Source organism: Epinephelus fuscoguttatus, linkage group LG10 (genome assembly GCF_011397635.1).
Source record: "Epinephelus fuscoguttatus linkage group LG10, E.fuscoguttatus.final_Chr_v1".
Taxonomy (NCBI): Eukaryota; Metazoa; Chordata; class Actinopteri; order Perciformes; family Serranidae; genus Epinephelus; species Epinephelus fuscoguttatus.
The window spans coordinates 21,821,267-21,965,445 of record NC_064761.1 but is presented as its reverse complement, the minus strand read 5'-3'; the positions used below and the strand labels follow the sequence as shown (position 1 = coordinate 21,965,445).

General features: G+C 40.8%; 3 protein-coding genes across 5 annotated transcripts; 1 reads left to right on the top strand and 2 right to left on the bottom strand.

The window, feature by feature from the left end:
• Positions 1-89,729: 89,729 nt before the first annotated feature.
• mfsd8l1 (major facilitator superfamily domain containing 8-like 1) lies at positions 89,730-102,189 on the bottom strand. The gene is made up of 12 exons (XM_049588512.1): positions 101,777-102,189; positions 99,339-99,524; positions 99,161-99,223; positions 97,359-97,478; positions 97,012-97,091; positions 96,568-96,916; positions 96,367-96,440; positions 95,871-96,084; positions 95,202-95,324; positions 94,881-95,011; positions 91,470-91,571; positions 89,730-91,218 (listed from the first exon to the last, which is right to left on the bottom strand). Exons 1-11 carry the CDS (start codon positions 101,850-101,852, stop codon positions 91,491-91,493), a joined length of 1,497 nt encoding a protein of 498 aa, XP_049444469.1. The 5' UTR covers positions 101,853-102,189; the 3' UTR covers positions 89,730-91,218; positions 91,470-91,490.
• A 3,417-nt stretch (positions 102,190-105,606) lies between these two features.
• polr2h (RNA polymerase II, I and III subunit H) lies at positions 105,607-109,596 on the bottom strand. The gene is made up of 6 exons (XM_049587736.1): positions 109,404-109,596; positions 108,031-108,122; positions 107,783-107,866; positions 107,305-107,398; positions 106,630-106,713; positions 105,607-105,993 (listed from the first exon to the last, which is right to left on the bottom strand). Exons 2-6 carry the CDS (start codon positions 108,101-108,103, stop codon positions 105,876-105,878), a joined length of 453 nt encoding a protein of 150 aa, XP_049443693.1. The 5' UTR covers positions 108,104-108,122; positions 109,404-109,596; the 3' UTR covers positions 105,607-105,875.
• Positions 109,597-109,906: 310 nt separating this feature from the next.
• Positions 109,907-143,321, top strand: LOC125896468 (lisH domain-containing protein ARMC9). Of its 3 annotated transcripts, XM_049589074.1 has the most exons (26): positions 109,924-110,121; positions 110,457-110,603; positions 110,842-110,967; positions 111,243-111,413; positions 111,825-111,980; positions 112,182-112,274; positions 113,616-113,640; positions 115,338-115,495; positions 115,846-115,944; positions 116,579-116,614; positions 119,718-119,752; positions 119,849-119,960; positions 120,320-120,412; positions 122,905-122,995; positions 123,612-123,735; positions 125,045-125,184; positions 126,484-126,560; positions 127,093-127,167; positions 127,509-127,599; positions 127,706-127,758; positions 128,622-128,720; positions 130,412-130,527; positions 131,338-131,507; positions 131,991-132,096; positions 135,775-135,968; positions 142,040-143,321. In XM_049589074.1, exons 2-26 carry the CDS (start codon positions 110,529-110,531, stop codon positions 142,057-142,059), a joined length of 2,535 nt encoding a protein of 844 aa, XP_049445031.1. In that variant the 5' UTR covers positions 109,924-110,121; positions 110,457-110,528; the 3' UTR covers positions 142,060-143,321. The 3 variants fall into 3 exon arrangements, with proteins under 3 accessions (XP_049445033.1, XP_049445031.1, XP_049445032.1); XM_049589075.1 differs by lacking the exon at positions 116,579-116,614; XM_049589076.1 differs by lacking the exons at positions 131,338-131,507; positions 131,991-132,096; positions 135,775-135,968; positions 142,040-143,321 and having other exon boundaries at positions 109,907-110,121; positions 130,412-130,531.
• The last annotated feature ends 858 nt before the right edge of the window (positions 143,322-144,179 follow it).

Below are 144,179 nucleotides of genomic sequence, written 5' to 3'. Positions count from 1 at the left end.
TGACTGGTTGTTTAGAGGAGAGAAAAGGTTGAGAGGGTGAAGTATATGGCACAAGGGGAAGTTGGGAGAGAGAGGAGGGAAAAGGGGACAGGGCAATAAGGAAAGGGTAGAATTTAAGGGTTGACATGAGACCAAGTGACAAGCCCTTTTGCGGGCTAAGTAAGTTTGACAGGAGCAAAGGAGGAAGTCAGGTGAGGCTACTGTGGAGCTAATAGGTCCGTGTAGCAGAGTCCTGCAGGCATCTGATTTTCAAGGCCTGCTCCAGAACCAGAACCGTGACATGCAGTACTGCACCAGACCCACCACCCACATATATGACCAATTAGTTCCACAACCCGACCTACTGACAAAAGCTCCACAGCCCAAACTGAACCTTTAAATCCTAATGTGATGCACTGTTAAAATAATTTGGTTAGGCAGCATGTTAAAGTGATTCTGGGACACTTTAGAAATCTGACACTAAGATAATACTAGTCCATACTCATTGGTAGCTTCGTCACCTTCTACCTATGCCAATCCTCAATGCCTATGTGCAGTTTCACATAGATTGACCACGTCAGTGAGTAGAAAAACGTGGGACAGACAGAATGACTGACTGACAGAATGACACGCTGACAGTTTCCGTGATTATGTACAGCATACCATACCATGACTTAGTCAAACCAAAAATTAGAAGAAAAAAACAGCAACATTCGGCCACAGGGGGAGCCACAGCGATCGGTCGCATTTTAGCCATTTTTAAGCATTTTTCTGTTGTTACAGTGCCACCCAGTTGCCAATTAGAGTTAAATTAGATTAGCCTAGATAAGAAATTAGCTCTCTAGCGTCCCCATTTTGTTTGACCAGGTCAATAATTGAGGAGTCCTCTCAGATTATGTGTGGTCATATGCCTACAAGGTGATTGGTGAAACCGTTGAGATGTTATACACCTTTATGTGATGAGCCACGCCCTCCGCAATATTCATTGCCTTATAGAAGCTGAGTTTTAGTAAGTTTTCCAACTTTTGCCAAGAGGGAACTTTAGATATTGGCCCCTAGATTATGTTCACCGAGTTTCATGCAGATCAGTCAAACTTCCTAGGAAGAGATTGATTTGAAGTGTTTTTCAAAAAATTCAAAATGGCAGAAAATCTATACAACCGGAAGTTATGGGTTCTTGAGGCAAATTTGTTCCTCATGAGGAGAGGCATCTCTGTGCAAAGTTTCATGTCTCTACGACATACGGGGCATGAGATATGCCCATTCAAAGTTTGCCATTTCAGTCAGTTGCTATAGCGCCCCCCTTTGGCCAATTGATGTAATATTGCTTGATTCGCATCCTCCCATGACCCTCTACCACTGTGCCAAATTTCACAAGGACTGACCAAGTCAGTGAGGAGAAGAACGTGGAACAGACACACAGAGTTTTCGTCATTATATAGTAAGATATAATAAAAAAAAAACAATGCTTGGCACTGTGTGGTGATGCAATGTTGTCACACAAAAATACAGCGATACTATGCTATATTGATTTTTTCCCCCATCCTTACAAACCTAATTGAAGCAGCTGACATATTTCAGGTAGCACAGAAGACAGAGCCAACACACAAAGTCATTAGTCAGAGGATTGAAATGTTAAAACATTCGATTAAATTATTATTGCATTATTAAGCAGAACTCTTCCGTGCTGGGAGAAGGTGAAGGCTTTCAAGGACAACTTTTTCAACCTGGACCCCATTTTTTCATGTAAACTGATCAAAGAGACTGATGTGAACAAGTTTTGAAATCAGTCCAGTATTGAGGGAGCCGGCAGCTGAGGAACAAGCTGTAAAGGAAGCACACGGGGCAACTAAGTCCGTGGATATTTTTGCCACAGAGCAGCTCAGATTGTTACTGTAAGAGTCTGAAGTGTCTCTTTACCTTTTTACCTGCCGGCTCCCTCAATACTGGACCAATTCTAAAAGCTGTTGTTCACATCAGTCTCCTTGATCAAGTCACACAGGGAAATAGGGTTCAGGTTAAAATGCCGAAGTTATCCTTCAACAGAACATCAGACTGTAACACAGGAGACCGTTGTTCATTTCCTTTTCTATAACCTCATCGACATGTTTGTTATTGTAACCATGACGATGAACTCACACCATGATGTTTCCGCAGTCTCCACAAAATGCATATATTAACCCAAACCATGATCCTCTCCTAAACCTGACCAATTTGGTTTGGGGCCTGTACCTTGCCAAATCAAAACCAAATAGTTGTCGTTTCAAAAGTGACTTGTAGTTTCAATAGTTTGAAAGTACACAAACAAGGTTTTCCCTGCCTTTTTAAGGCTTAGGTGAGAGCATTTGGATGAGCCATCACATGGCAGGAGTGAATTATCATTACAGTATTAAATGTTAAACTAGCCCGACAAGTAGGAAGCAATAACACTACAAATATCACTGATGAGAGTGAATCATCTAACAGTTATTCTATTAGAATGACGGGTTGGAACTATTAACTAATGTGAAATAATAAGCACTAGCAAAATTATATTCATCACACATTTGAGTTCCACATAGGAAGGCGGTTAGCAAATGAACACAAAAAGACTGCTGCTCACTGTGCCTGTGTTATATAATAATACAGCATTAGTAGGTAGTGACATATTAATTGTGATACATTTTGAACACACCTGATGCACTGGGGGCTGGAAAATGGACAGAAAGAGGCACCTGGGGGTCTGGAAGTGGGAACCTAGCGTCTAGGCAATAAGCTATTATGATTATGATATATGAATATTAACAACATAATGGTCCAAAATTATGTGAAATTTTGCACCTTCAAATCATTCTTGGGGGAAGGCCCCAAACCCCCCTCCCGCAACTCCCCCTACAGCTGCACAGCACCCATCCCTCCAAAAGCCTATAAAACCCTGATGAAGTATAAACTCTTATGTACTACAAATGGAAGACATAAATAAAGAAATAAAACTGCAACACTGAAAATAATACGTGGGTTTTAAAAATAGGTGGCTTTTTTTGTTGTTGCTGGGCTTCAATGACATTTTGGGATAAACGTCTTCAATTATATACATCCGACAAAAGCTGTGAGATAATGGAAGGGCAAAAACACACTTGCCTTAATGTTCTCAACCACTTTGCTTTCACCTTTGCCGTCTACCTTCTCTCTCTCCCTAACTCCTGTACTGATGAAATCACACACAGTGCAACTCCGAAAGATCAATCGTTTGTTTTTCAAGATATAAACCACCGACTCCGGTGGCACTCCACTGAAGCAGGGGAGGCATGAATTTACAGTCGAAGGCATGTGAAAAAACTCGCTTTGGACTGCTGGTTGAGGATAGGACACAGCTGCGCAATTCATATAGATCAAAGATCAGATTATTAATTTTTTTTTTTTTTTTTTTTGCCCCAACACTTCCCCAAGGATGAAGAATTCCTCTGCTCTAATAAAACGCCTAAATGAATTGTGATGTTGTCAAGAAGGAATAATTGCACTATCAAATACATTACCCAGAAGCTATTAAAATGGCAGAGGTGTAATTAAGTGTTGTGCTGTTGGGACAGGGAAGGGAGGAGATGTGATGGCACCACCCAAACACCGCTGTCATGGTGACTGCTAACAGGAACCGCAGTCTGCACAATGTGATCTATTTGTGATTTAATGCTTATCCTGTTCTGAAACAAAGTTCCCTCTAGTTTCAGTGTGATGGCAATGAGCTTCTAATAATGGGCTGGTATCTTATGCTAAACCGTGACAGTCTGTTTCCAGTGACATGTTTCCCTTTGATTTATAACTCCCAGGCGCGGTCATAATCTTAGTGTTCCCTCTACTCCGATTTAAACCCAGTTCCACTACCCAGCTGCTTGCATCCATATTTGGGGGCCATCTCCCATCCTCTGCTGGGCAGACAGAGGAGATTCATCATTATTACTGCAGCGACAGGTCTATTACCTCCAGAGACTAAGAAAACAAGAGAAGAAACTTTGCAAAGGAGCCATTCTGGAAAACTCATTTAAAAGACTGTGCCAAACTTTTCACTTTATTTGCTTTTGCTGTGATATAATTAAAGTAATGCCTTGCTCAACATGGTGAGCTCTTTAAAAGCTCCTTCTGAGCTTTTCTCCTCTGCTGGTACAGTTCACTATAATTTGTAACCATAATGGGCTTGTGAGAACACAACCGTTTACGTTATTTTTTGAGACTATCCTTTGATATATGCGGTGCACCAAAAAAATGATTGTTACCCAGGTTGGTGAAGAAGGGTTTTCAATTTGAAACCACAGCAACACTGGGAAATTGTGCGCTGGGAAATTGAGTGAGTCATGCTTTCTTTTCCCTGCACAAATAATTGAGGTGCCCTTGAGCAAGTCATTTACACCACAATTGCTCCAGTGGAAATGTTCAGTATAGAGGACTGTGGTTTTCCTGGGAACATCAGAGGTATGTGCGTCTGTATGAATGTCTTACAGAAAAAAACAAACTTAGAAAACTGAGGTAAGACACAGCGGTAGCAATGATAAAAAGGTGTTACTATTAAAAAAAACACAAGAACCAGAAACAAAATGGTTATCAAATCTGATGCCACTTGATTACAAGCTCACATTCCAAGAAAACCACACTGCAATATCTCAAGGAGGGCCATCCAAGATGTTTTGATCTTCTCTGGCATGCTCCCCCTCCCTTTTCCAATTTCCTTTTCTCTATCCTTTGTTACCCTGTGAGTGTCATCACTTCCTTATCTTCCTGAATGGCTGGGGGGGTGGGGAGCATACGCACCATGTACCACCCTGATGTATTCCTTCTCGTTCTTGCAGGACCACTATCAGATAGAGCATAGCTAGTACTGCAAAAGGTTGCTTTCCCTTGTCTCTGAGATCACATTTAACTGTATTGTTTTCGAATTATTTGGCTTCAAAGTTGTATCTGTCTGTGAGGTCTGCTTGTAATGTTTATATATCTCTGGGGTCAAGAAATAAGGCGTTAGTTAGGGGGCTTTCATATCAGGGGACTGGGCATGGATCTGAGTACACCTGACCACAAAGTCCAGGTCATTTGATTAGTGTGAGCACTATGTACTATACACAGGCATGGTAATCCAATCTGTGCTCCAGTCCACTTGAAAAGGTGGTCTCTCATACAGTTCATGAGTACTCCGGTATGGTACGCATCAGGTGGGAATACCAATACACAGAAGTGAACAGTCAATTACAACCCGGTCTCACTCCAAAGTTGTCGAAATGTAGAGCTTGGGAAGTGACTTGGGCATGATGTCAGGAGGGAAACGCGGCAGGACAAGAACGCAAGTCAAAGCGGCAAAGGTCCAAGTGGGGCAGGCAGATGGGTCCAACAAACACCGACTTTCACACAGGAGTGCGCTGTTCGCATCCTATAAGATTGTAAAGCTTGTAGTTCGTCAATCTGCGGTGACGTACCGGCATAGTGCATTTATTTTGAAAGAGACTGCATGTAAACGGTAAATTTCCTATAAAAATGGAAGTATATTTTGAAAGAAGACAATGCATCTAACAGACAGAACTTGGCACATCATCCCAGAAGATCAACAACCAATTCACCCAGGGTACCTTGCATGTCATATCTGGATATGGAAAGTCCATGACCAAACGTTGATATGTGACAAGGTCGGAGTGATAATGTGTTGCCATTTAACGTGACTGCAAGGAGTTTTCACCCGCTTATAAAACACTCTCATTAATACTGATGTCTCTCTATCAGATGGTAGCGCAGCATGCTGCAGATAATGGCCTCAATATGCAGCTGACTGATATCAAATAACATCACGTCAGCCATCTTGTAAGCAAAGTTTTTTGTTTTAAAAGTTTTCATACAAGTTTAAAGGAGCATTGGAGCAATCTCTTTTGGTTTCTTGTCAACATTATCGACTCCAAAATCTCTGGCTTTGTTGTTATTGTCGACACACCTGCTGCCCTGCTTGCAACGCCACCAAGACACCATGCTGCCATATCAGCGTAAGTCCCTACAGAGGAGTGATAGGCGGCACACGGCTGCACAAACAAACCTGGCCGAACGCACTGCTGGGATAGGATCGAACGGCTTGTCCAGGACAAGGGACCAAACACCTCTGTGCTAAGATGGCCGCCTGTGGGAATCATCCATGTGTGAGATCTTGAGTAAACGGGAGAATCTTCCCGTGTAATGTCCTATCTTCGACAGGGCTAGGGATGCATGACGCACACTGGCGCAGGAGATAAGTGCTCAAGATGGGAGAGAGGTGTGACTGTAGATAAGGCCAGGCAGAGGCTGAGGGAAGGGGAGAGGGACGGGGAGGAAGTGAGAAGGGGGGGGTTGAAGTGATAGACAGGACACAGGAGACTTACTGTGCCTTAAACTTTGCCTATCGTCTGATTCAGCTTTGCCAGTTTCTTCTGATTTGAAGATGTTAAATTTTTTTATGCGTTTGACAGTAATTTATCTTAAAGCTTCCTGACTGACTGTATCAGAGCTCCATGTGGATTTAATTCAGTCTGAGTTGTATGGGTCTTCATATCCTTTCCACACATGCTCTCTGGAAAAGTCTTCCGGGACATTAAACTTATCTGACTGACAATTAAGTGTGGGATCATTCTTCAGCTGAAGCACACCAAATAGATTACGAAGAACTCCTGCAGCATTGTAATGCGGCTATGAAGTCACTCCCCTCACTGAAGACTTTATCAGTTTCAGCCAGATTGGAACAGCCTGGCGCTCTTGGATCCAGGACCACGGTACCTTAAGGCCTTGATCTGAGAGCCATCTGTGCTTACTCCACTCATGAGACAGTTGTGTGTTTCATAAGCTTTCCACAACCTAATAGCTTTATTTATATGTCCCAGTGCATGCTGAAAGAGGAGGCATGAAAACAGAACACACCAGCTGAACATAGTTACTCTGCAGGCCAAAGTACAGACAAAAGGGAATGTGTTGAAATACATCACAGAGAATACTTTTCCGTGGATCATTTAAGTCTCATGCCATGAGTTTCACATCAGGAGTCTTGATGAGGTTTAAGGCCTAATAAGAATATCTACTATTAATATCTTCAGTCCAGTTGATGAAATATAGATTAAGACAGTCATTTTCCAAATGAATGCCTGCCATCTGATATGAGCAAATTTACAGTAGCTATTAGGCTATGATAGGGCAGCTGATAAGTGTGCGCAAGAGAGGTCCTCTCAGACAAATAGAATTTGACATGCTGCAATCTGATGAATTTACTCTTTGTGGTTCTTGTCAAAGCCTTGTCAACTTTGCTTTCAGAATAGCAAATAGGCGGTGACCTAGTATCATTCAGGGTTGCTTCCACCAGCTCACAGGCTGGTTCAGCAAATAGTGATGCTGCTTTTAATGCTTGTTTGTATTGTCTTTCATTCGTTTCAGGGTTTTATTGCTTGTATTGCTTGTATAATGTTGCTCTCCATGAAGCAATTTGAAAACTCTGTCACAAAAGTACTCAGTGAAACAAGTATTCACATCCTTTACTTAACTATTAGAACTCTCCCAGCCAATATTTGTATGTGGGACCCATGTAGTTCATAAATATAATGAAAATGGGCCCTATATTGGATTGTTCACATGTTCCATACTGACCCCATGCCAATTGCCCACATGGATGGGTCTGCCCGAGTGGTCCAAAGTCCAAAATAGGCTTCTTATCTGGGGCCCACCTGGGTAAAACCCACCCATATGTGCAAATGTCATAGGGCAAATATGGAACCCATGGACAGTCCCATTTAGGGCCCATTTTTTAACCCATTTACCACCCACAAGGGCCCCACACACAAATGTTGGCTGTGACAATTCAAAAATAGCCCTGCATTCAAATTACTTATTGTGAGCACTTTAAGTAGCTTATTGGCTCTTAAGTGCTTTAATATCTGAAAATGCATTGTGTTTTATAAAGTTATGATGTATAGCTTATTTCATGTAAAAGTAAAGTTGGAAAAGTAACTTGTAACTATAGTCTCGCTGTTAAATAACTGATGTGTAATGTAATGTAGTAAAAAAATATGTCCTACTGAAATGTACTGCAATAGAAAAAGGCTTAAGAAAAGCACAAGCTCCTCAAAATTGTACTAAATACAGTCCTTGATACAGCCAACCACTGAAAGTTTAACTCTTTGAAACCTGAGCTTTCAAAAACATAGGAAAAAAGGCAACGAGCAACAAAAAATTGCATGTAATTAGTGAAAAGTGAAAATTAAAAACAATAAATTAATTTTAAAAAAAAAAGATAAAAACAAACAAGAAAATCTCTACAAATTTTTTTTTTAACTTTTTAAAAACGTAATAATAAGAGTTTTTCCAAGCTTTTTGTTTATTTTCTGAATCTATAATTTTTTTTGCAATTGTGGGATATTTCCTACCAAGTTGCTCATTGCCTTTTTTCCCATGTTTTTGAAAGAAATCGCATCAATTTGCTCAATGTCCAAAGGTTTAAATACTTGCAAAAGGTATCTGAAAGCAGCACAAGTAAAGTGTTTCAGGGAGTTAACAAGGGTGTAAACCATTGTGGTACATGTAGGGATGGAAAGGGTACAATATTGTGCACGAGTAAATAAAGACACTTCAAGCAAAAGTGCTTGTGTAAAAATGCACTTGAATAACAGTAAAGAGTAGGTCAGTTAAATGTAGGCTTTCTCCTAGTAAAGGTTACTGCCTCACATCATGCTTAAGGGGGACATTAAAATAAAAAATAAATTAAAATAAATGCATTACATGTCAACATGCACTGAGTGAATGCCCAGTTTGTACAGTCTATGGTCCACACCAACCATAGGTTCCTTGCAGCCTGTGCATGATACAGTGGATAATAACTTAAAAATATATAACCACCTCCCACAGCAGCCTACTGTAGCCTCACTAGAATTAACCATGAAACAATAATTACCTACAATAAATAGGCCTAAAAATCTAAAGACACCACAGCGGGTACGACATTATTAAGACATAAATTAACGTGAAATTTCTTATAGAACCAACAGTAGAATAAAGCAGCACCAAAGCAGACAGCCTGGACAGGCATCATAAAGATTATAACTCCACAGTTTCTGCAGCCACACAGCAAAAAGAAAGCAGCTGAATTTCCACTCTGCATAGCTCTCTCTCTCTCACACACACACACACACACACACACACACACACACACACCTGCGCGCGCTACCTTGATAAGCACGAGTCATGTGCGCCGCACAGTCCTCAATCTGCTCCTTCACTCTCAAAGCATCACTATCTGAAGCGCATTTTAGCATTTAGCATGTTAGCCAGGCCCAGAATGCACCTGTTTGCTACACAAAATCTTAGGAGTGTTTGATATGGGTCACTTCGCGTCCTCGGCGGGTGGTGCAATACGCCAGTGATAATTAAAGGAGGATGCCACTTTTTTTGTTTTGTTTTGGTTTTTTTTGTATTATACAGACATACGATAATGCAACTTAAAATGTAGCAAATGACAATGACTGTACTTGTGTTAAAAGGACTTAAGGTCAAGTAAAATTACTGACTTCTTATAAAATTACTTTTTCAATGGGGCAACTGTGGCTCACGAATCGGAAGATCAGTGGTTCAATCCCCGGCTCCTCCAGTCTGCATGTCCTTGAGCAAGATACTGAACCCTAAATTGCTCCTGATGGTTGTGTGTGAGTGTGTTAAAAACGGAGAAGCAGGTGGCACCTTGTATGGTAGCCTCGGCCACCAGTGTGTAAATGGATGAATGTGACTTGTGTAAACAGGCGCTAGTCCATTTACCATTTATAACAAGAGTAAATTTAGTGTGTTGCTTCCAGCCTCTAAGTCTCAGTGTCTTTATGAATGTATTCATATCCAATAAATGTTGCAATAAGTGTGCTACACATTGAACCTATATGGATACCTTTAATTTTGTCAAACTACAGATAGTAAAATGCTGCTGTCAATCAGTGTAACTCCTTCATATCTACACGCCCTCCCATGCTCTTGGATTCTCTTCTGCAATCCAGCGCACATCACCATCTGCCCGCTTGACTGCCATGGGCTCTAGAGTCTTCAGCCATTCTCTCCCCCACCTCTGGAACTCTCTCCCCCGCGACATTTGCAATATTGACTCCCTTTCCACTTTCAGATTCCTTCTGAAAACACATCTTTTCAAGCTGGCATATTCGGTCTGATGTAATGGTGATACACATATTGAGACTTTATTTATTTATTCAGACTTTGAGTGCTTTAAAATTATTATTATTAGTGTTATATTGATCTAGTGATGTTTTTCTTATTGCATTATAGCGTCCACAAGACCCCAAGGTTTTGGGGTTTAATGGACCTGTGAATGTGTGTGTGTGTGTGTGTGTGTGTGTGTGTGTGTACAGTCAGCACAGACACATACACTATTACTGTATCTTAATCTGATAGGCCCACATTGTCACCATGTGAAATGTCAACAGTGAGGGTTAAGTATTTTTATCTCCTCATCCTGCCCCTGCATGTGGGAGGTGACAGCCATAGTGGTGGCCTGTCAGAGGATTTCACCTAGCTGTAGCTTTAATCAATGCTGAGTGCGGCTCTCTGTTGTGGCAATGAGGGAGAACCTCATAGGGGTCAGATTTGGCTAACGTTCAGACCGGAGCTGCTGTGTTGAACAGAAAACAGCCTTGCATGAGGGTTGAATCAAGAATCAGCAGAGCAGGACCACACAGGAGACCTGCAGACAAAAGTGCATGAGAGTCAAAGCACGCAGCATTAAAGTCAGTGTGATGAACCCAGATAACCTTTTTTACGGATGTGCATGATCATTTTGAAATAAGTGTTTAAGTTATAGTCAATATCACCTTATCAATCCAGGGGAAAAGGAGGACGATGTATTTGTATGCACTGGCAGAAACTTAATTTGTCATGACGCTGGATGACAACAGAAAAATGAAGGTACAAAATGTTTTTAAAAGTATTACAGGCAGTTGGAAAATGATTGGCAGGCTTATATGTATTTAAGAATAGGAACTTTTGTATTTTTCAAAATAGTTTTGGTTCACAAATGCAAAATTTCTAGCCTCTCTTTGCACTCTCAGAATATAAACAAGGGCACTGAGATATCCCAGTGACACAGGGAGGAAGCGAGTGGTGAAGTGATAAATTGGGCTACCTGAGTGTGTCTGTTCCCTGTTCCTCCAACAACTGCCGCCAGTCATGAGTGATACAAATTACTTTCTGCTACAAATTAGTTCTGTTTGCACGTCACACCCTGGAGTTATGTCCATGTCTTGTACTTCTGTATTTTTTTTTTCCTCCTGTTTCGCTCCATTTTTCTCTGTCACCTGTTGCAGCCAATTATCGATATTGGCCTTGTTGTTGTCTGTATCCCTGCCAGGGTCTTGACACGTTGTTACAGTTGTACAGCAAGTCATTAATTAATGACAACTGCGTGCAGGAAAGAGGTGTGAACGCTGATGAATCTGAGCTGGCCCCGTGAAGACTGGCTACTTCTCGCTGACACATCCTGAGAAGGATTGAGATTAAATTTCCCATCCATCATACATCTGTGTGGGAAGAGATGACCTCATCTGCGGCTGTAAAATGTACATTGAATTTTTGTTGTGAAATCATAGCAGTTGCATATTCATGCACCTCGCAGCAGTAAAGCTGCCAGCGTCCTAAAACGATCCATTAATCTACTCGGTTACAGACGTCAAGTTGTTTAGTCCAAGTTTATTGTTTCACATTTGTTCAGGTCTGTTTATATTCTGCTTCTCATTTCTCAGGGTTTTTTCCTTGCAGTTTTAAGGGATAACAATGATCGTCTAGGTGGTCCTGCTGGTGGTGATGATCGAGATGACGATGGCAATTGAACTATTTGTGGTATTTCCCACTTTTTAAAGTAATGAGATGCGGTATTGCACAAAAGTAGGAGAATGGAATTTAACGGCACAAGTCACAGAATTGGAAAGACAAGAGATGTAGAGATCAGAATCTCACCGATGAAAAATAACATCAGCGAGGAGAACGAGGAGACAAATGGGAGTAGAAAGAGGAAAAATGAAAAACATCCAAGGTCACAGAGAGGTGGTGGCGGGAAAGATGGAAAACAGAAGAGGAAAATTGCAATGCAGAAATGGAGAGCGGAAAGCAGCAAACCAATGAATGCGAAGCATATTGAATAAATAGATGGAACTGACAAGAAGGGGAGAACAGGTTGGAACACAGTAAGTTGATGTGAAAGTAAAAGGAAAAGTAGTAAATAGAGCGAGAACAATAGAATGGAAAACAAAAGTAAAAGACGGCTTATGGGCAGCAGGAAAAGGATGGAGGAAGCGCGTCTGTGACAGGTGGCAAAGATAAAGACAGAGAACAACAGAGCACAAGGAGGAGAGATGAAAGAGAATATGGACCGGACAAAAAAGCAGATTAGACGCAGAGAATGAGAGAGAGATGGAAGTATCATACATTGGATAAGTAGCAAAGGATGAAGATAAGAGGGGAGAAACGAGAGGCTGAGAGAGGGAGAAAGATGGAGGGGGTTTGCTCTGTTTGTCCTGACTCTGAGCCGCCTGCTAAGCAGATGATGATAAATGAGGCGGTGGGGAGGCCGGCTCCCCGCTCTGTTCGCCGGATGGAGAGCCTCACACGAGTCTTTTCTCTCTAATTACCTCTCACTTACCATTAGCGCTGCCACAGCCACTCAGTTCTACCATCAGTTCCCGGCCCCGCCCGGCACGCCATCTCCCATTGGTCCCCAACATCTGAGTTGCTTCACCCGACTCCACTGATTGGTTGTCTCCGATTGGTTCGCACTTTTAGACATTGGGGCTTGATGCGTGTGTAAACAGACACACTCAGAAGGATGCACATTCATGAGAGTGCAGGTCGTCCTCCGCTGGGTCCTTAGGGTCACAGAAACAGTGAAAAATGATTGAATGAATGTTCTGGGTCTATTTGGAATGGCTCTACATCTGGCTATCACAGAAACCTCATTTTCATTGTCACATTATACGTATAACACAGTCTCCTTGCTTGCTAAGTAACCCTGTTCTGAATCTAATGAATCACGATGGCCACTTAAGCGCTGATTCATGAATCCAGTGTCAAATGTCATTCATCTATTCTGTTTACAGCCGAGATTAACTGGAGGAGGAGGGGGTTTGCATTAAAATACCAGTCGTATCCATCAAACTTTCACTCAGTGTATAATAAACTAAGACTTCCCACACTGATGGATACAGCTCGCTGTGCGGAGCCGCTAGTGCCACACTTCCATCCATCCACCTTTTACTGGATAGTTTTTAATCACGCTTGCCACCTCTCACTCCCAGTTTGCTAGGTCTTATTTTGAATAATCACCCTGCCCACCAGCAGGTCCGGGCCAACTCTGCTGTGATTTGTTTGCAAGACCAGCTGCAAGACTTTGTGATTCAATTTTAGCAGGAAGTATCAAGGACCCTTCTTTTTTTGTCCTGTTACTTATCTGTCATTATTAATGAGATATGAGGTCCACTTCCAATCTTAGACTATTAATTCTCATAATCAGTTAATTCCTGGTGAGTTCTTTGTGACCACCGGGGAATATAAGCACGCAAATAAGGAGAAGCATCCTGCTGCAGGACTTAATGTCAAAGGAATTAGATATTTCCCCCTTGCGGATCCAAGATGATAATGCAGGATGTCACCAGAACTGTCTAATGAATGAGTTACCTGCCAGTCGGAATAACATCACATTTCCTCGTCTTGGTTAATTTCCAATAACTTCTGTAGTTTAAACATGAAAGTCACGAGAACTAAAAAGGCAGCAATGTGTCAATATGATATTTCAATCAGGAGAGGCAGAAGAATGAAGTAAAGATAATATTTAATTTGTAATGTGAGTGCTGATTAAGATTTAACAGAAGTCTTTGGCGCTTGGACACCAGAGGGAGATATTTTGTGATCAAGGGACATCTGAGCAGCAGCAGGATGAATCCCCCCGTGGAATCCAGACACTGGTGGTGGTGGTGGCTGATGACTCTGAGGCTGATGGCTGATGAGGCGTATGAGGATGATGAATCCGTGCACAGCGACAACACCTTCTCTGTCATCCCACTCGTTTCAAATATGGTTCCTTCTCTGCCGTAGTTCTGTCTTGCTGCCTTGCTGTCTTCACAGATTCATCATCCTCATACGCCTCATCAGCCATCATCCTCAGAGTCATCAGCCACCACCACCACCACCACCAGTGTCTGGACTCCATGGGGGGATTCATCCTACTGCCGCTCAGATGTCCCTCGATCACGAAGACAGCAAGGCAGCAAGACAGTACTATGGCAGAGAAGGAACCATATTTGAAATGAGGTGCAGTGGGATGATAGGCTGACAGAGAAGGTGTTGTCGCTGTGCTATTGGTTGATTGTGAATCAGCCGATGACTCAACTGACCTACCCAGGCAATGACACCTGGAGATAGTGAGAGAGTATGTGTGCAAGGAGTGAATGGCAGGGTGAGAAAGAAACTTAGAGCCTGAGCATGAAAAGTATTGTTTTCCTGACTGAACTTTTGCTAGAGCTTTATAATAGCTAATATTGGTCCAAACCAACCAACCAAAATTTTCCCTCAGTAGAAGTATAAAATATGGATTTATTTCCAACACAACTCTGAGGTGTGATGAAAGTTTGTGAAAAGGTGAAATCATGAAAAAAGTTCACTCATCAGTATCGAGCGCTTCACTTGTGAAAATCCCAGATATAAGCAGATTTCCATGTAAGTGAAATCATCTCGCTCCACTGGCAGACTTTAAATAATTCAAAGTAATTCTACACTGTAAAAGTTTATCAATGTCAGAGTGAAACCTTGAAGCGCAGTGAGCTTTGATAACGTGATGTTGATGATACATCATGTCAATGAAGTTACATAAATTATCCCCGATGACCAATTAGCTACCTGCTATTTTGCTTCTGCTAAATCTCCTTGTCAAATGACATGAAGAATCTTCTTTCCCTCTTCCAAATCAAGTGTCCCATGGACAATTTTTTTCCTCACAAAGCTTCTCTCCATCTCGGTACGGTTGTTATTGATTGAGCCAGAGGAGTCTGGACAGTCAGTAATTAAACGGAACGACTGGTGGGTGTAAAATTAGCCTTTGTGTCATTAGACTGGAACGACAGAGTGGGTAAAAGAACAAGTGCGGCTAAGATGACTGATGACTGAAGGCCAATTAAAAGGCAGAGCGAAGACAGGATGAGAAGAACGGCTGAAGATGTGGCAGAGAAGCATATGGATTTGTCTTGGATAATGAACTCTTCAACCGCCATCGATCTGCTGGGAAAGAGATGGTGGATCAAGGATCCACTTTGAAGGAGCTCAGGGGAATCAGATAGTTTGCTTTAGATCTCTAGATGAATTTGTAAACATTAAATTGGTTTCCTTTTAACACTGGGAAATTGTTCTTTTCAAGATAATCCGAGCAACTCTATAAACGCAATAGACATTTCTTGATGCCTCAGATGCTTAAATGAACATTCTCTGGAGTCAAGATCATTAACATTCTTGAGGGTATTCATCTCGACTGTTTGATGAATGGTGTGACCTTCAAGTCACCAAAACAGTGCGCATTACCATTGTGCATTAGTGCTATAAGTCTATAGTTTTCTTGGCATGCCAAAGGGAGTACAGTAAAAGCAGTTTTAAGCTTTAGAGAACAAATTACATGTTTAGAGCAATACCACTTTGACAGACTTGGATCTGTTTAATCATCATGTGTTAGCAAGCATTTTTTAAAATTCTACAATGTCTGACTCACTGTCCAAGTTCTGTATAATGTACCACATAACACTAACACTCACCACCGCCACTGTAGAGACTGAATACATGAAAGTTCCTCTGCAAACAACTTAAGGTGAAGTCCAGCTGGATGTATTGTTTGCTTTACTGTTTTTCAAGGCTGAGTGGAGTGGAGAGTTTCTCATCAGGGGAAGGGGGTGAATGGTAGATGGTGTAACACTTAAGCGGGATGCTTCTATGTCGAATCGACAGCATACCTACAGTGTAGGTTTCGAGGTAGAGCCTACACTGTAATTTAACTACACGTCGCGGCGACTCAGACCTCCTGTCTTTTTTTGTAAGCTGAAAACATTTCCCTGAGTGGAACCGAAGCTTTTCTTTACTTTCATTTCACAGATAAGAAACAATAAAGGCTAATTTATACAATGTAAAATGCCATAGGCTAATAACATTAGCATGTTATATTTGTTTGGAAAATGTGTTTTGTATAAGAGAGTTGTTTTGTCTGTGAACCTTGTGAATTGTAATAGAGCTGAATTTTGTAACGTTACCTTTGTAAAATGTTGCTGTTGTCCCTAGCTTCATATGAGTAGAGGAAAAGTCTGCTAGCTGCTAGGCTAATTTATACAATGTAAAATGCCATAGGCTTGTGCTAAAAACATTAGCATGTTGTATTTATGGGGGAAATTGTGTCCAGATAATGATAAATGCTTTGTCTGTGAATGCTGCAATTTATAGTGCAGCCGGTTTGCGTACCTGTGTTTGAAAGAGTTGCTATTAAGTCATGTTTAATGTGTGTTTTGAGTCAACTAAACTTTACAGCACTTCACAGAAACCCCTCTGACTAGTGTTTTGGAGGTGTGGCTGCAGAGTGACACAGACAACAACAACTGACAATAGGCCAGTCAAAACTTTGACAAGAAGGTTGTAATGCAACAGACTCTCCCTCCTTCAGGCTAGCAGTCACAACATTTCTTTAGGTCAGGACTGAAGTACTTTTTGGTGAGGAAGACAATTCATAGATTTAGTTTTGTAGTCTGTGTGTATTGAAGTGTTCCAGCCGTGAAATATCATTTCATAAAACAATTGTAAAGACTGTCATTAGACCAGAGTAAACATATAGTAAAATCCATTCAGACAAACTGTCCTCAGATAATATGTTGCTAATTTGTGTCTTTTCTTTTAAAGACTTTGCATATCTTTGCATATCTGCCACATCCAATAGGTCATTTTTTCCTTTGTAAACCAGTAACACATGGGGTGCATTTCTGTAATACCCGTGGTTAAATGTTTGTAACGTTTCTGTAAAGTCCCTTGTAAGCCTCTGTCCAACAAATGGAGCTCTTTTAATGAAAAGGCCATGATGTCAGCTGTGTGCGCAGGCTAATCTCTGGAACCAATACTCCTATCTGGCATGGCCGCTAACCTTGGCTAGTTTGAATTAAATCAAGATTTGAAGTTTGGGGGGGGGAGCTCCGAATGGAAATGAATTGCAACTCTGTTTAATACACGCTCTCTCTGATTTCCCCAAGTAATGGATCTGATAGGTTGTCTCATTTATTGAATTTGACACACCGTATTGACATTTCCCAGCTGTGAGTCATTTGAAAAGTGGAGAAAAATGCTGATGTACAGTTTTATGCATGTTACATGGCAAATTTTGACTCCTGATAACAGAGCTTGATAATGCCGGACATGACCTCGAGGTTAGTAATACCGACCGCTCATAGCTAATGATCACATTTGGCCAAATGCATTGCGCCAGTATGAGTCTGGGAGTAAGTTCATCCTTGGTGAACGGCCTGTTTGGATGTGTGCAACATCTGAAGTGCTGCTCCATCAAAGTGAGTCAAAAAATCTTGCAGTGGAATTTTTTGAAGTGCGGGGTCTGTCTTCCCTCTCAGATTCAAACAAACTGAATTATTTAATTCCAGTGTGGAGGTTACCATCAAAGGCAGTTTGTCCTATGTTGCGATTGCACACAGAAATATACAGACGAAGGTAAAGTCTTGGAGGAACTACAGATATTAATACATGCATTAATATGGCAACAAAAGCTGATATGATTACTTTTTGAAGCTCTGACAGTAAATTAAAGTATGTTGTACAGAACAGACAAAAATTGCTTAAAAGTCCTTGCAATAAAAAGATTTAAGTGCCCTGCTGGTAGTGAATCTTCAAAGGCCTTTGACCTCTGTAGCTAAGCAGCAACCCACCAGCATTTTCTCGAGAATATCCTCTCCAGTCAAAAAGCAGATCAAGGAAATGGCTGAGCACAAGTACAGTAGTGTAAATGTCTACCCTGGCAAATATTGAAACCCTGTCACGGGAGAACATAGTCTCAGGTAATCACACTCACACAAAAATGTCCTGCCAAAAAAGCAGTACCACTCAAAATATTACACCCTTGTAAAGCTACACTAAGTACAGTACATAAAGTTAAATGTTAGCCACGTTACACTAAGCTTGCTGGTCTTCTCTAGGTTTGAGAAGCTCAGCTCATCTCAGCAGTATCCGTCAGTGACACTACAGCAGATATATGGCTGACTTGAGAACTAAAAATTCACTTTTCTCCTACCTTTTTTTCATTTGATAGTGGTTGTAATCTTCCATTTCCCAATTAAATGCATAAAAAAATGACTGAAATTAAATGCAATTGCATGATATCAGATTAGTATTTGTAAACAACCAAGTACAGCACATTAATCTGTTGTTCTGCACAATACCAAGTAGTTTCAGGTTACTACAACATATTAATGGGAAATTTCAGTTTATTTCAACCTGTCTCCTATCATCCTAAATTTGTTTCAAGTGACTAGTGACATAGAAATAATAGTTAGCATGTTAGCCGTTAGCCTAGATACAGCCATAGCGTCAGACCTGTTAAAACATAAGTGAAAGGGCATACTTCAAGTGCAAAGTTAGTCCACTAAACAAGCTTTTTTCCACAAAGACCGCCTCATATCGTTAGGATAAATGTCAGAGAACATATAGAAAATGACATGTAAACGTGTTGTCTTACCTTACCGGTGTGCTGCCATGTTTGTTTACCATCTAGCTCCACTTTCCAGAGCGCGACTGAAATATATCTCGCGAGCTCTAGATAAAGCCCAGCTGGATACTACTCCAGGTGGAGGTGTCTCGTCCTCGGTCACATCCAGACCTTGAAAATAAGGCTGCAACCGGTCCCATTCCTTGCAACAGAGGCATTCCTCTTCTGTGGGCATTGGGGCACAGCATTCACAGGTACACCACCAATCTCCAGAGCTAAAGCCTTGCAGCAGCCATTCCTCCTCTCTCATCCTCTACCTGTTGCGCCTCTCTCTCTCCTCCTCCGTTCTTCAATTTCACGAAGCTCTTCGTCAGTGTATTCTGGCTCAAATAAATAAGGGCGGCCATCAAACTCTGCAAAATCAAATTCCTCCTCCACAAAGTCGAAGTCTGGCAAAAAGTCAGCCATTATTCTATAAATCTTTCATAAAATAAATAAATGAACTTTCCAGGCTACGGTCCGGTTCTGCCTTCCAGCTGTTGCTGCTTGTTCTCGCAAGATTTCAGGCACGGTATGAGATTGCTGCTTGTTCTCACGATATTTCGGCCGCACTTTGGAAAGCAGAGCTAGATGGTAAACAAACATGGCACCACACCGGTAAGGTAAGACAACACGTTTACATGTTGTTTTCTATATGTTCTCTGACATTTATCCTAACGATATGAGGTGGTCTTTGTGGAAAAAAAAGCTTGTTTACTGGACTAACTTTGCACTTGAAGTATGCCCATTCACTTATGTTTTAACAGGTCTGACGCTACTATGTGCCCCGGCTGTATCTAGGCTAACATACTAACTATTATTTTTATGTCACTAGTCACTTGAAACAAATTTAGGATGATAGGAGATGGCTTGAAATAAACCGAAATTTCCCTTTAATCACAGAAACACATGGCCCCTTATCCAGAGTCCTGCATTGGGTCAGGTACCTGCAGGCACTCAGTTGGTGACCAACAAAAAGGGTGATAAATGGCTGGCATTTTGTCTTTATTTTATGACTGGTTTTGATTCTGGGTGGAAAAAGAAATTACAGGTCGGATTGTGGGTGTTGAATGATAAATATATTAAAATAAAATATAAATAATCATTCATTTATTAATTTTCCGTAACTGCTTATCCTGTTTGGAGTCGCGGAGGGGCTGGAACTTATCCCAGCTGACACTGGGTAAGAGGTGGGGTCCAGGCTACACCCTGGACAGGTCGCCAGAGGACTGACACCTGAGACAGACAACCATTCACACTCACATTCACACCCACAGCCAATTTAGAGTCACCTCTTAACCTAACCTGCATATCTTTGGACTGTGGGAGGAAGCTGGAGTACCTGGAGAAAACCCACACTGACACGGGGAGAACATGCAAAGTCTGTACAGAAGGGCTCCCCCACCCCAGGGTTCGAACCCTCTTGCTATGAAGTGACAACGCTAACCATCCATCCATCCATCCATATCATTTTCTAACTGCTTATCCTCTTGAGGGTCGTGGGGTGGCTGGAGCCTATCCCAGCTGACATCGGTCGAGAGGTGGGGTACACCCTGGACAGGTCGCCAGACTATCGCAGGGCTGACACATAGAGACAGACAACCATTCACACTCACATTCACACCTACGAACAATTTAGAGTCACCAATTAACCTGCATGTCTTTGGACTGTGGGAGGAAGCCGGAGTACCTGGAGAAAACCCACGCTGACACAGGGAGAACATGCAAGCTTTGCACTTCATATATAAAATTGCCTAAAATGATCACTTTAAATGTGCTGCCTTAACCAATTATTTAAAGAGCATAAGGTTATTATAGGATTTGTGGTTTTGGGTCAGGCTGTGGATCTTGTGTCAGCTGGTGGGGTTCGTTGTAAAATTAATTGGTCAAATGTGCAGGTGGCATGCGGTTGTGATTCAAGAGCAGGTTTTGAAAATCAGAACCATGCAGGACTCTGCTGTAATCCTCCTTTGTACTGTTAAGATAATGTATGTTTAAATAAGGAACAGATAGCACCTTCTAAGTAAGCCATTGTAGGATATGCTAAAGTGGTTATTGATCTGGCTACCCTGCTGTTCCCACTGTTGCTTTTTGATATGCTGTCCATACTGAAATCCAGGAATTACACAAGCCTGCATTATTTTCTCTCCAGAGCTCTCTGAATATAAGTTGCACTTAAATTCAAATAAGATTGGGTCATAGGGCTGCCTCACCTCCACACATCAGTTACGTCAACTTCAATTTAATTCACTTTTTCACTCTCTAAACTGTCTTGGTGCTCTCAAAGCCCCTTATCTAATACGATTTATCAGCAATGCACCACATGTGGCTGGGAAATTACAAGCTGGGAAGCCAGAAAATGTTTCTGATCAGTCCTTTCAAGTCGTAGGTTGACTGACATTCTTGAGAACAACCGATGGTCTTGTGTGCCGCTGCAACCTTGCCATCACTCAATCGCTCCGACAGCAGCAGAGAGTAACAATTGGGGGGGATATGTATAAATTGTGCCCCTACATGTTGTGAAATGCCCTCTGTTCACACTGGAAGTATTGATAGAAAGCACTCTAAATGTTACCATGGAAACAAGAAAAGTGGTGTAGAGTCATTTTAAGTTTTCACCGGCTTTATCTGTTATCTCCGATCAAGGAATTTCTCATCAAACATTTTCTTTATGTCAAAAGTGTCTCTCGATGCAGGTCTTAAATATTTGTCATGGTTTGTGAATTGGGTAGTTGTGAATGAACACGCAGGTGTTTGGTATCCTGCCTGAGGCCAGTCAGCTGGGCCGTTTCCATCAGGGGATCAAACCCATGACATTTTGCTTACTTTCTGAAAAATAAATGTGAATGAAGACACGACTACATTCACACATGCACACACAGATCCTGTCACCTCCATTGTCCTCATAATCTGAATCCTTAAATAAACCCAGTGCCCAAGGCTCTAAGGCTTATTAATATTGCAGTTCCGTCGGTATTCATTATGAATGAGAACAAGTGTGAAGACTCAGAACGGGCTGCAAAACAGTACAAGGCTATGGCTGTAACAATGCAGGTCACACAGATAATCAGCATGCCCCGCCACCCTCAGCTTAACTGACGGGCTTACACTTGGCACTGCTTAGAAAAACCTTGACAGGTTTCTCCATCCTCCATAATGTGTGAGTAAAATACCTGTTAACATAGCTGATAGAATCAGTGAGAATGTTGTTATCACATTTCTTATCACCCTTTGCAATTAAATGAATTTCGAAAAATGTTGATGAAAGAACAGTGATGCTTAAGATATAATGTAGTTATGGACATTCCAGATAGATTTTTCTACTTCAGTGTTAAATGAGAAATATTAGTCACTCAATTAAAAGCTTGCTAAATGGGATTAAATGTCAAGGTGTCTATTTCTAGCTACTCTATTTAACCCTGCTACTGTCACAATGGGCATTCACAAAGCAGAACACGGGGACCGCTCAGAGCTGCTGGAATGTCTCTTTATAAATTATTTACCCTTTTCCATTAAAATGTCCTGTGACATCTGTGATGCCTGACCTGGCAGTGGAGCTGGTGGCAGTGGAGTGCCACAAGGTGCTGAACCGGGACCTCTCACAGTTGCCCTACGATGATGTCAACTGTGAGTCCGACAACTATGGTTTAAGTGCTTCCTGATTTAGATCCACTAGAGGAGGGTGGGGGAGAAAAAGAAAGGAAAACATTTTTGAAAAAACAGCTTCAGTCAGAGCGTATATCCTAATTGTTTTGGACACAAAAACTGCTGTACACTGTTAAGTAGAGAATACCACAGTAAAAGAGTAGTTAAGAGATTTCGGGAAATATGCATTTTCATAAGCAGATCAAAAACACTCATTTCTGTATGCTGTTAAATACAGAGCTAAATACGGGAGATAGTTAGCTTAGCCTGAAGATTGAAAGCAGTGGGTAACATTAAGTCTGACTCTCTCAACAACATGGTCTCACTCCGAAGTCGTCAGAATCCAGCATTCGGGCAGTGACTTGCGACATCAGACACTGACGAAAAAAGCCGTCCTTAAGCATCGGCATGGTACGGTGGCTGGTCGCCATTATAGTTTAACAGCACTCGGCGGCATCAGGGAGAAATATGGCAGGAGTAGAACAAGAGTTATGGCGGTGAAAGTCCCAGTAGAGCAGACAGGAGGCGTGATGGATGGGTCCAGCACACACCGACTTTCACCCAGGAGAGCAGTGTTTGTGTCCTTTAAGATTATAAAGCCCAACCCTGTTCTTTTATCCTAAACCCAACCACGTTTTTGTTGCGTAAACCCAACCACATGTATTAGTTGTTGGAGAGAAAAAAACGTCAATTTGCATTGTTGTACTGACGTAGTGCATTTATTTTGAAAGAGACTGTATGTAAATGGTAAATTTCCTGTGAAAACAGAAGTGTATTTTGAAAGAAGACAGTCATGTAACAGGTATAGCTTGACACGGTATCACAGAACGTCAACAACTAACGCACCCTGGGTAGCTTTCATGTCATATCTGGAGGTGGAAGGTCCATAACCAAACGTCAATATGTGACGATGTCGAAGTGAGAATGTGTTGCTCTCAAAAGATAAAAAATCCACCTACCAGCATCTCTAACACACACTAATAAATACAAATCTTTTTCCAAATAACTTTGGAAAGAGCCAGTCTAGCTGTTTCGCCATTGTCAATGCTAAGCTAACCCAATCGCCTGCAGGCTCTAGCTTCATATTTTGCAAACAGACATGACAGAGGTATCAATCTTCTTATCTAGCTCTTTGAAAGAAACACAATAAGTGTACTTCACAAAATGTCAACACCCATAAAAAGGTTATTACAGCCTAAACAATATGTGGGAGCTGATCTTTCACTCTGTCATGTCCTGTCACAACATCCTGTTTCAACAGCAAATATCCAATTATAGGAACAAGATTTTCTCAGAGAGCGCACATCAGCAGCGATATGGTTAAAGCCAAGCGACATGTCATTGTTTCCACTGTTTCTCCTTTATTGTCACCCTCACTTTTACTTTTATTACAAGTTATTTCTGAGCCGCAGCTTGCGTTATAGTTGAATATTCAACAAACGTTCACGCGCATGTATGCATGCACATGCACAATCTCCTCCAGTCTCTCGCCTTTTCTCTCACCTTTTTCCAACAGACACACAGATAACTTTCTCTGTTTCTCTGTCACTATCTCTCCCTCAAGCGCACACACACATCCATTCTCTAGTGGAGAAATGACTGTATCTGTGCTGCCAGGTGTGCTCTCAGCGGTGGCTGTGACCCCAGACAGAGATCTGCTCTCTGCTGCGCCACAGGGGATACAACGACAAAGCTGCTCCAAACATTTATTTTCTCATCTGTCCTCTCCACTGCAACTGTTATCACCTTTGTCAACTTTCATGGATCGGAACACTGTACTGTTGACAGGCAGTTTCCTGTTTTAGCACTTTGGTTTCCCGACTTACTTAAGTTCGCAGAGTTTCTTTCTTTCCTCCAAACTTATAATTGTAGAGAAAATTACTTACACTTATTTTAATTGATATTTTTATGATAACGTCTATTGACAATGTGAGAACAATGTGAAAGGCGTAGCTCATTGTGATGAGCTTACAGAGAAATTATCACCTGAATGTGCAGCTCCCCTCTGCTTCATGGAGCCATATGGTAAATATTAGCTCATTGTTTAACTGTCTGCAACTTCACTGTTTTGTTTCACTAACTGCTCTCATAGTGTCATTGTGAACCAGAGCTGGCAGCTGTCTTCAGGGAAATAGCTCTAAAAACTCACTGTACACTACCTGCCCAGCATTAAACACAGTTTGTGACTAGCTGGTGAAATAAAGAGCCAGATCCTTCCATCAAGAGTTAGCAGAGACAAAAACCTGAGCTGACAGAGAGAGAGGATATTGGACTTACATCAGGTTGCCAAAAACAGAGACTCCAGAGGAATCATAACGTTGCTCCATTTTAATCAGGAGAGACTCGTTTTAGTAGTGAAAGGAATATTTATTAGCAGGTGCACATAAGAATGAAAAATGTGAAAAGTCCTTGGCGATAAGGCCCCTTTGAGATGGTGTGATTTAAAGAGGATGATGAATCCCTGACCCCCCACAGTCTAGGCCAGGGGTGTCAAACATAAGGCCCGGGGTCCAGAACAGGCCCACCAAAGGGCATAACATAATAGTGATGCACTTGCTAAGGCTAAGAGGTGTCAGGTTTCAGGAGCAAGTTAAACAGTGAGTAGCTTTCTTCATGTATTGCTGCCCCTGAGGTTTTTCCACCCCACCCAGAACATAGTTATTTGAAAAAGCAATGCATACTTATAGTGGTCATATATTAAAGATATTGATCATTGTGCAAATTTTTGTCAACCAGCAGCTGAATCAGACTTCTATCTTAAAACAATATCGGTGGAACCCTACTGCCAAAATGTTTGATTTGTAAATGGTCGGAGACAACTTGACCTGCTTCCTCAATAGCTTCCACTTTAGTTTGGTGTAAGGAGTGGACATGTGTAGAAAAATGTAATGGCAGTGAGTAGTAGAATAACTAAATGTGGAAAAACAGACGTTGAAATTGCGCTTATTCTTCTGAAGACATCACAGGCTGTTTGTCATCTGTTTTGTAAATGGATGAGCATTTTTAAACATCTTTAATCTGAAAAATAGGGAAACATTTGGAGGTGTTTGCTATTTATAGGATATTATGCAATGCTTTTACTAGTCCAGCCCACCTGTAATTAAATCGGACTGTATGTGGCCCATGAACTAAAATGACACCCTTGGTTTAGACACTGATGGTGGTGGAGGTGGTAAAGATGATGAGAAGAGAAGAGGATGTGGAGAAGATGGAGAAGCGCTGATGATCTGGATGAGCAGAGGAATGAGTCTTTGTTGAGCTTGTCCTGGACTCCGGATACGATGGCTGGAGGTGAACAGGGTGGTCTAAAATGACAACTGGAGGGAGAGAATTGTGAATGGATGAGCACAAAGAAAGTCTTCCTGATTGAAGAGCACGGTCTCACGCCGAAGTTGAGATCTGTGACTTACGGTGTCAGAATCCAACAAATAAAAGGCATCCTTTAATGTCAGCATGATACGCAGCCGGTTGCCATTATAGTTAACGGGACAAGGACGAAAGTTAAGGCGCCAAAAGTCAATCTAGGGTCGGCGGGAGGGGTTGTGGATGGGTCCGTCAAACACCGACTTTCAATCCAAGAGAGCGGTCTTTGCATCCTATAAGATTCTAAAGCCAAACCCTGTTCTTTATTCTTAAACCTAACCCAGGTTTTTGTTGCCTAAACCCAACCACGTGCGTTTGTTGTTGAAGGGAAAAAAACTTCAATTTGTGTTGTTGTTCCAACGTGTACATTTACTTTGAAAGAAACTGTATATATACAGTCAGTTTCCTGTGAAAATGGAAGTGTACCTTGAAAGAAGACAACACATGTAACAGGCAGAACATGACACGGCGTCCCAGAACGTCAACAACCAACGCACCCAGGGTACCTTTCATGTCGCATGTGGACATAGAAAGTCCATGACCAAACGCCAATATGTGACGAAGTCGGAGTGAGAATGTGTTGAATCTAACTTACACTGAGCTTCATAACTACTAGATGTGTAAGCAACTGTTTGCCAGCAAGTTTGCCTTATCAGCTAAAAAGATGATCATATGTCAGTGTTGTGTTCGCAATTTGTTTCAGCAGCCCCATGTGGCCAAATAATCTTTGACTGAAGGCTTACCATAATAATCCATTTTAATACTGTGTTACAAAAATACTTTAATGAATATTCAGTGAATGTTTGATGTTTTAATATAACGTGTTGCACAGGCTGAAACTGTTGGGCATATTGCTTATGGCCTGTGGATTAAAGCAGAAGTAGGGACTATAGCTGCCTGTCAAACCCCCTGGTGATTTTATTACCGAAAGCAAAATGGCAACAAACCCGGCACTTGGCAGTTGACAGGCAAAATATATATATATATTTTAACTCCATTTAACGGTACTTGGCAACACTGAACATTGCATGACTTGATGGCAGTGCTTCTTAGGTTCGAAAGGGAATCTTGAGCTCATATATTGCAAATATACTGTATGGTGAACTTTGCCAACTTGTAGTGATTTTCGGAGGAGCCGTGGAATAGAGTCAGTTACAGCGGTTGATATAAAACCCCAGACAGCTTTGTAATTTTACAAGTCCAAAATTCAATCAGCTGTGAAGATGACACTTGTATCAAACCATGTCTTAAACTCCAGTCCAAACCACAAACTTGATCCAGGAGCAAAATTTGGAGGTAGTTATTGTACAGGGTTGATGAAGTTGAGCATCCAGACAGCATCAGAATTCATGTAAGAAATACAATAAGTCAGTCATGGTAACAGTATTTGTTTTCCTCATAGGAATGAAATTGAATTTGCAGAAGAAATGATGCAATGCTTGAATCAAACACAGAGCGATGTATCTCATAGCAGATCTAGATGCCGCTATATTTTCATTTCACTTTTCAAACATCAAAAGCTTTATTTCCTCCAAGCAGAAAAAGTGACATCCCCACTGTAGATGCTGGGACCTGGTGCATCAACAAACAGCGGTGCTAGCCGAGGAGATCTCTCTCTATGCAACAGGTGTCTTTTACTACAGATTTGCCCGCTGAATAATTCACAGGGCTCTTCCACCTTTAAAAGACACCCTATCTTATTCATTATTTAGACGCCTTTTCACTGTGGTAGGAGGCACCTTCAATTATTCAACAACAATATGGAGCCAAGCAAGGGGTTAATAGGGCTTTTGCTGGCAGTGAGCGGTAGGGGAGGTAAAATGGGTGGTGGAGGTAGAGATTGAGGGAAAGAGGGGTGGGAAAGATTTATGATACAGGTCTAGTGGCAAGGTGAGAGATTGTGGCACCGGGGGAATAGAGCTGTGTGAGTGAGATTGAGGCAGAAAACGGTTTGCGATGATGGGGAAGCGTCAAGAGTACCACAATCAACATGAGACGTAGGTAGGAACACGTGTGTGTGTGTGTGTGTGTGTGTGTGTGTGTGTGTGTGTGTGTGTGTGTGTGTGTGTGTGTGTTTGTACCAAAAGAAAAAAACTGTCAATCTCAGAAAGTCATTATATTTGGTTCTGTGTCTTGAAGTTTAATGTTGCGGGACATATTGCACGCTCAGCTGTAGTGGTGGGGTTTCCCTCCAGGAACAGGCCCACCCTGAGGTTTCTTTCATTTTTGGTTTAGTTTGTCCTAATAAGATTTTCTTGTGAGTTTTTCCTTGCTCTGACTAGATGGTGTGAGATTGCTTGTGGCGAGCTTCAGAACAATAGTAGACATGTTATTCCTTCCTCTGTCCTGTCATGTGATTGTTGTATTCCTTTTGTTTCCATGTGTTTAAAGGAGCAGCGTGTAGGATGTAGTGGCATCTAGTGGTGAGGACTGCAAATTGCAACCAGCTGAAACTTTCCCCATGTGCCAAGTGGGAACTCCCTGTTAGGATTCCTTCAGTGTGTATTGCACAGGAGGATTTAACCAGGAGCTAAATTATCCAGAGGTTTCTTCTTATCCAAAACAAACAGACCTGGTGATTTAAGCTGGTAAAAACACAGAGTAGAGCAGTTTCACGTTAAAAATCAGTCTTTCTTCAATGCGTTCAGCTTGTCACAGAGGGACTATTAACAACAAGAAAACACAAATGGCCCTATCTAGAGCCAGTGTCTGGTTTGTCAGTTCTGGGCTACTGTTGAGGACATGGCTGTGCAACATGGCAGACTCATTAATTTAGATATACATGTCATATTAATACTTAAATTTATTTTTTTGTAAGGCAAAGATAATTAGTAATATATATATATATACTGTATCATACGTTTAGACTGGTTTATACTTGTTAGTCATGGATAATTGGTCATTTAGATTATAGTAACTTACATTATATACAGTATATACATGGGTTATTTTTGTGTGACAAAGTTAAATGGTAATAACAGTTGTATCTTTAGAGAAGCTTAAGGCATAGGTTTATCTATATAAGGAAACTGTTGCATTTCATGACTTTTAGAGAAGGGGTGGGATTTAATAAGTTTATACTTCCTCCCACTCTTTTTCAGACGTATTAATTAAAGTAACTGTACACTGACAATTGCTTTTACATTATGCTTTTTATTATTTGTAAATAATACTTTCTGTCTGTCTGCATGTTTGCATGTTCACGTCTTGTTTTTCTATATGTTTAAAATAAATATCAATCAAACATATACTTAAGTCATTCATTCATTTTCCGTAACCGCTTATCCTGCTGGGGGTCGTCGGGGTGCTGGAGCCTATCCCAGCTGACACTGGGCGAGAGGCGGGGTACACCCTGGACAGGTCACCAGACTATCGCAGGGCTGACACATAGAGACAAACAACCATTCACGCTCACATTCATATCTATGGCCAAATTAGGGTCACCAACTATCCTCACCTGCATGTACCTGGAGAAAACCCACACTGACACAGGGAGAACAATTTCTGCCACTATATCCTCCTAAATACTGGACCATTATCATCCATGAATAAAATGTTATTTTCAGCTGCACAAGGTCAGGTCCCATTACTGCCCCTACTGTTTGACTGACAGATGATAGCAACTGATGTTACCACCTCACAACCACTCTTTCATCTTTTCAAGTACATCTCACAAAATTCTTGAGACTAATCATGTAACATTGTCAAAAGTATAGCTAGCAAAGAAGCAAATTCATCACATAAGATGAAAAAACAAGAAAATTACATTTTATGCTAATATAATAATCCAAAAAGGGAGAGATAGAGAGGAGACTTTTAGCATGATGTGTGGTTAATCTAAGATGTAAAACATCAGAACAAAGCAGAAAGACTCTTGATTTGTGTTAAATGCTGCTAAAATAATCTCCACAGTTAAAGCACTTAGAGTCTTCAGCAACAAGTAATGCAATATTTAAAAGGTATTTATTCCCGAAATAACTCCTGTGGCAACAGATAAAAGAAAAACTGATCTCACAGCTCACTTCAATTTGTATGTTCAGTAAATTGCTAAGTGCCATCATTTACTGGGAAAAAAAAGCAAATCTCAAAGGCAACATATGAGGGTGTCTGGCTGGTCAGAAGCACAGAAGACTTTCCTCAGCACAAACAACTTCCTTGTAGTTTGAGAGGTTCTCTCAAGATACCCCCTTTAGGTTTAAAATAACTTGGCTTCCGATAACAAAATGTTCTGGTTTCAAACAAATCCCTGTCCCCCGTGCCCCTCAGCTCTGGTTTACTCTGTTGTCTCTGTTATCTCCCTCTTCATGGCACTCCTCACCGACTCCTTTCCTGCACAGCCAGGAAGTGAGAAAGGTGCTCTTGCCCAGGGCTGAGGCACTACATTTACCTGACAACATCGACTGATGTAGGTTATTCGCTGCATGTGGACTAGACATAAAATGTGGATTCCAAGGCTGCAATTTTAATCAGTGTCTTCTTAAACTTTTTGAAACTTTCTTATTCACAAAATATTATTATTCATTATTCAATAGTATTATTCATCACTGTATTAAGATCTGAAAGCAGGAATATAGCATGCTTTCTTTTTTCTTGTTGTTTCTTTTTTGAGAGGTAGAGCAGATTTAGACGGTATACTCATTATCTAGACATTGTTTTATTTTCTAAAACTATTTATTGGGTTTTCAGACAAATAACAGGTCACAGTGGTACACTAAATTTCAAATAAAGCTTTAAGTAATTATAAAACAGAGGATCAAAGAAAAAATAGAATCGTAAAAAACAAACTATCAGTCACCCATCAGAATTAAGAAATTATGTAGTTACGTGGCAACTATGAAAGTAGTTTTCTAAGTGTGTATATACAGGTCATACACTGCACATGAGTATACGAATATAACACAACATGAAGCATTTCAATAGAGTAGGTAGGGACACTGAAAATGACTGAAAAGTTCGAGATGGTAGCAAAGGTCAGGTTGTTGATGCAAAAATGCAAAATGTTCTTCGTGTCTTCCTAAAACTAGCAGCTGGCTCATCTGATTTTTTTCCATATTAACAAAGAAGAAGATATCTTAAATCCAAGACAAGAGTGATGTCCAGGTGGAGCGGGGGATTTCCACTTAACAAGAATGAACCGTCTGGCAAGAGTGTTGCATAGGCTATAAAATCCCTCATACACTTTGATTTTATCATCGATATTTTTTATTCTGCAAATAAGTGACGAACACTCAAGTCAAGGAGAGACATTAAGTGGGGGCTACAATCAAACTTCATTTGTAGCACATTTAAAACAGGTTAGTACGATTTAAATTCAAAGTACAGACTGATGCACAAAAAAATAACAACAGAAAAAATACCTACCTCCACACACAGTATATGCAGTGAATATATACAGAGATATAATATTAAAAGTTAAATAAAAAATGTAATCAAATCAATTAAAAAGACCTTAAAAAATCAAAGTTAAAAGGCAACAAAAAAAGGACAGTTTTATTTTACTTACCCTGAACCCAAGCTACTGTACTGGGAACAATAAACTTTTAAGGAAGGACCTTAACCAGCTAAGTGAGTTAACTGCCTGGCTCAAACTGAACACACTGTACTACTCAGATAATAATCTTATATAAGATACTACAGTGAGTAAACAAGGCAATACAGTGTCTCCCTCACTGCAACAAGTCACACGGCTGATTTCAGGCACATGTTCCCTATTTCTCACATTAAACTTGTGACCTTTCTGTCACGGCACAGTACAGCTACCTTTCTGCAGGATCCGAGAGGTTGGACGCAGCCATCACATCCGGCTCCTCCGATCATTAATTCATTACATTAATCTGCACAGTCCACCCTGTAATTGATCAAAAGCTATCATTTTGCAATGTTATCGTTATCATCACTAATTGATTTGATGATCCATGCGTCCCATTAATAATGTAATAGATGGGAGATTAAGAATTTAACTGTCCATTGCCATTAATGTGATCAAGATGTAATAAATGAATGAGCTACATTTCATTTAATTTAATCAAACCCAATTTTATGCAGTCCGGTTTCAGCCCCATATATCCTGCCGGCACACAGATATTAAAACACTTGAAGTTGAGAGATGTGAGAAGTTTTAAAATATCTTTATGGCAGACTTCAGTTTTTGACACTATAGGGCTTCTCCGTACAAAATATGAATTCATCTGAGTGGGTTTCAAATAAATTAATACCTTGTAAAACACAGAGGCTGAGCACCATTATCCCTTTAGTCAGACATACTTATTCTAATATGATGAGGACTTTATTTTGAAAAAAAAAAAGCTACAACTGTAATCACATATTGCCTTTTTACTTACAAGTAATTTAGAATAAAAGCACCATTTTAAGCACAGAGATACGGAAACTTGCTGAAGGGGTCAACCAAATCTCATTTTCTGCATCTCCCTCTCTCTTTGTGACGCAATTAGAAATGCTGCAGCTCCCCCTATTGGCACGGATCAGGTGGGAGCCTTTCTGGAGATCAAAGTTTCCCAGCCTTATCAAACACAGCTCTGTAATGTAATGTAATACTGCAGCTAGGAAACCAGTCCTGACCAACATTTGACACGTTTATAGTGGTAATCTTCCTCCATGATCTGTGCACTGCGGTTTGCCTCAGTGGCACAGTCAACAGAGCGGTGCCGGACATGTCATTAAGGCATTCATGAGTGTAATTAAGCATGCCTAATCTCAAATGTCATCAATAACTGCCTCGTTCTACAGTACAGTTGCGGGGGTTTTTTCTATACAGGAAAATTATATCAATTTACGAGATCAAACAGCAGCGGAAATCCTTCAGTCTCGAGTGTAATTACTGGTTTATTGGGACAAAAGCACCCTTTCTGCCTTAACAGTTGAATCTCAAGTGCTACTCTCTTGAGCTCCCTTTGTCCGACGATGCCTGTGACGCACATTCAAGATGTTCAGCGCGTTTCTTCCCCCCCCCCCCAGAAAATTGAGAGGTTGATGCCTCTCGCTCGACAGCTGGAGAGCAATAGACGGAGTGTGAGTGGCTCTCTATCTTTGGGGCCTTCCTCCTGCTTTTGGATGAGCACAGCTCTTCATCTCGAGCTACATTCACAGCAGAGCCCCAACTGTCCCAATTTTTCATTCACGTGATGATGAAGCGCCTGGATAAGGGATACAAAATGAGATCTGTATCTAGGCAGACGCCTCAGGTTAGTCAAAATTTAAAGACATATACCACGACCGAAACATCCAGGTGCAAACAACGATTTATTACCAGTTTGTGCTCCTGTGTCTTTTCAGCATCTCTGTGATGTGAGTTCACGTTGGCTTTGGATAAGGGTCACATTTTAAATGAATACGAATCAAAAAGGAATTAAAAGACAGCAGCAGTTTGGAGTTGAGCGTGACGGCCTGCAGTGTGTGAACACAGCTTAAAACAATCAAGATTCTGAATTGATTCCCTCCTCTTCCTCCTCCCTGTGCTTCTCCTCGACGCTGAAAAAGCAGATTGAAAGCCTTGATACCGCCATACATCTGTCTGTCCGCATGTATATCTGTCAGCGAGGAGAAAGAGGGAGAAATGGAAATACGTCCGTGTAGAGTAGAGGAGGAGGAGGAGGAGGAGAAGGAGGGGGCAGGGGTTGTCGGTAAGTAAAGTTTGCCCCAGGTGACAGTTTGCACAAACTCCCATGAAGCTCTCTGCTGGGAGAGTTGCATGCTGGGCCGGGCAGAAACAATGGACTAATTAAGGCGAGGCTCTCGATGCAGGGTTCACTGCAAGTCCCTGGATCTCGGCTGGACGGTGGAGTGAGCGGAGAGGGGGAGGGTGTTTTTTCTCCTGATTAAATTCAGATCAAGGGAGCTGACACAATCTGGCTTTGGTTCTGGCTTAATGAATGGCTCCAATTATTTTAGCTGCAGGTTCTATCTGCTTTGACTGCATGCACACGCACACACACACACACACACACACACACACACACACATCTCCGTGGTAGCTACCTGTGTAACTCAGTGGATTCAGCATGGCACTATCACAGCCAAATCGCACGTTATAGAGCCATAAACTGTCCAACAAAAGGCACATATTATTGTCTTTTTCCACATTATAGTAACTCCACTGTTCTATACTGAAACAAAGTGCCTGTGTGCATTTCTAAAATGTCACATGCAGATTGCTAAATTGAGCAAATAAAGCCCTGGATTCAATCTATGCCAACCATATCAAGAGGAAAGATGGATTTGGAAAGTAAACAGGGGCATATGGTAAGACTTTAGGGAGATTAGGCTTTTTTTATGTGGTGTAGGTGTAGGAAAGGAGGGAGACGGAGTGTAGGAAAATCAATTTAAGCGGGATCTGAATTCAAAAAAAGGAGGGGAAAAACATTAATACACAGTTTTACCAGTGAAATCGTCCAGTGCAATTTGTGAGCCTATTTTAATATCAAATTCATACTGACAGTCACAAAAATTAATGTACCGTAACTCTGCATGATATTCTACAAATTGAGTGAAACAGGAGGCAGAGCTCACATAACTCAAACAGGCAGTTTGGCACTGGACAATGATGTGGTCTGGTAGGAGGCAGCAGGCATACTTTGAATTTACCAAGACGCCACCCCCTCCTCACACACATAATATTCTTCTAGAGGTTACTACAGCTGGGTGCTTGTATTCTTAAATTCTGACTAATTGGCACAAGGTAGCGACCTCACCAGCAGGGACAAATGTATCCAGGTAGCTATTCTCAGAAACGCTGGGTACAGTTCAGACTAAAAAGAAAGCACCAGGACAAGAAGCCAGAGAAGATACAGCAAAAATCAACAGCTGAAATTTCTTGCTTTCAAAGCACTGGACAGGGTCTTGTCTTTCTCTCTGGATTTCTTTCAATATCATGACCTTAACAGATGAGAGCACTGTGAATCATGCTTCCTCACTTCCAAGCTACGAAACAGGTTCAGTCTGCATTAAGCGAAGTGGAAGCATGTGCAACGGTCGTGACTGAGGTCAGTCGACTTTAAATAAAAGGAAGTTGTGTTTAAATGCTCAGGATTTTTCATTGAGTGGAGAAGCCAACCGTTCTTCATTTAATATCTACAAAATTCAATTTGTAAGGGGACCAGGATGTTAATGGTCTGATATTTCAATTCTAATTATCAGACATTTTGTCTGATACAAACATAAAGTTACTTTCAATGTTTTCAAGGATGTGTGGGCTTTCAAGTTAAGCCGATTCAAGAAAAATACATGATGAGTTTCAAATCTAAAGATGGTGAAACTCCAGCTAAACAAGTGGTAAAACATGGCTTCAGGTGTTGCTACCTAGCTTACCGGCTCCAAACCATAGTTGGGAACAAGCTGGCTTATTAGCATTAAGTTAGCTTGGCTCGTTATTAGCTGGTAACTAGCTTCAAGCTAGCTACTTAGAAAATGTACGTCGAAATAAAGTTTCACGTTACTGAAGCTACCTCCAGAGAAATGTAGCAAGCTACGCAACAAGAAGTTTGCAAATGTAGTTTGCAACTTGCAAAGCTACCTTTATTTTTTGACTTTATGTCAAATCAGCGTCATCTCGGTGATAAGAAAAGCTGTCAGCCAAACAAATAGGCAGGCAAAAAAGGGCTTATTTAACCTATTTATTATAAAATAACAGACGTAAATTCAAACTTTCTGCTTTTTTTTCTGACATTTGAACATCGTCAGTTGGCCTGCTGTCTCTCTTTTGCTCTCCTCTTCTTAGTTAATGCATTTCTCTGCCTCGGCCTGTTTCAGAAGACTGTCTGGCGATGTCAGCAATTCAAAAACAGAATTCCAAAATACATTTTTCAGACTGTAAAACAATAATAAATAAAAGACAGTAATATAAACAATAAAAATAACAGACCTAAATGGGACATTAGACATGAACTTGTTCTGCAAATAACATGTGTCAACACAGCATGTCACTCTGTCTCCTCTCTTCCTACTTCATACTGTTCTCTGTCTCTCTGGCTCTTATCTTGGCCCTTGTTGTGTCTGTTTCTCCAGTGTCCACTGCAAATCCACTAAATATAAACAGTCTGTGGGCAAGACATGTGAGAGACACATCAAGAAGTTTGATGTAGTCCGAACTATTCTGTAGGAAGAAGGATGGTGAGGCATTCAGGTACCGTTCACCAACAATGGTTTTATTGCAGTCTTCGCCACAAAAGAATAAACATGGCCTTCTCATGAGGTTGAACAGAAGCCCTGAGCTTATCTAGACAATTAATTCTATTGCTATCATCACTCTTTTCCACCTGCCATCTTCACCATGACACCTTGAAAGAGCTGCTTCCCTCCACATACACAATGTAACACCCTCACAGGTCACCCACAAGGCCACTGACTTTAAAGGGCAAAAAGGGTGAGCTGTAACAGAGTTCAACAATATCACTTTTTGACAAAAGCGAAAATAAAAGCTTGTCTGATTCAATGAGGTTGATGAGAGCTGCCAAGATCACTCCGTCAAACTGCACTTATCTTAACAGCTTAAATCACAAAGTAGATGAGCTCCTCCAGCCCCCCTAATAGAAACCTGTTTGATTAGCTCCTCGTTGCTTAAATTGAATTCTGGTGTTAAGTATGATCACAGGTGTGAAAAAAGATGGTCCTCTAAAAAAAGAAACTGGGCTTCCCCAAGCTTTTGTGTCATTTTGGCATCCTTGGTCATAAAGCATTGCAGATTGGCTGGTTGGCTCTAGCCAGCAACACAATTAAACTGGTCTTAGATAGAGTGCTGCAGGAATGGGTCCTAATACCCAGAAATGAGCTGGCATTTTAGCATTCCTGTTTTCCTTGTCTTGAAGTCAATTGATTTTTTTAATGGGTTATTGGTTATATGCCTTATTTAAGGTTGGTGGCTAACACAAGCTCAAGACATTTTTGTTTTGCTCTATGATATAAAATGTGTCAGTAAATACCCCACTTGTGAATTTTGAAGCTTTTACGTATCGTGAAAAAGGCTGACAAATGACTAAGGCCCAATCCCAATACCCCCCCTTGTCCACTACCCCTTGCCATTGCCGACTACCCCTTGGCCCTCGAAATGAAGCAAGGAGGGGTAGGGGTTGAAATCTTTCCCTAGGAATTGGGACACCCCTCACTACGTCACCGCGTCGGTTACGTTCACGCATACTTAACTATTTTAAACAGGAAGCTGTGAGCCATCTACATTTCCAACCGGCATCTACAGTGGAGTCTCATTCATCCTGCCTATTGTGTTTGCTGTATTCATCATGCTTTGTTTGATGAACGACAAACGAGAGGGGACTTCTGCTAGTTAGCTAGCTAACCAGCTAACATTACGAGGCAGCATAGTTATACTAGCTGGCTTGTTATTGTAATGTGAAAAACTACTGACGGTAATGTTAGCTATGTATGAACTTTTTCCCCGTCTCTTGCTCAGTGGTAGCCATGGCGATGTCTACCCCTCGCTGGCAAGTCAGCATCTGAAATCCCTCGCTCCGAAGGGCTAGTTTCATACCCACTACCCCTCATTAGGCCCCCTACCCCTACATGCAAAAAGGAATTGGGACACCCCTACCCCTCACGGGAACACGCAAATGTAGGGTAGGGCCAAGGCTTAGGGCTAAGGGGGGGTATTGGGACGGAGCCTAAGTGAGACTACAGAGCATCATCACACCAAACACGGCATTCCAGCCTTGTTGTGGTGGCAACACTAAGGATGCTTTCAGACCTAGAGTTGTCTTGCTTTGGTCTGAATCAGGGACTAATTTTGTTACAAAGCTGTATAATTGCCTAAAGTTGGTTCGTGTTCTCACGGCAACATTTACAAGCGGACCAGATAAAATGCCTTGTGCCAGAAAGCTGCTCTTGATTGGTCAGAATTTTCATGTGGAAAAAAATCCAGGAAGTAAACAAAATGTTGAAGAAGAGTACACTTGCAAGATAATGCAACACTTTCTAATGTCACAATGGAGGGACAACTATGCAGGTTGATTTAAGCGCTGGTCATCGTGGACTATATTGCTGTCATTGTTCATTATAGTCAAACCATACAGTTTGAAAATGAGGCGCAGCTCCAACTAGAAAACAATGTTTTGATGCATTGGATGTGCTGAATGTGCATATTAAGGCAGTACAGGAGGAGGCGCACATTAATAATCCTCCAGGACTGTAACATGCTCATGTTTAACCCAAGAATACGTAACGCAACTGCAGTTGGTTTAGATCGATGTCGGAACATGTTCTTGTTTTGGTGCACACCCGAGTGTGATTGCTGCGTTCACACCTACCCTAACGAACCACACTTAGGGGGCAAACAAACTTGAGTTCGATTGAACTGGACCAAACAGGGCAGGTGTGAAAGCACGCATGGTGTAGTTTGTTTATAGCCTAATGTTAGCTTTTTACTTCTGGTGATTGCATTTATGCTTTAAAAAAAAGTAGCAATCAATTGGGGAGATTAACTCGCTGACAAAACATGTAGGTATCTAAACTTGTGTTTGCCACAGAGCTTATTTTCTGCAATAATCCGAAATCCAATGGAACACTCCATTTGGCTTTTTGTCAAGGGAACTTTTACGTCGGTTTACAAAAGCAGCACTCCATTCACTCAAGGTCTTAGTTTAACTGATATTTTTCTCTTTCATAAATAACATATGAACTCCGACTCCAGTTGACATGTACAAATGAGCTGTATGTCTCCAATCGATACAGTGTGTGAGGACACTCCATTAATTAAATTAAAGTGAGTGTCATATGGCCACCAAAGAGCTTAATGTGCCTGTTAAACGAGACGATATAATGATGAACAGTGTTTCATTTGTTTGTCTTTCACTTTTTTTGCCGATAGCGATTATTTTCTGTAGCATCCCAAACTCCAAACAGACACACATTACATCCATCCTCTAAAACTCCATCCATCACTGTTGTTTACTGACTGTTCATTTTTGGACTTTAAAATCGTTTGTTCCAAGTTGGCAGTGACAGCTATGCAGCTTGTCGAAAGACTGGGAAACAAACACATGCTGTCATCTGTCCGCCTGTCTCTCTGTCTGTCTGTCTGCCAGCACGGACTGTGAGGTTCCTCACAAGTGACAGGTTTCCGTTCAGCAATCTGCCTCGTCTGCTGATTTGAATCGCGCTGTTGTTTTCTGTGTGTGTGTGGGTGTGTGGGTGTGTGTGTGTGTGTGTGTGTGTGCGTGACCAAATGTGCAAGCGCTGCAAGTTTGTGTGTGCATGTACTGTATGTACGTGGCAATTTGTGCGCATGTTTATGTGGAATGTGTGTGTACATATGTCCAGCAGATTGAGTTGTAGTTAAACATTTTCAGATGCAGGGCTTTAGCTGGCAACAGAAATAAGAACGTGGCTTTTGGAGCCAGAAATAACACAACTAAACTAAAAAGAAAAAAACTTGAGTGGCAGAGAAGAAACATACATTTATGGGCAAAAAGGGAGACGTCACCCGCAATAATTTCATATACCGTAAATCATTTGTCCTCCTCAATTAAGTCTATCAAACGTCCTTGACAGACTCAACTCTCCCTGACTGTATGAGTGAGCAACAGATCAGAGGGAAAGACTCCGCAGTCTGCGGTTCACACTTTTGACAAACAGCGGACACATCTGCACAGTGGAGAAATTTTCACACAGCTAAGTCGGCCGTCTCTGAGGTCAGCCGACAGCCATGATGCATTGTAAACGTCTAATGTTAGCTGTTAGTCGGACAGCCAACATCAATTTCAAGGTGGCAACTAATGTTCTTGTTGTTGTCTTGTTACAAAAGAGATAGTTAAAGGAATACTTCACCCACACAATGACCACTTGCAAGACGATTTGTTGTGCTGTGTTACCTTGAATTTGTTGAAAAAACTTTGCTTTTCTCACGTCTCCATGGAAAACGGCCAACATATTGATTTACTGGGGACCATGTTTAACAGCAAAACTATAGAAAAAACAGTGTTGGGCAAATTATTCTCAAAATGTATTACATATTACCTTCATTTAAAAGTAATAGTTACTTTACAATATTACTCTTCGAGTAAAGTAATAAGTTACTTAATACACTACTTTTATGTTACTTTCACCAAAATGGCCTCAGAAGAATGACTAGGCATTTTAAATGGAATGGATGAGGGTCACGTTGTTTCACAGCGGAGAATCAAAGCACAGAGACTCCAGTTTATTACAGTTCATTTCAAAACCAGTGCTGCGCAGGTCTGATCCATTCATGTATTCACCTACAGTGGTTACCACTTTGATGTAATATCCCCTGCCTATATTAAAGCAACACTTACCTGTCTGGAAATGTTATGCTTTTCTTTGTTTAGGTTAAAATGCTACTAATAAGCTGATGGCACACTGAAATGTAAATGAATTCCACCAGAGATAAAAACTCATAATTATACCATTCTCATATGGTTCTAAGAAAACTCCGACCAATGCAATGATTGGCTGAGCGTCCTGTCTGTCTTCCCCACATGGAGGCCTCCATCTGATGTAACGGTTCGCGTAACATCAAAACTCGGGTCAACATCGGCTCTGCTTCCGAGCAATGGTGAAGACCGATGCAGGTTCATCCTGAGCTAAAAAGGGAGAAGAGTTTCTGCTGGACAGGTATTTTTAGTTTGCCTCTAATGTAACATAGGCTGTAACGTTACATATGACAACACAGCATCCAGTTGCTAATGGCTAAAGTTAACCTACGCTAGCGTAGCCTCTAAGACATTAATGTTATCTTCCTTGTGCGTTTCCACTTACTGGTAACGTTAATGCTACTATCTAACGTTAACACTGTAACCTTATTCTAAAACTCATCAGTCATCACTGACTCCAGTTGAGTTTTAAAACTCTGGGATTGCGTTTGACTGTCTTGGTTATATCGTTACACTCGCTCTCCTCTTCCGTGTATTTAACGTCACCTTGCCAACGCCTACGTCTAAGGAGGGAGTAGGCCTTTGGAGGGAGGTGGAGTTGTGGATGTTCAAATTTTTTCTAAGTGCTGTGTGAAATGCAAGAAAGATAAGAGTTGCTTTAATAGTAGAGTTAAACAATTAAATGGCCTTGACTATTTAAAATAAATGTATAGCCTTGGACACAGGGAGGGTCAGGCAGAGGATCAAAGTCTGATAATTATGAGATATGGATCAATATTTGTGGAACTATGATATGTAACAAAATAAACACGAACTAAGCAAATCAAATGGAATGGCATGCGATCAAGTCACTATGACGAGCGCTTATTAATACACCAGAGTTGGAGGACACAACTGCCAGTACCCGGTGTGCTGTTCAGCTACAGCAGCACCAGAGAGAGCATCATGCATAAGGATGGGACTGTGTACTGGCGTTGCTCTGCAGTTGTAGGAGATGCGAATGGAAACATATTCAACATATTCAAACATCACCCAGGCCAGATATGCCAGTCATCGGGATGAGGAAAAAACAAACTGGAGGCCAGCTCCTTATCCCCGATGCTTTCAGGCAGCCTCAGGAAGCAAAAGCAGAATGGGATATGGTGTAGGTATAGGAATGGAAACACACTGGACATGATAACGCACACAATCACTGGCACCCTTCTATAAGGTGGCGTATAATGAATGACATTGCAATGTTTAGTCTGGTGGCGTACTGGCAGAAATGGAGCGGTGTGGATGAATGAACAATGAAAGAACAATTTGGTTTCTATCTTTTTTTTCCTTATCTGCTGTGAGGGTACAAGGACAGAGGGATGTCATATGCTGTAAAGCCCTCTAAGGCAAATACTGATTTGTGATATTAGGATTTATAAATAAAATTAAAAACTGAATTGAATTGAAAACAATAAACAGTGTCGGAGTCTGGCTTTAAAGAGAGCATAGATAAGTTTTTACTTCCAGTTCAATTTGAAATAGCAAAGTTCTAGTAAGTCAATCAATAAATCAATATCTTGGCTGTTTTTTCTACGGAGGCGTGGGAGAAAAAGTTCTCTCGACAAATTCAAGGTAACACTGCGTGATTAAATGCTATTCAAAGAGTCAGATTAACTGAATCAGAATTTCCCTACGTGTTTTGCACTGTGCAGTGTATGGCACAAATGTGAGGACAGTTGTAGTGGCTTGAGGACTTATCAGTCAAAGGTGTAATAAAAATCACAGAGGAAGCAGAGAGGCAACAAAGAAGAAAAAGACATTGTAGGAGGAATTTTGCCTTAGTAGGTTAATCCAGGGGTCAGCGACCTTTACTGTCAAAAGAGACATTTTTGGCCAAAAAAGCTCTCAAATAATGTTCCTGGAGCTGCAAAATTCACCCATCAACGTTACTATAGGTCTAAATGAGCATTTATTAATATGTTTTACCACAAGGTGGCTATCTGCAGTCGGCTATTTATGATTGTTTGGTACTTAATGTTGAAGCAAGACAGGTTATCAGTCACAGCATCCATTTTGACATATTGATTAGTACAAACTGGTTACCAGGCAAAAAATTAAAATGGATGCCGTGACTGTATCTATAAACTGCGATGCAAATTATGCTGGCTTCAATAAATCTATGTAGAGTGTAAATTTAGAAAGGCAAGACACACCGAGAGAGGAGGAGAGATGGTTCATCTTTTCTTGCTGTGCCGGTTATATTTCCTTCTCCCTACATTGATTCTGCATGTCATCTATCTGTCTGCCCTGGTTGTAGGAGAGCAGCCGCTGGATGATCCACATTTTCTGTTCACCTCCTGCTGCTATTACTACACCACAGTGCTATGGTGATAGCCTACAGCTATCTTTAATCGGTAATAGTTTTGTAGGAAAGATATTCAGGTGCATTACACATCTACTGACAGAAATTGCTCTGTACACTATGTAATGTGCAAGAAAAGAAAACTGTGTTCAAAAGATGGACTGACGCATCATGAGCACAACATTCAGTGACCACAGCCATGGATTATTGTGTGCTGTGTGCACCTACTGTTGCACTTGCTTTATTTAAAGCCTCTTAAAGACTCGAATAGTCTAAGTAACTAAAAGTGAATAATAGTGGTAATACGAGAGGAATATATGTCATCAGTCTGTGTCCATGTGTTTCCCTAAAACCTTCTCTGCCTGAATTGTAGTTTCTCAGTAATACTGGGTATGTGGGCATGATGTGCAGTATGTAGGGTTGTGGTGTAGAGCAGGGCAGTCAGACGAAGAAGGACTATTGGGCATATTGGGCAAAGGCCCAGGGGCCGAAGTGTAAGGGGGGCACCTGCAAAATGTCACTCACATTAACACGTACTGACCAGGAGAGATTCAAAGTCATGACAAAAGCACGTTTTACACAAAGATTGTGCTACAGAGCCGCTACAGTATCATTTATTTATGCCTCCTTTGCATTTTTACATAGAACCAACAATGATAGCATCATTCCACTCCAGTGTGTGATTTTAGACAGCATGCCGGCATCACACATTCTAAAGAGGTGTGACTTCGGCCAGCTTTGGCGTCTAGTGTGACCCAAAACATATGCATTGGTAGTGCTTTATAAACAATGACAATAGCATAACATGGCAGTAACAACCATTTACCATCTCGGTTATATGGCAGCTGATCTCATCTTCTGCACAGAGGATAAGGAGCTCCCAAATCTCATTGTTTCCCCAGTTTGTGGACATTTACTACTTATGTTCTTCTTCTTTGAGTTAGCCGCTAACTACTATCAGCTACTGCTAGCCCGTGGTGGGTCACACGCATAACACATCGTCAAAAAAACATCACACCCCATCCGCCCATGGTCCCATCCTATCGGCTATCCTATTTAAACAGATATTGTTTCAGTGCTGTTACTACCTCTCGTGGCGGCTTATAGGCGAGACCACTCCGTCCCCCCATTACGCAATCATACCATATACAGCACGGCAAGGCAGCATAACGGTGAGCAGGCAGTTGCTAATTGATGTGTAGCTGCCTGTCAGCAGCTGCCTGGCCATCCACACCAGAAGCACATTTCTCTGTGCCAGTCAGCAAGGGACTCCGCTCTCTGCTTTGTTAAAATCACAAATATATGACAAATTTGTGGAAAAATGGCATGTATATGCTATCATTTATCATAGTCAGATAATTTTTATCATATTTAATATACACATACATATCGCTGGCAATACATTTTCAGTATGTTTTCTTGCCAGATTTGCTTGAAACTCCAGGGAAAAATAGACCAAAAAGAAATGGAGAAACTATCGCGATTAAAATAGCGTGCATGGTTTTCTCTGAAGTAAGATAGTCCTTTATAGTAACAGGTCTTTTCACTTTAGCTAGTTACAACATAAGTTTAATTCAATGGAATATAACTGTCCAGTGAGCAATTTAACAACTTTTCCATTGTGCATCCACATGCTGTTGATTCAACAGTTAAAAAAGCTTTGATGTAGACATCTGCTAAAGTAGTCAGAAGGCCAGAAAATCTGGGGCTCTGCGGTTCTGTCCACTGAGGTTTGACTCAGCCTCAGGGATTACCTTTTGCCTTCAGAGCAAAGTGTGTTTGTGAGGGTGTGTGCGTGTCCACGGGTGTTAAGAGAGAGTCCTCCGTAGGAAGCGAAGATGCTGAATAATGATCACAGCTCAGAGACGACAGCCACCGCAGAGAGAGGAATCTGTGACCTTTACAACTTTTCTATATCAAAAATGTTTAGGAGGAGAACAGCTGTCTCTTCCTATCTGACTCTCCAACATGAATAACAAACATTATGGTTCCCCAGTGTCACCAGATAGCTTTGTTGGGAGTGGTGTGTAGCCGGGCGGTGGCAGCTTGGCGGTGTACGCATGTGTGTATATTCCTTTATCCTTTCGAGTTTTCTTGTTTTCCTTCTTCCCCAGACAAAACAATTGAAAGGCTGTTTTCATCGCCACATATTCTTTGCATTATGGGTAAGACGATACACACGGCAAACTGTTCAAAACCAGGAGGTGCTGCATGGGCGCTGTCATCGGAAACTAAATGAAACATTTAGCCAAGGGACATGGACTCCTATAAGGCTGCGAGAGCAGACAGCGTATGAAATGCTGCTGAGGGAATGGAGGGGGGGAAGAATTCAAACATTTTATAGTGTAAGTGGTGCCATCTTCTATGGCCAAACAACTCAATCAGCAATCTGTCGGGACATTTAGAAAATGGGATTCTCCTTCAGTGATGACTGCAGGCATTCACTTCCTCTGCGATGGAATGACATCAACCAATCCTCCGCTTTTATTTACCTTTGGCACTCCATCGTAAATTTAATATTACAGCACGTATTTCCACATCTGCCCTCGCTAGTTTTTATCAGAGGTCAGAATGTTTCAAAAGGTGCTGTCATTAGAAGTCTATCATAGAAGTAACATTAAATAAAAAAACATCTTGGCTCTGCTGTGTTGGGGCAGCAGCCTCTGCCACTGAGGAGCCTATGGACTGTAAATGGGGTGCAGTGCACTGTGGAAGCTGCTGCCATACAGATAGATTACGCTTGTCACTGCTGATCTACGTGGAATGGCTGGCCATTACCGGAATGATCTCAAGCCGCATACAAATGCACATTATATAAGCAGAGCGCAGGTGGACAATCGACGTGAGATAGATATTTGATGGAGACAAGTAGTGTGTTTTGTAGTCTACATGGTGAAAGACAGATGGCAACATGAACTGCAGTAAAGGGCTGGTGAATACACACGGACACACACCCACACACACAAACTGAGACACATACAAGACACACCCATGTGCATCCACTCACACACGCGGCACACACATGGAGTCCCAAAGCAGATAAAGCCATCAGTGGAATTAATATTTGTGTGCTGTAGTGCATTGGGCCAAAGCCCTCACCATAAACACATCACTCACAGTGTAGCCAACCGGGCCAAGGGATCAACCAAAGGGTTGGGAAGGAGAGAAATGATTTAAGTCTGTGTGAATGTTGCAGCTCAGTAGCACTAAAACAGTAAAGACAGTAAGCTTAGAGGTACACGGGCATGGGGTGGGTGTTTCTTTCCTTCTTTGTGACAGATTTTCTATTAGGAAAAAACTGTATCATTAAACATGATCTCCATTTAATCTGCAGTACAAGAATGGATAAGAGAAGATAATTGTAAAAAATTGGTGGTATTGTCAACAAATCCAGTGAAAATACCAAAACTAACAATGAATTAATCCAACAAACAAGTGTAAGTCTGTGTAGCCAAAGCCCGGAATAGCTTTTTCTCTGTGCCACTGAGCGCCATTGTCATCAAAACACAGTTAAAAGACCATTTTGGAGCCCCATCGTTGCAGTGAGCGACATGTTTCTTCACAATTAGCATGGACACTTTTTTTTAAACACATAGACTATCCTGCTGCTGGAAATAACCACTAACACAACACATTCTTACTTACTCCAACTTCATCACATATCTACGTTTGGTCATGGACTTTGCATTTCCAGGTAACACAGGAAAGGTACCCTGGGTGTGTTGGTTGTTGACGTTCTAGGACGCTGTGTCAAGTTCTGCCTGTTACATGCATTGTTGTCTTTCAAAAGACACTTCCGTTTTCACAGGAAATTTACCATTTACGTACAGTATTTCAAAATAAACGCAATGTCAGTACAACAACATGAATTGACATTTGTGTTTCTCCAACAGCTAATGCACATGGTTAGGTTTAGGAAAAAAGAACAGGGTTTGGCTTTATACGTGACGCGAACACAGCTCTCCCAAGTGAAGGTCAGTGTTTGTTGGACCCATCCACCCTACTTCTACAGTAGTCCAGGGTACACCCTGGACAGGTCGCCAGACTATCTGACATACAGAGACAGACAACCATTCATGCTTTCATCCAAATATGGCCAATTTAGAGTCACCAATTAACCTGCATGTCTTTGGATTGTGGGAGGAAGCTGGAGTACCTGGAGAAAACCCACGCTGACATAGGGAGAGGATGCAAACTCCGCACAGAAGGGCTCCCCCACCATTGAACCCTACACCCTGGGTTGGACCCAGGAACCCTCTTCCTGTGAGGCAACAATGCTTACCACAATGTGTGAAAGTTCTGCAGCCTGTTCTAAAAAAGGAAAATATATATTGACGGATTTAGGAGAAGTACTTCAGGAAGAACAAATGAGCCACTAAAAGATTGGAGAAGGTGCAAATTGTTGTTGATTTTTGCCTTTTCAAAAGATTTTATAACAATAAGAAAAAAACAATATCACCAGACTTATTATCATTTAAACACTACAATGAAATAAGAAATATTCTTGCACTGAGCTCTTAAATTGCGCTACAACAAAGATGTCTGGGATCCTTTTACTCTTCACCATACAATTAAGCTTCTTTTAAATCTTGGTACAAGATTAAACTGCCTTTGTTCAGCAGAAGATTGCTTGCTTGAGTACAATACATCAGAACTATCTGTATCCAGAAAAAGAAGAGGTTATCATGTTGAGCTGATAAGAAAGTAGAAATGTTTGATGACGGGACTTCAAAGAGAAACCAAAGAGCCTGCACCATAACTGCAACCATTTTTTTTTTCTTTTTGGAGAAATTCCAATTAGCGGGAAGTTTTTATTGAGTCACTGTTGATTAATCTCATCGACCCAGTGCAGTTGATGGTCAACTGTTAAAGTATGGAAGGGGGCCACGGCTGGGAAAGATTGCAATGGTGGATTGCGGGAAGAGAAGGAGGCACAGAGGAGCGGGCAGGACCAGAGACGGGGAGGAGGGGTTGGGGACTGTATGGGAAGTTAGAGCAGTCCGTGTCAATCACACAGGCCTGGGCCGTGGCTGAGTGGGAGGTGGTGATGGACCAGAGCGGGCTCCCGTTATCAAGAAAAAGGGCACAGAGGGGACAAGCTCAGACAGGCGGGCGATGAGTGAACCCCAGCTAGACTGAAATAGATAAATAAATTGGGTGAATTTTTAAGTAGAATAAAGAGAGGGACAGAAAGGGAGAGGGGGGCTTCCCTGCACGGGGTCCAACATCAAACAAGACCCAGGCTGAGGAGACCTATTGTGTGTAAGAGAGAGAAGAAGCGAGACTGAATGAGAGGCTGTGAACGTGAGGGAGATTGTGGGTTTAGTGCAGAGAGCAAGAGAGATGGAGGATATCACAACCGTTTTAGGGGATACACTGAGACAAGACAGGGGTGAAAGATAATAGAGTAGAACAGGGACAGCCTTTGTTGTCTCATTCTTCACGGCTGCTTTGTAAGCTTGATTACTCAATTCTTGTAACCAAAGGGAAGCAGCACTAGGCCCTCTGTAGAGCTAAGTACACACATATGTCTTAAAGTAATATAGAAAGCCCGGCTCAAGGTACAATATAACTGAGATAGAAGTTACATTTTACAGCTAATACACGGATCGAATCTAAGTCTCACGGGAAAAAAAAAGATCAATGCAGTGATTTGGGGCTGAACTGCAGCTCAGTCTCATCCAACTTTTATCAGAAACGTGGAGCAAAGAAAATCAGGAGAGGCATTTTATCTCCTTATAGTGTCGGGGGCTTTAAGCTGCACTTCCAATCAGTCGAGAGGTGTCCCACCTGCTGTCTCCCCTGGTAGCCATTTTGAACCAACAGTAGGGAAAGGTGGAGGACTAATGTCGGAGAAGATTCACAGTCATCCAAGTAATGGTAGTCTTAAGTGCTATATCGTAGGCAACTGGACTTGCTTGAGTTTCTTGAAGATGTTTCACCTCTCATCCAAGAGGCTTCTTCAGTTCTAAATTAAGGTGACCTTAACGTAGGTAACTCTGTACCAGTGACCTTCGACTCCACACCAGTCCATTAGAACTGAAGAAGTCTCTTGGATGAGAGGTCAAACGTCTTCAAGAAACTCAAGCAAGTCCAGTTGCCTACGATATAGCACTTAAGGTGGAGGACTCACTGTAGGAGCAAGAAAGCTGTGGTGATGAGGAGATTGCCATTAGAGAGGGCACTACTCCCAACAGCATCACACACAGAGCTACACATCAGATGCAATGACAAGATTAAGAAACATTAAATTCTTCTTCATAGAACACCAAACCATGCAAGTTTCAATATGGGTGGCTAAAGGGAAAACAGTGAGCTGAGAACTGTTGATATTTGGTGTTTTACTGTTTTACTTTTACTCTTCTGGACTGTGTTTTCAAGATGTATTACTGTGTTGTATTCCTTACTGAAATGTTATGTTTTTAGTCTTTTACTATTGATACTTTGTTTCTTCCTGGGATGTTAGACAATGTAATTAATTTGACGACGAGTGAATACCCTTCTGAGGTGAGTTTCCACTGTCTTTATCATTAAATTTGTTATCGAACACTGTTTTCACAAGTCAAGTTTCCAAACGTAACACAAATTTTAGCAAAATGTCTAGAAAATTCAGCAAATGGATTATTATCTACAGTTGGTGGTGCTAAAGCTCCAGCTGGGTGTCATTAAGTCAGTGCAGAGGAGGAGGGTGCAATGATGTGATTAAAAGAGCGGTAGTCAAACCTCAAATGATGAAAAATCATATGGAAAACATGACTGAACTGTTGCAATTATGTTTGCTTTGTGTGTTAATTTGAGGGACATTAAAGTCTCCTCATCGCTCCACACAGATCTGAGGCTTTGTCAATTATTCTTCTCTTCAGTGGAGCAGACGCTCAAGTGATGCGTACGCCACATGGTTTTGTCTGTCTTGATTTATTGCTTAAATCTGTTTCCATCACATTTTGTTTGTTTCAATAGGCAAACTTTTCGATGTCAGCCAAGTGTCAAAACCAACCCGGTCTCACTCCCGGTTCGTCAGATACCCATGCTTGGTCAGTGGACCTCAACATCAGATACCAAAGCACTGAGGCACCTAAGCGTAACCTCCTACTTAAAATGAAGCTTTTTACTTATGTAAGTTTATTTTGAAAAGAGACTAAAAGCATTCAACGTAGAGAAACTAAATTTTCTGTAAAAATGGGATTTTATTTTGAAAAGTAATGACCGTCAATTGACACGCCACCTGGTACATCTCATACTGTGGCTAAAGGGTGTCTCAGTGCATCGGTATCTGACACTGACCTATTTGACCAACACATTCTCACTCTGACCTCGTCACATATCAACGTTTGGTCATGGACCTTCCACGTCCAGATACGAGGTGAAAGGTACCCTGGGTGTGTTGGTTGTTGACGTTCTGGAATGCCGTGTCAAGTTCTGCCTGCTACATGCATTGTCTTCTTTCAAAATACACTTCCGTTTTCACAGGAAATTTACAGTTAACATACAGTCTCTTTCAAAATTAAGGCAATACATCAGTACATCAACGCAATACACATTTGTTCTCCTTCAACAACTAACACACGTGGTTAGGTTTAGGCAACAAAAACACACTTTATAATCTTACAGGACGGGAACACCGACCTCTGGGGTGGAAGTTGATGTTTGTTGGAACCACCCACCACCACTTCTGTCCACTGTACTTGGATTTTCGCCACCTTAACTTTCGTTCTTGTCCTGCCATGTTTCTCCCTGACACCGCCGAGCGCGGTTAAACTATAACAGCAACCGGCCACGTATAATGCCAACGTTAAAGGACAGCTTTTTTCATCAGGGTCTGACGCCGAAAGTCACTGCCCAAACGACGGATTTCAATGACTTCGGAGTGAGAGTTGGAAATTAGAATTAGCATAAACATTGGTATACAGTCTTTAGTACTTATTTCAGACAATAGCAAAGAGTTATACTCCCACTCCCTTGGAGTCTAACGTGTGTATGTGTATCAAACCATTGCAGTGAATCTACCTCTGTTCAGTCATGATAACTTATTCATGTTTCCTTTTGTATAAGGCTGACAAACCACCTTCGTAGACATAAATGTTGAGCTACTGTGCCAGCAGTGTTTTCCCTGTTTCTAGCAGTTTGAAGTGTCACGGTTTAAAAAAAAAAAATCAACAAAGCCAGCCCAGACAAAATTAAAGCATCTGTACTAGCACAAACATATGGGAAGATGTCATGAGTGGGCTGACGACTGACTCAGAAATACTTGAGAAAACAAGAACTGCTGAGAGAAAGAGGGAAGCACGAGTTAATTATACGCTGGAACAGTTGTAAGGAAAAAAAGTATCTCATTGAGTTTGATGGAGAATTTCCTTTGAATCAGCTCCTAGTGAAACAGAAAACAGGGAAGCACAGCATTTTCTTGTCAAACAATAAAAAAAAACCTTCAACTCGCTAAAGCGTGACAAGTTTCTGGCACTGGCCACCCACTTACTCGCCTCCTGAAAAATGTGTGAACTCCTCTAAATCACAGAGAAAAAGTATGAGAAAGTCTAAATCACAATCCGTGCACGCACACAGCCTGCCATCGCAGCCAAAACGGTGTTGCGTAGCACATACATCCGTCCAGAAACATTAAAAGTGATGCATTTTAAAGTGTTTCATATCTAATCTGGGAAATGTTCTACAGAGACAAGCTATCACTTAAACTTTCCTGGCAGCATTTGGGAGAAATCTGACAATAGCAGGTCTGCACAGTGTTCCAACCACTGCCTCCTGGGACTCATCTGTAAACACACACACCAGAGATTGCCTCACACACACCTACTCATACTTAAAGAAACTCCCCATACATGTGCACACTTCAGCAACAAAACCCTTCCCATTAAAATGCATACACATTTGAAGCCACCCACACTTAAAACACACTCTCTCCATCCCTCTTCTCTTCCCTCTCCCTCTCTGTCTTTCTCATGCTTCACCCAGGACGTCCGGATGAGCCTCTCTAACTTCTCAATACAGAAATGTCCCCCTCTCCCTTCACTTCTTTTCATGTCTCTGTTTGCCTACTGCAGTGGGGTGGGAGCTGACAGCCAATAAAAGAGCAGCCTGTCCCCGAAACATAAAAAAGGGACTGATCCTTTCTGTGTTGAGTGGTTTGTTTTTCCTCCTTTCTGTGTACTTTGCTCCAGATTTTGGCCTCTTTTAATGTGGTCTTAATAAGAGAGAGGCAATGATTTAATAGAATTCATTACCCTGAGCTGGCCGTCCAGCCAAAACGTTTTCTGCGCACACAGCAGCGGGATGTTGAAGCCTATAAAAGTCTATAAAAGCCTAAACAGAGATATAGTGTTGGAGGGGTTTTAATGACTACAGTCAAGTCAACATGTTCATTCAATTAGAAAGATTAATTTTCTCCTGCACACAGCTGACGGCCTTGATTTGCAGTTTGGACTGAACAAGCACAGAAAAGAGATAGCAGCGATCAGAGATGGGAAAGAGCGAATCGAAATTTACACTGCTGCACAATGCCTATACTCCCTTAGCTAAGATATTTTAAATTATTTCTTTATATATATATATATATATATATATATATATATATATATAATCGAAATAAATACACTGCAACAGTTTTACCACTTGTAAAATACAAAATAGAAAACACACTGAAGTATTTAAATTCATACATCACAATAGACCATCTGTGCATCTGTTCCTGGAATCAAAACGCTATAACATACACTACGGGATACCTCCAGATCTGCATGTTGTTGTACTCAAGGCTCGCTCCACCAAACACTGAACTCTTAAAAGTTTTGTGAATACTTGATAGGCACAGGAGGCTTTATTTGAAGCACTGGCATGCCATTTCATTGTTAAATCTTTCAATATAGCCTATATAAATATTTATTTTTACTGTATTGGGCTCGTGAATAATTCAGGAAGGATAGAAGAAGGCTCTCAGGGGCTGTGGTTGTTGTTATTGTTACTCTTTTGTTTGCCGTTATGGCACTCTTCTTGGCCCTGAGCTGTACCCTCTCTTCTTACAGCAGTCCACTTCTTAGTTGGCTTGTTTTGTTCAGAGGAAATCACTGTAGGCCCTTTTGTTTCCTGGTGATGAGTTTGTGTTCATCGTGTGTGTGTGTATGTGTGTGTGTGTGTGTGTGTGTGTGTGTGTGTGTGTGTGTGCAGAGACCATGAAAACTGCACAAAAAAAAGAGCAGCAGCCTTTAAAGTTTAGCTGGTTTCAAACACAAAGGTTTCCTGAGGTGTGTGATGGTGGTCAGTAATGTTCAAGCTGCTTTTTTTTTTGTTTTTCTTGCAGTGTTTTGTGTTAAAGCACTTCTTTTCTGAATTCAAGCCATGCTATTCTGCAAAGAACTGCTGTTGTTTCGAGCAAACAAGACCAAGAGTTCACAGCCATGCTGGCAGCTATGTGAGACTGTACTAAATGCTAACATCAGCATGCTATCACGCTCTCAGTGGCAACGTTAAAGGTCTAGTGTGTAGGATTTAGTGGCATCTAGAGGTGAGGTTGCAGAACTGAGACTTCTCCTGTGTGCCAAGCGTGTAGGAGAATTACAGTGGTAGATGCAGAAATGTGAAAAAGTAAATGGCCCTTTCTGGGGCCAGTGTTTGATTTACCTATTCTGGGCTACTGTAGAATAACTGGCAGTATCTGTTGAAGAGATGCATGTAGGCTCATTCTAAGGTAACAAAAACAGGATTCCTTTTTTTTTTTAGGTGATAATACACTTATGAAAACACAGTTACGATTATTATTTACCATTTCTGCCAATAGATGCCCCTAAATCCTACATACTTGACATTTAACACACTGATGCTTTAAGCCCAGTTCAGACCAAAGATTCGTGACTAGACGAGTTGAAACGTGCAACTACTTGCAATGCGCCATTCTGTAGCATTCTAAAAACCTGCCAGTTTACACCGATGCAACTAGATGAGATGGTGTATCATCTCTATGCAACAACTCTCTGTGCTTCTGTTCTGATTTCCAGCTTTACAGGCTCTTTTTGAGGCTAAATATAATTTGCAGCTATGAATGAGGATAGTGATAGTGAGATACTGGCTACAAGTGCATTTCTAGTTGTGATGAAACGGCGAAAAACAAACAAAAACGGGCATCGGATGGACTGTATTCATAATCAATACACCACAATAATACAAGTAAGCAGTGCCAATTAGTTAGTCAACGAGAATGCGTGTGTGTGAGGGGGCATAAGCACATACAGGGAGCAGCAGCAGCGACCCACCGTCCGACACTGGCACACAATGAGGACAGAAATAGAGGGCTCGGCGGGGACAGAGCAACTGCTGCAGCAAGCTTACGCGCGTCTGCAGTCATTTTGACTCGACCAGCGGACTTCAGTACAAGCCAGTTGGTGACTGGCCTTACGTTCTAAAACCAGCCACTGGTAATTTGACCAGTGGAGCTGCAGGTGACACCATCAGCCAGCTTGAGGTGAGCTCAGACGGCCAGTTCACACTGCTGCAACGTTCTAATACAGTTTTGTTTCGTCTCGTCGTGAATTTTGGGCCTGAATTGGGCTTAATAAGCAACATCAACTTCATTGTATCATGTTTAGCAGGTAATATATAACATGTTCACTATCTTAGTTTAGCTAGGTTAGCAAACTTGACACTAAACACAAAGTACAGCTGAGGCTGAGGGAGATGTCATTAGCACTTTCAAAATTCAAATGTTGACCTAACGATGGCAATGAAATGTTAAGGGTGTACCAAAATGATTTCAATCCATTTAAAGGTGAAAATTAATGCAGGTAGCATGTGTCATCGTAGTCTATCTGATTGCTGTCGAGACATTTTACTCAACACCACAAATGTTAAGCTCAGAAGGAGCTAGAGGAAAAGTCATTGGGATACATTTGTGCACAAATTTGGACTAAAGTGCATGGCAATCGATTCAGTGGTTGTTGAGCTGTTTCAGTCTGGTACATTATTAGCCATGCCAGATGCCTAAAAGTGCACTGACATGGAATACATTTTTACTCAGTTAATTTTCATTTATTGTTTACCATTGTGCGCTAAATCAAAAGGATAAACACAGACACTGCCACATTATAAAAGGCCTGCTTACCCCAGAGGGAATAGTTCCAAATAAGCCATTTTAAATTCATTACACTCTGCTGATCACAGGTTTCTATTTGCATTTCAGACAGGGCTTATGAGTTTGACCCGTCAGCCTTCTATCTCGCCACACGGGCCTGAACAATTGGCCAGATAAGCAATGCAACAAATACACAATAGCAGTAAAAAGCTGTCTAAGGAAAACCTCCATCAGATTAAGGTTAAGACGTCAGAGTTTCCCCTGCCTGCCGTCCTTGGCCTCTCGCAGCTCAAACACAGGTGGTGGGGAGACAGCCAGGCTGCTGGGTCAGCAATCGGCACTTACTGGTAAACAAACGCGGGAGGAGGAGAGGGGAAGAGACAGAGTGCTGATGGTGAGAGGAAAGGAGGGAGGCAAGCAAAGGTAAAATTTGAGAATTCAAGAGTTAGCGGAAAGGAGGAGGAGAAGGGCAAGAGAGGGGTGGGAAACACAGTGGGAAAGGAGAGAGACGTGAACCCGAGGAGAAGAAAAATAAAGTGAGGATCTGCAGGAGCACAAGTGAGTAGAGCGGCTAATGAGTCAGCGTTTGTTTAATCGAGGAGTTTGAGAGCTCTGCAGAAATGTGAATGAAGCAATGTGGTGTGTCAGTGAATACATGTAAGGCTTTGTTAAGATAGTATGCAAAGATGATTTTAGAAAAGATACAAACCCAGCCACAACTCAGCCCTGAGCAGAGTGACCATCTGCCCAGTCAACGGACTGCAGTGTTCACAGCTCCACCTTTTAGTACCAGATCTGTGTGCTAGGTACCCCAACAGGAGGGTGGCCAAAAATGGGGACGGTACGGAACAATTCCATTGGTACCATCCACAACTTTTTGGAGAGGAAATGGAAAAAAAGCATACCGAACTGAACTGTACCGTACTGTACTGCTCGGTGGAAATGGGGCTTATGACACACTAGGTATCCTCCTGCGACTATTGTTGACATACCAGCACGCTGTGTCATCTTACGCCTGTTACATGCATTGTATCTTGTATGTATAAATTCTGCCTGTTAAATTCATCAGTCTTTTTCAAAATGAACTTACAACATCGGTAAAACACAGTGTATTTATGTTTATCTCCTCGTTTCCTTGTAAGCATGGGGTTAGGTTTAGGAAAACGTTATGGTTCGGCTCAGCATTCGTACAAGAAGACAGCTGGCTACCGGGTGAATGTCTGGGGTTTGTGTCATATCGCCGCAAGAGGTTTGAAATGGCAGTGGTTTCAAAGAAACTGACCCTGACTGGCAGCATATCAGACCGCCATGAAAGGTTCCTTTTTGGATCAGTGTTTGACGCCGAAATCACTGATGAAGCAGTGGGATTTGATGATTTGATGAAACGTGCAGCTACTTGTGATGCACCATTCTGTGGCATTCTAAAAACCTGCCAGTTCACGCCAGTGCAACTTGATGAGATGGTGTATCATCACTATGCAACAACTCTCTGTACTTCTGTTCTGATTTCCAGCTTTACTACTTTACATTTTGCTAGTTGAGCTCACACCGCTGCAACTTTTCTCTACAATGTTCTAATACAGTTTCTTCTGGTCAGAATCTTGGGTCTGAACTGGGCTTAACAAGCAATATCAAATTTATTGTATCATGTTTATCAGGTAATATATAACGTGTTCAACATCTTAGTTTAGCTAGTTCAGCTAAACTTGGCGCTAAACACAAAGTACAGCTGAGGCTGAGGGAGCTGTCATTAGCACTTTCAAAATTCAAATTTTGATTTGATGATTTGGAAATAAGAACGGGCTGTCCAATCCTGCAGCTACAGGTGAGTGGCACCCATTCCCCTTAGGCCAGGAAAACAGAATGAATGAAAGAAAAACTCCACTTATCTTAAGCTTTACAAGTCTACTTTATTAGCCTAGACAAAAGGGAAAATGAAGTAACTTTGAAGGAGGAAAAACAGAAAGAACCGGAGGTCCTTGTAAATTTTGAGGTCAGTGCAGGTTTAAGATGTCACGCACACTGACAGTTGGTGTGTGTTTGTAATGTGCAGCTAAATTGGTGGTGCACTGACTGTTCATTGTAAAAAAAAAAGTCTCCAGTGGAAGAATGTGTAAGGAGAAAAGCAGGGCAAAAAATGCTTTCACTTTAACAGATTTGAGTTTTAGTTGTACTTGTATTTTCCATGCACCTTGGAAAATTCCTCTGTTCAGTTAAACCTAAATTGGTACAGCAAAAATGTCACAGATGTTCCAAGCAAGTTTAAAGTTTAAATCCAGTGAAAAGCACGTAAATAAGCGCTAATATTTTAGAGCTTAGCACTCCTGCTGTTTGCTGGAAAACACAGGTTTAAAGGTTAAAACAACAACTGCATTTCTAACCAACATTAAACACTTAACCCTGTCACAGTATTGACAGTGGAAACACCAGCCTGTTTCCACCGGCCTGCCCTCTGTCTCCACCATAAAGACCATGAGCCTCAGGGATAGGAAGGTGTGGTGTTCACCTGCCAGTCAACATCACGAGTATAGATCCTCATGTCTTAAATTTTCCCACAGGCACCGGCAGCGGCAAATATGCTCAGTCAGTCATTGCTCAAATATCTGTGCCGTGTCAGTGAATCCATACAACTTCATTGCTTACTCCTCTCTATTCTTTTACTCACCACCAAGGAAAGATGAAGAATCTACCCCCAGTCCACAATGGATTCAACAAGACAGGTGCTAGTAGTGATACCTTACCTTGAAAAGCTGATACATATAGATATACAAGTGTTCAGGCCATATGCTTGGCCAGATAAATCACAGTAGAAGACAGTTTAGTATTATAGTAGTATAGTTCAAGTCTAGTTCAGTCACCCTAAGGTGGAATTTTGTGTTCAAGCTGGCAAAAATCACTACAATCACTAGACTAGAGTTTTGATTGTAGACATTTTGCAGTTTATCTGACAGATGAACCCTAATGGACTCTGTGTCAATTCATTTTGTATTGTCAAAGACCCACATTGCTGTGGAACAATCAATAACACGAACAAAGCTCCCCACTGTGAGGGCCTTTTTTTCTACAAGGAAGAAAAACGTGTGTGTTCCTCAATGTCTGTGAGGTCTGTGAAGCCAGACCACCTAGAACTGACCCGCGCTGCATGCAGACAACTTTAATCTTTTACTACTGCAAACACGTAAAGATAAAGCATCTATCTGCTGTTTAAAATAGAGTGTGCAGGAAGGAAGATTTAAGGTGTTTTACCGTCCCTGCTGAGCCCCAGAGTCAAATGTCTGTTTCCTTGATCTCCCCCAACTGGTTTATGGCCCTTTTTTATAGCTTCTGTGAATTGTTTCCCATAAGTGATCTGGTCAAAGATGTTCATGCATAAAATCACCCTGTCTTCATTTTTATTCATTGGCTGTTTCACTATTTGGTTGCCTCGCAAAGGCTGCGCAATGCTTCTTAAAAGAAGTGGTATTTTCTTAAAGAAGATACAGCCAGTTGATGGATGAGGGAGCAGCAGTTGAGGCATCACAAAAACAAGTTTTTCACAAAGAAAAAGTTGTTCAAGGAGTCTAAGAGAAGAACCTGAAGAATAACCTATGCAGCTTCACAACACTTTAACCCTGTACACTTGGATTTTCCCATAGACTTTATAAAAATTGAGGATGTAGCCATCATGAGTGATCCATTGGTTTGTGGAGTCTTTGAAGCATCTAGTTTGGCATTTTGGCTGTAGCCATCTTGGATTTTGAGAGCAGGAAGTGACCCAAGCATGAAAGGATTACTGGACAGACCTACCAGGCACAGACCCAGGCAACCTAGTCTCAATCCGAAGTTGTCAAAATCTGGCATTTGGGAAGTGACGAAAAAGCTGTTCTTTAACGTCGGCACGATACGCTGCCGGTCTGCCGTTATAGTTTAACGGCACTTGGCGGCATCAGGGGGGAACGTGGAGGGTGGGCTGGGTGGTGGATTGGTCCAACATACACCAACTTTCACCTGGGAAAGCGGTGTTTGCATCCTGTAAGATTATAAAGCCAAACCCTGTTCTTTTTTCCTAAACCCAACCATGTGTTTTTGTTGCCTTACCCAACCACACACGTTAGTTGTTGGAGGTAAAAAGAAATGTCAATTTGCCTTGTTGCACTGACATAGTGCATTTATTTTGAAAGAGACTGTACATTAATGTTAAATTCCCTGTTAAAACGGAAGAGTATTTTGAAAAACAATGTATTTAACAGGCAGGACTTGAAACGGCATCCCAGAACATCAACAAGGATACGTTTCACGTCATATCTGGATGTGGAAATGTAGATATGTGATGAGGTCTGAGTGAGAATATGTTGGCCGAGGGGCTCAAAGTGTAAAAGGGTCACTCAAATTAAAATGTACTGACAAGGAAGAGATTTGAAATTGCAAAGAGACACAAATAGGTCAAAACAGACACAAACTTGCCACAAAGAGACAGACACCACGAAAAAAAGATGCATTTTGACCTCAAAGTGATGCAAAACAACACAAAAAGAGGTTTAAAAACAGTATGTATATGTCCTGCTCTTATGTAGGAGAGGTGGGGGGGCTTTTGCATATCTGTGCCCAAGGACTCATTGTCTGCTGATCCACCCCTGGACCCATGGTGACTATATTTGGATGAGAACTGCAGATTAGCTGAGGTGTCACCTGGCAGACAGCCTGTCACTCAAAGCAGCCATGCCCTTAATTATGCGTAACTTTGAGCTTTAATAAAATCTAAATGGATGAGTTATATAAAAAAAAATCACCCCCATGAATGAGCTATAGAGACCAAAGCTGCTTTTTGTTCCAGGCTGTAAAGTTGGGTAGTTTAACAGGGGTGTCTGGAGGGATTGACTTGCTTTTGGAGCCACCCTCAAGAGGCCATTTAAAGAACTGCAGTTTTTAGCACTTCATGTTGGCTTCATTTTTCAGCCATGGAGGTTGCCGCTTGGGTTTTCCCTCATGCAGGGACTGCCTGTGATGTCAGGCAACCTGAAACAAATCCACCATAAAATATTGTTCAAAACAAAAAACAAAGATGAATTTAGAGTACAAAAATTAAACATGGTCAAAGCACAGCAGCCTCTTTCTGCTTCTCTGTGTCATTTCCACTTAACCACACACACTCATACACACATCTACACACTCACACAATCTCTATATAGCCTTCATCCATCTAAGTCCCCAAGCCCAGCCTGCACTGGAGGTCACCACCCAATCAACAAGCCATGTCGAGAAATTAAAGGTCGGAGGCCTGAGCGACTCCCAAGTTGACCTAAAAACGTTGCGGTCACATCCTGAGAGGAAAGCTTGAAGACCTGAGTGTTTTATTTCTTATGTGTTTGTTTGTTTGTTTTTAACTGACCAGAGACACAGAGGAATACACAACACATAGATCTCATAGATCTCATTCAGCCGTCACACTACTGTCTCCTGGCCGTATTTACGCTGTGTAATTACTAAACCCAGATGACAAGTTGCTGACAGATGGCAGATAGATGGGCTGTGCCCTTGAGTTTGGACTGCGCCCACATGGCCTGTTCATCAAAAACATAATAATACTGTAGGTGCATGGTGCAGAGTCACACATACGGCTTCCAAAGCCAAGGACACAGGAGTGCTGCAGGTCTCCACAGAAACCGGATGACTATTATACACTCGGCACTAAAGAAAAATGCAAGTTTGAATGCCTCAAACTATTTCTTTCCCCAGGAGAAATATACCGCCATAAGTGCCATAAATATATTGGCACATAAGTATCTTTGACAGCAAGTTCCCTCTTCTGGGAGCAGTTCAGTTAATGCTTGTTGGGTGAGAAAATGGAGGATTTTTCAGATGTTGCTGCCATCAATCCACAGCATAGTTTTCATCTGAGAGAAGAGACGGGGGCAGCCATAACGTTATGTCATCTGTCAATAAAATACTTTCTAGCTCCCACAGCAACCATGCAGCACCATCCGGTTTGGAGCAGATTGAAATGTGTATCCTCTTACCCATAATGCACCGAGCATGCGGCGATGAATATGCCACTTCAGCTGTTTTAAGTGAAACAAAGGATAACAGCTGATATCATGCATACATAGCAAGTTTTGAAATTATGTGAGCAAATAGGAAATTTTTAGACACAATCGTACAGTCAGGTTTGACTCACATCGCCTGCAGTAACCCGCCCCATTGCACTGCAGGAACCAGGTCATAAACCCTTCATAATTCTGTCACTGCAGTGTTATTACAGCTGCTGCGGCCACTTGCAGCCGAGCCAGGAAGACAGTTGACTTCAGCGTTCAAGAACAACAAAAGAGCGCATCAGAAACTTTGACGCGCTGTGCCAAAGAACTCACCCATCTCATCACCATCTGTTTTGCCCCCTGCATAACTTTCATTCTCAAGCCTTGAGACTCCGGCTTTCACTTGAGGTTGCCTAGCTGCTGACACTTTGTGATGCAGCAGGCAAAAACAAAGTATCCTCTAAAATATGCCCGTAACTCATCTGCAGCTGCCAACGCTTTGTCAACAGCCAGCGGAGGAGCGCTGCACAAATCACAACAAAGCAACTGGGCAATTTCAAGTATTCAGCTACCCAAATCACCTGACAATACCGCTGCCACATCGGCCCATAGCTTTCAAGCTTTCCCATTGTTTTCACCGCATGAAGGTGTAACAGAATTTAAGAGGCTGGAAAAAACATACAGAAATTGCTTTAGGTAGAGTCAATATATCATTAGCTGGGGAACGAAAGGGGTCTGTCAAGCATGGCAACGCACAACACCGAGCCACTAATTTGTGATTTGTTATATTACACAGATAAAGACTAAATCAGCCATTTGGTTATATTACCCCTGGAGGCCGAGGCAATGAAATGTTTATGAGCACACATTACTTTGTCTCTCATTATTTGCAGGCAATCACAAGAAAATATTTACTGGTGGGCTTTTAATTTCCTGCCTGGTTTCAGTAACAGTCGACAAAAAGTTTAAACATTCTGGTTTGTTTGATTCTTTTTACTTGTTATTAATCAGGTTCTGGAGCTGTTGAAATATTTCTGTTCACAAAAAAAAAAAAAAAAAAAACACTACGTCATATGGTATGAGCTGTGATACTGGAATGACAGGTAATTAATTTCAGGAGAAAAAGTTGTGTCTTCTTGCAAATCTGTCATAAGATCTCAGCCAAGAACACTGAGTTTTGTGTAGAGATAGTTAGCATAGGACATGCCGTCATTGGTTGTGTGTGTGTGTGTGTGTGTGTGTGTGTTCAGCACAGGCCTCTGTACCCGTCATCCTGTCTCCAGAAGGATTTAATCTAGTCCCTCAGGCCTTGTGCTCAAAGGCAGTGACTGACAACTGGCAGGGAGTGTGAGAGATATGCATGATACGGTGTACTGTAAGAGTGTGTGTGTGTGTGTGTGTGTGTGTGTGTGTGTGTGTGCATGTGAGTGTGTTGCTTCCTGGATATACCTACCTCACGACTGTGTGTGTTTCTGCATGGTTTTAAATATTACCTGAGTTACTGTGTCTGTCTCTTGTGCCATGGTGTATGTGTATTTGTACTGTATGTATGAACATGTGGATTATATGTGCACACGTTGTGGCGTGTTCATGTGTGTGTGTGTGTGTGTGTGTGTGTGTGTGTGTGTGTGTTTGACATCCAGCAATAGTGCATTTTCCCTTCACTTCTTCTCAGTATGCCTGCATAGCCATGCTATTACTCTTGAGTGCTAGTCCTCCCCTGTGTATGCCATGTGTGTTTTACAACTGTGAATGGTGTGTGTGTGTGTGTGTGCAGTGTCTGGAAACTCAGGATGGAAGTACAGTTTTTTACACAGACTGAAAAGTTAATGTTTCATTTAGAAGGACAGAAAAAAGATTTAGAATTTAATATTGCTGATATAATAACAATAAATAGCTGTACGGTGCCAGTATGGTGTTAAATGTGTGGGCTTTTATTACACATAATTGATATTATAAATTTGAGTAATAAGATATTTATCAAAATTTGGTGTATGCTAAGCTTAAGTTTACTTTTGAGCTTATCTCAGCCCAAAGTCCGCTAATGCTGCTTTCACACTGAATCAGGCACATGATTGGTGGAAGACGGACAACACCCTCTGGACGGCACAACAAAATGGCAGGACGGTAAAACAAAACATGCATGACGATATGTTGCAATGGTAATGCAGTATTGTTTCAAAAGAATGGAGTAAAATATATTTTTAAAAATGGTTTTGTGTTCATTATTTTATGTAAGTCTTCTTGTAATGTCCAGTAATTATCCACATCCCCCACATCTTTGCCTTGTGTAAATGAGCTACATAACATATGGCTGTAAATTCAATTGCAGAGGATGGCAAGCAGTTCAGATATTTTAACTTTGAATGTAATCTACCATTGCTGCTGCCAATATTCTCCAATATTCCCTGCTGGCCTCACTAAGTCCACTAAAATTATATCTTGTTTGCTGTCCACTGTCTCCCTGATTGCACCTGAATGCAGCATTCCTGTTACTTTCCATAGCTTCCATAACACATCGGCTGCAAAACAACATCTTCGGCAAGGAGCACAAGCTGTTAGTATGTAACTGAAGCTCTACACTTATTGTGATGACAACTGAGTTATCTCCGTGACATCTCGGCAGATTCCTTCTGCTGATGCTTCAGAAAGCTCCTGAAGAAGTCACTTAAGTAAAGCTGGAGTTAAGATCATTTTAAAGGATCAGTGTCTTATTTTGCTCTTATTTGTATTAATCTAACTTACTTGTTGTTTTAGATCAAAACCTTGTGTATGCTTTCACAAAAATACATTTGCAAATATGGCAAGTTAAAGTGTGAGCATGGCTACTACACGCTGTAATCAAACAGGGTCTTCATATTACCATATACCCCTCATCCACTGCGCCAAATCATAGTTTACATTAGCTGGACATGCCTGTCGCTAAAAGCTCAAATACAGATTGACATTTCATGTAAAGGCCTCGCTGTTAATTATAACAGTGCACAGCTGCAGGTTAGTGTTGGCTAAAAGTGAGTTATCAGGCCCCGAGGCTGTGAATGGTTGCACTGTATGAACAGCAGTCTCATATGTCAGTCTACAGGGGGGCTACTGTTGCACCGCTAAGCCTTGTCATTGTTACAGTTGCTACTGTGGGATAAGGGGACACACTTACACTGCTGGGATCTGGTGTGTGTGTGTGTATGAGAGGCTGTGTATGTGTAATGTGGGGTGTCTCCTCATGTGTCGCAGGTTGAACTATTTGTGTGTTTGTTTGCATGTGCTCACGAAGCACGTAGTACAGCACGCGCAGTATGCATGTGTCAGCATAAGCACGTGCACACAGGCGTGTCTGTCTTTACCTTGTGTTCATATCAGCGTCTCCTCAGTCATCTGTGTGCTTTCTATTGTAAGTGTGTCGGTGTGTTTTGGCAGAATTTCAGATCCTGCGCCGACAACAACAGGACCCCCAGTTTCAGTGCCAAGTCACACAGCGCCCCCTAATTCCCCATAATCCACCCTGTCTCCAGGCAGGTGATCCTTGTGTGTTTATGTGTGTGTATGTGCGCCTTTGTGCCAAGCTCTGCGCTGGTGACATCAGCAAACTGTGGCTACTCTCACAATACTCTGGAAACTCATTTTCCCCATCAGTCTGTCACTCCTCGCAGTAACCGGTAGGGTAAGCCTGTCACAGCCTCGGTTAAGCCTTATCATGTGCTTTGTCTCTCACTGGGGGGTACTAGGGCTATTAAATATCAAAACAAGGCCACTTTGGTAGTGCCATTAGTCATTTTGTCAGCTACTTGTGTATTACTAGTGTAGCATTGCTCCGTAGAGGCTTTTCGATGCCATTGCAAATCTCCAGCCATATGTAACTGCCTAGTTACTGCAGTTAGGGACTGTCTGAATTTATGTTGTTCAAAATGTAAGCAAACAGTCTTTGTGCTTGTTGAGTCAAAGCTCAAATGAGAGGTTTTTAGCATTACGGATGTATGCAAATGTCCTGATTTTGCAATGCAACAGCATAGTACTGTTTAGTGTCAGAAATGTGTAGGGCCTTATTCAGACTACTGTGTCCAAAATGCAGTCTCTTCAACTGCAGTGGCACACAGGGGCCAGATGCATTAGACTCTGTGTAGATTCACACAAAGGCAGAGATATGCATACACATTCTTTTTGTCAGAGTTATCAGAATGAGAGTTATGATTCTGTTTTATAGATCTTGATCACTGTCGCCCTGGGCACACATGCACAAGCCTCATTTCAACACCCACAGTTCACCATATATGAATGTAGAAACACCCTTAAAGATGCGTTTGCATGTCACAACTAGCAGCAGCTGCCATTACACATGGCTGCAATACAATTGACACAAAATCTCAGTCATCATTATTATGAACCCTCAGACGGATGATCAATGAGTCGGTCATAGAGCTCATGTTGAAACTGACTTTACAAAATGCTTCACGGGATAAAGTTAAATGATCACTAACAGGGAGAAGAATGTAAATAAAAGTACTGATCAAATCTTCTTCTTCTTTATCGTTCACATAAATATGTGCTAACTATGTGTCCATGTTTGGGGAGCGGGCAGTAACTTATAAAAGGAACATTTAATTGAAGCCGTAGCTGCATGAAAAAAACCTGCTCAGCGCTGTCTCACAGGAATGCTTGGAGGCTCCGCATCCACTGTGCTGACACGAGAATGTATGACAGGGAGGTTGCGTTTGAAAACTGGTGATAAACAGCTGATGTTTGAACATCATAGTCATGATGTGAAACGCACCCTAGCGCACATTTAATGCAATGTAAATTCTTATTTTAATGTAAATTCAATAGTGCATATTTGGCCATTTCTTCTGTGAAATTTTAGGGGAAGTTCAGCCTCCCTCGTTGTCTCAGAGCAATCGCCACTGGTATCATGTGTGTGAATAACTGTGTGTACCTACAGTATGGTAAACCTAGATGTTATATAATGTATCCTCTAAATTAAACTTAAATTTCTGGGTTTATTTAACTACATCCTTTAAAATAATGTCTAAGTTAGCTTTTTTTCTTCATTTTTAATTTATTCTCATTATATTATTGTTGCTTATTTCCTGATATTGTATATGCTTTTGTTTGTTTATGTCTTATGTATGTATATTTTTTCCCTTTTCCCTTATTTTTTTGTCTCTACATATATGCTAAATGATCCTCAAAAATACAAAAAAAAAAATACTGATAAAATCATCTCTCATAAATGATTTAAAATTAACTTGACATTTTACAGAATGCCGTGTAGCCTCCAAAAATAATAAGACAACCAGTGAAAAGTGAAATTGGCAAACAATCTAAAAATGTTATCCATCTCTCAGCTTATACTTAATCACCTTCTTATCATTCTACCCACAGCTATCTCTTCTAAAACTGTGTATACGCCTGGTCTAAAGAATGTGTAAGGTGTGCACATTCTTCCTTTATCAGTAACAGTTTATGTGTGTACGCATTGTTTTTGCAGAGGCCTCTGGCAAATGCAAGAAGTATTTTGTCATCTAATAAACCTTCAAACTCCTTCAAAATGGATAAATGAGTCAAACAGGACTTCCCAAATCGCCTTGTAAAAACACCACAACACCAACACATGCCCCTTATTAATTTTTAACACATTGCTGTTTTGGTCTGAATGTTTGTTAAGGCAGTGCGCTAATAATTAGCCACTCAGGCCAGCGTGCTAACAAGCCACACTGAACACACACTGATCAGATGGAATAACCAAATGAGATATAACATGTTAATGAGGGAGCTTTAAAAGGTGATGATAGGCAGATTTTTTTCACATGTAGAGAGATGCAGGCAACCTGATTCCCGCTGCATTTAAACCTTATGCTCTGGCTTTATTTTTAGCGTACAGACATAAGAGTGCTAATGATCTTCTCGTCTAACTCCCAGCAAAAAGCGAATTAGCAAATTCCTTAAAATGTTGCACTGTTTCTTTGATAAAGCCTCAGAGAACGGTGCTGCATTCTGTTGAGATGATGATGATTCAGTGTCAGTGTTACGTCAAGCAGAGCTACAGTATGGCTGCCAGAGGATGTGTTACATTACCTGAAAGTTCTTTCTTGCTAAAATAATTCCAGATGTGTATGAGAGAAGCTGCACCTCATGGAGGCACACATTTGTGCACGCACCCCGACAAATTTGTGCACTCAAACACATGTTCATACCCCAAAAAGCCCCACATAGACATCCACTCAAGGACACACTCACGAAACGTGCAGGACCTCATCACCACCGCCGCCATCATTCCACCCACACAGACTCTAACATGCCCACTGCATTTGTCAATCATCCAGTCAGTTATACCAGGTGTCAATCATGTCTGCGCTGACCGGCCATCACGCCGGGCAGCCAGAGTGAACACCGCCCCCCCGCTGCACTCCAGCGTGAACTCCTCACCCCAACCATAATGCACTTGGCCTCCCTCCAACCTTCCTTCAGCCTCCCAGCTTTTACCTTTCTCCCTCTATTCACAACACCAGCATTTATGGACTCAAGCAGATCCATCACTCAGAGTACTCTATGTACCATCTCCCCCCTTTTTCCACCTCCCTATCCCTGTTTAGGCTCTTATCCAACTATTCCTGGTATTTAGCCTGAGTGACAGTGTTTAATAATGTGTTCAAGAATAAAAAGGGCATTATTGAAAGGGTGAAGGCGGAGGGAGGCTACTAAAAGGCCAGCTATTAGGGCGACCAGGTGAGGAAGCGTGTTTGTATGGCGGGCTCTTGTTCGCCTTCACCGGCGCAAGTGGGTCGCGCTGGTGGTAACGTATGCTGGCGTGGATGTGTAATTAAAAAGAAGGCACACGGGAAGGTGTAATAGCTTGTTCAATCATTAGACAACAATTATCTCAACAAATGCCCCCAAGTGAGCTCCGTCGATTGAGTTGGACACTGATAATGCATAGAGTAATGAGCACGCTATGATGGTAATTTGGTGTGTAATTCTATGTGAAGTTAGCATTAGCTGAACATCACAAAAGGCATTACCGGCATGTCTAGGAATGTGTGCTGCGCGGCCGATCCCGGCCAATGATAAGGCACCATCTGTTACCCATGAGTGGAACTGGTGAGCTGTCCACGCACACAGATGTATACACACACACACACACACACACACACACACACAGACCAGTCTTGTCACTTGTTCCAAAGGCCGTATAGCGTAGATTACGGAGGGGTTTTGGTGTGTCAAGCTGGTTGGTTTTCTTTCTGTTATTGTAGCGTCTTTGTGCGACAGACGCTGCCCTTTCTTCCTCTCTTCGGTTTCTAGCCGGGATTACGAGAAGCAAAGGGGGCGAAGGAGCGGCTATAAACTCCCGTCTCCGGTCTCTATCTTCAATGAATTTAGGGACACATGGCCCCATAACTGCAATTCCCTTCCCCTCCATCCAGTTTTAATTTGATTGGATGTGCCAGCAGGGGAGAGGGAGAGACTTACAATGTGAGCGAAGGAGTGACAAGAAAAAAAAGCGAGAGATCACATTATATCAGTTTTTCCTCGTGCTGTGTAAAGTCCCAGCTTGTTGTGCTTGGAAGAGGTTCAGAGTGTGAGAGGGCTGCCATGGGGCACGGAGCGAGGATAAGGTGACTCCAACTTAGCAAAATGGTCACAGGATTGTATTTCCACAAAAAGCTTTTTAAAAAAGTGGCATAACAATCTTTCTGACCTCACTACGGTTTAATTAAAGAGCAAGCGAGATGAATGTCAATCAAAACAAATGGAAACGATACGTTTTGAAAGTCATTTTTTCCTCTACTCGCCTGCCTTGTAATGTCACACGAAAGTGCAGAGGGGAAATTGTCCCTTTCAATATAAGTTCCTGATTTGTATTGTTCAGTTATCTGATTGAGGGTCGGAATGAAAGGCTGTCCGCAAATAGCCGGCCAATACCGGTCTGGGGCAAGTCGCTGTTGGAAGTAACCATATGCCTCATATCTGGACTTGCCGGTGCTATTTTAGTCCATTAGCTTGCCAAAAGTGAGGATGGAAATGAAATATGAAAACAAATAAGGTTGCTTTTCTTCAGCAGGACTGCTTCTCTATTTAATCTAGTTGGTTGTGCGAATACAAGGCAGACATTTGCTCTCTTGATTAGTTGGTACTGCATCACTGAAAAGCCCAGTAAACATGTAAACCAACATTTTTCTGTCTTGATAGTCTTTCTAGAAGCACACCAATAAAATCAAATGAAAGATTTAAGCACTGTACGATGAATCCCAATAAATTAACACGGCACCAATTTGGTTGAACAGATCTTTGTGTGGCTTCCCTGACTTGATTTGACTTGACATGATAAGTACAGTGTGCTGACCTTTACCTTTAGATTTTAATCCTTGATCCAAACTTTTTGGATGTGTGCACTCTCAAAGGTTTTCTGCTCACTAGATTTGACATCCTGAGCACACACCAGTCTATCTCAGCCCCTCAATGTCCCCAGCCCACCCAAAAGTCACGTCCAAGTCTCCCATTACATGTAACTTCACATTCTCCAACTTCTGCTCCCCAAGGTGGTTACCTGTGTGACACTGACAGAAGAACGATAAGTAGGTGGTGGAACAACGGTGAGCTGGCTGAAAAGCGTGTCAGGAGATTGGTAGAGGAGCAGCAGGAGGGTGACACACACAGCACCAGTGGGAAACAGTGAATAGGTCTTGAGCTTGGTGGTAAGACGCCGGGGGAGCACCATCAGGATGTGTAAGGAGAGAAGTGTGAGATGAGTTAGAGATAGTGGAGAGTTGTCAGTTCCACTCATCAAACCAACTTAAAAGATATGCAGGATGAATAAGTAATGCAGTCTGCGCTTATTAAGGGATATTACGTTATTTATGACTGTTATCACTCAGTATGGATTGCAACAGTGGTTGTACTTTTCATGACCTCTGACACAACTTAGCCTCTCTTTCCGCCCTGAAATACGTTTTGTACTATTATAAATGACAGCTTTACAGATCCTTTCATTGCAACACAATAGACTTAAGATTTAGCTTGAGATGGAGGCTTCTTGCCATTGGGCCAACACATTCTCACTCCGATTTCGTCACACATCAACGTTTGGTCATGTACTTTCCACGTCCAGATACGAAGTGAAAGGTATCCTTGGTGTGTTAGATGTTTATGTTCTGGGACGCCGTTACATGCTTTGTCTTCTTTCAAGATACACTTCCGTTTTCACAGAAAATGGACCTTTTAAATACAATGCAAAATTAAATTTTTTTTCTTTCCACAGCAAAAACACGTGGTTGGGTTTAGGAAAAAAGAACAGGGTTTGGCTTTATAATCTTACAGGAATACAAACACCACTCTCCCAGGTGAAAGTCCGTGTTCCTTGGACCCATCCACCACCTCTCCCACCTGCCCTACTCGCACTTTTGCCGCCTTAACTAAAGTTCATCCTGCCATGTTTCCCCCTTACACTGCCAAGCGCTGTTAAAGTCTAACAGCAACCGGCCAGGTATTATGCCAACGTTCTAGGACGGCTTTATTTCGTCAGTGTCTGATGCCGCAAGTCACTGCCCAAGCGCCAGATTTTGATGACTTCGAGTTGATTGAACTCATATGGCATCATCATTTGTTAAAGGTTCAGTGTGAAGGATTTAGGGGGGAGTATGTTAATAATAAGTTTGTTTTCTTTAGGGCATAATCACCTTAGAAAATAGAATCTCTGTGTTTTCCTTCTCTTAGAATGAGCCATTATGGAGATTGCAATGTTGCCATGTTTCTACAGTAGTAAGAATGTACAAACCAAACACTGAATCCAGATGGGGCCATTCGCATTTTCACGTTTTGATGTTGGCTGCCATAGTTAGAAGCCAATCTGCAACAAGCAGAGTAAAAAAAAACAACACTAATTTATGTTTAACTGCTTCATTCAGTGTTTTAACTGGTTTAAATCATCAGGTCTGTCTATTTATTTATTTAGACCTCTGTGGATAATTTGGCTCCTGGTAATAACCTCCTGAAGGTCTGGATCAGAGTAAAGTTGCACACAGATTAAGTTATCAAAGGAAAAACATGAACATAGAATAGCATGTGGTGGGCAAGTTACCCATCTCAGACTTGCCAAACAACATTGAAGAAGATAATTAAGATAAGTAAGACCGCTGATAATTCGGCGTCCAGTGAAAACCTACTGAACAATGAACATTGAAGGAATTCTAGCTGGGAGAAGTTTCAGCTGGTTGCAATCTGCAGTCTTTACAGCTATATACCTCTAACTCACACTAAATCTTATGCACTGGGCCTTGAAGTCACAAATTTCAGCATTTACCAGTAATCCTCATTAGTATCGATAAATTATCAGTTCTATATTCTTAACAGCAAATGTATTTTGTTCTGAGAAGAATCTCGAGTGAAGGCACTGGATCTCCAGGTCTCACTCAGTACCAGCATTTGAGCCTCACAGGTATGACAGGGTAGTTGTGTATCCTGCCCTTCCCCTGCAATACCTCCCCCTCCCTAAAGGTCCTTGCGGTAAACAAGCGTGTTCTTGCCGGACTTGTCAGGTTAAATAAGGGGTTAACCAAAAGAGGGGTGGTGCTGAAGCTGCCAAGTGTTTGACGCTGGAGAACTGTCAGACTATTGGCAGGAAACCCCATGTGGCTGCTGTCTCAAATCCAATGGCAGCATCCCAAGTGTTTGCTGCCTGCGAAGTCTGTGTACTGCGGCGGGCATGCTATCACTCCACTAGCTTAATGGCCACAAACCATCTTTTAGCCACTGACAACCTGCTAGGTACTTGTTTTCTGGGTCAGGGATAGCCCTTGGGGAAGGAGGGCATGTTCTGTGAGCATGCAGGTGTCCCCACAGTTTTCCTGTTCTGTTTTTGTTTTCCTTTTTTTTTTTCCATTTTGTTTCCCTTGTTACCGCCATCATATCTGCACAGTTTTGCAGTCCACCCAAACCCCCCCACCCGCTGCCCCCCACCCCCCACAGCCTGCCAACTCATGTCACTGCGATAAAGTCGAAACAAGCCGGGGTACCTTGCCAAAACAAATTCAGTGGCGTAGCCAATCATAAAATTCCTCCTTCATTTAACGAAAACCCACAGAAAACACACTGCTCACTGACAGAGTGTATTAGCAGTGACAAGTGCAAGTGTGTGTCTGCATTGTATGTTTATATTTTTTCGCGTGAGTCTGTGCATTCGAGTCTCTGTGTCTGGGGGCCGCAAAGGCAGAAAATATGGCAGGCAGAGCCCATTCCCTAATCCCCATGTCTGCCCTGCCTCTCTTAACCTCAGCCTTCTCTCCACGCTCGTCGGTTGTTTCCGTCACACTGCAGACGTCTCAGCTGTCCTGCTCCTTCACTGTCAAGGTGCTAACAAACCATGAAAGGTGTCAATATGGAGGTCCTCTGATCAGAGTTTGGCTCGCACATGAAAGCTGTCATACATGTGTGTGCTCAGAGCTCGCCTGGCCCCGGAGCGCTGTGCGTGATGGCAGGTCTACGACTCTGCAAGGAGAAACTGATGGTGGGCCAAACGGCTCGACACACTCGGGTTCTCAGCGACCCACTCACCATGCAGATGTGAGCAATACTTTGGCTCCAGCCCGCACGGTGCTGATCCAAACCTGTGAATCTGATACCAATTAGTGGCAGCCTAATCATGTGCCTCCCGGTCCTGGCTTTTGTTAGGGAACGAAATAAAGAGATGGAGAAAAGTAAGGAAGGAGAGCCAGAAAACGTGGGGTGAAAAAAAAGTCCAGAAATGGAGCAAGATGAGAGGCCAAGGGATTGTTTAGAGAAGTGATCTGGCAGCAAAAGGCTTAAATAGTCTCATTTTAATCTGTGAGGAAAATGTTCGGCGGGCTTCATCTGTAGCAGTGAGGAGGGATATGACACAGTGGACAAAGCTGAAATGAGGGATGTACAAGACCTTGTTTTTGCTGCACTGCTGGCCACATGTTAGCATGATTAACCACACCTAGAAACTCACCAAATGCTCACTTACAGAAGAATGCAAATACAAACACATGGACAAGGAATCGCAGTCGTTCACACGCATACAGATGCATCATTGTCACTGTTCTCCTCTCGCAGGTGGAGGGTTGGCATTTAACCAGTCAGCAATGCCCCGCTGAGCTCCCAGCAGATTTGCAGTTCATCACAGGGTCATATCTCTCTCACTCTCCTTCTCTATTCATTCATTACTCTGCCCTTAACAGCAGCACGGCCCAACATGAGGTAATACACTGCCCCCTAGTGGATTGTATCTGTCACATAACAAATAGCCCCGGTCGGCCCTGCAGAATCTTTCAGCTAATTTGAACCAATAACCTCTGGGTGAACCCTGTGTCAGTCAGAGTTCATGGTGTCTGAGTTTACAGATAAGCTTCTTTTTATACTCGAATAATACAGCTTAGACACGTGTCTTGTACACTGTATGAGTTGGGAGCTTTTGTTTGTTAGTTTAAAGCATCCAATCTGTTGGTGATGATGTGAGTGGACAGTGTTCTCATGCTCCCAGGCTCAGCCTGCTACATGGATGCATGGAATACACACACAGATCAGAGAAAGAAGAGACCATTACATTTACAGTATTTGGAATATCTGTATTTAGAAACAGTCTCCTGAGTTATCTTCTATCTCCTCCAGTCAATCCACGTAATTCAATACAGAATTTTTACCAAAAGCACATCTGAATTTTCTTATTTATTTCCAAATTTTCTGATTTATTGTTATTAATTATTTGTGAGCCTAAATAAGACATGTTTTTTATTTAGAATTAAAACAAAATAGGCTCAGAACTCTTCTAAAGAAACTGAGTTATATTACAAGAACACATGCCTACACATGATGTGTGGTTTCATCTAATTCTACTTCTAGTTATCTGTTTTTAGCATTTAGTATTAATAAATATACAAGTAGGACGTGAGTACATATATTATGCAGAGACTGGATGAGTGCATCCCATGTATATGTCCTTGTTTATGTATGGACATATACAGTACATGTATATATGTTTTGTAAATGCATGAGGCAGAGGCACTGTGCACTATCAATGAGAGTTTATTAATTATTATTTATTTCAAAGCTATTATTACTAGTATTGTCTTTTTTAGCACAATACTTAATTAAAATTCTCCATATGAGTTACTTCTGTCTCAAAATATATCAATTTATTGCTTACTTGATTATTTTAGCTGCACAGAATTTTGAATTTTGCTTTAGAAATGTGATTAGAAACACACACAAAAGAGAAACATCAATAAAATTGACACATGACAGAGAATCCAAACAGGCTTTTACTGAACAAAAGCAAAAAGCAAAAGTAATTCTATTGAAAAAGATTTAGTGGCAAATTACCTCTGCTTTTAAACTCCTCAAAGGCTCATTGTGTCTCATTGTGCGCTGTCAGATTTTATAACAAAGCAAAACAGTGAATACACTTTTAAGAGTTGAACTTCAACATATATTTAGAATTTCTCGTATTTCTATTAAAAGTCATGCCTTATTTGATCATATCTTAAAAACGATCCTTTCCATCTAACTTCCACTTGTGTTTACAGTTGTGTATTTTTTATTATTTAAATATACATTAGCCTGGTACACTTTGAAACCATAAGCTTGAAACTGTGTTTTAAATAAGCAGGTGTTATTTAATATTCATTACATTTAAAATTCTGGACTATAAAAAGGAAGAAGAAAAAGGACATTGATTTATTTCTAATTATTGTTGCTGCAGTAGATAAAATAGAATAAAATGAAATAAATACATAAGATCTATACTATGGGGTGTAATTTGTGTGGTTGAGTTTTTTAGAGGTTGTCAGTGTTGTTTGTCCTGATTCTTTCAAAAATATTATTATTATTTGCTGATGTCACTTGTTGTATGTACTCTCAAAGTAGCTGCTAAAAAAGTGCTGCATAAATTAAACTGCCTTGCCTTAAATATACTCTTTGCAAAAAGCTGTTGCACTTGTATATGACATGCAGAACAATGTTGTAAAATTACTATTGTATTTGATGTGAATTTATTTTATGAGAAAATACATAAGCATGATAAATATTAAAAAGCAAAACACAACTTTTTTTTTTCATTAATAAACGTCTTAATCCCATTATTATTGTGCCAGCTTCATTTGTGGGATAAAAACTATTTTTATTTTTATAATAGCTGATCATAATGATGTTGGTGGTTTTATATATTGTTTATAAACAGCACTGAAATTCTTGTGCTTTTAATTTGTAACAGGAGACACAACTGGCGACAAATTATTGCTCAATTTAAAGATACTAAAACTGAAAATAGTTAAACAACAAGCAAACAGTATGTTGATGTTTACAAGTTTGCCAAATTGCGATGTGGAACATTCTGTCTAATACTGTTGTCGAGAGTGAGCTGACCCGGGAAACAAAAATTATAGTTTTATTTTTGAATTTGCAGGAACAAGTGTTTTTTGGGGGTAGTTTGTTAGACCCAGCTTCTCGGTATTACTTCTGCTCTGTGGCACATCAGGAAAACAGCCGGGCCTATTTGTCAATGTTTATTATTGCTTTCCCACTCCTGTCCTGACATATACACATGACCGGCAGCGATGTGGACGTGATGAAGGGGAATGGAGGGGAGATGCTGATGAGCATGCTCAGTACTAGCAAAGACATATGATGCACTGGAAAGGCACACAGCTATTTAGAGAGAGAGCAAAGAAAATGGGCCATTGCCTCTCGGCGGCCTCTCTGACAGCATTTTCACATAACAACTGGTCTGCTTTCGTGGACACTCTTATCTTAATGAGGCCCAATCCTTTGTTTAGCCCACAGTGGATCCACAGATAGGATTGTTTTTAAATAGGTCTCCCCCCGCCCCCCCCCTCCCCCAGCTTTGCTCGTGTACCTCCGTTGGCTCGCTGCCTGCGCTGTATCAAGCCTAGGCAGGCTGCCTTCCATGTCTGAACTACTGAGACATGATACATCAGTGTCAAAGTTGTCATCTATTCTGGGACAAAGAGCCTGTTAGGAAAGATCTCTCTACTTTTCTTGAAAGACTGACAAAGACATTTTGGCATAACTGTCCCCCTCAGCCATCCTGATACATATTCAGGAAAAGAAGGCGAGACAGTGCGCTGAATATGCTGTGAAACCCCAGCGAGCCAACTTTGGGTCGATTATGATGTTACACATGAAGAGGAGTTTGTCAAGTGCAGTGTCTGTTTTTTTAGAGGATCAAGAGCCCAGTGAACACAGCACAGAATGGCAGAGGTCAAGAAAAGGTTACGACGACTGTTGACTTTTATTGTGACTCCGTAGGCCTGGAGGACTTCTTCAGTGGGCACAGAAAGACGTATATCCCTATGCAACTAGGGCACCAAGTCATCCATAAAAGGCACAGCGAGCTCAGTCTATGTTCCTTGTGCACAAGTCACCACTTCCACCTTGACTCTGCTGCCCACTGATCCAAGACCTCTGCAAACCTCCTTTATCTCTGTTCTGCTAGCTGGCGGCCATTTACAGATGACGGCCTAACCACCATCGGCAAAAAACTCAGGGTGAATAGTTCATTCAGAGTGTGGCACTTGAGGTCTTTGCTCCCTGTTTTTATACTAACACTTACTGAAGGCAGCCAGCACTGGTGCCGTAGAGTGAGATGTTAACTCCGAGGCACAGTGTGCTCAAAAGAAGCACAACCCTAAAGAACCCCTTTTACTGTATCGTCTGTGAGATACCTTCATGTGAGAGCATTTAGAGACAGAAATGTGTCTTCTCAAATGCTTTTAAGCCACCCAGTGAGATTATAGTGGAGACAACCTGTCCTGTTCGGGGCCAGTGGACTCAGGGTGGGAACACTTGACTTTCTGGCTGCAGGACTTAGTTTTCAAAACTTCACAGTTAAATGGTCAGGGGCTAATGTTTCAGATACAGTGCAGCACTACAGTCTCGTCATGGGGAGGGTTGTTCGGAGGATATTGAGTTTCTCTGCAAAATGTTTGAGCCTCTACTTGAGTGATAAATGTTGTTACAATAAAGGCATTAGGACAAATAATAGTACAGACAATGCATGGCGGGTATGTACATCAAATACACTTACTGCCAGCAATATTAAATTACAAGTATATACAACTGAGTTGGCACGACACCAACACAACTTTAGGATACTGCACAGTTTTGGAAAATTAGGTATGTGGATTTATTATCTTATATCATAATACATCAAAACAATAAAATTACATGAAACTTCAAACCAAGAACTGTTAATCTGTTTTATTCCACATCAATGTGTAATATTAAATGTTGAATATATGTCCGTAGAAAAGCACAGAAAATGTAATATGACTACTTATGAAAATATAATGTAACACAGTACAGAGCACTGGAAATAAGTCTTTGACTGCACCTTGTAATATTTTTTTATTACATTTTGATTTAGTAATTTAATAAAGTTTGAACAAATGTATTGTAATTGTAAATTATTTATTCGTTTGTAGGTGGGTATTTTATTAATTTATTTATTTGTATCAAAAGTTGTAAAGTAAATGTATTAAGTTAATGTTAAAATATGCAAATTATTCTAATTATTATTTTTATCACATGAATTGCTCACAAATTATCTGCAACTGTACAGTATATATTAAAACTTTACTGCACTCATGAACATTATAAATAAACATGTTTGAATAATTTCATAGATTGTAGTAATATACTGTGAGGTTTTTTTAAATATAATTATTTTTTGATATTTTTAATCTAATTATTTTTAATATATACTATATAGAATAATATACAGTATTATCTAGCATTATGTGAGAGGATGGTGTTGTCTTTTTTATTTTATTTTTTTAAATACACTCCAATTTACCTTCAGAAAATGCACAACATATAAAAATACAATATGTGCAAATATTTTAAAATAAAAATAAAGTTACACACAACAAGATCAGAACTAGCTAAACTGCACTATAGATGCACCAGTCAGAAACAATATTCCTGTTATATCAGCAGGCTCCTGGGCCAAATGCAATTACATTTTTAATTTTAAAAAAACAATTAAAAATACCGAGTTGGCCATCAGATCTCTTGCTGACCATTCAGAATTATCAAGAGACACCAGAACTTTGAGTTTTAAATCATTTTCCTGTGGCTCCTACAAGAGAAAAGAGAACCTAAGAACATTTCTGCCAGAAGTAATTCAGCCTGACCGAAGGGACAGATAACCAAAGCAGCTCCTTAGGCCATAAAAAGTCATTTAAACCAATGATTTTAAAGATATAAAAGCCCAATATAATCTACATACAGACACAGAAGGAACTAGTAAATGTCTACACATAGTAAGGTGAGTGAACGTTTTACAGTCTGTGATAAACGTGCAACAGTAAAACGAAGACATTATAAAGGAAGACTATGATCAGAACGCAGATAGTGAAGAATTAACCGGAGTGCATTAAACAGGAAAAGGCAAATTTGTTAAATGAAAACCAGACGGGCTCAACATGGCCTGCATCCCAAGTTTCCATAAAGTATGTGGGTCTAATATTGTATTTAAAAAAGCCATATTAAAAAATACAGTCAATATGATATAACGTTAACCAGCAAATAAAAATAAATTCCAGTTGTAATATAAAAGCCAGTAAACATAAGGATTGCTTATAAACACTGTGATAATTTCTCACCACAGTCTTACTTTTCTCACAAAATATAACTTAAATGCTTCGGTTGTGCACCCAGAAACTTTCTGACAGTAATTAGTCACCTCATCTCAACTCTGTCTGTGCCATTTATCCTGGTTTCACTCTGTTTAGTTGACACAAAAATGGAACAAAATTTGCCATTAAATATTTATTGAAGTGCTCAAGAGGAAAGTCTTTCATGTGTATGGTCTCGGGCAGAAATGGATTTTCTCAGGGATATTATAAATGCAGTCTTCCCTCGAGAATATGTTACCACACAGTACAACATGATAGAGTCAGAGGTGTTCCACAAGGCTTCACCATTGGCCCTTTGCACTTATGAAAAAAGTAGTTAGTAAAATGTTTTGACATTCTGTATGGTGGTTCATTTAAGACACAGTGTAAATCTTGCCATAATTAAGTAGCCTGTATACACAATAATAGAGTTAAAGGGAGTTAACAGAGGTAATAGGTACAGTATATCTTTATGGGGAGACAAGAAGAAATGCTACCCCACAAATCATTTGTCCCTCTTAACTATCGTGTGACAAATTCTCCAATCCCCCACTGTATGGGAGAAAAACAGATAAAGACATAAGCATAGATTTCAGTAGGGGATGAAAGGGACACGTCTCCTTTAATATTTGGAACAATAATATATGAAAGTAGCAGAGGACTTCTGTTTTGACAAAATTAAAGACATTTACATCATAAATTGATTACATTACATGTACACACATGTACATTACACGATGTTTAGCGTGCTTTATTGACTGAATACAAATTAAATTAAATACAAATACACAAATATTTTTCTTATCTACATAGCTAAAGTGTTTCTGGAATCACTGTGGTAGAAAATTAAGAAAATTAATTTGGAGACCTGAAATACAGCTCACATTTTATCCTTTAGAGTTCAACATAGAGGGGTTTTAAAAAATAAGGTACCAGTATATTTTAGACAGAAATTTGAAGCAAGAAATATTAGAAAATATTGGCCAATTAAAACCAATTTTACATGGGCAAAAAGGTGTACACAAATTATTCTTTAATAAAAAAAATCTGAATTACTAACTAATGAATTACTATAAACTTTTCATACATTTTCATATATTTTTTAGGCTTCTTCAGAAAATATTTGCTGGACATACAGTACATGGCCTAGGTATTCTTGTTTGCCAAAAGCTGATGCAAAAGAATTTTTGCCAACAACCTTTGGCAAACATCCACATACAGTAAATACAGTAAAATAGTGCCTGACTGAATTGCCTCGTCCATTGCTGATTACCAACAATACCAGAATGTTTCAGCTGTATTTGATTACATTCAGAGGCCACTGCATAGGACAAACTTTCCTGGTGTCACTTTGACGTCAAAGGCGTTTCAGTTACCAGTGTACAGCTGGTTATTTTTCCAAGGCAATTTAAATAGTTTGAATACTTGAACAATTGTAAATGTAGTTAGACAAGCAGGTCCACTCTGAAAGTATTTTTCGTGCCGAGGTCTTAGGAGTGGGGTAAAATACCTTTGACAAAAGGGCAGAGGATTTGGATTAGAGAGGACAGGCAACACAGAGACGTGACGCATGAATCACAGATAAGGGACAAACAATGGAACAAGAGTTGGAAAAACAATGTGCATTAGAGCAGCAGTGTTGTGACAGTCTGGGAAGTAAACAAGAATGAACTCACAGATCACCAAACCAAATGAGACTTCATGAGAAGAATGACTAAGTTGTCAAAGTCTCTCGTAATCCATCCTTGTTTGTTTGTGCCTCAAACCATGGCACTCCATTTCAGAGACAAAAACATTATAAACCATGAAAACTGGAGAGAAAGATTAAGTTGGGAAGAAAGTGAAAAGGAGAATGGGCTAAACTGTGGATGGATTATTAAATCCTGGAGGGTTAGGGCATTTGTCCACGGTTAACTTCTTGTGTGAAAGTTTAGTGCGAGGTTACGGAGAGGCCACAGCGGGATGGTGTTATGCTGTGCAATTGTGTGGCATTTGTCTTGGCACTGCTCTTGTGTGACTGTAGTGTTTCAGCACCACATGAGAGCAACACTCAGGCTGTAGTTTCCTTTAATTTGATGAGACATTAATTGGCTTGACAGTGTATTTCGCATGTAAAGCTGGTTGGGCTGATTGCTGTTTGACGTGTCAGCTGTGTCGCAGGATTGTCCAGCGCCCTCACACCTCACTGCACGACTCAAAGGCTGGAGAGGTCGCAGGTGAACGTGGTGAGTGGGCAGCTGAGAAAGAAAGAGGGGAGGAGAAGAAGGGTGAAAAGGAGCGAAGAAGTGGGGAGTCCCATGGCTAGGTCAGGAGTTCGGAGTTTGAGTTTGTCACCTGCTCGGCTTGGCACGCAATCCCCCACAGGAGCAGCGAGATTTAAGCTCCACTGCGTCCTACACACCCCTCCATCCTGTCTCCCTCTACCTCCCGCTAATTGGATTTAATGAGCGATTTAACAACACAGCTCCGCCCGATCAAATCAAACTGCTACTGTCCGCTGCGCTTAATCCTGGGTCACTGCTTTGTAACACTAGCATGTCCCAGGACCCTCCTTTCATTGCAACATTCCTGCAGCCTCCTTGCTAGCTCATACATGCTCTTGCTGTCTGTTCCTCTTAATGACCACCTTGTCCAACCTAGAACAGACTGCGAAACATCCAGTCCAAAAGATGCACCGGCAAAGTTCTCACAAGACTGGTCATATTTGAAAAAGGGCGTCCTTGACTGTTTGTTGTTCAGCTCAGGGTGAGATCACACCTACAGGTCAAAAGGAATCTGATCTCCAGCCTTGCGACTTGAGCTCAGCAAAGCTGGAGATGCACCTTAAAAAGAGTTCAGAACAAACTGAGGTAAAAACTTAGCTGAGGAAACTGTGCTATTCCAGCCTACCCAAGGGGGATCAACTGATGCGTAAAATATGTCAGCTACTGCTCTGATATGCCCGGGTTTCAGCTGTTGTTTTTAGTTCAGGTTAATTTCTCACGTCTAATTAACTACCCTGCGGTCCAGCTTTTTATTTTGTTCTCTAAAAATATCAGACTAGCAATGTTCTCACTTGACTAAACAAGATGAAGTGAGTTAACACCCCAGAAATGTAACGGAATCTGCCCAAACAATGCAAGATATACTTCCCCAAAACAAAGTCTCCATATAGGAACATCAATATTTTATATTTTTAGCCATTTGATACCCAAGTCAACACATCATCGCTATAGTTTAACCTTTTGCTTAGATTACTGGGAGCATTCGTGCATGTTTTAACTCCATAAAGGAATACTTTACACCACAAACTGACCATTCGTAAATCAGTTAGTCATGCTGTGCTACTTTGAATTCTTAAAGAACTTTGTTTGCCTCCACAGAAAACCACAAACGTATTGATTTACTGATTGACTGGAGACTACATTTAACAACAAAACTATATCAAAACATTCCTCTACAAACTCTCATACAACTCGAGTTTCATTTGTCCAGTCATATGCTCAGTTCTTCCCAGACACATGCATTTTCGGTAAAACATTACGATTTAAAATTAAAGATAAACTTATCTATGTTCTCTTCAAAGCCAGACTCCAATACTGAAGTTTTTTAAATGACAATGGATGCGTTTGGGAAGCACTTAGCATGAGACTGGATAAAAGACACTTAGATTATACTGCATGACTTGTGTGAGAGTTTAGAAACTGATGTTTTAATATGGTTTTGTTGTTGTTGAATGTGGTCCTCGAGCACGGTTGGATCCTCCATTAGCCAATGCACAATCAAAAAACCTTGCAACAGACTGTTCAGAACTCAGCCACAAGGCTTTTAACCAAAACCAAGACCACATCACACCAGTTTTAGCCTCTTTGCATAAGCTCCCTATTTGACTTTAAAATCTTATGAATTACTTTTAAGGGTCTTCATGGCCTGGCTCCAGACTATCGTAATCTTTTGATTGTTCATACCTGGCGACGTGTGTTTCTGTCATCGGGAGTCTCACCAACTGCATTACAACCTGTGTGTGCACACCACAAGATTTCTCCGCCGAGCCCTCGCTGACAGAGCCCCAGATAATGCAGTGATGTCACCAAACTTGGAGACAACACATCGTAAAGGCATGGATATTCTTCCCAGTGTTGAATCAGATCTGCCTCCAGATATCCAGTCCCAGTCGCAGACGAGGGGGCGACTTGCTCGTAGGCTTGTTCACACATGAGGATTCGTCGTGGCAGATTATCTGCCGACTCACCTCCGACCCAAGGTGGCTCTCAAGATCCTCTGCAACGTCAAAATCGCGGTGAAAATCGTGTTATGAGAACTAGGTTTTAGTCTCTTATGAACCTTTACGTAGTTTGAGATCCTCGGGCAGAGGTCTTCTGCTTGTCCCAGAGTCCAGGCTGAAGACCAAGGGGGACAGAGTGGTCTACTTAATTGGTATCTTAATGATTTTAATGACCATTTATTATCCTGATTTTAGCTTTGGCCTTTCTTGTTTTATCTTTTACTCAATGACATTTTATGACATGTTATTTGTTTTATTCTTCTTGTGTTTTAATTGTGTTTAGTTTTATTGTACGGCACTTTGTGTTTTGAAAGATGCTATATAAATAAAGTTTATTATTATTATTATTATTATTATTATTATTATTATTATCATTTTAATCATATAAACCCATGCACACGCATATGCATTAAGTGCAATGCTTGGACATACATGTGTGGACATGTACACATAGAGACAAACACGCACAGATCTCATACTTAAATAACATTCATTGATGGTTGGTTTTTGTCACTGTTCCAATTGTTGTCTTCTCTCTGACTTCATCTTACTGTTTTAATTCTAAAAGCCTAACCAGGGACAGGGGTTGCAAATTAGCCATGGCTAGAAGCCTGTATGCATCTACTTTGTATTTCACATATGAAGCAACGTCTGTTGCATGTGTTCTTGTCTAATAAACAAGTAAGTAATAAAATAATAATAAATATGATCACCATTTTCCATGGAGACATCCAAGAAAGACAGTTTCCTTCACGATTTTAAGTTAACACTGCATGACCAATTGATTCACAAATTTGTGGGTGAAATGTTGCTTTAAACGATGTTTACTTAACATTCATGCAGATTATTTTGCAAACTGTGCAGCACTGTTTCAATAAAGGAACAATGAACAATAAAGTAACTTTATTGAAATCAGTGACTGTGATAGATTATATAACTTAAGCAAGTTTAAAGAGTCTGCAACTGATTTTTCTGCCATATGGAATTGAATGGAAACCAAAGGCTGCCTAGAAGGCAAAGTACAGAATCTGAAACACTGCACCATAATTTGCACAAATGGTTTCACATAATAAAGGGATGTTTGATCTGAGATAAATGGGCAAAACATGCTAAATCACTGGATCACACACACTGGAAGTTGTGACGTTCAAACTTGTGACTATTTCGTTACTGCATACACCATCTAACCACCATGTCCTCCACCTTTTTCCGTCTTCCTCATACTTTTCTTTGCCTTTACTCCAATTTTAATGACTTTCAGTAGATGCAGACTCCTGATACAGCACAGCTATCATTCACACTCATGTGGGCAAAGCTGCATTTTTACCTCATTAAAATTTCTCACATTTACAACACGAAACACACTCCGCACTTGGCTGTTTATGATACTTTTGCGCTCATTCTCACAGATTCCAAATGTAGGATTACGTCCTCAGTGGGATGATAAAAGATTTTGGAGGTTAACAAGGGAGCGGGGAAGCATCCATGCATTGCAAGTAAGACAGAGGCGGCCTCCGCAAAGCAGTGGTTCAGTTGAGAGAGATTTGTCACCGCAGTTGGGCAAAGCTGCTTCTCAACTTATAATGCCGCAAGCAGCTTAATTATTAGGTCAAAGGAGAAATAGCCAGGGAGCTAAGGGAGGGAGGGGCCTGCTGGGGTTGTTGCAGGGTTCAACATGTTATTATCTCTGCATTTGTTTGGGGGTGTCATCGCAAATACACTTAAGGTATTACTTTCTTAAAGGGTGCAATAACAACATCCTGAAAGCTGCATGTAAATAAGTTGATTTTAAAGCTCCTTTTCCCCTTTGGCACATATATTATTTATAGATTTTATACAAATACTCTAGCATGCATAAATGAAAACTTTTTTAATACAAGTATATACATAAATGCAAATGCAACATGATTAAATCTAATACAGCTTCAAATTTAAATTTTGCAAACATTTCAAAGTGTCATTTTGTTTTAAGAGAAAAACTGAAACTGCATTTAAAAATAAAATAAAATAAAGTAAAATAAAATAATATAAAATTACATTAAATTAAGTTAAAATTCTAAATAAAATAAAAATAAAATGAATTTTTTTTTAGTAAAAATAAATTTAAAAAATTAAATAAATCGAATTAAATAAAATTGAATTGACGTGAATTAAATTAAATTAAATTAAATTAAATCAAATTCAATTGAATTAAAATTATTACAAATTTATTTTAGATAGAAACAGACTGAACAGGAATGCTTGGATTTTATAAATTTATAGGTGCACTTTTATGGGGGGAGGGGGGGACTGGTAGACATGTCACACTAGTTATATTCCATACATAATGCATGTCTTTCAATCAAGTGTCAGTTATAATCTTAAGCTTAAATTGACATAACAATAGATACAAATGGACAAAGATGCGCTGCAGTCCGTGAACTCATTCTTTCACACGTCATGTTTGTTCACACCTTTGTCAAACACAGCGGCACAGAGGAGCTGTGGGTTAATCACAGAGGAAAATGTCACAAGGTCGTTCAGTCGACTCACTTCAAATGGCTGTGGACATGGCGTTAACCACACAGCTGTGTTCAGCACATTTGTATCCGTCATGAACATTTACTTATTATTCATCTGTTTGAATAAAGTGAACAGTTGACCACTCCCCGAAATATAAAATTAAAATTGCATATATTTAATAAATGTCTACCATAAGAATTAAAAACATTTGTTTTTTTGCATCTAAACCATATGTGCTTAAAATCAGCACTGGAACATTCCCTCATTCAAGTGCAACAGAGCTTGTAGGTTGAACATTATGTAAAAACACACTGGCCCATATTCTGTTGTATTTTTATTTACATTGAGCTGGAATTCAAACACACAAGACCAAATCCTGCCAGGCAACATGCATGATGACTTCCTGCCAGCTTGGTCCAGCAATATGTCACAACCAAAATATCAAAGCTGGCATCACTGTTGACATATGGTCTAACTTGACCTTTCAAAACGAGCCATTGGCGGTGACGCATTTTGAGGTACAAAAGTACATTTTGCAAAAGCACCTTAATGTGTGAACAATAACAATTTCAAGCTCATCCGTGAGGAATCACACAAAGGTCATCCAACTGAAAAGCATTTAATAGAGCATTATCCATGGCATGGTGATGATTTAATAAGAAGTGTTATATGGAGTCTGTGCTCGTGTAAAAAGTTCAAATGTCAGCTGACAAGGAATTTCACTGTGTTTAATTATTTAACGCTCCATGTAAAAATATTCCAGAATAACCGAGATATGAACATAATGGTGTTTTTACAAGAGAAATGCATTTGAATTTCATATCATGTTATGTCATGCCTTGGGGATAAGACATGAGTGAATTAATATGCGGAGTAAAGTGAACCGTGTATGCAACTCCATATGTCTCCATCTTTAAACTATGCTCCAGTTCATGCTATGCAGCACACATCTACACTGTCTTCAATGAGTAACGATAATCTCACTGTAGTAGTTATAACTAAATCTTTGATGTCCTCTGTTGCACCCAGCAGCTCTACAGGAGCCCACCACTGGGGCCCTGAAAGTCATACCAATTTATGTTTTACCACCGGAGCCCATATCGTAACTGACACCCACAGCACTAAAACAGAGAAAGATATTCATGTGCATATATCCGTTCCTCCTGTTTAATCTTTAGTAGAAGCTTCAAGCCGCCTTAATCTCTCTGCTATCACTCTGTCTCTCTTTTTTATTCCGTTTTTACTCCTCTTTTTTTCCTCTCTCCTGGCTCCCGTTCTCACCCGCCCTCCCCAAGTTTGCCCAATTCCCCCTCGGTTCAGCGGCAGGGCACTGGGTCACGGCACTGGCTTGATTTTCACACTGTTCCCTCTACTGAACGCCACATCAAGTTAATCAGGGTTAACAATTGCGGCGGTGCCTTGCTGAGCAGGGCTCCCATCGGCTTAGCGTGGCCTGGCTCTGGTGATACAGATGGGCTAGTAATCTCTGCTCTGGGAGCAGAGGGGACGGGTGAGGGTGGAGGTACGTTGCACCCATTTGGGTGAGTGCAGGTGCTGCGTGGTGGTGGTCAGGACACAATTAAATCACAGGATAGAGTTTGTCATAAAATAAGGAGATGAGGGTTTATGATATTTACTGAAAGCAGGGCTGATGCAGAGTAACGGAACTTGAAAAGAAGATAATCCCCCTTTTTCGAGAAATACAGCATGCTAGCTTTCTAAACAACAAAAGACCGCTAGACACATTATATCTCAGCTCAGTGCCTCACCAGAAACACTTTTTTTGGGCTCCATTCACCAAATAAGTTTATTTTCATGCATCCAAAGCAGACCTATCTTCAAAACACGTCTACTAAATTTTTAATGTGGGGAATTGAGTAGAGACGCATCAAGAGAAATGAAAAAAGTGAGCATATAGCGACAGTGATGAGCAATAATTAGTATTCTTGTCACAGACTTTGAAAACCGGCCAAAATAAAGAGTTTGAAAAGGTGTCAAATGTGGCCTAAGTATCTCTAATCCCTCATGTGCCGCTGTGCCCTCGTTGACCACGCGGGTCAAGACTTGAAACAGGACTAGTGTGATGTCAAGGGTCAAAAAGACCATCAGAATTTCAAATCCAGAGAAAAAGTGTGTGATGTTTTATGATCAAAGACACGGGGGAAGAACATTGTGAGAAGAAAAACTTGCAGCGCTGAAGATGACTGAAGCGTGACTCATTTGGAAAAACAGGACTCTCAGTGCTACAGCAGCTGGCTAGCTTGCACAACACAGCCCAGGGTGCCCTGGCTATAGGCTGCAGTCTTAATTATTCATTCAGACAGAAGAAGCATTACACAACCGCACTTCCCCGATAGGACCAGTGGAGAAAGAATCCTCTCTGCTTGTCACACAGCCTTGGGTGACAGAAATGGAGCTGTTGGACTTCAATTTCTTACACCAACTGAAGCGAACTCTCCAGATGACCTTTTCAACTTTAAAAAAAAAACTAGGTTAAAGTCGAACTTTGGTATGAGATTGTCTTGTATTTTACTGTTGTGTTATGGCAGACTTCCTGTCGCATCTCTCTTTCCCCATTACTCCACAACTCAAGCACTCTGCTTCTCCATTTTTCCCCCATAACCGCCTTGCTTTTCCAGATGTCGCACCTCTTCGGAGTGACACATGTATTATTAACACAAGATTCAAGTGCTACCCATGCAGGGACACTCAGACTTTCACAGGTTTCCATCGGTGCCACCATTTTGATTTGACCGCGGCTCGGACAGTTTTTGCAGAAACATTAAGAATCCGTGACACCAGTGCACAAACTGAATATTTCATACGCTTGAAAAGCTTCGCAGCCTAGGTTTGAGAGCGCTCCTGTCCATTTATTACCCATCTCAACTAGCGTCGTGAAAGTCTTATAATGACCAAGTTATAGGTGTTATTCTCGAAACTGCCAAGTTGTGCCATGAAAAGCGGGAAGGGTCTTGTAAAGTGCACGTGAAAGAGCAAGAAAAGTGGTTGCTGATGCTGCAGAGTGGCTTTGTCCACACTCCCACGAGTAAAATATGTATGTTAGGTTGAGCTGCGATGTCCCACAAGCCCCGGTGTCGCAGCGCATCACCCAGATTCATTCGTGCACTACCCCAGCCCAGTTTGTGAGGGTCAATCAGTGATCAAGCCTGGGGAATGAGATTAAAAAAAAAAACAAAACGTTTAAGTCCCATTGAACTCCACCTGCCCTCACTGCCCTCTCTCGTCAACGAAAACACAGTTCAGCAAAAGTTCACGTCCATTATCGTCGTTGAATTTGGACGTATAAGCTTCATCACGAATCCCTGTGATTGGTGGGGAAGGAGGACGAGCAAGCTTACCAAACTTACCCCGACAACCACTGCTGATATGACACACGACGTGTTCTACACTTCTGACCCTGATACGCAGGGTCGCTGTTCGGTCAGACTGCCGCTGTAGGCTGTGTGTCTGTGTGTGTGTGTGTGTGATGGGTGGTGGTGGTGGTGGGGGGTGCAGTTAAGAAAAGAAAAAAAAAAGCAAAACCCCAAAATATCTCTGTTACTGGCCCTGTGTCATAACATTTCTGAGCCTGCCCCGCCCAACGTCAAAATGGGTTCAACTAGAGTTCACATCTGAGGCCACGCCCACTCGCCACCGCATCACCAAGCAGGCGGCATGTCGTCATGAGTGAGAAAGACCCCAACTATGCCCTAATTTCTGATTCGGTTGGTGAGGTCACAGCGTCCCCCAGTGGGGCCTGGTCCACTTGGCTTTTAACCATTTCTACTCCAAGAACACAAAACTAAATGCGCTGGTTTGCATTTAATTTTTGTAAAAACATGTTGCGGCCTCTGTTCTACTAATTTAATCAAATTCCTTGTATGTAAAAGAACTATTTTACAACATATAAATCTTGTAAATTATGTGAATTTGACATAAACCACCTGCTAAATAAAATATATTTTTCATTTTTCACATTTAATGCAGCATGCTATTTTGAAATATTATTGTACAGACACCATGAAAATATATTTTTAATGTCATAAACACAACTAGTAATTCAATTAATTCTGCATTTAACAAATCATGATGAGGAAAATAAATTAAAAGGTAAATATCTGCAATATATTTTCACACTCTAAATTAAACATTTAATTTTTGGACTATTTTATATATATATTATACATTTGTAGATTTGTATTTAAAAAATATCCATATTGAAATGACTAAAAATGTATCTTAACTTGAAAAATTATTTTACACGTTATTATTTTAAATTATTTTACATCATCTTACTATCGTGAATTTAATGTTGTGGTATATGAAACATGATGTATAAGGAAAATACTAAAAAAAAAAAAAAAACAACCCCAAAACTAATTTAATTAGACATTACCCAACCATTTTGCCTTGGGTCTTTATATTTTACGGTACGGCTGTATATGAGCCCTGGCATAAGCCTGATAAAATTTGTTTAACATAAATAACATTTCTGTTTAATATTTAGATTCATGGTCCATGGAAATTAAATAATAAAAGAATGTAATAAATCATAAAGTAAATATAAAATAACATTAGAAAATAAATGCATAAAATTTATGTATTTGTATATTTTTAAAAGCAAGGAGGCAACTTTATTACATTTATCATTATTGTTAAGCTGGTTTACACACAATGATTTTACAAGCTAGTGTTTTATACGTATTTCATCAAAAACACACATAAAATACATAATGCAACAGCATTATCTTTGACACACAGCACTGTTTAATGCTGTCATGGACAGGGGTTAAGAGGAGTTGTTTTTTTACAGTATTTTAGCTAAGTATTTACATTGGCAATTTTAGTTTAGTTAAATACGTAATAATATGTTCTAAATATCTAAATATGCATAAATATATTGTCGTTTCAATTTGTAGGCCATGCCACTTTTTTCTCATGAATTCTATCATAATTATGTTTTTTAAATGTAATTTATTGCACGCACACACACACACACACACACTTGCTGTTTTCAAGAGAATAATGAAACACAAGCCAGTGAAGTATGGTGGAAGATTTTCTTTTCTGTTAAGAGACAAATAATACAAAAAAAAGTTAACGTACATGTTAGATTCCCCCATGTTATCTAATAAATAAATGCATAATAAATAATAAATAAATAGTCTCATGGTACATAACCTATTTTTGGTTTTAATGATTAAAAAACGGAACAAATTATCAGGAGTTACAAAACATAATGTAAAGCCTTTGGGTTTGCATTTTCTGTACTGTCACCTAAAACAAATACAAAACTATTTTTGTCCAAAAAGTTCCCTAAATGTGTTTTTGCAATTGTGCACTTGACCTTATGGACTGAGATCGGACATACAGTTATTCTTTGGTAGGAAGACTAAGAGCGCCCACTAGTGTTTAAAATATGTACAACATCAGCCTCAATCAATTTGAAATATGTCCTTTTTCAAGGCAAGAAACTTGAGATTTAAATTTTAATAACCAATTCAATTCAATTAGGGCCTAACAGATATCCATTGTATTTAGTGTTTCCCTGAGAATTTTATTACGGTCAGGTTTCAACTGCCACTGAAAGTGCATCTTAATCACAAACACATACAACCCACATTGTTTGAATTTTTAGTGTTAGTTCTCTAAGACAGTGACCCCATGTGTTGCTTTAATAGTAGAGGCCACTATCAAGTCATAAAAGCACATCATTAAAAACTGAAATGAATAAATACAACTTGCAGAGAAAATAAAGTACAATTTTGCAAATATTTAGAAAGAGAAACCTTCATAATGTCATGTGCAGATGGAATGAACGAATCCTTCTGACACATCAGCAAAGTCTAAACTCTGAGTACTTCACTTCAGAGGGCAATAAAGCCTCATTTTCTACCTGGAGTATCAAGTATCAAAGCTGAACAGCTTATTCATTCTCCTGCAGGTCAGCTAAATCCACAACCGTTTGGCATGTTCGTTCATGGCTGAATGTGCAGCTGGTGCTCGGTGCGGAACACAAAAGGGCGGAAACAATTTTCGCCCCACAGCTTGCACATGCGGCGTCAGCAGGATTCTATATTTCCATGGGAAATGTACATATACGCCATATCAGTACTTTGATCAGCCGCAAAGCTGACATGTCCAAGTTTAAGGTAAAGCCCTCGGGGAGGTGGTCAGGTTTGTGCTGTTGGTATGTGTGTGTTGTCAGCCTGCATGCTGGTCCCCAGTGCAGAGAGTGAGACTGTGGAGGGACTGGAAGGTGCTGGACAGAGAAGCTCCCACTGTGCACAGAAGATGAGAAGCATTCAGGAAGTTATGTGACAAAAGTGCTGTCTACCACGTGACCAATAACATGGAATATATCAGATTATCATTACAAAAAACAGCGTCCAAAATCCCGTTGTGACTTTTACTGGCTTATGTATGCATGCAAAAATAAAAATGTTTTTTCATTTCTACAGTGCAGGTCTTATTGTAAGCCTCTTTGGATAAATAAATGTAATGTAGTGCCTCTATATTTGTAAAAAGCTACCTTTCATCACCATCGGGTGGATTAGCCGCTGTTGTCCGAATCATCCACTTGCTCCTCTGTCGCAGGTGCAACCAGCCGGTCATATGAGAAAGCCAGCATCATCTGTGATAGACAATATTAGATAAGTTTTAACACAAGAAAGACAAGAAGGGAGGAAGTGTTTAGCAGGGAAGCTCACAGAGTTGGATTCGCTTTTGTGTTTCTTCCATTTCTATCATTCTCTGAAATCTGTGTCCCTCAGGTGCAAAGTGAATCCTGAGCACAGATTTAGAGAAACCCTGAACCCTGACACGCCGCCTCAGACCCGTCAGTAATGTAACAGCATGTCCTTTCAATGAAAATAATGAAAGACGGGGCTGTGAAAGGAGCTTCCTGGTGGCCCTCATTTGAAAGAAAGATAAGAAAGGTGCACTCCCGTTCACCTGTTTGGAGGCGCACACGCCGAGCCCTTCTCACACGGGCTCACGCTCAGGTTTTGTTTTCTTCTTTCCCAATGATAGTGGAAACATTTGGTTGCCGGGCTGCGGTTTAGCCCACGCTTCATTACAGGCATTACAAGGATTTTATTATGCTTGTTTGTTCCCGAATGTAAGAGGAGCTGCTGGCTATAAGATGTCAACTTGCATCTCCTGTTCCTTACTTTAAATGCTTTTCTGTGGTTTGTTTGTTTCTTATTTGTTCTAATTAGATTCTCACTGCCAGAGAAAAAAAAGACCTCACGATTTAGTTTGAAACCCAAATGAGACCCACATTTTTACAGATAATGAAGCGTAATTTTAACCATTCCGAGGGCTGTGTCTGATGCACATGGATAATGACGGTGAATCAAACAGTAATTGTTATCTATTCAGGCGCAGTGCAAAAGGGATTTGGGTGAAAAGAGGGTGTGGTGATGACTCATGACCAGTCACATTACTCATACTTAATAAATGGAAACTGGAAACCTATTAAAGAGCGTAATATTATTGTCACACACAAGGCACCATATGGAGCACATAAACGGAGCCAAAGTCAAATAACGTTCTTCTGTAAACTGAATTTACATTAATGGAGATACTAAAAGTGACCACAGATCCACTGACCCACAAAATGTACAATATATGTAACTCTGTAGTCAAGTAACTGTATAAAATAAAATTAAAAACTGAATTATGTTACATTATTTTTCATATTTTCTAACTCTGATTCTGATTACTGATTGTGATTCTAATAACTGAGTTACAATACTTTGTCTACATCTTAGTTTGGAGAAATAAAAACGTGTTCATCATTTTTTTATTCAACAAAATAAACTTCTCAATTTTCCTAATGCTGTTTAATAAAGAACACTGCCTGTATAAGAAACACTCTCAAGTTCGAGAATGAGTTCTCTTCATCCAAGATTAAGTAAAAACCAAGCCTAAGAATTTGGCTGAGCATTTGATGACAACCTTGATACCTGACACCCTGATTCTTGATGCTATGGACACATTATGTAATAAAAGTATTGAGATGTGATTCTAAACTCAAGTGGCTGATTGAGTTTAATTAAATTAATCCATTAAATTAAATTAGATTTGGTTGAATTTAGTGGAGAACGTGTTTGTTTTAGTCCTCACATGACTGCATAAACTACAGTTCCCCAAAACACTTATCATGATCTATACCATAAAACTTAATCCTATGGGCCCTAGGCATTTTTGGGGTATTTTTACTGCCTTTACTTTTAAGCTCATATCACAGTCATTATAAAGGCTACATTCACATGCTATATCTTATTTTTTTTTTTTCAGGACAATCTGGGCTAACCAGATTTGCCATCATTTCATGTCCTTCTTCTGTGCCTGTATTTTATATTAATTTTTAGATCAATGAAAAAAACAAATCCGTGTGACTAAATTCTTACATTTTTACATGTATCTCAGCATAGCTAGTTGGAAAATGACATATTCTGCCATATATGAAGAGGGGAGACTCTCTGGAATCTGGCAATATAAGAACCATGATGATGGGACATTCTGTCACTTCACACTTGTCCAAAGCATGTGGTTTGTGCCAGGCGGACATGATTGCCAGTATTTTTTTCATTATTGCAAGAAATTCCATCGACTCATTCACAAGTCAAAAATGTGTTTTATCTGAAAGAAACATGCAATATTTACATCTAAGATAGTAGAAAAATACTCAACCAAGTGCAGTGATGTCCTCCAAGATAATATTTGCCACTTTGATTGCAGTAAACAAAGTTTGATGTTGTTTTTCAATTTCAGTTATATACTGGGGGGGCATTGGGGGGGGGCACGTGTCCCCCTCAATGTATATGGTGATTACTGCCCTGTCATGCATGCATAATTAGGCTGCAGTTGTCTGGGTGCGCAAAGGTGAAGTGGCTGGTTTTGTCATACAAAGTTTGATGGAGTGTCAACTGGACAATATGGAGATATTTGCATCTTGAAAGCCGCACTCCAAATGTGGATAGACAGGGAGAAACACACGCAAGCCTAAGACATGGTAAGATACGATATTCCTCACTATATGAAGTGACTGATAACAAGATCTGTATAATGGATTGTAAAGAAATTCGTCAGGTTTTTATTTTGTAGACAGTTGATCTGTATTTATAGCATGATGGGATGACAGCACAATGATGTGTGTGGTATCCCTGGAAAGCTCTGCTCCTGCGCTTTCATGTGATATGCGTGGCATTTCTGTGTGAGCCTGCATTCACGAGTAATCCCTCCAAGAGTAATGTGTGTGCAGAGCTCTATGAAAGCTCTGTTATACATCATTTTATTGTAAATTTATCTTTTTTTTTTCACTGTGAAAACATTAGACTACCAACAAGTGCTTGGCCTTGTCGGAAACCTACCATTATGCTGTTTCATGTGATATGCGTGGCTTCTCGCTATGACGCACGGTCGCAGAGGAAATCAATAGAGAAGAACAGGTGCGAATTTGGACGCACTATGCGTCGTTCGGGCCCATAGGGTTAAATTAGTAGCCCGGGCTATTATGAAAAACCCTTTTGATTCTTTTGATCTGAGGACCCTTATGGAGGACTAAAGTAATATGAATATGTACAGGGTAATCGAGGATTGGACACATAATTTAAGTCATCCAACAATTCCGTCTTATATGTCCAAAGAACTTCTACAAAAATGAACTGCTTGGCAACTAGACCAGGCGTCTAATTGAGACTGACCTTTATTTGTCAAGATGTGTAGCCACATCGAGCTAGTAAAAGGCACTGGGTGTTTAACTGGGACTAGGCTTTAAATTAAATTATTACTGTCGTACTTGTCCTATCTACATGTCTAGTTCCATCATATTACGTTTTCATCACAAATTAAAGTCTATCTCCTTCACTCAAACACAGACATGATGATTTGGACATAGACACATTCTCTGTTCTCTCAGTCGTCTTTTACATACCGATAGCAGCGCCAGCAGTGCCATCATCACCCCCATCATGATGTACAAGTTCTCAGTGAGGCCGCCGGCCCACAGCGGGCCCAGGATGGTGGCTAGACCTCCCACCGAGCGACGCACTCCCTGACTGAAACCTGCAATACGATCAAGACACGAAGACATAGGGGCTTCATACACCTACCGGGTAAAGGACTTAAAAAAGTTACATGTTGAAAATGTGCAGTCCATGTCAGCCTGAATGAGCTTCAGGGAAAGAGCAACAAAATCAAATACCTCCCAACATGCAGTTCCACCCTTCACCCACAAGATGGTGCTGTTTCTCACCTTGTGTTTTCTCAGAAGTGACTTTGGAGAAGAGGGAAACCTGAGCCACAGCTACAAATGGCAAACCCAACACCTGCAGGAACACCCCAATGATGAATTCAGTCAGCGGCCAGGGGAAACCACCTACAGGACAGACACAGTGCAACAGAAAACACCACATTAATATGCATGATACAGCCAAGTTCAAATGGGGCATTTAAGACATTTGATGATGAGGATGATTGTCATAGAATTTAGATTTGAGGATGTTCTATAAGTTATTTATATAAACATGTAAAACTTCTTAAAGGTAGGGTCTGGAGGATTTTCCAGTTGCTGTTTGTAAACACACATTCAAATTTGGCCCCCCCTATCAGGCTCAACTCTCCCGGGTGTACGGAGCCCGGAGGTACGGAAGAAGGCTTCACAGAAGAGGTTCAGGCAAGGCTAGTGCTGGTGCACGCTCGGACACGCTCGGGCACGGCACCTGCGCTCTCTTATTGGCTGGGGAAATCTCCACCCAGAAGCGGTCCGAGCTCACAAAAACATCCTCCAGATCCTAACTCTAATCAAACAGGCCTGATTGGTAAATAATGAACCATTAAACATAGTGGGAGATCAGGCTTCTATGTTGATGAAGATCTGTGTGTACATTAACAAAAGTGAAAAGTTTCTCCAGTGCAGTCTGACCTAGTGGGCTAGCCAGGAAGATGAGGCACCAGATACCGGAGATGTTACAGATAGCCAGACCGATGGCAAGGACAACGCGCTCAGCGACCCGCTGGCTCAACCAGCGCACAAACAGAAAGCCAGCGATCACCTCCACACCGCAGAGACAGTACATCACACTGTTCTCCAGCTCCCCGTAGCCAAAGTACTTCTGGGTCATTGGAGTGACCATGGTCTGCAGAGGGAATGTGTGCAGATGTTAAATATGCCAAGTCAATTTGTCAAAAGTCTTGAAAACAGTAACCTCTTGAGTAAAAATGTCTGACAGTATCATGCCATAATTCCTACCCCAGCATGTTTCATTTGTTTCTGAATTATTTAGATACAAGAATCAGTATCTTGAAAGAAGTTCTTACTCCACTAGTGTCAGGAAAGTGATCCCTGGCTAAAAAATATGAAGAGATAATATAATATCTATGTGTATATGTGTGTTTCTGACTGTGTGTGTTCACTGCACCTCCAGTGCTGTCTGATTGAAGAGGGTGATGAACTGAGCAGCCAGCAGCACGACCACTTCCTCTCTCAAGAACTCTACAGAGACAAAGAGAGTCAGATATATTGTTTTGAAAACCTTACATTTAATAAATGTGTTTAACAGCTTCTTCCAGACTTTATATGGACCCCAGAATGACATATGCACACACTACCATGCACCAACCTCGGGACATGCTGAAGTTCTTAAAGGGGCTGGAAGACTCCTGGGACTCTTGTGGCACAGGAGAGGCAGGTGGAGAGATGTGATTCGGCGTGGCAATCGAGTCATCAGGAGTGTCGTATCTAGGTGGGTTGGACGGCACCACTGAGCCATAGGACCCACCGAGCTCCTGGGACCCCATTAGCGGCTTTTCCTCATCATTGTCCTCTTCCACAAGCCCTCGCTCATTATCCTCCTCCCTGCTGCTGCTCGACAAACTCTCCTTGGCCCTCCCTTTCTCTAGAGAAGGTAGGTCCCAGTACATGAAGATCACCACCAGTTGAAGGAGAGCCCAAAGCAGGCACATGAACAACTGCAAGAGGTGGAAGACGAGTGTTAGAGCTTTTTTTTTTTGAGGGAGCAAAAATATGTGTTGCAAAGTTGTAACAGCTTGTTGTGGACCCTTACCCCTGGCGCGGTATATTTATTCACCACAAAGGGGCCCAGGTGGAAATCACACAGCCTCAGGAAGATGTTGAATGCTGGACCTGTGTCAAACACAAAGATAAAACATGCATTTTAACCACATGTCATCCCTGAACCATGACAAATCATTCTATATAATCTACCATCATACGGGGTCTCTGTCTGATTCATTATGTGTGCTACATTTGCACGTGAGCTCTGACCATCCACTGTGTGAAATGTATCGGGAAGCTAGGTGGCCACTCATCTCTACCCACTTTTCTCTGTAGAGAATAAACATTGCGTTTCATACACTCAAATGATCAAAAGGCAGCTTTCAGGGCACTGACCAATCAGAAGGCCAGCTTGTCGGCATGCCATGACAGCAGCGAATGCAGTGGCGCGATCGTCTGGGGTAGTTATTCTGGTCAGGAAGCCAAAGATAGATGAGCCAGCACCTGTGCCGATGCCTGATGGAAAATGTATATTTCATGAGTAAATTTCATTGAGGTTGGAACCCAGACCTCTGGAGAGGACGTGCATCGTTGTTGTGTTATGTCACTTTACAATCCTGTTCCTAAAATACACAAGACGAGACAAGAAGAAGTAAAAGTGAAACAGGTAAAAGCTTCAAAATGTCATCAAAGAGTGCTCTTACAAGCTAAAACAGAAAACTGTATCCAAGTGTTTCCAGCAATTGGATATTTGACCTGGTCAACTGCGAAATTCTATATTATTACTTATCATATTTGTATTAAATAAGCATCACATTTTAAAGGTACTGAACTATCTGAACAATCAGCTATTAAAGAGGGATATGCCCATTTTATTCCTATGGTCTAGGACAGTCTAAAAATGTAAGTAAACATAAACAACTCTCCCCAATCCAAAAGCCAAAGCTCAAATTAATTTGTGATGTCATAGGGTATAAAGTCTAGAGCTGTTTCCCAATTGAAAATACATAGGAAAGTTGGTATAGATGACACTGAGAGCACCCAGGGAAGGTTCTGAGTATATGGGAACACTTCCTGTTTCAGAACTGAAAACACTACAATACAGTAAAGTTCATTTAGGTATAGAAAAGAAAACAAACATTCTCACAAAATCAAGCTCCCACTCACTCAGTACATTTACATGCACAGTTTAATTCCACTTTTAATCGGAATGAAAGGCCATTCCGATTAAAAGTGGTCATGTAAACGGTCATTCCGATTGAAAATTAAATCCGATTAAAGGGGGTGGTTTATTCCGTTTGTCATTCCGAATGAAAGAATTTTGTGTGCATGTATACACTCATTCCTCTTTAAGTTCATTCCGGTCTTTCTGCGCATGCTCGTTTCCTTACCGTTCTGGCGCAATGACGTATATAGCGCGCATAGCAACGGGCTGCATAGCAACGGGCTGAGCTAGAGCAGTCGGACTCATTGCACTCACCGGTCACTATCTCCCTTCTCCTGCTCAACAGATGAAGCATTAGCAGAACAAGGTTGTTGTCGTACTGCTGCTTTAAGAATATAAGCAAAACACGCCCGAAAAAGGCACTAAGAACGGTATCGTCAAGCATCTTGTTATCTGGAGCGAGGACTACAGTGTTTTCTTCCGGTAAACGTAAACACGTAACATCCACCCCGCCCCCTATCCAATCAGAAACGTTCCCTGCCCCAAACCTTGCGCAGACCTGAATAAAGGCGATTAAACTGATCTCCCACGTAAACCCTCATTCAGAATGAATATTTCCCATGTAAACTACATGGAAAGACTTTAATTCCGAATGATTTCATTCAGATTCATTTCATTCCAAATGAGAAGCCATCATGTAACCGTAGCCACTGTCTATGGAGACATCTTACCCAATGACATCACAAATTTAAAACTTACTTCTCCGGTTTCTGGCTTTGAGAGAGAGTAGCTCATGCTCACACATATTGATTGGACTTTCCTAGGTCACTGAAATAACATATTGGAATTCATAATTTTGGTGGTGTTCCCCTTTAAAATCCTCAAGCGATGATGCAAAATTCTACGTACAAGCTCCAAAGTATACCTTTACATAATGATCCTGCCAAGTTATACTGATATGATGGGTGTATTTTACTGGCTTGCTACCTGCCAAATGGATAATAAGTCACAGTGTCACTTTCTGCAGACTCACCTGCTATCAGTCTGCTCGACAGTAACAGCCATTTGGAGAAGCCCATAAAGTACATAAAATTACCTGGAGAGCAAAAAAAAGAAGCACAAATAGAGCAACAAAAAGGAGTTTGTGTCTTTGACATGAGAATACTGTTTCAGGGCAGTTGTAGTCAAGTAAAAAATAAGAGTGGACTCACCAATAATCTCAAAAAAGTTTGCAAACAAGATGATCTTTTTGGTAGTCCGCGTTCTGTCAGACCAGTGGCCAAACAGAGGTGCCGACAGGAGGCCGCTCAAGCTGAATGCCGAGAGGGCCAAACCCAGGAAGTAAGGTGCTGCATCCAAAGTCTGCAGGTACCTCCATATTGTGGGCAATATTACAGCTGGGGAGACAGAAGGAAGTGAAATAAGTTATCTGCTTTCTGAAGTGCTCTTTCTTCTCAAGTTATACCTCAGTGTCTGATTTGAGAACAGTTAAATGTATATACACAACACATATGAAGTGAACACTGTCCTCCAAATCTGCTGAACCTACACTCAGTGATGCTGAGTCATCTGTGTAACAAGCCCTATATGGTGCCAATCAATCATGCTATAGCTCTGTGCAGCTTCATTCACATGTGTTTCCTGCAACCCTGTAACTACCCTGAGCCCTGTAGCGATGTTTATCAGAGGCTGATACACAGTATTACAGTAATAGTACATGTTTATCCTCAGAACCACAGTTTCATGATAAATATTGATTTTATTTACTTAACATCAGAGATTCCTGATGACTACAAGTCTGTTTTAATTATGTTAAACCATTAGCCTTGTGTTGCATGCTGCATTCAAGATGAAGAAACAAGGTGACATGAGTGCGAAATAGGGCTGCCACTAACGATTATTTTCATTGTCGACTAATCTGTCGATTATTTCTTTGATTAGTCGACTAATCATTTCATCGAAAAATGTGTTAAAATGTTGAAAAATGTCGGTCTGTCTCGCCCAAACCCCAAAATTACATCATCTAATGTCTTGTTTCGTACTCACGCCGAAAGGTTTTAGTTCACTGTCACGGGAGAGTGTGTAAAGCTGCCAATATCTGAACTTATGAAGCTGCAATAAGATTATTTTGGGATACTTTTATATTACTTTACTATGAAAAATGACTCAAACCGATTAGTCGACTACTAAAATAATCACTGCTTATTTTAATAGTCGATTAGTCGACTAATCGAGGCAGCCCTAGTGCGAAAAAAGAGATTAGACGTTATCTGTAGGCTATATTTTAATTTTCTGTGTAACTTTAAAGGTCTAGTTTGTAGGATTTAGTGGCATCTAGTGGTGAGGTTGTGGAACTGAAACTTAACACGTGCCAAATGTGTAGGAGATCTACATTGGCCGACACAAAAATGCAAAAACACAAATAGCCTTTCCAGAGCCAGTGTTTGGTTTGTCTGTTCTGGGCTACTGTAGAACAACATGGCGGACTCCATGGAAGAGAACCCACTCTGTATGTAGATAAACAGCTCAATCTAAGGTAACAAAACACAACTATTCTTTGTATGTAGATATAGTTATGAATATGATTAACCATTTATGCCAATATATGCTCCTAAATCCTGCACACTGGACCTTTAAACCCTTTCCATGACAGTGCTGGTGATGCCAGCAGAGCATGCAGCGGTGGCTCTTTCTCCTTGCCAGTGTCTCCAACCTTATTACCATATAGACAAAGGATAGTGCTGAGCTGATTCAATCTAAATTCTTGGGTCAGAGGACCTACGATAAAGCGCACTCTCAGGAAATTCCAGCAAGGACATGATTGCTCAAATTTCTTGTCATGTGAGGGGATGTTTCAACACCCTGACAGCGACATCTGTCTGCAGGAATGATGAAATAAATTGAGTCATGCCTCTGTGTAAGACATTATACGTACAGTACGTGACAATGAAATAAAACCACTATACTGCAATCCCATACAGCTAGATTTCTGAATCTTTTGGAGAGAAGTGTCTGGGACCGAAACAATGTGCTAACCCAATCAGGCTTCAGTTAAATATGGACTTGTCTGCAGTTTGGTTCAGGTGAGAACATTGTGGTCATATCCTTGGGTACTGTGGAGTTTCATCAACCTGAGAAAGACTTTCTACTCCACGGGGTGTCTCTTTAAGGCACAATCTGGTATACATTTAACATTTTAGTCAATAAATAACTACATAACAAAGCCAGTGAGGAGGCAGCTTTGAGACAGAGCATGATGTAAGCAGATAAAATGAACACAACAGTGAAGAAGTTGAATGAAGTAAATGAATAAATCTTTTCCCTTTGAATAATTATATTAATCCTGACTACAGTCCTGGTAAAAGTTTTTTTTCCCTGACATGTTTATATAGCCTAATAGTTGTGTAAACATGCCCCCAGAAGAAGAAATGCAAATACTAATAAACATGTCAAACCTCAAAGTTCCAGTACAGCATGTTCCAACAAAAATCATAAACTAGGTGTGACAATAGGCTCCTAAAATTCGCTCTACGTAGCAATAAACATTAGGTGAATATGGAAAAGTGGTGTTTTTTGTGTCCTATTCTATAACAGATTGTTAGTATCGGGGTTGTAGCACAAGTAAGCAATAACACAAAACAGATTTTACCATATTCCACACCGCTGAGAAGAAATATGAGTCCGATGGTGAAGAATGTCAGCTTCTTTTTCCGTCGATTATCCATCACGTTTGGCTGCGTAAATCTCCTTTAGTTATTCTTTAACATACATGTCCATTCTAGTCTCTATACAATACACAGCTGATATAATCCCGAGCGCAGTGCTTCCAATTAGATCCGGATGCTGGAACATGTCACTGACCCTGTCTGCGCCCAGCTGGAAAACACATACCCAAAACAGGAGCGCATATTACGCACCGTGTATTGTTCTACATGTCTCTGCAGTGGGTGCGCATGGTGCCAGTTTGTACCCGCGCGGCGCAGTAAACTCCCTGAGCAGGTAAAGCTGGAAGCACCAGCCCTGGAGTGCAAACATTACACAAGCAAAGGTCCCCGGGATGCTCCTGCGCAGTGTAACGCAGCCTACATCACTTCCGGTAGATTAACATACACCTTGAAACAGTCCCAAACATGGGATCCTCACTCCTCCACAGATTTAATGCGGATGTGTCAGAGTAATAATGCCATTATCACGCGAAATGCGATGAATCATTCTGAGGAAGTTAAATTTGATTCGCACAGTAGAGTGATTAGAAGCCACTGCATGACAAGAAGACACATTTTAAAATCTAAAGAACACTGTGAAGTTATAATACACAGATATGAGTCAAAATTAATCGTATTATAAGATGCACAAGATGTTACAATGGATAAACCACAAAATATAAAGCTTCCTCCGTCTGAAGTTAAAAATAAATGCCACAAAATCAAGTCAGCAGCATGATATACCACAGGAGAACATGCTCCAGTGTGGTCCAACCAATGTGCTGACTCTGTTATTTCTTGTCTTCAGTTTTAACCCTTTCATGCATGAATTATGACTACTTCAGTCAAGTGTTTATATTCCTCTTAAGGCATGAAAACAAAATTGAATTGCATTTTATCAAACATGCAATTTTCAAGGAATTTTTCATATGCCCACTCAGGTGGACAGGATGCATTTAAGTTTTCAACTGAGGAAATATAAACCGATGAAAAAAAACTGATGTATTAAGTGAAACTATAAAAATATATTTTCAATGCTGTTAAACTAGTGTGTTTACATATTTTGATATCCTCCAGAAACCCTGCGAACTCATATGAGGACACCACATTTTGGGTTTACTTGACCTTATACTTCATTCTGTTTAACTTAGGCCTGCTGTCCTCATTCATGGACACTTTTTTGTCCCATCTAGTGGCCCTGGCAGAGTTTCAAGAAGATGATCAAACTTGACTATCTAGAGAAAGTAACAAGGTTTCCATCTGTGAACGTGCAGAAGGATAATCTGCACAATGCACTAATCCATGTAAAAACAAGATGGCAGCCATCTCTGCCAAGTCAGTCTGCAGCTGATCCCAACACAAATGTGGACGCGGTCCAAAACTTGATCACATTTTATTGTTGAAACTTGTTTATTTATGATTAATAATGTTTGATATGCCAACAAATTTGACCAATTTTAGCAACAGTAACAAGATAAGATGCCCTTAATTAGGAAGTACTCTTTTGAAGACACTGAGACTTTATTATTGTTAACAATGTTTAGTTTTTCATTCTTATCAGATCCTATTGATCCCAAATAAATAAATATATAAAAAAAAAATGCATACCAAACAAAAGTTTGGCTCTTAGGAGGATATACTCCAATACTGTTCAATGCATGTGCAAAAGCATTACAGCTTTCTTCTGACTCCTCAGTCTCCCCCCTCTTTCTACACCTCCTTCTTGTATCCTCCCTCCCTCTTTCAGCTCCTTGCTCTTCGCTCCTCAGGCTACCATACACACACACCTCCCAGTTGGTAAAATAGCCAGTAACAATCTTTAACAAAATATGTTATAAAACATGCCTACTCTCCATTACCTATGTACAATACTATATACTATATACAATTAAATGACTAATACCTCATTTCCATTGGTATTTTTGGCATATATGCAGTAATGATTTCTGGGTAATATGTATGTAGGTGTCACCCATATCAAGTCTCTAATTGATCCTTACACCACTGCTTCAAGGTGTTATTACAGCAGCTGTCACCAATGGGAAAATGATTTGCCTGAGAGGGCATAGGTTATGCTAAACATTCACCTGATGGAATGTCAGCAAGTCACCCACAGTATCTGCTGTTTATGGTGTTTCACAGGCGCAGACACTGATTAGTGTGAATCTCATGATGGTGAAAATGTTGTTTCAGAGGCTTCTCTGCCCTCACAAGAGTATTCTGATGCAAAACATTTCATATTTTACTTGTTTGACCAAGAAATGTGTTACATTTTAAGTTACTGATCAGCGCAAACACTTTCAAAAACATACAGTACACCATTCAAATCCAATATTTTCAATAGGACCTCCATGCGCTTCTATAATAACTTTGTGTGGTACACATGCAGTTACTCTCTAAAACTTTATACAGCCTCACCGCTGACCTTTTTCCTAAGGCTACAAGCTTACTCTACTGCATCACTATCTTTAAATGTATTTCAGGCTTTCTGTGCACATATCAGGAGTCTGTGTGAGTCACTGACAGTGTTCCTCCCCATCCTGTGACATGCATTACCACTGACACTGAGACATCTGTGTCGCACACAAAAGCTGCCTCTTCACCCTTAATTCAATCTTCTGTCTCCTGAGTGTCCACATTTTAGTTTGCTGCCATCTAAGCAAATAGCCATGACATGACATGCCTATAACATGCTGGGTAATGAACTCTCATCTGTGAGCTGGGAGAAAAATATCTGAACTTCCTGAAATATTTGCCCCAAGAATCTAGTCCACATTTTATTTTTCATTATACATATATTAGTATTGATTTCAAAGCAAATTTTAATTGCAAGCCTTTTTGAAACAGCTATACGTTACATGTGTTTGTTTTTTTTGTTGTTATAGTACTTATTTAAAGTTTAATGTGAAGGTAATACACCGACCCCAAGCACATTCCTTGTAAGTGAAAATAAACCTTATTCTGATTTTTAGCTTTGGATGTGAGCTAGGGCTGCAACTGACAATTATTTTCATTACTGATTAACTGTAGAACATTTTCCTATTTAATTGTTTGGTCTACAAAATGTCAGAAAATAGTGAAAAATGTGCATCCAGTTTCTCAAAATCCACGGTGATGTCTTTGAACATATTGTTTCGTCAGTCCAAAACCCAAATATATTCAGTTTGATGTGACATAAAACAGAAATGCAGGAAATCTCCATACTAATGTGAGTTGATTCCAGTTAATCTGGACCAACTGTCCTCATTAAGTTTTCATAGACACTAATAGTGCATCGAGTCCCTTTACTGGGACTCTGTTTTAGGAAAGAGATGTTGCTGACTGTTCTGTTGTTGTAAAAGTAACTTTTCAAAGCTGTGTGTAGTGAATCTAAATCCTTCTGGATTACATATCCATCAGACAAGTTAATAGTTCAGTCATTGGTTATACAAATGCCAAAATATTGTATTAATTTAGTCAAAATTAATATTAATTTGATGATGTATAATGTCTATCAATTTTATGTTTTTCCAGGGACAAAGCAGTGTTCCAGACCTTTGTCCTGCAAGCTACAGTTAGCACTAGCTTCTTTATATGAGCCATCTTCACTGTAGCACACAGCTTAGCTGCAGTCCAAATACTGAGACACAGTGTTACAAAATTAAACCTTTTCAACAAATTTGAGAGACCACCTAACAGTTGCTGAATTATATGGTGCCCTGGAAGAAACCAAAAAGAGTAAACATGCCAACGTAAAGAAGATAAAAGCTTAAAAAAATAACTGACCATCTAACAATCACTTTGTATAAAAGAAATCTTTATTTACAGTTTGCCGCAGCAGTTCTGAAGTATCACAGTCTTTAATCTGTAGTCCATCTCCTCGGAGGAAACGTTTTGGAACTACAAGAGTAAAAAACTAAATGTTTTCTTCAGCCCCCATGTGTTCTGTGAGCTGCTCTCTGATGATGGTCACGTGCTCCAGACTTGGTGATACGAATGTTTTCAGTTTGCAGTTCATTCTGATTTTAAGGTTGAATGTGGCAGTGGAAGAACCAGGGTTGGGTTTTAGAAGGCCAGTTTCTTCATGAGGAGGTAGACCCTGGAGTCCACCTCAAAGCCATGGAGGTTGTTGGCGTCTCCTTGGAGCCTCATGAGGAGGCCGCCGTAAGACACGTAGGCAGAGCTGAAAGGAGGAGCACATCCATGCAACTTGATTAAATCTGATGAATCAGAGATTAGAATGTCTCGTTTTAAAAAATGATAGAAATGACATTGTCTCATTATCTCTCACTCACACAGAGTTTTGTTGGCCAGTTAATGATTTTCACTAAATTTTCAGAGAACAGTATGTTAATGATAAACCCCTTACTTATGCCTACAGCAGTGGTTCCCAACTAGTTCAGCCACAGGGTCCATATTTGTTTGGTCATTAGTTCAAGGTCCACACAGTTTAATATTTTCAGCGTCATTGCATTTGGCCATGTTGTCGAGCTAGTTTGTGTTTGTTAAGTAGCTGTCTGTGATTCACTCTTTCTACAGCAGGAAACAGCACTTCAGAATAAAAGCTCTGTGCCGGATATTTGCTGAACTTCAATATACAGTGGGTTTTTTTTACAAACTTGACACAGTTGTGAGTCACTTGCAGTCCATTTAGAATGGACCCGTGACCCACCTGTTGGGAACCACTGGCCTACAGTGTATTCTTATACTGTTTCTGTGTTGATTTCAATATGATACTGTGGCAGTGACTGGCAGTTTTTATATTGACATGTATAAGCTTAACTTCAGAGCCTCATTTACAGCAAGTAATATGACTCACAGGCGTGTGGCTGCTTCTGTTGAAGTCTCATCACCCTCAATCTTGTAAACCTTCCCATACATGACGTAATCAAACTGGTCCGCTCTGGAAATGTAGAACAAAGTTAAATGAGAACACTTATTCAAATCAGCAGAAGACACTGCACATCACAGGCAACAGTCACACCTAAAACTGAAACACACAAGTGCTACTGGATCCTTTCAAAAAAAATAAATAAATAAATAAAATAAAAAAAAATAAAAAATAAAAATAAAAATTTAAAAATTAGCTGTTGTTGGTAATGTTTCATGGCCCCTGCTGGTCGTCAGCAGTGTCTGTGTGAACTGGTTTGAGTGTGGGATGGGCAGCCGATTAGGACTCTCTGCTGGCTCCTGGGCCCGGTGCTCCCTGACAGGCACCCTCCCCTGGTGATGCGTCACCCTAAGTTCACCTTTGGTTCCCTTTTGCTTATTTTGTGGACTCTACAACACTCCCACACTACACTGATCACACATGCACTCCCTTCATTACTGATCCCACTGACATCCACATCCCACTCAAGTTCTGTTCCTTCTGATCGTAAATTCAGTTACTTTTGTTAAATAAACTACTTTGCGTCATTGTCACTGACACAAACTGTGTGTCTATCATATTTGTCAAGGCCAATGACAAATACATGAAGAGCAACTGTTTTACCTAGATGGCCGATCATCCTGAGGATTATACTCTCCATCGTCTGGTGTTCCATCTTCATAGAGCGTGCTGGCAATAACCAGTCTGAACTTGTCACCTGAATGCAAAGAACGCAGGTGAACAAAATGAGTTTATATTGTGCACTTGTACGTCTTGGGTTAGTAATGAGTCTTTGGTGCATGGTGCTTTGAGCCTTTTTTTTAGGTGCTCTCACATGTTGAGGTCACAGAGGGATATTTAGCTCTTTGGCTTTTTGTAAGCTAAAGGCAAATAGTGAGGGTGCAAGTGAGTGTACACAAACTAATTGCACTTTTACTGTAATGACTTGTGGAAAGATAACTGATTTGTTCTGGTCATGCTCTATCCAAGCTGAATTTGAATATGACTGTGTTACACAAAACGACCATTAAATGACTTCCAAACATTGACTTGGAAAAATATTTAGAAAAATATACACAAACACAAAAAGGTTGCTCCTTACCAAGATCAACAGGATAGATCTGAGTGTTCACATCCAAGATTAGGTCCATCTTAAAAGATTCACTTTCACAATGCAGACGAGATACTGTAGAAAAAAAAACATTGGAAAAGTTTGGGTTCATTAATTTGTGCTTTTAACCAGATGAACACTTTTTGAAAACCACAACAAATACAGGACGGTAACCAAATTGTTGGTGATTATAATTTCCCACTTGCTTTAACCTTGTTTTATAAAAAGATTTCACACACCTCTGTCAAACTTCTTGCCATCTGGATCGATGTCCTTTACATCAAATATATCCTCAAACAGAATTCCAGCCATCTCTCTTCTGGTCTATGAACTTGAAAAAGGAAAAAGGAAAAGCATATCATTAAGCCAGTTTTTATTAAGGGAAAAAAAAGGTTAAATGAAAACAACGGAAATGCCGAGGAAGCTTTTCACTTTAATGACAACTGCTCATGTTTTACAGGGGTGGAAATCATAAGCCCCACAATATGCTATTATCAGGATATTTAAATACAGTATTATTGTGATTTTAAACATTTTTGCAATAACCTGAATATTTCAATAACATATACTGTGATATATTTTGATTTACTATGTTTTTTCCAACTGCAAGTTATGTCCCCGATGGTTTTTTATTTATCAAAATAAAGTTTTCAGTCCGTTAATCTAACTTCAATCATTTTAATTGCAGCAAAATGTATCTAGTGGACTGATAAAGCAATAGGTTGTATTATTCTAGTAGGCTACTAAAAGTCTGATTTGTATTTGCAATATTCAGAATTTATTTTAAAAAATCCATACATGGTGTCCCTGTATCAATATAATATTACCATACAAAACAATATGATAATATGCCTTAGCAATTTTCCTACAATGGTGAAAGTATGATCTTACAAATTAAATCAATACTCAAGCCATGTTGATGCCAGGTAAAATGATGTATCACTTGTTTTAGTCACATTAATATAAATATATATCAGGATTTGTAAAAATACAAATGGTAATGCTACAGTTTACATGCTCATGTTACAGAGAAAGGACTGATATTAAGAAGTGCACTAATAAATACACATTCATCAGCAGAAACAGAAAGAAAGGTGAAGAGGAAAAGTACTGTTTTAAATGCATTTTTAGCAGTTTATGGTTTAAGACCAGTTATATCAAACTATATATTAAACTACAGTTAATGTTCAGTGCATCTCCAGACTACAGTCTTCCTGACTCTAAACATTTGTCACAACCTTAATTCTAAATCTAATCAACTATCATAACATAATGCAAGAAGTGCAGCTCAACATGTTGCTGAATTAAATGAGATAAAGCTGCCACAACACTGGCTTTGACTTGTAGTGATGAAGATGCAATCCCACTCAACACAGTCCATGTGGAACATGAATATCAACTCTAGCAACACATGTCAAACTTAACAAATTGTGGGTTACTAAACTAATACCACTCGACGTTAATTTAACAGCAATACTGCCTGGCATAGCTGAATTAGCCTTAGCCAAAGTTATACGGTCTTGTCATAACGTTGACTACAACTTCAATAGTGTCTCCTGTTGAGGCTAGCTGTTAGCTTTAGCATGTTGTGCACACACTTCCTCAAGTTTACCTCAAATACGATGAAGTTCTTGTGTTGTATTGTGTACAGAATAACGTCGCAGTCACTCGGTGTCTCTCGGTGTATATGTTTGTTTTAAGTGTGCGCTGGGAAGCTTATTAAAGTAAAACTTCATTCATTACGGGTGAAACAGATTGTACCGCGGAGAAATAATGTGCTCGACCTCTGACACGGGAACTACTTCCGGTTTAAAATAAAGCCTAGAAGAAAAGAAAATTATTATTGTCTTTGGTTAACAAAATAAACATATGAATTATGAAAAAAGTCAATATATCTGTCGTTATTATGTTAAAAAACATTATTATGCTTTACTCGTTATTTGTTAAGTGAAATAAGGCACATTTTCCCGTGTGGCGCAGCATTATGAACCTTTCTTTTAGGAAACTATCACAATAATAACAATTATTAGATAAATATTACTACTGTCTCTTCTAGTTTCTTAAAGAAATAACTAAAAACAAACGGTGTTCTTTCACTTATTTACGACATTTCTCTCTACTTTCCAGCCTGCATTTCCCAACCATTTGGTTGCTAGGTGTCTTAGCGTCCTATCTGTGTACGGTTGCTAGCTAATGGTTAGCTAACTGATAACGATGTAAGTGGAGCCCATACGCTTTGTCGAAGATGGATTATTTAAGCTTCAGTTACGGATGAAAACACCGGCAGCGATATATACTTTTATTGACCTATTAAATGATGTGCGAATAAGGTGAGAATGACGTTGAGGTCCTCAGATAACGTTGACTGATTAGCTTGTCGGCTAACACTAGCTTGCCACATTTGTGCTAACGTTGATGTTGTTGCTGAAGTGAACTGTTGAAAACTGTTGAAATGCAGGAAAAAAATACATTGTGCTATTCACGGTGTGGCTATACAGCTGTAAAATGGCAGTTAAAGATGACGTGTGTTATTCAGTCAAGAATATTAATATTACATTCACACCTATGTTTTGCAGCTTTACCTTTATTTCAGATTCATTGTCACGAAAATTTTCTCATATGATTATTAACATTGCGGTGTAAAGTTACTGTCCTGTCCTTGCAGGCTCTACAGACTGCTTGATGAGAGCAGAGGTGTTTGCTGTCAGTAGGTGTTGCAAAGGTTTTGAACACTCACATGAGTTCCAGGGAGGCAGCCAAGATGGGGGACATCTTGGCAACTGAAGCTGATCTTCTTGGGATGATTAAGGAGGTAATAGATTCACAATTTGAAAATGCACTGCAGATTGAGCATTATTCCAAGTCCATTAAAATAAAACAAGATGCACAACTTTCCCCCCATTAAACCATATTCATATAGCATGATATTAAAGAGAATTTTGTCTAGAGAAGTGCGGCTTGTGTGATTTGAATGGCTTAAACCCCATCTCTTTTCTGCACTGGTTAAGGTGGAGTTAATGCCACTTGTGCTGGTTTTGTGTCTTTTGTAGTACCTTAAGTTTGAAGAATTTGAGGAGACGGTGCACAGTTTCGACAAGGAATGCAAAAGCAAAGGCAAGCTCGTCCCAAAGCCTCAAGGAAGTACTTTCAGAGACTCAAAGACTCGTGGCATTCAGGTAAATTCTACCATTTCTATAATTCCAGTTTGTTGAATGGGCAGCATGTTCCAGAGGACAGAGTCAAGACTGGCTCACTTGTTTTAAAATATATTTTTTGCAGAAGTATTTGTTACTAGCCCTATCTCTAAACATTACCAGGTCATTTTAAAATTATTATTATTATTGTGTATTAGTTACTTTGTGTGATATGTAATTAAAATAATCATTAATCAAATTGTTCTTGCTGATGGATTTGCTCCCAACATCCTCTTCTTTACCTCTGACCTTTCTAGAAAGACCTCCTGAGCTCTTTTGTTGATGGAGACCACAAAGTGTTCTTTGAACTGTGGACGGAGAATATTCCCTCTGAGATAAAAGACACTGACACCGAGGCCCAGAGCCTGGAGTTCTACCTTCACATCCACTTCACCATCTACCCACTGAGGAGGCACCCTGGTAGACACGTATGTAGATTTGGAAAGTTTCTATGGACTTTCAACAGGAGCATTACTGTATTTTTAGGTTATCTTCCAGCAAAACTCAGCCATGTCTTGCAACCCCGCTCTTCCCTGCAGCTGAATGTCATTACGTGCTGTTTTTCAAATTGTCCACTGAGCTGTGCTATAGGCTTGTTCTCAGCGGGCTGTAAACTTTACACTTTACAAGCAACCATTTCTAACCTCTTTGATACGGCAGTCTTTGCAGTTTGCGTATATATATTATTTACGTGAGTTACTTTCAGTGAGAGTAGCAAGTCATGAGGCAGAATCTAATTGAAGAGAATGCGTGTGTGCAACAAGTAAATGATGTAATAGGCTTAATGTGCGTTTTGTTATTGTCATGAAATAAATCTGTGAACCTGAATTTTTGTCCAGGACCGAGCCGAGTTTGAGGAGAGGATTTCCCATTTCAAACAGTACCTGGAGACCAGAGGAGCAGCACTGAGCCAGACCACAGAGTTTCTGCCTTATTACGCCTTGCCTTTTGTTCCCAACCCCACTGTTCATCCCTCCTTCAGAGATCTTTTCCAGGTACTTCAGCTGAAGATATGCAACCGTATGCACAACAGTTTCCCTCGGGATAAATTGTGTTTTATCTGTTCTTATCTTCACATCACCTGGTCAGTTATTGCTGGTCAGTTATTACATAATATTATGTAACAGTTTTACCCACTCCCACCTTCAGCGTGAACATAACCATATTTTAATTCAACCTACATTATGTGTGTTTAGGACTCCTGGATTCCACAGTTGAAGGATAAACTGGAGCGGTTTCTGTCAGTGACACTGAAGCCGTCCAACAACCCGAGGCTGCTGAATTTATATGTATCCTTTATTGTGACTCACTCACATGTCATTGCTGAGAAAGTCACAATAGCTGGACTTTATATTTTTGTTTCAATGTCTTTGTTGTCAGTGGTGAGATATGAGTAGATAATCTAACAGTGTTAATAGTTTTCTGCATTACAGATGATGCAAGCTGTCACCACAGCTTAAAAGTTGTCGAAGAGAAAAAACTTTCAGCTATGAAATGCTTGATTCAACTTCTTACATGGCCATTCAGTTGGATATTTTTCAGTGGTTAACTCTTGAGCTGTGTTCATACAGCAGGTGACAGCCTTCACAGATGTGGCTTACAAAGCTGCGTAACATTAAGTAAAAGCTGTGTAGCCTCAACAACAGAGATAAATGTCACTATAAATTTTCTTTGAACAGTAAATCTGGATGGGAGCAACTCAGGGTTTTAACACAGGCCAAGTACAGAGCGGTTTTCATCACCTCCTCTGTCTGAGCTGCACATTTAAACCTCAAATAAACAGCCTTTCTGTAGGTGACTAAAGATTTAATTAACATTCAGACTGTTGCCCAGACCTGGTCATTTCATATCCTGCAAACAGTCCCTGTCTGATTTGCATTTATAAATGGCTGTGTTTGAGTATGGCAGAACCTAATCTGACACTAATTCACCCCAACCCTTTCAGAGTAGAAGGGCAAGTGAAGGATAACAAGGATTGTTGCTTTTACTGGAAACCCCGTGGTTCGACTTTCCTTCTTCACATGAAAACTAAACCATGAAACTAAACCCTATCCCTATTGGCCGACGATCAAAGCATACAGATTAACATAGTAATCATCATGTAAAGGGCTGACCGAAGAAAATCTCTCTTGTTTAGTCATATATAAAATATAAAGGAGCGAGGTTGTCTAACATGTATAATCCATCAATATGTGAACACTTACACAGGCAGACACAACATACTGTTTGTTGAGTGCCCACACACATTTACATGCTTACGTGCATGTAAAGGCACTGAATGATGGCTCTGTTGGCCCACCCAAGGGTGTTGGTCATTGTTCTTTTCTATAAGAGATCTGTCCCTCACTTTAAGAAAAACCAGCACTGATCCCATGTTGACACATATATCTCTTCATACAATAAAACTGATTAGATTAATCCTCAACAAATATTTTGATGACAGATTTCCTAGCTCCAAGCAGGATATACAACCTGCTGTGTGTTTGTCTTGTGAAACTCAGGCAAGACATTGCATCTTTACGTACCTTTTTCCGTATGTGTACCTGTGGATGAGGAAAGAGATACAGTACAAAGTGTAGACTTGTGTTCAGTTGAGTGCTAGAGTGTAATCTTTAACAGACATCATCCAGAAGGAGGGAGGAAGGAATACTAAAGGTAAATATCCCTCTCATGTAATTCACGTTTTACAGTGTTTTGCAATAAATGTTTCTGTCCCCCCATCAGATATTACCTATCATGTGATAGTACAGACACCACCTGCAGACTGCCTATACAATGACATGTTTGTCATTTCCACTCATGCAATTATTTCTTGAGTAGGTGCTTTCATTTTTGGATTCTATTTCACTTTCAAATCCCATTAATTATTTTGGAAAGGAGCAAAGGCATCCCATCTGCTGAAATCTTAATTAACACTGGTGAAGAAACACTCCAGATAAGGATTAAAAACCCTCTCTCTCTAACCGAAAACAGAAATAACAAAGTCATGCAACCCCAAAGTCTGCATCAATATATTGATTTGGTGATCAGTAATGATCGATATCGTAAATGCAAAGTGAAAACATTGATACATATCATCATTATTAAAGATGCACCTTTGTTTTGAAATTCAAATGGCATGTCTGTGTCACCATTTCTGCCCAAGCACACCGCCTTCCTAAACATTTAGCAGCCTTGCGCCAGGCCGACAGTGGCAAGTAGCCAGGAGAAAGATATCTCATACTGATCACAGGCACCTGAATCAAATCAAAAGTCCTGTGATATCAGCAAATATTGTATTGTTGTCCAAAGAATCGATAAAATGTTGAATCTTGATAAAACTAGTGATGTACTCTATTGATTATTACACAAATTTGGTCAGATACATCACATAGATTATTGGTTTAATTTATATGTCTTATTTGTAAACTCATTTTTTGTGCTTAACTGTCAATTTCTTGTTAGTAAGTGACAGTCCACAGTATTTTAAAGGGACAGAAGTGATGATGGGAAGCTTTGCCAAAGAGTTGTGGTGGAGATAACTTCTGCCATTGTTGCCATTTGTTGCAGATAAAGGTTGATAAAGTTTAATAATTACTCAGTGCTCCCTTCAAGATGGAATTGACATCTGAAGTACTGACTTGCAGATTTATCAGAGTGTATTGAGGTGCATTTTTGTAGGCTGACGTGGGAGTTAGCGTCACCCTTTTTTCCCCATCAAAAAGCCTCTGGGATTTTGCCATTGGATTTTGGAGTATTGTGAAACAAGTTCTGTGGCAAACACAAGTTTGATTCTTACACATTTTGTTCAGCAAAATAATCTTAACAAATGAACACCACTTTTATGATTTGTGTAAATGCAATCACCGGGAGTAAAAAGCTAATGTTAGGCTGTAAACAAAGTACACTGCGGTTGCAAAATGTAATATCGCTGTCACAATGATGCTGTAAAGCTGTGTACAGTATGATGATGTGTGGTCTCATGTAGCCACTTGTTAGCAATCACCTTTTTTATCACACCTAAAGGCTTCAAAGTTTATGAGTGGGGTATTTACTGATTTGTTTTATGACGTAGAACAAAACACAGACCGTATTTCAGACATCAAATCAAAAACCCATCCAAAAAACCCACTGACTTTGAGACAAGGACACCTGGAATGCAAAAGTGTTAACTCATTTCTGGGTTTTAGGACTCATTCCTGTACTGCTCTGTTTAAAAAGATGACAAACAGCCATTCGTTCATTTTGTCATTTAAATTTTCAAATGAAATATTTAATATTTTGTTAAGTTACACAGAGAATGTCACGTCTGATATGAATATTGCTTGTCTGTGTTTCTATTTTTCAACCTTCGTGTGTGTGTGACTCTTCAGAGGCCATGCAGCAGCTACAGCTCCAACTGGCTGAATCGGAGCGGCGCATCACTAGTTACGTGCGTAAGTTCAACAAGATGCAAGCCGACTACCACAACCTGATTGGAATCACTGCTGAGCTGGTCGATTCATTGGAGGCCACCGTCAGCGGAAAAATGGTAGGTCAGCTTGGCTGTGAGGTGAACAGACACACACATTGTAACACACAGGCTACAGGCACACACTAGACACACCAAACAAGACACACACACACTGACACAAATAAGCTAATAGTGGTGTAAACACAAACACTGCACAGACACACAAGAATGGTGTAATTGAAACACTTACAATGACAATTTTTTTTTTTTTTTTTACACATCGCAAAGTTTAAGCAGACCTCAGTATTTTAAATGCACACATATGATCTTCACTACTGGAGAAACAGGGAGACAAAAATGTCAGCCCTGCCCTTCCTATACCCACATACAGAATCTTAAAGCTCAAGGGGCCGGCTGTGTTTTTGCAGATCTCCCCTGAGTACCTGCAGAGTGTGTGCGTTCGCCTGTTCAGCAGCCAGATGAGGCAGAGCGTGGTGCAGAGCACTGACTTCACCAGACCTGGCACTGTGAGTGAGAACACACACTCCTCCTCTATCTCCTTCCCACCTCACTGGCAGAAGAATTACAAAACACAAGGCCTCAAGGCAAGATGATTTCGGTACAAGTGGAGTAAAGTCCTCACAGGGCCTAACATCATAGATAATGGTAAAGTGGACATTGTGTTTGAAAAGGATATTAAAAAGTTGTTTTTAAAATGAGAGTAAATCTGCCCCCATCTCCTGCGTCCTGTACAGAGTGTAGCCAACTTTAAGCCATGTAGTAACCCTGCAGTTTGTATCCTGGAAATAGGCGACTTGATCCTGGTGTTGTATTAATAACCACACACACTTGGAAGGCTTGTTGAAAAGTTAAATATGCATGACACAGCTCTGAATGCAGGAACATGTTCAAACATTAGTCACAGAAGGTGGCAGAGTAGAAAATTCCAAATTAAACAGCAAGTAGATGATCTTGATAGCTGTTCACAGATAATCAAAAAACTGCCCACTCTGAAACCTCAACAACCACGCTTACTGTCAGTGGCTCTCATTGTGGTGTTGACCTCTAGTTTGTGAAATCTTTTTTCTTTCTGTGTTGAACTGAACAACCTCTTTCTGTGTGTTTGTGTTTTTGCCGTGTGTGATGCTCTTGTCCGCAAAGGGATATTACTCTATGAGTCCCTATGATGATGGCTATGTAAGTTTCATTTGTTTTCATCTTTACTTCCTGTCATTGCTCAGGTCCCCGCTTCTCATCTTGCTTGTGCCTCGCCGCATCTCCTCTTCCTTTCCTTTTCCTGTTGTCTGCCTCCTTTTCCTCTACTACAGATGTACATTTTTAGGCCTGCGTGTCTCAGTCTATATTCCCCTGGTTTCCACTAGATTGACCTAGTTTAAAGGTAAATTTGGCCTCGTTTGTTGTAAGAATGACCTCTTTTGCCAGGCCGCTTGTTAAGCCAAACAAGAGGGTCTCTCTCAGGGCGTACCTCTTCATTAAAATCATTTGTTCTCAAAGGCCGAAGTCATTGTTCCTTCTCTCCTCTTCTTTTTTTGAAAGGTAAATGCTGTCAGTTTCAGTTTTCTCCCCTTACCATTGTTTTTGACAGTGTAGTTTTGAATTTTTTTTGACAGACACAGTGACAGGAAATGAATAGCCAACACAAGGCTCTTTGATGTGAAAGCGCTTCTCTCAAGCTCAGGCTGTCAAACAGGGTAGATCAATTTACAGCTGTTTGAATAGAGGCAACTGGAACGCTTTATGTAATTGTGGTGGTTCTTAACAACCTCAATGGCAAACACTCAAGCTGAACACATGATAAAACATTAAACAATAATGCTAATCTGGATTACGCCCTTGGAACATCAGGTTAAGCCTTAACTGTTGGGTGAGGCTAGAAATTGGAAAATAAATCAACCAATATTTGATGGATTCTGAATGTAAATTTCCTGAGAGCAGAGACACCTTATTTTCTGTCATATGAACAAGCAAACTGTTCTGTTTATTGCAACCTAACACCATAACTGACCATAGTTATCAGACTTTTTATACCTTCACAATATTGAGATGGCTCTGGCAGATTTTTTTTTGCTACTCCTCTGTGGTTTATTTCACCGCAGGGAAAGAAAACCGGATAAGATCAGGGAGCAGAGCCGTCTACTTAGACAATAACATCCACAATAAATGGCCTTCAGCTGTCCCCACGGTCATAAAAGAGTAAATAGTGAGAAGACACGCTAAATAGGTGAAGAGAGTAAGAGCACCTCTTATGTAAACTGTGCATTGTCAATGAATTGGGGTCAAGCTTCGCTTTGTGTAGTCGACCAGCTGAAATCTGAGAATACATGTGGCCTTAAAAGCTACGTTTTATTAAAAACGAGAGGTGCCTTGTTGTGTTTGCTCCTGCTTCTTAAAGCATTGTGTTTGACCCCACTATTTTTATATTCAGCAAAGCTGTGTGGCTTTCCTGTTGAGACAGTAATGGAGAATAATTGTTATACATGTATAGGCATCTCTTAGGCCCTGTCTACCCTACACGTATGCAGATATTTTTTAAAACTGATATTTTCCCCTTTTGTTTTTTGAAAAACTTTCTATCCATATGACCTTCATTTTACAAAATATCTCTGTCCATACTACAACGCAGTCAACTCTAAATGCTCATCAACGTTAGCTGTCCAATCACACAGAGGTGGTTATGTGTACAGGCTGATGTTACCTTTTTTAAAACTGGAGCTCCAATCATTGTTGATTGTTGATTTCAATATAAGGATGAAGGAGCTCTCTCAAAGATCCGAGATCTGGCCAGTTTAGTACCTACACTCCTTCACTATGAAGCCACGCTGCTGTAACACATGCAGAAGGTGACTTGGCATTGTCTTGCTGGAATAAATAGGGACAGCCCTGAAAAAGACGTCATCTGGATGGCAGCATATGTTGCTCCAAAACCTGTATGTACTTTTCCAGCATTCATGTTGCCTTCGCAGATGTACAAGTTACCCATGTCATGGGCACTAACACACCCCCATCCCATATCAGATGCTAGCTTTTTATGCTGGTAACAGTGTGGCTGGTCCCTATTTAGTCTGAGATCAAAAAATATTCGCAAATCATTGCATCCCGTTTTTATTTACATTTTACCCAGCGTCCAGATTTTTTGGGATTGGGGTTGTAGTAACTAGATCAAGCAGTGCTAACAAAATATAAATAAAAATTGTCCACCATTGCTGTTATTGTTTTTGGCACATGCTTGATACACAAAGAAACAATGGGCACGCACGACTTGAGGGGATGATGTTATTGTTTCCCAAATACGGATACACAGTAAGCAGTTGAGTTTTCAAAAAATTTCACCTTAGAAGGTGTTTTAAAAAATCTCTGTTTTAATGATCTAAAACTCACTTTGCATGTCGACAAGAAGCCAAAACGTAGAAGAAAATATCTGTTGACAAAAAATGTCTGTATATGTGTAGAAAGGGCCTTTATCAGGCCCCCGGGGGTCCAGACACCCCAGTGTCAAATGTCTCCTGGAAACGTGTCCCCCCTTGCCCTTCAGCATTCTTCTCAGCAACTGAAATGTTTAGAGAAGAAGGAATTTGGGAAGGAATCCAGGTATCGCTGTTAAGCTCTGCTTCCGTATTACCTGCCATTCACCAAAGCAAAAATGTAGCTAGGCCATCTGATACCCCAGACGACACAGATCGCTCCCCTGACCTTACACTGCCCCCGCTATAGGCCTAACCACCCAGGCTTTAGATTAGATTTCAGGGCTCAAAATCCCCTCACAATAGTAAAAAAACACTAAGAATTAAATCGCTCACCCTTTCTCCACACACCCACACCACCACAGTGATATATCACTCTGTTCAGTAGTCTCCACTTCTTTTTCTCAGGCCCTTAGTGCAACTACACAGAGGTATAACAAACGAAGGGGCGGCTGTTTCACACTAACCTGCCCTCTCCGGTACTTTTTAATTGCTGAATTATCTTAGCGTAATTGTCACTGACTGCATGGGTAATGGTGCCAAACAGTACATATATGTGCGGGGATTTAGCATGCACCACAAGCATGATGTATGCATGTCCTAAATACACTACTGACTGACTTATTGTTGTAGATGGAGAACACTGGGTAAGTAGCACCCGCAGATAGTACGGATGATTAAACAGATGAACAGTAGCATGGGTTATGTTTTCTACACTTTGAATTAAAAATGTAATAGTTTTAATCTGAGATAGTCTAATTCTGAAATATACGCTGCTTCTCTTTGTCTTCTTTTCTCAATTCTGCTCTCTCTTACAGGCCTCATCGATGCTCCGAGCATCCATCGCACCACAGTAAGTCTCAGATTTGAAGACTTTTTTTTTGCTAATCTGTACAGTGATAAGTGCCATGATAAAACATGGTTGACATGTCTTTATATTCATCTCCAGGAGATCTAAAGAGGTGCCAATGCTGCCCTCACTGGACTATGAGAAGCTGAAGAAAGACCTAGTTGAAGGCCCAGACAGACTCAGGTCCCTGCTGCTTCAGGCACTGCGCTGGGTGAGTTTTCATATTCTTATTTACAGTATATTCACATTGTTGTAAGTGTTGTTATGCTGTTTTTAAGACACTGTTGCAAGTTTAACTTATACAATTCCATCTTTTATTCTTTGTTAACCCAGTAAAAGTTTGCTGTCTTAGCATTCAGTATATGCTGTTCACACAAAGCTATACCAGCCCAGTACATCTATAGTATTCTACTGAGCAGCTGCATTAGTATGTGTGGAGAGAAGAAAAAGCAGGAGGTTGTACTTTGAAGCAGCTCATAAGTGCAGCAGTTTGTGAACTGTTCATATTCACTTTGCATGCCTACTCCTCAGAGTCTTCATCGGTGGGTCTGTTTCTCCCGTTTGTTTTAGAGACTGACTCGCTCTCTCCCCGGAGAACAAAGAGACACAGTGCTTCAGGCCTTTATCAGTAACGATCTGCTGGAGCGCTACAGCACAAAACAGGTGGGACCACAGGACTACAGCGTGTTTTAACACTCTAAAGCAATTACCACGGCAGATTTTTTACCACTGATGGGAACCGAAATGACTGTGATTTTGTTTTTCCCAGCCTATAGTTAATGTGACCATCAGAGACAAAGTGAAAAATAACTTATTGTCCATTGGCCTCACTGCCTAATTAATCCCCATGGGCTCTAATTTCAGGCAGGCCTGAGTTGGTGAATAGGCACCTTTGCTGGATGCACATGGGTTTGTTTCTCACCTGCCGTTGACTCAGTGCTGCGAAATGGGTGAAGAGCATAAACTGTAGACAAACTCTATGTGGTATTTCAGATGTCAACCATATGCTTCTGGTATATTAATCTTTATAAATGATAGGCTGTCCCCTGTAAATGGCAAGGACATGCTTTTTTATATTATTTTACAAAAGCCCCTTAATAAAACCCTTAAATGATTGTTAGCAGAAGATATGGGTGCTTACAATGTATTTGCTATCGGCACATTCTTCAATCATGATGACCCCAGGATGGACAGGACATAAATGCTAGTTAAGTCATATATAGCCTATGTCTCTCAATCATTGTCTTGACAACTGATCATATTTGACACCCTGATTTCCCACAATATTATCGACGTATGTCATTTTAATTACGTTATAGTGACTCTAGATTTCCTATGACATGTTCCCAGCCTCAGATCAAGGAGCATTCTCTTTAGCAATTCACCCTTTTTATATTTCACAAAAGGCCAGAGCAGGAAACACAGATTGTATTCCAAATTTCACCCTTTGAAAAGGCTTTCAGAAGCCATACGCCTTTCTCACACGCTTTATTGTTTTTTTGTTTTGTTTTCTGTTCTTTTCACGCTCCCTTCACCAAGCCTTTAGCCGTAGGGTGCCATGTTAAAGAGAATCCCTTTACAGAGGAATAAATGATCCTCAGCTCACACCTGAACTCTTCTTTTATGTCCCTAACACAGTGCTCAAAGCCACCCCTGACTAACACTACAGTCATTTACTGTAAGGGCCACAATAATAGCAGAAGGGTGTCAAAATGGCACCACAAGGAACAAATGTTAAGTTTTCCCGGTGCTCTGTTCAGCTTGTGGCTCAGCTGCTGTTTTAGCAACGCTGATATCATGCCCTGTTCGGATTGATCAGGTCAGTTCCATAAAGGTCCATGCATTTATTTTTAATTTTTTTATTTTGATTTATTTAACAAGGACAGTACACAGCTATTTCGCTGCAGAGTTAGCTTTAAGCTAATTTTCATCTGTAGTCCCTGGGCAGGAAACAGAGAATAATTTTGCTGCTAGAAGACACTATTATATGAAAAACACAGTTACAAAATAGAATATATTAATGACACAGCAATAATAATAGCGAGACAACAGTACAACTACAACATTAAGATGGAACAAGATTACGTAATGTTTGAGTTCATGTGTGACGGGTACATGATTGAGTTGATTTTAGCCATGATTTCATCCAAAATTTAAAATCAACAAAGCTGCTGCTGTCTTATTTCACTTGGTACTAAGTTCCAATAGTTTGTAGCTCTAACAGAGAAGACTGATCTACCACACTCTGTAGTATCTATCATCTCTGTTGGTCGTCCTAGATGTCCTCCCATTGCCTGAGCGCAGTTGTATGAACTCTTTTAACGGAGGAGCAGCCAGATCATTAATCACTTTGTACACTAGACGAGCATCAGCAAGGCACACAAAGCTGTCAAAAGTCAATAGATGATGCCTTTGAATGACGTTACAGTGGGGATTGTATAATGGTTTTTTTGTCCAGTGCCTTGAGTGTTTGTAGTGGGGCAAGTGTTGTTTTTCCAGCTTGTGAATGGCTTGTAATGCAGTATGAAATATGTGAAAAAAACCATTGAATGCATGTATATTTTTGCTGCATCTAAGGGAAGCTGGTTTCGAATATACCTAAAGTTCCTTAAATTAAAAATTAAAGAATTAAAGTTGTGCGGATCATCTCGTCTTTATCGCCATCATAACTTTACTTCAGGATATTCTGGTTTTTACACATTCACCTGTTGTTTGTGCAAAAATTTGTACTGATAAATTAAGATCATGCTGCCTTTTCTGCCTCCACAAGGCCTGTATGTGCACAGCTATGCAGCGAGCTAAACACACTTCCAATTAAGCCATGATTGTGTTGAGATAATGCAAATGAACCAGTGCCTGATTTCAAGCTCACCACCTGTTCTGAAATTTAGACTTGGAAGTTTCCACACTAAGTACAAACTGCATCATGTTATGTGATACCACACTTTTTCAGCTGGATGTAAAATCTAAATGTATGAGGCTCAGTTCAGAGTTTCATATAATGCGTTTTTATTCCTGCATTAAATGGCAAATTGCTTGCAAAGCCACAATGAAGATACAGCTGGATGGTCATAAAATACTAATGCAGTGCAGTGGAAACACATTGTCTTTATCTGCTGTATAAAAAGCATCAACACTGTTCTGTGTTTCCACAGAAAACGGTGCTCCATTTAATGAGATCGAAGAACGAGATTGTCCGTCAATACATGGCTCGTCTCATCAATGCATTCGCCTCCCTTGCAGAGGGTAAGTGCTCAAGCATCATTATTACTTTGTAGCATGAGTCATTGCCTGACTGGATGCATTTGGAGACAGAGATTCACGGAAGACATCAATTGCTTTTACCATAACTTTCCATTCAGGTTTCAAACCACTAATGATCTGAGCAGTAGCATGCCAGCAACTTTGAAGAACATTTCATAAACAGACTATGTTGTAAAGATAAATGTAATTTGAGCTGACATAAATGACTTTATATTATGTAGGAAGTGGTTGGAAGATTATTTTTTAAGAGATCAGTTAGCAGCTAACATTTATTGTCAAAAACATAAAAACCTTAGGGGTTGAGGTGGTAGAATTATGTTTGCATCAGGTTTACGTATCATTGGTGATTCCACTTAGATTTGCTTTTGTTTAGGAGATAATTCTGTTGTGTTGTCTTCATTAGTGTTCACAGTTGCACCTAAAATTCATTGTGAAATGAATTTCTTTTCATTGTTGAAGCATCTACTTGTAACTTAAATCAATCAGGTGTATTTCTATTTAGGGTGGCATTGTCCAGTGAGACTTTAAAATGCCAGATGTAAAACAGTCCTCTTCCATACCTTTTAATCCCAATTTCATTATGTGTTAATACTTTCAGGTCGGGTATACCTCTCCCATATCCCCATTCTACTGAAACTTCTGACAGAGGCACTCAGGACGGAGGAAAAAGACTCCCTGACCAGAGAGAATGTGCTAGTAGCCCTACAGAAACTCAGCCTCAGGTAAATTTGAAAATGACCAGTGTTTTTATATACCCTTGCCTTTTAAAAAATAAACTGTTTGTTTTTAAACCAGATTATATACTTTTGTAGTGAACAATCAGTCATCAGATTTTGTTTTTAATATTATTTTTTATGCCTCCATTGCGGTGATAGCCGTGGCTGGAGGCATCGTGTTTTTGGGTTGTCCATCCACCAATATGTAAATCTGTCCCTTTCTCGTGAGTGCAATTTCTGAAGAATGCCTTGAGGGAACTTCTTCCAGTTTGGCACAAACGTCCACTTGGACTTAGCAACGCATTGATATTTTTTGTTGGCTCTAGGTCAAAGGTCAATGTTACTGTGACGTTGTTTGTCTCATTTTCATGAACACGATATCTCAAAAAAAAAAAAAACTTGATGGATTTTCTTTTTTTTTTTTTTTTTTTTTTTTTTTCAAATTTGGCACAAACATTCACTTTGGATTAGAATTTGCTGGCCAAAGGTCAAGATCACCATGACCTTGTGTCCGTCACATTCTTGTGAACGTAGTATCTCAAGAACACCTTGAGGGAATATCTTCAAATTTGGCACAAACATTCACTTTGAGTCAAGGATGAACTAAATAGAATTTGGTGGTCAAAGGTTAAGGTCACTGTGACTGTCTGTTACATTCTCGTGAATTTGGTATCTCAAGAACACCTTAAGGGAATTTCTTTAAATTTGCCATAAACATCCACTTTGAGTCAAGGATGGAGTGCTTCGAATTTGAAGGTAAACGGTCAAGGTCACTCAGACCTTGCATCCGTCTCATTGTTGTGTACGTGATAACACAAGAACAACTTGAGAGTATTACTTCAAATCTGGCTCAAATATCCACTTTGACTCTGAACTGATCAGGATTTGATGGTCAATGGTCAAGGTCACTGTGACCTCACACTTAAGAATTTATATGCTTATTATGACAAAATTTCACACAAAAGTCTTATATGATAAAATGATGAAGATATGCTATTTTATTTTCAGAAGGTCAAAGGTCAGCTTTACTGTGACATCATAATGTCCTGTAAAAACACTTTTCTGTCCATGACTCAATGTTAAATCTCAGGAACAGAAGGGGAGACATTGGATCAGACAGTGAATTGATGTCAGTAATCTTGGGTGTCCACCTGGAAACTGTGCTGATTGTATAGATCTTCTGTGCTGCTGGGGGGAAGATGTGTGTGAAGCATTAATGTTTTCACTATGTTTGCCTGGTCCTGTCCTGTTGAGCAACACAAATATTTCCATTCAAGTTGCTTCTAATCCGTCATTTATCTTCATGTCTTGGTAGGAGGAGCCAGCAGACTGCCATGATAGCAGACGATCTGATTGGCTGGTTGGTGGATGAGCTGCAGGACTCAGACTGCCTGAGTGACTACACCCTGGAGTACTCTGCTGCCCTGCTCATGAACCTGTGTCTGAGAACGAAAGGTAAAGACGAAGCACTTACAGAACAGAGACACGGTTGAACAATTGTAGAATACCCCAACCCTTTTGAGATTTAGCTGATATTTTTCTCACAGGACACATTGCTTATACATTTGATTAGATCATGTTATCATATATAATTTTTAGACAAAACCATTAAAGACCAAGCCTAATGCATTGAAGGGAGTTTGTGTATCTAGTTTGATAATGAAGCACCCATATTTAAGCCCACAACCCACAATGGTAGTTCCCTTACAGTATAGCACTTTGTATATCTAGCTGGCACTGTGATGCTATTTTAGCGCTGGTCATCGTGGACTATATTGCTTGCACTGATCATTTTAGTCAAACCATACAGTTTGAAAGTGAGGTGCAGCTTCAACTAGAAAACAATGCTTTGATGCATTGGATTACTGAATGTGCATGTTAAGGCAGTACAGGAGGAGGTACTGTCCTCCAGGACTGTAACATGCTCATGTTTAACCCAAACAATGTGTCATGTGACTGCAGTTGGTTCAGATCGAGGTTGTAACACGTTCTCACCACAAATGAACCAGAAGGAGACCACCTCTTCAAGAAGGTCTCGGTCCGTTTTTTTAGTGTGCACCCAAGCACAATTGCTGCGTTCACACCTGCCCAAACGAACTGCACTTAGGGAGCAAACAAACTTGAGTTCAATTGAACTGAACCAAACAAGGCACGTGTGAAAGTACACTTAGACCCTCTGTCTAACTTCGTTCCTGTTGGATGATGTAATTATGGGCAGAGTAACAGCCGTTTGGGGTTGCATTTAAAACAATGTTTTAGCTTTTACAGCTTCTTTTTCCTACATCATATCTCCAGTGTATCTTTGTTTATGTCTCTGTCTCTATTATTCACGTCCCTACTGGCTAGCTAATCACTGCCACTCTGCACTGCACACTACCCGGGCTGGGCGTATTCAGGAGAGTGGTACGGTAAAAGCACACCTTTAGCTTTGTTGGCACTGTTGCTTTTGTCAGCACTGTTAGCACTGCTGATAACGCTGTCCAGACCAATAGCGATAGGTTGCCCTCATCACGGAGCGCAATGCCCAACCTCCGCTCAGACACTGAGCCGAATACATGATCAACATGGCAGAAGTAAGAATGATCGGGCTCTAGGGAATCATTAATTACTAACCTGCGCTAAAAGTCATCCTATCTTAAAACAAACATGAAAGCCACATTGTAGGAAATTAAAGAGTTTTGGGTTGTTAAATTGATTCATGTGTGTATGTTGTGTGTTTGTGTGTGTGTATGTTGGATGGCTGTCTTTGCACAGGAAAAAGGAAGTGTGCAGAGAACGCCAAGCATGTGCTAAAGGTTCTAACTGACCTCCTTGGACACGAGAACCACGAGGTGATGCACAGATCCGTCAACACTCGCATCCAGATGTTACACATGTTCATAGAGGTTGAAAAACATGGATGCACTATATATAACATATTAACTGCATGCGATATAGGGACTTACGTACGCATTCAGAAAATACCAAGTTTATGATGCCTTCAGGAATGTTTGGGTGTTTTAATAGAAATGAGCAGTGACTTTAAGTAGGTCTATAAAACATACATCACAATAGCTCCTTTCAGTTTTATGAATGGTTGTCAACAACTTTGAGGACCATTAACTGGAGCTGTTATAATCTCACCACTGCCAGGATTCATATCTTATTACCTACTGTGAAATATTGTATGTCTATAAAAATATATTTGTATTTGGAACCACCGCTGTATAAGAATTCTTCCCTCTCTGTATCCAAGTTTCCACACTGCTGCACAAGTTGTTACTAGTTTTGGCATGAGAACATAAACTTAGAGGCTGTGTGTGTGTGTGTGTGTGTGTGTGTGTGTGTGTGTGTGTGTGTGTGTGTGTGTCTTTGCTCTTTCAGATTCGACCATATGTGAATGGAGCCCTGTACAGTATCCTGTGTATTCCCTCTGTGAGACAGGAAGCCAAAGAGATGGTGAGATAGCAGAAATGTCTTCACCTGCTCGGAGGAAACAGACGTAGTTTGTGTGTTTTTGCTCCGCATTTGTCTCTTTATGTCACCACGCGGCCAGTGTTTGGAAGGGAAACAGCAGGTGTTCACAGTCATATGACACAGTCACTGGACCTAGACAGTGGTGAGCTGGTGCGTTGTGTTTGTGCAGGAGAAAAGCAGATGCCTCAAACATTAAGGATAATAATTAACACAATTACAATATAATACGATAAGCAGTTTTGACCTTAGCTAATTATTGCGTAATATAGCTGTAAGGTTTTGAGCGTACACCGTGGTGACATGTTTCCCTCACGTGTGTGCAGAGTGTAGAGGAGATTCTCCGCTGCTACAGCAAAGAGGAGAACCCAGACCTCAACAGACAGATTCAGTTCATCATTAAACAGCTAAACTCAGGTTGGTGAAGTCAAATTTGCTGTTACAATGGATGTATTCTGACCCTTGCTGCTGTGTCTTGTTTTTGATTTGTTTAATCCTCATGCTCTGACTGTGTTCCACCCAGCTGATGATGAGGGGCCAGAGTCAGACGACGAGGAAGAAGAGGATGACAATGATGTAAGTCCTCCTCCGAGCCCATTAGACATTGTTATTATATACCCATCTACACGTTATTTTAACACAGCTGTAGGAATATGATCACAAAATCAGATCACAAGAACAAAAATGAGATCCTGGATTAAAAATGATGGTGAGAGGAAGCACGACCAGAAATAAACACCTCATATTTGACACCTTTCCCAAACCTGTAGATAGCAATCTCAGCATGACACAGATATTGGATGTCTACCACCTGGGTGTTTCTGTGTGTGCATATGTGTGTGTGTATGTGGTGCGGGGGGTGGGGGTGGGGGGGTCGTGATGGTCTTGGCAGATTGGATTCTGTGGGAAAGTGGGTTATCAAGATAAGGTATGTGGTAGTAAGTCAACGTGGGAGTGGCTGGAGTCCTAGATGTGTGTGTATATGTATGTGTAGGCCACAGCATGTGTGCCCCCCCAATTCCCCTCGTGGGTGCATAAGAGTTCCTCGAGTGTGAGCGCTCTTATTCTGCTGCCTCTGATCTCAGAGCTGGTGTTTTTGTAGCTGCTATCCATTTACGATGGCTATAAGGGTGAACTGATATATGTTCCAGACTACACTGGTCTCCTGTTGGCGCTGTATGACTCGGTGCCAAGCATTGTATTAGTGTTTAACCCAGTTTTAGGCTCACATCAATGTTGTTGCGAAAGAGTGTCTTTTAACAAAGTGAATGAGGCACCACCAGCCTGCATTCTGACTGTTAAAAACATCTGAGTCACTGCCACTGCATACTTTGGTCGTCTTTTGTGACCATTATGTTTCAGAGTCCTTTCAAACACACCTTATGTCCTCAACAAATGATGCCATTTTGATCTGATTTGCTCTCATTGTCGTTTGACAGGAAGACTTAATGGAGACGGACCTTGATATAGAGGAAGTTCTCCAACCACAGCCCAGGGAACTGTCTGGGGAGAGTCTGCTCACCACGGAGTACCTGGGTGTAAGAGCAGAACACATACACAAACTCACTACACCCCACACTATTCACAAGTTACATAATCATGTTTGCTGAGCAGACATATAGAATGCTCACAGTAAAGTTGCTCATTTCTTCTTCTGGCAGTCTGCAGACAAGCCAGCTGCTCATGAGCAATCGTTGAGGCTTTGTGCTTGTGTGTGCCAAACAGTTCCAGCTAAGAGAAAACAATACCTACAATCAGAGGAACCCATAATGTTTGTATTGTTGTGTGTGTAAGCAAATCAGAAATCAGATGCTAACCCCATATGAATTGCAAGATTACATGTCATCGTGAAACTAAATGGTAGATGGCTAGAGGACGGACACAAGAAGGTCCTCACCTTTAAGGAAGCTGTTCCAATACTTTGTTTCAAATGGTAATATCTACAAACACAGACTGCAATTCACCTAAGTTGGAAGAGCTTTAAGACTGATGTCATCATCAAGCTGCATTTACACTGATTTAGTTACTGACAGCTCCTGGAACATCTGTTAGACCAGTTCCAAGGCACACACTTGCCCATGCACCCCACTCGTATGCAGAAGTGTTTTACAGTGTACGGTTCTAGGGAAAATGCCTGTGTTTAAGAAGTACTGAGCATACAACTGGATAAATGAGACTTGGATTATACTGGCCAAGTGAGAGTTTGCAAGCCAATATTTTGATATACTTTTACTTCAGTTCATCAAGAACGTTCGTCATTTTTGGATTTGTCACTCATCATAAAGATATGCGAGAAAATCAAAGTTTTCCTCACGTTTAAAGTAACATGGGGTAAGTAATTGATTTACAAGTGGTTGTTTTGTGGGTGAAAAATTCCTTTAGATGTAAATCAGAAAAGGTATAAACAGACATTGTTATACACCAACACCAATGTCTCTCAGTATCTCTGTGTCACACCAGTTACTCTGTTTTTTCTAGTTACTGTAGTTCAATCTGAGAGACTTGTTCTGCAAGAAAATATTATTTGTTATATTATTTGTTTCCATGTGCACATAAGTATGAGAAATGTGAAACGTCTTTGGCGATTAGACCCCATCATGATGTCATATATTCCAAGAGGGTGGTAAAGATAAGTAGATTAGGGATCCCCTCCTGAGGAGTCTAGATGCTGGTGGTGGTCATGGTGTTGATGAGATGAGATGAAGAGGGAGCTGAGGATCTGGATGTGAAGAGGAGTGGGCTTTTGATGGCCTGGAGGTGAATGGGGTGAAGGAGGGCGTGATGATTCTGTCTAAAATGACAGCTAACAGGAGCCCAGAGGAGAACAGATTTAACGTTTGGCAGCAGCAACATGAGTGGCTGAAGGAGATTGTGGCAAAGTTTAACTGGCTAACGAGGAGATGGAAGGCCCATAATCAACTTATTGGAGAAAGTGATGGGAGTGGGATAGAGAGAGAATGTGAATGAATGTAGCATAAAGAAAGTCTTCCTGACTGAACTTACACTGAGCTTCATTCACTCATCACATGCAAATCCAAGTTTGACAATGAGCTCGTGATTGGATGTGTACATGGGGCAATGGACACAGGAAAAGCCCTCTACACTGGCAGACAGTATTTACTTTGGTTCTGGATGATTCTGTTGTTTAGAGATGGCAAATTCCCAAATAAACACAGATATATAAAATGTATATAAATTGTGGTGTGTGTGTATGTGTGTGTTTGTGTAGATTATGACCAACATGGCGAAAGTGAAAAGGAAGTCAACCCCTCTGCCTCAACCAAATGTTGATGAACCCCTACAACGGCCAGTCACCCCGAGTTCTCATCGTAATGTCACCGCTGTGTAAGTTAAATACACACACAGTCAGTATCAGACAGTCCAAACAGCAGTTCACACTTACGCTGGCATGCTCACTGTGTCTGTGGGTATCGGAGTGACAGTCTTTTCCATACGATGTGTAAAATACCACACGATACTACATGTAGATAAAGTCACAAGATAAAGCTCTTTTCTCTTAAACAAGATCAGTTTACAAATCTGGCAGTCTGACCTGTAGGTCATTTTAACAATGCTTGTGCTGCCCTCTTTGTTCAACCACGTGGATTATGAAGCACCTACATGTGGTAAAACTAGTGCAGTAGGTCAAAGCAAGAATGGATTCGAACGCATTTTGCCATTAATCATGGCAAAGCCCGACTGAATTGTTCATGTACTGTACAGGAGTGAGTCAGCAGGAGGAGACTGGAACAGGAGCCGCTTTGCACTGAAAGGCAGATCATTGTCTGTAAAAACTGTACGCCAGACAGTAGTGTTGTTTTAGAGTAATAGATATGAAAGCTATGAAGGATCAGTGTACTACACATGACCTGGCCCCAGAGATAAGGGAGCATCATCTCACAGCAAGTAATTGATACCGTGGATTTATACCTTACTAACAAGAACCAATGTTAATGCTGATCTTTATTTACATAGCAGGCTTTAATATAAAGTTAGTGTTGTACAACTATGAAAAAGTGGCACTGATGAGGGTCAGTAGAACCAATAGGATGAAGATTTTAAGACATACGTATGTAAAAAAAAACAAAAAAAAAAACAGAACCATCCTGATTCATTTCTTGCCAAACCTGAGCTGTTTGTTTGTGTGACGTGTAGGGATTATCGATCCGGCAGTCAGGGGGGTGAGGGCAGCAGGGACGGGGAATACCCTCTGAGCAGACAGAAGAGCGAGGAAGGAAGCCTGCCTCCTTCTCGATACAACTCCAGACCTCCCACACGCTCTGGCAGTCGCCCCAGCACTGCCGACTCCCTACGTCACAGTATCGGTGGGTGGATGCCATTTACCGTTTAGAATTTTGAAACAGTTACATGATACTTGCTGTGGCTGTTAATCAAACATTTGCGGTTAGATTACTTACACTTGATGCCCATTTTGTGCGCTGAAAAGCATATTTGTGGGACAATTTAATTTCCCTTCCACCTGCTGCTCTTTATTCGGTTTACGTGGATTTATTTGAAGTGTTGCCCAGTGTCCACCAGACAAGGAAGCTCCTGCAACTTCCTCCGAAATCATAAGGGATAAAGACTCAGCAAAATGGGCACCAAATGGCTTATGACCTATTTTGACTTTCCATGAAACTAACGTCAGCGTGGCATCAGGTTGTGCCCATGTGTTCCCACAGTGACCATGAATATATAACAGCACTGTTACATTACAGCCAGATAGTTTGGTGTAATTCCAAAAGTAGTGTGATGAAGCTGTAATATTTACCCCCCTCTCTGTCACACACACAAACACACACACTCAGACTCAGAGTGCGGCCGGTTGTCCCAGGAGTCAGAGTTGGACGGGCCATATGAAGGGCGAGCCAGAAAAGGACGTCCCCAGGAGGAACACAATGGACACCCTGCCAGGTAAAGTGACTCACAAATGTTAACTCCTCACACACACACACACACACACACACACACACACATATAATGAGACTGCAGTTTAATGGCTGAAACAATGAATAATGTTCATGTCTACATTTCAATTTTATTGCCATGTGCATCAGAAGCCGTGCACTCAGATCAATTAAAACTTTGTGCCCTGGCTATCTAATGACACACAACATGAGATATAAAACACACTTATGGAAGCACTCCAGCCGCAGCAATGATTCAACAGGCACTGCAAATGGATTGAGGATGCTGTGGCAAGAGGGACATCATCACTTCTGAGAAGGAGAGTCCTATCATGACTGTAGACTGGTTCAGTGGCTGAAAGAAGGTGGATGATAAGTTATGGTACAGCAGCCATATATATATACGGCCTCCTCCTGAAAGGGGCCTGTTGTAACTGCAAATTTTCGGGTCAGTGCTCAACAGAGGGGAGTGGGGAAGTTTATAGATGGCTAAAGAGTGAGGCCTGTGTGAAATCAATCCAAGCTGGTCCCATGCAGCACCATATTTTTGTTCTCGGTTACAGACTGGATGTCATTCTTTCACTCATAAAAATAACAGAAGAGATGGCTAAAAAATAAAGAGTGCAACATAAGAAAGAGAATGATGAGTGTGTTATGTGCAAAAAAAAAATACAAGTGTCTAACTTGAAAAGAAGTACAAGATTGTATGTGAATGTAGTCACTTGTTTTGTAGCAGCCACCTTAAAGAGAGCCAGAGTAAGACTGTTGGGGAATTATGCAAAGACGAATAAACAGTGTAAGTCAGCTGAGGTGCCTGCGAAAGCCTGCGATGTGTGTCAGCGTATTTGTGTGTCTGTGGAGAGGGTTGGCAAGACTGTTGTTCTACACCGATCGGTGACTCAGCACTGCCAAGCTGGTCTGTGAGACTGTGACATGCGTTTAAACGAGCAGTTCCCACAAAGAGGCCCATTCAATCAAACCTCCCCTGCTTCTCCTCTGCTTTAAATCTCAGAGGAACTTGACTCCTGAATCCCGCCAGCAGTAATGAGTCCCAGGAAACCGCTTCAGTTATTCCCCCCCCCCCCTCTCTCAAAAAACGTAAAACACTTCTACAATACCGACTTCAGTAGCCTTATTTCACCCCAGTTTGGAGGCAAGACTTTTATACTGAGAAGAGAATTCAGGACACGGCATTGATATTTCGGTGAAAAGAATCTTAGCAACACAGCAGTTTGGCAAATACCAAAAGAGAAGAAGCATATTTGTGCCTTTGTGTTAAGATGAATGAATTCCTCCTTTTTCCTACTTGGTTATTTGACATCAAAGCTAAATACTGACACCCTGGTACTGACTTCATGGGTATTTACGCAACTTTGTGGTCATCTCTGCAACGTGCAAATTTCAGGTCCCTGCTGCACAGGGCTGAGCACACAAGTTTGCCGAACCTCTTAGAGGCTTATACCAGATGATATCAGGGATGCTGGAGCCACTGTGACGACTCTGAGCAGAAACAAGAATGAGTGGACTGAAATCCATCCATCTATTATGGTATGGGATTGCTCCACAGGATGTAGGTCATTTGGCACCTGCCTGATAAGGACATTAGCAGAGTTTGAGCCTTCGCTGTGTGAATGGAGGCAGAAGAGTCATTTATTCATTGTGATCCTGACTCACACGGACATGAGTACATATTGCCTTCTTTGTGGTTTCAGTAACACAATGGGGTCTTATTCCAGTGCTCACCATTTAATCAGCAGATGCAAAGTAGCTGCCAAATATTGTGTAATTTGCATTAAAGAATGTAATGATGACGTGTAAATATACCCCAGTGTCACAATAGAGCATGTGTTGGATGATCAGAAAGTATAAACATGCAGGGAATTTGCATGTTTTGTTTTGCATGTCAGTATGTCAGTAATGGAGATTATTGCAGCAGTCAGTCAGGCAAAACCAAAGCTCTGGCTTTATCTAAATTTCAAAGTTTGAATGAAAGAAACTGAAGCCATCCATCCATCCATCCATTTTCATCTGCTTATCCGGGGCGGAGTTGTGGGGGCAGCAGGCCAAGCAAAGCACCCCAGACTTCCTTCTCTCCAGCAATGCTTTCCAGCTCCTCCTGGGGGACCCCAAGGCGTTCCCAGGCTCGATGAGATATGTAATCCTTCCAGTGTGTCCTGGGTCTGCCCCGGGGCCTCCTACCAGTGGGACGTACCCAAAACACCTTGAGCGAGAGGCGCCCAGGAGGCATCCTGATAAGATGCCCGAACAACCTCAGCTGACCCCTTTTGACGCGAAGGAGCAGCGGCTCTACTCCGAGCTCCCTCTGGATGTCCGAGCTCCTCACCCTATCTCTAAGGCTGACCCCAGCCACCCCACAGAGGAAACTCATTTCGGCCATTTGTATCAGTGATCTCATTCTTTCGGTCACTACCCAGAGCCCATGACCATAGGTGAGGGTTTGGACATCGATGGACCAGTAAATCGAAAGCTTTGCTTTCCAGCTCAGCTCCCCCTTCACCACAATGGTCTGGCGCAGTGCCCACATCACTGCAGATGCCACACCAAACCGCAGATCCATCTCACGCTCCATTCTACCCTCACTAGTTAACAAGATTCCCAGATACTTGAACTGCCTCGCTTTAGGCTGCAACTCTCACCTAACCCAGAGGGGGCAATCCACCGGTTTCTGTCAGAGAAACCGGTGGAGGTGCTGATTCATCCCAACCACTTAACACTCAGCTACAAGCCACCCCAGTGCATGCTGGAGGTCACGGTGTGATGAAGCCAATAGAACCACATCATCTGCAAAAAGCAGAGATGCAATTCTGAGGTCCCCAAACCAGACTACTTCCTCCCCCTGGCTGCACCTCAAGACCCCGTCCATGAATATCACAAACAGGATTGGTGACAAGGGACAACCCTGGTGGATGCCAACACCCACCAAGGCTAGAAACTGAATCTTGGTGGCAAAAGCTGTCATGGAAACAGAACATTCACCACGATAAATACCAAAGTAAATTGCTGAGGAAGAAATACTGGAATCTGGAAACATGCCTGTTTATATCACTCACCCTTGAACACCTTTCTTATAATACTGAATGTGTTTATAGTATAAAAACCTGCCATTTCTAAGTTAAAAAATTAATAGAAGTCACAAAAAACATAATATAGAGTTGCAATGCATACATATATGTATGAAGTCGTGCGGTATGAATGACCCTACTGATAGCTATCCCCATTGGGTAGCTCGGAAGTATCGATAAAAGAGTCTGGCGTGCCATCACTAGATATGGAAGCTATCGACTGAAACAAGTGGAGTAATGCTATCAAGTGTCGAGGGCAGGAGGATTGTGCAAGGTTGATGTTGTACTCAAGAAAGCTATAATTTCTGTGCCATGAAACCTTTTGTGAAATGAGATCTGTTCATGGCTGTAGTGTCTCACGGCTGCTGAGCAGCTCATCAGATAAAAGGATGAACTCTTTGAATGGTTCCTCTAATTGTAAGCAAGCGTACCCAGTTTAACTTTTAACTTGTCTTTTTTTTCGTAAGCCAGTGTTGTTTAACTGTTTTCACAGCACCTTTTTTGTATCATCATTTGTATTATGAATAGTGATTTATGACCCCAAGGAAGCAAAACTCATTTATTTCTTCTTCTTCCTCCTCTTATTTTTTCCTTGTTATCAGTGGTGAATATATCCCTGCATTTGCAAGCCAGCCTAAGATTCCCCGTACACCTGACACAGCAGCCAGCCAAAACAGCAGTGCTCACCGGGCTCGAGGTCCGGCTCTGGCACCCCAGTTTTCCCAGTCGGAGCCACAGCAGAGCAGCAGGCCAGGCTCCGCCAGCTCCACAGGAGGAGGGGGACGACAAAGTGGAAGTAAGCATATGTCCGCCAGCCAATGTTGGCAAATTTTGGCTCTGGGGGGTTGCTTTGTCTACACTGCAGGCCACTTTAGAAGATAACCAACTCTATTCAATAGAGTTCATCATATCACTCAATCATAGCCATCACCTCAAACTCTGTCTCTGTCTGTGCCACCTATTTGACATCCAAGGAATATGGTAATTTTCCTGCTCCTTACAAACAGGTTTTACCAGAACTGTCCACTTGAGTTGTTCTGAAAACAAAAGGGGACTTAAAATAACATGCAACAGGACAGAAGTGGGATTTTCTGTAAAATGACAAATCAGTCTCCAGTTTCCCTCAAGCTCACATCTTGAGTTACACATCAGGATTTCAGCAGTATCAACTGGAATTCTGTAACAAAATCCACCATTACTTTGTTTCAAAGCTTGCATAACTCTGTTTATGCAGTTGCCAGTATTTTGCCAGTAGTGACACTCAGTTATCAGTTCACAAGAAGTAGTTTAGACACTTAGATGTTGGACTTCCTTGACTTTTGGAGTAGAGTCAGGGTAGTATGACTGTATTACCTTTCCTTTCCTTCGTTTTTTTCACTAATAACAAAAGAGTCACAGAGATGGACATGGGACGTACAGTAAGTCTGATCGGATTCCCTTCAGATGGAGAGGACAGTTTTGTGTAGGGCAAGCAGGTGTCAAGGCCACCGGACTGAGTCCGGCAAACATGGCAATTGCGTTTTTGTTGGTGGTAAATATACTTTCACTGGCCACTTTCGTAGGTTGGACCCTTTTTGCCTTCAGAACTGCCTTAATTCTTGGTGGCACAGATTCAACAAGGTGCTGGAAACATTCCTCAGAGATTTTGGTCCATATTGACATGATAGCATCACACAGTTGCTGCAGACTTGTCAGCTGCACATCCATGATGAGAATCTCCTCCTCCACCACATCCCAAAGGTGCTCTATTGGATTGAGATCTGGTGACTGTGGAGGCCATTGGAGTACAGTGAACTCATTGTCATGTTCCAGAAACCAGTTTGAGATGATTTGAGCTTTGTGACATGGTGCGTTATCCTGCTGGAAGTAGCCATCAGAAGATAGGTACACTGTGGTCATAAAGGGATGGACACGGTCAGCAGCAATACTCAGGTAGGCTGTGGTGTTTAAACCATGCTCAGTTGGTGCTAAGGGGCCCAAAGTGTGCCAAGAAAATATCCCCCACACCATTACACCACCACCACCACCAGCCTGAACCGTTGATACAAGGCAGGATGGATCCATGCTTTCATGTTGTTTACACCAAATTCTGACACTACCATCTGAATGTAGCAGCAGAAATCCAGACTCATCAGACCAGGCAACGTTTTTCCAATCATCTATTATCCAGTTTTGGTGAGCCTGTGTGAACTGTAGCCTCAGTTTCCTGTTGTTAGCTGACAGGAGTGGCACCTGGTGTGGTCTTCTGCTGCTGTAGCCCATCTGCTTCAAGGTTCAACGTGTTGTTGGTTCAGAGATGGTCTTCTGCAGACCTTGGTTGTAACCAGTGGTTATCTGAGTTACTGTTGCCTTTCTATCATCTTGAACCAGTCTGCCCATTCTCCTCTGACCTCTGGCATCAACAAGCTCATTGGATATTTTCTCTTTCTGGGACCATCCTCTGTAAACCCTAAAGATGGTTGTGTGTGAAAATCCCAGTAGATCAGCAATTTCCGAAATACTCAGACCAGGGGTCGAGTTAACCGGATATTCTGGGTCATTGACCGTTTTTTTACAACAATGACCAGAAAATCTGAAGGCCATCGGTAATTTTGACTGGTTGCAATTACCACCCCTGCCCACTTGGCGGCAGAGTGCACAGTCAGTGGTTTAAGTGGCTGCCGTTTTCACACTGCAGAGAAAAAGTCATTCATCTGCTTCATGTAGCGTTGTTGACATAACGGCCTGGACACACCGGACGCGTTAGTGCCGCGCGCTTGACTGTCCACACCACAGGCAGCGCATTTCTCCTGCGCTCGACTCCACTCGTCTATTCCTGTCAGTACTCGTTTTTTCACTTCAACAGGTCATGTAAATATGGGTAAGGCCATATTTTAATCGTTTTTTTATAACGTAATAAGTTAATGACAATTTGTCATTGAATGTCCATGTATTGAGCGTGTTGGATAAACACTGAATGATTCGGACATATTGTTCTGACCATTTTATTCATGTAGTTATGTCTGTAAGCTCGGTGACACAAAATTAAAATTGCAATGAAGTGAAATAGGGTATTGAAAATGTGTTAGGTTATGCACTGTTGTGTTATTTTAAATTATAAACACAGTATTTTCTCCTCACATTCCGCGTGCTGTTGTTATTTTATTTTGAAAATTGGCCAGATTCTCTCGTCTTTTCTGTGTCCGACTTCCTGTTTGGTACAATGCGCTCTATCCACCTTGACAGAAGCGCTTGCGGCACGGGTGTGTGGATGTCTGTTCTTTTCGTTTATGTCCTTATTAATGCACACTTTATAACTTGCTTGTTGGATTTATTAAAAACGAACGAATGAAAACTAAATGTCTTTGAATATCTTTATTATCATTTAAAAACGAAAATTAAAATGACCGGTAAAAATAGATTATGACCGGATTTTTACGACCCTGTCGGACAAAATGACCAGCTATGAAAAAGTCTAGCGCAATCTCTGACTCAGACCAGCCCGTCTGACACCAACAACCACGCCACGTTCAAAGTCACTTAAATCACCTTTCTTTCACATTCTGATGCTCAGTTTGAATTTCAGCAGGTGGCCGGTGAGTGTACATATATATGGCTGTTAGAACAAATAAAAGTAGAACATTAGTTTTTCCAGCCCATTCCTACCATAGCCACATGTATTTGCTGTAAACGTCACATCTCAAACACAGAACTTGAGTCACTGCAGGGAAGATGGCCTGATCAGCTGCTCTGGTGCTCTTAGTTGGGTGATAACATCTCTCCATGCTCTCATGCGTCTTAACTGCATTTGATAAGCAAGCACCTCCGGCTCTTACACCGGGTGCCCTTACCATAAAGCCTGTAATAGGGCCTAATGGTTTGTCCAAGCCACCACATCCTCCTGTGTGTGTGTTGTATTTTTGAGGTCTGGCAAGTGTCAGACATCTATCGACTCAAGGAAGTCACTTAATCGCAGCTCCGCTTTAAGGGCAATAAGCAGGCGCACATGACAAACAAAATAAGTACTCTTTTACTGTGAGCATCTTTAGCTTTAGCTGTTCCCTGCTATTTTTTTCCCTTGCGCCTCTATCTTTTCAATTTATTTTCACTTGGATCCAGCTTCTGTTGACTGTCAGGCTTTATTATGCCTAATGTTTGCTGCTTGGTGGAGTCTGGCTGCAGAGACACACGCTGAGACAGGATCCACTTTAGGCCCGCTTTTGGTAAACACATCTGTTGTGACTGACAGAGACGCTTTTCTGGCTAAGGAAAGATAGAGGAGGAATTTTGTAGCTGACCACCCACTCAGCCTGTGCAAACAAGAAAGGGAGCTGCTGCTGCCTCACCATGTTGAGAGGATGGAAAAAGCTGTATTATCCTACCAAAGTCTTGTCAACAGGGTTGGCGTCACAGGATGACAGATCCCCGTTATGTTGCCATGCTGCTAGAGAAGGTGTGGGAAGTGAAGCGGTATCTTTTAGGACTTTCACTCTCGCCCTGAATGGGAGATGTGATGAGGAAATCTGATTTTCTCATCACATAAACAGGTAGGACAGAAACTAACAAACAAAAGCGCTACTTTTAAAGAAACAGGTACTTGGGTCATCTAAAATGTGTGTAACTTACATAGTGATGGAAACTGAAAGCTGGTTCCAGTCAGAAGCTGTCCAGTTCAACAGAAGCATATGCTTTCAAGGTTATCAGTTAATTTTATTAATGCTGGCATGTTTTTCTGACAGTAATGCAGTGCAAAACAATGACGTCAAACTCATGCATCCATCCTGCTGGACACTTGCAACAAGGATTCATGGCAGAGAGAAAGAAATGGTCTAAAGCATGGCTTCATTTCACAAAGAAAGATGTCAACAGTGCTGCTGTAATGTCTGTAAAATGATCATTTCAAGTAGGACTGCCCCAACTAAGAATTTTCCTTGTCGACTAATACTCGTCATTCAGGGCCATTAGTCGACTTGTCGCCCGCATGTTTATGATATTATGTCAGTTATTAAATTATATATTTTGGGCAGGGCAACACAATGGTTTGAGTTCAAGGTGTGTGAGTATATTATTATATTTTATCTACAAGTGCACGTCACACACTGAGCGAGCCGCCTGTTAATGACGCTGTCGGCAAAGCAGTAGTGATTGTGCTAAGTGGCTAATGGGCATGTAGCTACTGACATGTTTCAGATGATACATCATGTTTGTAGTCAACCAATGAAGATGAGTTTACATATCACCTTGGGTTTGTCCTTCACCTTCTCAAAATGATCCCACACTTTGGATGTCCTGCCCGACATGTTATTAACTAGCCTGTGGAAGAACTACAGGTACCAGCCCTGGAAATTAACCTGACTCCTGTCTGACTGCTGAGCCTGGACACTTCCTGTGTCTGTCCTTTCAAATTAAATTCCCACATGGTCCAGTCATGTAGGTGTTGATTTATTTTGACAAGGCGCAGCTCCTTATAGAGTTTACTTTGTTTTCTTTTGTCTGCGACTAAGCGACCAATGAAATCTTGCTAAATTGACTAATGTTTGGTCGACCATTTGGAGGCAGCCCTAATTTCAATATGCAGAAACATCTCTCTACAGAACATGGGTTTAAGTTTCAGGAATGCCATGTATTTGACACTTACGTCTTTTTTTTTCTTTTTTTTTTTTTCAAATTATCTTTTTATTATGTTTAAAGTCAACATATACAGAGTGTTATACTTTGTCCACTTTTTTTAACAATTGAAACAGTACAAATTGGACAAACAGAAAAAGAAAGTAAGAGAATTAAAAATAGAGATAAAGTAAAGTAAAGTAAATAAATAAAAGGGGGGCGTGTAGCATACAAAATACATGGGGGTTACATTACAAATGATGTTCCATTATAACCTCAAGTCTGATCTATGTGGGCTAATGAAATCAATCCATCCTTTCCAGCATTTTTCGAATTGGTCCATCTTGAGTCTTAGAGCGAATGTTAGTTTTTCCATGACATAAATCTCATGCATCACATTGAACCAGTCTACTAGTGTGGGTGCTCTTTGATTTAGCCATTTTTTGTGATCGCTTTTTTACTGGCGACCAGCATTATGTTGAACATATATAATTTTGAGAAACCTAAAAGTTGGTGTGGCTTTTTACCCAAATACATAACTTGAAAACAAAAATCAATGTCACATCTTAATACACACATTTCAATCCAATATTGATGAATCACAGTGCATTCCCAAAACACATGAAAGTGATTTGCTCTGTCTGTCCCACAGCCTCTCCAGCATGTTGTCTGCCTCCCCCCAGGGTGCTTGAGTGTAGGTGTTAAAAAATACCTGACCCTGTTTTTCCAATTAAACTCTCTCCATGACAAAGAGTTAGTTGATTTCCATTGCATGTCATTTAAATTTTCCCACTCCTCTAGTGATAGTACAAAGTTTCCTTTGTTTTCCCATCTTTCTTATATGTAAGATGTATTGGTCCCACCTAATTCCTGAAGGCCTTTATATAATTTGGAAACAGTCCCTGCACCTAGGTCTGCTCTGTATGCAGCAGTAAAGATTCTTAACACCCCTGCTCCAGATGTAGATTTTCCCAGATCATCTTTGTTAATTATTCTTTCTGTATGGTGTCTTAACTGCAAATATCTAAAGAGGTCCTGGTTGATTATTCCATATTGATCCTTCAAGTTTTGAAAAACTTTTAAGAGAGGTTTTTTCAAAGAGGTCCAAATAAATATTGATCCCTCGCTGCTGCCACAACTTAAAGGTTGCGACACTTATGTCTTTAAAACATATCTTTAATCAAACAATTTTTTTTATTGATGAGTTTAAATCTGACCGTCCTCTGCCTTCTCTTCTTCTCACACCCCACACCCCTCCCTCCTCTCTGTCTCCTTCTTCAGGCCAGTCAAAGAGGAGGTGAAGAGGGAGCTGTCACCATGGAGTAGCGCTATCTCCCCGGGAGCATCGCGCTTCCTGTAACATCATCCCCCCCAGAGTGTGATCAGGGTCAGGGCAACAGAGATGGTCGAGGATCGGCAGCAGCAGGAGGAGGTGCTCGGAACAATGTGGAGGATTGTGGCACTGCATTTTTTTCTCTCTCCCTTCAGGTTCAGCACAGACTTCTGTAACATAATATGGATGATAATCACAACCCCCAGCCGTCCGAACCTTGTGCACCTTGTAGCCTTAGTTGGCCCTGAATTTCTCCACTCTCTCATCAAGGTGATAGTTGGCACACCTCAATACGTGCAACATCCTCCAGCCATGACAAAATTCCCGTGAAACAAGATGTGGGTATTCTAACTTGGAAGTACAACTACGAATCGGGGCAGGTCAAGAGAAAATAGTTGATCATCTTTCTAGTTTTCTGGCACAGGTACATTACTCTTCACATCAGCAGGGATGAACAGAGTCCCAGAGACGCTTCAATATCTGTGCTTGAGTCTAAACACCAGCTGAGGTGCTCAGACTGAAGCACAGCATGGTTTTACCTGGTTTTAACTATATGTAAATCTTTCGTGTAATTCAGTTAATATGAGGCACTGCCACAACTTTTGTCATCTTTAAATTGACTGTACAGATATTTATAAAAAGAGTAGTTCTCATCTCTATTCCACCGATGCATAACCTTCTGACTTTCACTACGTACTGTATATATTGATTTTTGACTGTGGTGGAAAATATCCGTCCACATGAATAAATAATCGTACCGGCTTTACTTCAAATATATGACATGATCTCTTATCAGAGTAGCTGCTCTTGTTGTGCTATAGCAAATGTTTACAGTAAGACACAGGTCTCGACACAAGTTGTCAGGCTGGTGCATGTTTTATTAAAGAAATACTGAGAACTGCTTGTTGCCGTTAACATTCACTACTATCCATAAAACATCTGACAAAAAATAAAAACTTGAATTGGTGTGAATGTTTTAAATCCAGCAATGTTTGAATTGTACATTTGCACTGTTTTCCAGGTGGTGATGTACAGCATATTTATGGTAACTCCGACATTTTCACTGGCATGCATTTTGATAGTAATTGATTTTTGTACTTTTTAAGTGGTTGTAAATAAATGTGTGACATGTCACCTGTTCTCTGGTTTCAGATCTCTATATTCCTTCCCTGTTACTGCTATATTGGATTCCTCAATTTGATGGCTCTTGTTGAATGCAGTGGTGCAATGTAACTAAGTACATTTACTCAAGTACTGTACTAAGTACATATTTGAGGTACTTGTTCTTTACTTCTCCTCTAGACTTCAAAGAAAAATGTACTTTACTCCACTACGTTTATCCAACAGCTTTAGTTACTTTACAAATTAAGTTACAAGCCATACAAAAGAGCTTAAAAAATATGATTTGTAATAAAGTAAACTACCCAACATCGTCGTCATGGTTACAAGGTCAAATCATGGCACATTTTTCACTTACCTCCTGGCATACAGTGTCACACTTTTCTCAACGGCATAAATAGATGTAAGTCTTTCCATACAGTATATTTCATTTATTATCCCTAGTCATTGGGCCAATGTTGGAGGATCAACTTGCAACCATTCACGAGTTATGGCTTTCTTGCTACCTGTCCAAAGTATCTTCAATAAATATTTATCTTTAAGTGAGACAGTTTCAGGTATTTTTCCTAAGTAAAATATAACAAATGAGTGGGCTAAATCCATCATAATTATCTTAGCTGCAATCTCTTGCCAGTACGGATTTATTTTTGGGAATGTCCAGAAAACATGATAATGATTGGTCAGTGAGGTTACGCAATGCTTCCAATAAAAGCCCTGGCTCTGTAGGGCTGTTCGCAGTGCTGTTAGTTTAGAGGTGATAAAGGATCAGACAAGGTTTTTCCAACTAAACTCCCACAGGGACCTTGAGTTTGCAGTAGTTGCCTGTGTCTCACATATCTCTGTCCAGTCCTCCTGTTATTTGTATGTCCAATTCTTTCTCCCATTTTGTTTGATTTAACTCTTTGAAATTTGAATACTTCCGGACAATCTCAAAACTAACTTTGTAGTATCTGGGGTCTGGGTAATTTT

What these genes read in the sequence shown, in the direction of transcription:
- polr2h (XM_049587736.1), bottom strand. Translation starts at nt 108,103, where the DNA reads ATGGCTGGAATTCTGTTTGAGGATATATTTGATGTAAAGGACATCGAT. An exon ending in TGGCAAGAAGTTTGACAGAG is followed by an intron (nt 107,867 to 108,030) that starts GTGTGTGAAATC and finishes TTTTTTCTACAG; the next exon opens with TATCTCGTCTGCATTGTGAA. An exon ending in CAGGATGATCGGCCATCTAG is followed by an intron (nt 106,714 to 107,304) that starts GTAAAACAGTTG and finishes CTACATTTCCAG; the next exon opens with AGCGGACCAGTTTGATTACG.
- LOC125896468 (XM_049589074.1), top strand. Translation starts at nt 110,529, where the DNA reads ATGAGTTCCAGGGAGGCAGCCAAGATGGGGGACATCTTGGCAACTGAA. An exon ending in CCTTCAGAGATCTTTTCCAG is followed by an intron (nt 111,981 to 112,181) that starts GTACTTCAGCTG and finishes ATGTGTGTTTAG; the next exon opens with GACTCCTGGATTCCACAGTT. An exon ending in ACTTCACCAGACCTGGCACT is followed by an intron (nt 115,945 to 116,578) that starts GTGAGTGAGAAC and finishes TTGTCCGCAAAG; the next exon opens with GGATATTACTCTATGAGTCC.
- mfsd8l1 (XM_049588512.1), bottom strand. Translation starts at nt 101,852, where the DNA reads ATGGATAATCGACGGAAAAAGAAGCTGACATTCTTCACCATCGGACTC. An exon ending in TCAATCAGACAGCACTGGAG is followed by an intron (nt 96,085 to 96,366) that starts GTGCAGTGAACA and finishes TTCCCTCTGCAG; the next exon opens with ACCATGGTCACTCCAATGAC. An exon ending in CACTGCTGGCGCTGCTATCG is followed by an intron (nt 91,572 to 94,880) that starts GTATGTAAAAGA and finishes TGTCTATCACAG; the next exon opens with ATGATGCTGGCTTTCTCATA.